We start from the raw sequence: 144,179 nt of genomic DNA, 5'->3' as shown, positions 1-144,179 counted from the left end.
ACGTTGAGCAGCTCCTTGTGCTCTATTGATTGATGTCAATCTGTCCAGTTCCAGAGCGTTAACTTCACTTCAAAATGTGCCCTTTTCTGTCATTCTTCTCCTGTAACCCCCTAAACATGCCTCATTTCCTACACCAAAAAAATTACGTGGTCAGATATTGATTTGTGACTCCCTGGCTGACATCTGAATAGTGAGAAAATGAATTGACTTAAAGACATGGGTGGGTAAATAAGTAAAGCAAGTAAAGGAAAGTAGAGGAAATAAGTAAAGAAAGCAAAAAACCCCACCCTGAAATTTCTGCTAAGCTGCACTGCCACAATTAGGAGACCTTCATGATCATTCTCTTCCTTCAAACTATGGAAAGCTGTTCTAAAATAAGAAGACTGTCCCCAGATTCCCCAAAAGAGGAGGAAGGGTCATATTCAATAAGCCACTGTGGACAAACCCTTGGTCCCGACAAAAAATGACATCATCATTATGATTTTTTTCATGAGTGATGAAAGAATTCATGTCTAGGTGATTTCACTTACTTCCCAGACCCTGTGAGGCACATACAGCCAGTCAAAGGAAAGGAAAAACCCCAAAACTACAGTGCTTCCTCTGTTCAGAATTCACTGGGGATCCCTCACCACCAACCACACACACAAAACAACCTTGTTTGCTAACACTGGGATCACAAAAAAAGCAATTCATGCCAAAGTACAGAAGTTCCAACCAAGTCTCCCTGCCCTAGAAATGGAGGGTTGCAAACAGGCACTAAAAGCCCCCCTTGCTGCCTTCCTCCTGCACTTCCCTTCTGAGAGGGGCACCAAAGACTGACTCTGCATGTTTTGCTCAAGTTGGTGAACTAAGAAATAAGCAAATCTGAGTTTTTTTAATTTTCTCTCAAAATGTACTTGGGAACTGGTGACCTAGCTTTAACCTCTCACTAAAATGAAATATTTCAGCTATTACCACTCAAAGCCACTCAAAGAATTTTAAACTTGGCAGTTCAAAAGAGTGCCAAGATTTTGAGCTACAGTGTATCACATCATGCCAGGGAGGGAGCAAGAGAAGAGAAGGATAGAGAAGGGGCAAGAAAAAAGAGTGTGCAAAACTAGGAGTGATAAGAAGCAGAAATAAAGATACAAGGGCAGAAAATACGACAGTTTTTTCTCCTATATCCCTTTCATGAACCCTGCAGTCCTTATCTTACTTCTGCTTTCTACATTTTTACATGCTTTTTTTTTCCTCTGGCTGCTTCTTTCTTTCTAGGCATGATCACAGTACTCCTTAGTTTAGAAGAGTAGACTCTTATCCTCAGACTGCCTACCTGAGGACACCTTCCAGGAGTCTGCATCCCACAGACTTGGTGGAGGCAGGTTCAATGCTTTTCATACAACAGAAGCACCAGTCCCTCCTGCTCTCAGCACTGCAGGCACAGGGAATAGAGGGGCCACTGCTTTGTCTCAGGAAGGAATTTCTTAGGAACTTATTAGTGATTCCATAGCCCTGTCCCTGGAGCAGGTGACAGTCAAAGTGCTGTTAGCACAGGTCAGGGTTCCCAGCACCAAAGGATCTGAGTGCCAGATAGAAGCAAGGTTGGGCTGCTCCCCAAAGGCACACCCTCCCAGCACCCATAAAATGTCCTGTGACAGTGACCAGCTCAGTGATTGAGACAGCTCCTGGAGAAAGGGAAGCCAGCAGATCAGGGACCAGGGTCTGCCAAGCACAGGTTCACCTGCAAGGCCTGAGCTCAAAGCAGCTCCTGAGCCCAGAGCAGGGAGCCCCCAGAGCTCCTTTCACATCAGGCATGTCCAAGGTTTTGCAGCTGTGCCGTGCCACAGCCAGCAGTGCTCAGCACAGGCAGCTAAACTTTGATAAGGTTCCTGACACTTGGAGGGGAAATGTTAGCTTAATCAAAAGGATTGCTGCAAATCTCACTTTAATGCCATCCTTAAATAGTCAAACACAATTTTTTGTCCTCCATTCAAGTATCTCATATAATCCAAAGTCACAGGCCAGTTCTGGCAATAGCAAATGGCAGAATGCCTGGCTGTGTGGTCCTTCTGCCCTCAATTTTCTTCACCCTCTTTTTCTCTTTGTAATTCAGAAGGTTCTACCTCTTTTTTTTTTTTTTTTTTTTTTTTTTTTTTTTTTCCTGAGTTAACCTTTCAAATTGTGATCAGGTTTTTGGAGGAAAGAATACTACACTCACATAAATGTATTTGATCATGTAAGTACAGAACTCTTATTTACTTGAAATAAATTCTTTTCCACAAATTTATGTTCTGCAAACAACATTTACAGAGTGTGAGAAATGCATATCCCAAAGCATCAGAGTGGCTAAAAAAGCAAATTATGAGAAAAGATCTCTCTCAAACTTCTTGTGACACTCTAAACAGTGAGGAGGGAGCACGAATGGCCTCTTTTGTGCCATGCAGCTTCTAGACTGTTCAAAAGAGTTATTTAGGCCAATGCTGCCCTCCTGAACTGGCAGAAAAGCTGGGCAGATATCAGCTAACAGGTATCTTCTGCCCATTGCAGGGAGAATCCTCAGCATGAGCCACCCCAGAGCCACTCCAGACATCTCCTTTTCTCTGCAATCTGGGCTGTGTGGGCTGTGGAGCTTTCAGCCTCCCAGAGCTTTGAGTGTTTGAGTTTGCAGAGTGGCACTGCTTGGCCACTCAGAATAAAGTCACCAGCTCAGCTGTAGGATTCCACAAAATCCCTGCAGACCTGCTGGGGATCCAGATTTTAGAGGCTCCCTGCTTGTTCTCCTTGCCAATACAGCTTTTCCCCCTGTCTGACTGCAGACACCACTGCCTGTTTTGGCACAGCCTGGTCACACAGAGACCAAAATTTAATTTCTTGACCTCACAGTTTAGAAAGGCTGAGACAAACACCTTAGCAGGACCAATCTCCCACCTTCTAGGTCAGATTCCCCATTGTTTTAATTCAGAGCAAATCTCTAAAAATTGAAGTTCTGTCAGTTGATCCTAATTTATCACTAATCAGTTACAGTCCTTTGAGTTAAAGCAGTCAGATTCTACTCCTATTAGCAGGGAAAAACCCAACCAAAATGAAACCAATGAAATGCTTGCTGAACTGCACCAGACAGAACCCGAGTTGTTAAATCTGGAGACAGATCAGAGCTGTAAATACATTTATCTGCACCACCTATCCACTCCCAGTTCCAGCAACACAAGTGGCCATTCCCAGGGCCAGCACAGCTCAGCTGTGCCCTGTGCCACACGAGCAGTGTCCTCACAGCTCCCTGCACTGGAGGGACACCACTTCATCTCAGGCCAGACTAAGGACACAACACATTTTACTAATGGCCAGAATGAATTAATTCTACTGGTCCAGAGGTGGATCAGGTAACTTCAGGCCTTTGTGTGAGACTGGTTTACCTAATGAGCCGGAGGAAAGTCCAGCAGACTTGCTCAGAATCTGTCCGAGGGTGATTTGATCTGACAAGTTGGTCTTTTCTGACACTGAGGTTTTTCATTGTTTTGCACCTCATTTAGTCATCAGTAACAGCAGAAAAGGTGTGGAAAATGACTGTCAGTTTTCCTTCACATTTTACATCCACTCTGTGGAAGTGTGAATGACTGTACAAGGTAGACAGGACTGGAGAAGCAGAATCCAAAGTCCAGAATGTCGATTTTTGCAAAACAGGCTGCTAAGGAGACTGGCTCCTACGTGTGGTCTTGCTTTATTTCAAGGGGGAATCTGACTGGGACCTCCTGCACTGGGGATAACAAAGCTTTTGTTACAGCTTCTGTGGCCAAATGCTGCATTCAGGCACTGAGAAAGTCATCTCTTGAAAGCAGTGGGAGTTTTATTTCTTTGTTGGCCTGAAGAGTTGGTTCCTAGGCAGATATTTACAAGAAAATCCACTGAATGAAACACATGTAAATAGCATCATCCTTCTGAGCTGGAGGAGAGGCAGCTAGTGCCATTCTCACCAGGCAAATGCCCTCTCTGTTCTTCTATTTATCCTGGGGGTTTGAGGGCACAGACAAAGTGAACCCACCGAGTAATGAAAATAAGTGGAGGTAAATGAAATTCAACTGAACTAATGAATAAAATGTTTACTGTCAGCTCCCCACCTCAGATCTCACATCTCACAAAGCAACAGCTACACCAATAGAGTCAGGAAAACACCAAATTGTAAAAAAAAAAAAAAAAAAAAAAAGAGAGAGAAAGAATATAGTGAAGATAACTGCTCCATGATGAAACAAAAGGGGAAGAAGTGCCACTACCTCCTTTTTGAGTTTCTGTAAGTGCTGCCACATTAATTATTCACTAGCTGAGCTGTCTTTTTTTAACCTAGTTAACAGCAAGTCGCGGTGGTTAATGGAGGTAGTTAGCACGTACACTGGGGTTTTACAAAACCCTGCGGGAGCTGTTTAAGGGTTCCAGGTTAGCGGGCTGCGGCTGGAGCTCCGGTCTGAGCGGTCCCAGCCGCGCAGACACTCGGCAAGGGCGCCCAGGTTACAATCTTTCCTCCTGCCGCTAGTCTATGCTGTTGTATAAAGTTCGAGCAGGCTGGGGAAACTCGCTCCAAATGCTGGGATGATCACTTTTGTCTCATAGTCTTCTGAATTCAATTGCAGAACGGTTTGCTCTATTGTTCTGTTCTGTAAAGTATATTTAGCTTGCTTAATTAACCTATATTTCAGACAAGTCATGCAGGCATTCACCTAACTCCGTATATGCCTTTGTGATTAAACTTTAATGAAAGGGAGTCTAAAGTAAATTCCTCCATGCTGTGGTTCTGAAACAGACACACAAAAAATCAAAACATAATACTTCTGTCAGATAAATTATTATTATTATTATTATTGTTATTAGTCTGAATTTTATCTGCAAAAGAGAAAAGAATATGGATCAGAATGAACACAGGGCTGAGAGGAAAAGGTGTTTCTGATTCTGCTTAATAAAGGCTATTTCAACTGAAGATAGGTACAGAGATGTAAAACTGTTCAATGGGAAATCTGGATGGGGTGCAGAGCACAAGGGCTGCTACACAGCTGTCAGAAGAAAGTTTTTATTTCTCTGTGATATGTGTGAAAACCCACATAATTCTATATGTGTGCATTTTCTCCTAAACAAATACACAGTAGTGCTATTCCTAAATAAGAAAAAAAATCAATGCCAGGCAGACGAGCGCTCATAAGCAGCCTTACAATGGCAAAGCAATATGTGTCCATGAAGGAAGAAAAAGGGAATAGATAAAAAAATAGATTTCACTTTCAAGCCTCTAGTGGATTCTTAAAAACAACTGAAGGAAAAGATCATTTTATCCACTGTTGGGAGAAAAATGCTTTGCCCGGTGTCCTTTAAACTTTCAATTAGAGCAACTTGAGGGTCACAAAATAGACATTTGTATGCTCCTCTGTTTTATATTAAAAGATATTTTTAAAAGGTATTTATTACTAGAATGTGATGAAGGTAGGTCTGATGAAACACTGGCATTATTATGATCTTAGTACATATTAATGAACTTTTAAAATGCAAATCATTGACCCACTAGGTGGTCTCATGGTCTCATAAATAGCAATCTTTTGCATTCCAGCATCCAAATACCTAGTTAGGAGCTTTCCAGAATGCACATTATAGGTGATACAGACCATAACAAGTACTTTGGCAAGGGAAAAAAAGCCATTCCAGCCTATTGTGTCAATTAAAATGAAGGGATTTTTATGTTATGAACCATATGTTCAAAGAACATTACATGTAAAATTACATACGATCCTTCTGACTCTGAAGAACACAATAATCCTGGGACATCAGTGGGATGCTTCTAGTGAAATTTGATACTGGTGGTTTTTCCACTTAGCTTGTGGCAAGCAATCATTTGGATGGCAGCCATTCCTTGCCCTGTGCTGTGATGCCACCAAAACTCCAGAGCAGGATAAGGGATGGGATTAGATGGGAGAGCAGAGCAGGGGTGAGATCCTTCTGGAAGGGATGGGGGTGAGGGTGTGACCACCCCCTTTTAGCCATGAATGAACAATTCCATTGGTGCTCCAGAGATGGGGTTTAATGACAGGAAAGGGACCCAGGTGGGCACACTCAGCCTGAGCCTGGCACTGAGCAGAGATGCTCAACTCCAGGAGCTGCTGCAGTGAGAGCAGCCACAGTTTTAAGGAAACATTTCAACACAGTTAGCGTTAAACTACAGAAAATGTTTACTAGTTTGTAAAATTATTAACTTGATTTTTACTGATCTACTTACCAAATTAAGCCAATATATCAAAACTAATGTCTTCCATCTCTAATTGTTATTAATAAGATTGCTTATTTCCCCTTAACAAGAATTCATTTTCTCTCCTCAAATTAATAACAGTCTGAGGTAACTCAAGCACCACAGGGCCTGATTCCAGGCTTATTTTCAGTCAAGTCAACCTGGAATAGCTCCAGAGCTTTCATGTAGCAAGAATTACAACTCAGAGGGGAGCAGAATCTATCCCTTCACCTGTGGGCTATTTCTTGAAAATTCTTCTGGTCTAAACTCCAAGTCAAATTCTCCCACAGTACTGAGGAAATTAAAACTATCAGCAGCATTTTCTTAGCTTGTGCTTCTGGAGCCCATGCAGCTACATATGCTGATTTTCACTACGTGAGCATCTGGCTTGGCCATAGCCATTAGAAAATTATTCCATGCACTGAAGTAGATGAAGAATTATCAAGAAAGGGAAGAAACAAAACAAGGCCACCCTGAGAACCCTGTCTAGATTTCAGTGGATCTCAGGATGTTCCTTCTGGAGGTTTGTGTGAATGTCCTGGATCCAGCCATAGGGCTGGCCTGGGATCACTGCAGCCCTGGTGGGGACCAGCACAGCACAGCCTGTGAGAGCACAGCAAGGGCAGTTCACAACCTCTGGGGAAGGGGAAGCTGCCTGAAGCCACAGGTTTTACAGGCACAGAGGAGGGGAGACTGAAGGTCCCCCTGCCTTCCCTCCTGTCACCAGCACAGCATGCCTGGCAAACTGGGTACTGCTGGTGGGGGCCCAGAGGAGTCCTGACTCCCAGCAGTCTTTTTACAACTTTCTGCCCTAGTTTGATGCAATTGTTTGGCTTCTGTCTGTGTCTTTAAGTGGAAGAGAACCTAAGATGAACTGCAAAGGAACAAGTGCTTGCCATTTTGTTTGGTTGTTTTTCCCTTTCCAAAGCTCTGGCTGTTGCTTTATAAATGCCCTTCTGACACACACTTGTGCTCGAGGAGGTCAAGGAACTTTTGCCTCTCAGAAATGATGTCCTCAGTTTATCCACAACCTCTGTACAGTGAAAGCAGCTGCAAACAAATACCCTCCTGTTACCCAGCATTTAGCACAGCCCTGACCTGACAGTGCCATCCTCTCTAGGGAGGAGAGGTAATTTAGACTCCCCGACAGCTTTCTGCTGCCCAACTCTATAGTACTGGATGTTGCCTAATTATATGTGGGCCGTGCTTTGCTTTGTGCTTTTTTCCAAATTAAACCTCCCCTCATCATTTTAGCACAGCTTTTGTACTCATGCTTTGGCATCCCAAAGCTGCATCTGTATAGCATCTTCACCCAAGCATCATAAAAAATGCTAAATGACTTATGTAGGTCTTCTCACTTAAGGTCATTTCAATTATGGCAACATCAACAGATGTATATGTTCATTAATAAAAGTGTGATATGTGTTTGTGTCCCTCTGAAAGTTCAGTCAGAAAATTATAGATTATACTGAGACACTCCAGGAATTGCTGCTCTGTAAGTCAAATGCTCTATTATTAAAAATGTCATCCCATATGAATTTCATAAATAGCAGAGCCAAGAACAGAGTAACCATTTTAAAAAGTCTAGAGGGGATTCCATAACAACATTTAAATGCATTACTACTCAAACAATTTGATTGGATTATAAAATATTTAAAACTGCAGCTGTACTTGTGGTGTTTAATGTTGACTATTTTGATTTCTGGAATATCTTACCTAAGAAGTACAAGTTTACAAAACTAGTTATATAATTAGACTATAAATATATAAGAAAATCTATAACCCATGAAAATACAGAGTTTCAAGACTACTGTGTATAGCTGGATTGTTCTATATACACAAATAGAAGAAAACTGAAAAAAGGATATTAAGCATTAAAGTTCATTTAAGACATGCCCCTGGAATTAAGCAGGAGCTTATTTTGCCAGAGGTATCCCAATGACTAAAAATAAATACCACAAGAGATGTAGGACAGTGTGTGCTAAATAGATATTATTGGCCAGATTCTCAGGTGGTGTAAACTGGCACTGATCCATTGTAGTTAATGATTACACTGACAAGTTTTGGCTTTAATTTCTTCCTGTGTCCTCTAACATTTTTTCCCCAGGATCTCTCTTACATATGTATTAGGTATGTTTGGGTTTATAATTAAATCTTCATTGACATTTTAAGCAGAAAGGACAATTTAAAAAGCTATTTTTCAGGAGAATAGCTATGTATTAATCCACAAATATATACTGATGCCCATATGTTATAGATATCCTTTCATATGCTAACTGTACCCCTTCTGCCAAACTATCTGTCATCTGCGCTGCTTTACCTGGACCAGTGTCAAGACATAATTCATCCACCAAAGTCATGTTATTGGTCACTGAACCTGCACAAAAAGCAGCCTCATTTCAGGAGCACAGTGACTATCCTGAGTCCCTTCAGTAATGGCTGCTCTTTTGCACAGGACTTCCTGGCTTAGGCTGGGGTTAGAAGCCCAAAGCTTTGCAGCTCCAGCTCTGGGATCCATTCGGTAGCAAGTGTTAAAACACACCCACATTCTTTGTGCCTGTACAGGACATAATGTGGGGTACCTCGGTTTTGCCACAGCTGTCCAAGGAATACTCTCATGTGGAAGTTGCCAGAGGGACCTTGCTGCTGGTGTCCACTTCTCTCCTGCAGGACAGCCCAGCTCAGGAGCTCTGGCAATGTCCAGCCCTGTCTGTCCTGGCAGCAGGGGACAGCGGACGGGGCCTTCTCCAGTTGGCATTGCTGCAAAGGGATGGGCTGGAGGTGCACATGGGCTCACCAAGCATTAAAGCCTGTGCCACAGAGAATGTCAGAGCTGTAGGGATTACCCAGCAGGCTCATCCCAAAACACATTCCTCAGGTGTATGGTTTAAACAGCAGCCCATTTTTGGCCATAAGGGCACAGTTGTGACACAGCACTTCAACTTGAAGAGGCACAGGGACATTGTCCCACACTCTCCATTCCTTTATGTGATTCTCATTTCTCAAGACATTTGGTTTAGGCCATCCGATCTGCACATATACAAATTCCAAATGCCCTCCTGAAACTTCTCTAATTGTGCCCACCATTTAGGCTTGGCACAGAAACATCCACACGGCTCAGCAAGCCAAATGACCTTGCAGACCCTGATTTCCTGAGGGACAGTCACCTGTATTTATTTCTATTAAACAGAAATTAACTCGGACCTCCATATGCAACCTCATTTGGCATAGTTAATTCCAGATTCCAGAGTTAGCATTAAAACAAAAAGCACTTCTTACCCATTGAAATCAGCGGGAATTAGGCTTCAGTAAAGTGCACAAGGCTATAACAAAGATAATCAAATGGCATAAGGATAATCCACTAATTGTTGAAATGAGGCGGAACATCTCCCTGGCTTCTCAACATCTCGCCCTGGGCTGAGCCGTGTTTGGAGCTCAGGAAGTTTTTATCATTTTAAAGTATGTCAAGCCTGTGCACTCAAGGGCACAGCAGGGAGTGGAGGGAGGGCTTTGCCTGCCCTGAGGTTGGCAGTTCTACTCAAGGAAATGAAGATCACCCAGTTCCAGGCGAGCAAGGGAACGCTCCTTGTTCCAGATGAGGGCATGCAAATCCACCAGGCCTTCAAAACCAGGCCAGTGCCTAACTGGTGCACATTCTGCTTCCTCACACAGCCTCTGAAAAACCATCCTTTAAAAGGACCACAAACTTGAAGTTTCTGTAATTTCCTTGGTTTCTATATGACACAGAGGCCAAAGGCTGCTGAAGCAAATTAGGATCATGCTCTCAGTATATCTTTAAAACTATTTTGTTCTCAGCCTGAAAGCAGAATTTGACATTCAGTAACCTCTGTAAGTCCAAAGAAATGCTATTGACTTCACTGCAACTATCAATAGAAGTGACAGTGGAGCTGTGCCACAATTTGGTCATTACTCTATGAATTCATACGATCCAGACCAAAAATTATTTGTGGTGTTTGTATTTTAAATGCCTGGCTTCTTGGCACATGGTCATTTCCATGAGTGGTCCCTGCCCTTGATCATTTCAAATCATGTTTGAAGCATTTGGATCTTAAAGTTCTCACTGACTTCTAGGAATATCACCTTTCCTCTGGCTGATTCTGAAGTCAGAGCTGAGCCACTCATGAGAGAAGTTCAGAAAAAGGCGTGCAGAAATTTGTGCATGGACTATGTACATAGGTGAAAACATCACAAAATTCAAGAAAATGTAAAGCCAACAGAGCTCTTAACTTTTGGCTGCCTTTACTCCTCACACTCTACCTATGTGTGGTCTTCTTGGAAAAATAACTAGTTATTTGAAAAATATATGAGCAAACATTTACTTTCAGGTGTAGCATGATGGAACATGCAATACCTTTCTCCCTTACTACAATTGTTAGGGTGATCTGCCAGCTTGTGGCACAGGGTGGGCAGTTACACCTGGAGTAAGGTCAGTGCCCTCCTGCATTTATATAATATTTAGGATATAATGGACAGATATCTCTCAACATTACATACTTAAAAGGCTTCTATATTATTGCAGATGATCTTGGAAATCTAAATTAGTCCAAAGACTATTTGAGAGACAAAGGGATCAGATGAAAGGATCAGATATAAAAAGGCACCCAGCTTCACTCTTCACCGTTACAGAAGGGTTTAAGACTCAAGTGCTTGAGTGGAGCGGCTCTATTTTACTTCAGTGGAGTTATTCTTGATTTACACCAGCTTAGAATTAGTCCTTACAACTGGAAAAATTTATTCTACCAGGCTGGTGATGGAGGCATTGATCCCAAACAAATAAAATGACCTTCTCCTTCAATTACTTTGGTCTTCACTAATTAAAATAATTTTGCTAATGAAAGCTGTGAAAATATTCACACAATCTCATGCAGTCAGTCTGACCTTCTGCTGATGCTTCTGATGATGGCAAATACTTTACTCACCAGAAAATGTAAAACCTGTAGAGCCTCTTCTACAATGTAAGAGGACAGAAAATCTGAAAATAATCGTTCATTAAATACTTCAGTATCAGTGGCAGGTTCTGGGGACCTGTGCATGGTGACTTGAAGGTGCCAACACAGCCTCCAACCTCACGGCTTCATTATTTCTTCTGACCCTATGCAGTCGTGGGTCTGACCTAGGCAGTCCATGGGTATGATTTGCAAACCACACCTGCAGATCCTCTGCAAACAGAGGCTATTTTTGTTGACTAAGTGTTCCTAGGGATGAAACCATAATCTCAAACAGGTGGTCAGAATTTAGGCAGAATCTCTTTTGAAATCAAAATATTGAAATCAGAGTACTGAATGAAAACTGGTTTTTGAGAGATATATCAATACAAGTATCTGTAATGTATGGCTTAATGCTGGAAATTATAGTAATGCCAGTCACATGCTTGTTCACGTTATACTGATAAATTGTAGGAATTTTCACACATTCTTAAGAGTTACAAATGTTAAGACCTCTTTTATCAGCACTAGCACAGATTGCAATGATGTTCTAAACAAAAGAGAGCATTTTGTTTGAGTGGACTTCACCATTCCATGCTGTGAGCAAGAGAAGCACAGAAATCATTACAGAATTCTCACACTGGTCATTTCAACATCTGTGTTCTACAGGCATCTCATTCCAAGTCCTGAGAAAATACTGTCATACTAAAGAAATTGTGTTAATCAAGCAGCTGCTTCCAATACTCAGTTCCTATTATGACATTTCAAGTGTTCTGACTCACTGACATGCCACTTTTATTTGTGTACAGCCTAAGCTGGACCACAGCTTACCCTGAGGGTTCTTCCAAGACAAAGCCAACCAACTGCTAGTTGAGCCATGCACGTGGTAGTTCTTCCCAAAGTGAAAGGAAGGAAGACAAAATGGAGGGGAATGGAGGTGAGGAAGTCTTTGCAACACAGAAAAATGCCAAGCCCTAAAATACTTTAGATGCTGGAAGCAACAGTTAAAATCTCTTAAAAATTATATTGGACTTAAAGAAAGGATCATTGAAGGGATCAGCACTGACTGCAAAATTATCAATCCCCTCCCTACAGTTTTGGTTACATTTCACATTAATCTGTACCTTCCAAAGATTTAGCTGTATGTTTATCACTATCCAGAATGAAAACTGTGTGCTAAATACCCTGTTCCACTTTGAGAATTTCAACCTCTTATTTTGTGCAAATTCAGCAATCACAATATTGTATTTTAACAAACTTCTCCCTAGAAAAGTTCAGATTCCCCTCAAACCTGGCACCACTTGCTTTGCAACTGGGAGCAAGGATCACAGCCTACAAAGTCCCAGGATTTATTACAGAATGCATAAAAATGCATGCATAAAATTCTTGTGGTCAAGAGACATTGACACATGGTCTGGTTGGCAAGGTGGTGATCAAAGGTTGGACTTAGTGATCTCAGAGGTCTTTTCCAACCTAACCGATTCTGTGATTCTGTAGTTTTTCTTTTCCCTTTACCAAAGTGAAGAGAAATGAAAAATATGTAAGACTGGGCAGATCAAGAGTGCTGGCATATTTGATATTCCCTAATTTTTTATTGACAAAGGTTGTCACCAATTGCTGCAGGCAGAGCAGCAGTCAGACCCCTCCCAGGGGTGATCATGAATATTTTCTCCCCAGCCCATGTTAAGCAATATCTGGCATATGCTTTGAAGCAGGATGGTTTATTTCCCTACAAAATTTTTTCCTCCTGACTTTAAATATTTGCCATTAGAAATCTGGATAGTCTTGTTATATTTATATAAATGCCAGTCCTTAGACTTCACTGATATCTTCTGGCAATGAATTATTTATTCTACGAGCGCACTGTATACTCGATTTTAATGTACAACCCTTCAATTCCATTGCAAGTTCCTTTTGCTCGTATTATAAACACTGTGTGGTTGAAAATCAGCAGGGAAGAATCCCAGAAACCCCAGTCCTAATAGATGCAATATTAACTACACATCCCTGAACAAGTGTGTGGTTTCATGCAGTGGTGTGTGTATTTTATCCCTATTTACTATTTGTACAGCTGCAGCATGCAGAGAACCACACAACAGTGGATCAGGGCGACCTTGTTCCAGGTACTCTGCAAAGAGACTGTCACTTTGCTAAGGGCCTTTGTGCCGTACAGGACAACAGAAAGTACAGGAGGTTGGCCAGATGTGTTGTCACTTACAGCGCTCCTTCCAATGGCCTTATGCTGCCACTGCTGGGGGAATTTATATTTTGAGTCTCATTTCTCTCCCTGCAGATGCTGAACAGCTTTGATTCAGTGAGGCAACAGGGCAGCTGTTATTTGGCTAAATTCCCTGTAAACTGGTGTGCAAGGAAGAGGAATGCAGTGAAGGCAGAAGAATGCAGGATGAGCCTCCAGCAAGGCTCCTCTGGTCCTTCCCTCTTTCACAGGAGCCCACTGGGAGCACAAAGGCTGAGGGAGCACCCTCACTTTCCAGGGGCAGGGCTCTCACCCGCTCACAGTCAGGTGTTGGGGCTGAGGAGAAGAAAGGGGTTTTCTTTGGGATACCCTTCCATGTTTTAAATAGCAAAGCACAGGAATTGCTACCTGCCTCCAACTGGCTCTGCATAACCCCACTGTTTTCTGCCTTTCTGGCATTTACAAAGGATTGTGTGAGGCTACATCCTCCCTAAGCAAAGCCTTAATCAGTTTCCAGTCAGTCACTTTTTTTCTTCCTGGCAGCAGATATAAGGCCACACAGTCAAATAATGAACTTGTCTTTCATTTGGATATAGTTTATTAATGACAAAAACACTAATCCATTAATCAATTTAAAACAAGTTGGTAAATGAAAAAAATTCTCAGTCTCCTTTAGTAAGAGGATCACATGCATCTTAAAAGGGGGCCATTATCTCCATGGGTTTCTCAGCTGAAGTTAAAAATCTAAAAATGATTTTCATTCATTTCTCATTAATATGCAAAATTATTCAAATTAGATAGTAATTAACCATCTACTCAGTAGAAAACCTTTTCATGATAATTTATGATAAACTCAGTAGCAGCTTTGATTGAGATTGATTTTTGGTGTTGAGAAGCTATCGTGAATACAAAAAAGCACCTGAAAAAATATTTTTAAACACCTAACTTACAGCTCAGCTAATTATATGGGAACCATGTTCACAGATTATTTCAAAGGAAGGCCTATAGGCAAGATACTAATGCTGAATGAAACGGGAAAAACATCCTTTGGAGTTTGTCCTACATTTCATCTTAAAGCTCAGCTTTCTTCACATCTCCCAGCCTAATTCATTTAGAATGTTAAATGTTTAGCGCTGTTTAATTCAGCAAACGGCTACAGTGGAACCAGGGCTTTGCTTGATAAGGCTTACAGGATTGCTTTCAAGATAAAACCAGTTTGAAAATCAAAATGCATTCAAGACAAACTGTTGTTTTACAACACAGTGTTCCTGGGAATACCACAATGATTTGTAAACAGACTCCAGGTCTGGTTTTGCAGATGGTGACAGGAGGTCAGTGGGTTATGGGGAGAATATGGTTTTGTTCTCACTAGCAAAGATGAGCTTCAGGACTGGGGACTTGGTAGCTCTAAACACTGGGGACTGGTGTTCAGTAATGTTATTCTCCTGAGGTGGGAAAACCAGAGGGAAAGCAGCAGTGACCTTGTGCTGCTGAAGTGGTGTTCAGGGACAGAAAAAACTCCATTCAATACTTACTGCTCCTAGTGGGAATTGCTGCAAGCACCCATGCCAAAGAGGCAGGACTACAGAGGCAAGGAAAAACTGATATTCCTAAAGGCTTTTCCTCTGAACTTGATCACAGAACTAATGCAACCGACAACTGACAATCTCATAATTCACATTTGGGAGATTTTGTGTTATTCAAATAATTACCAACAATAAGAGGAGAAACGGGAACCTTGAAGCCAAACCTCTTGAACTCTGTCATCAGGGAGAAGGAGGAGGGGAAGGATCAGGTTTCAGTTATGAGCTCTGGGACTGTCCCCGAGGTTTAGCTCCAAGCCAGATCCAGAGCTGTCTGCTCTCCAGGGTGAAATCAAGGCCATGTGTAAGCTGCATCTCACCTCAGGTAAATCTTTCCAGTCCTCAAACCAAGACTCAGAACTGAGTAAACAAGCAACTGGCAGCAATAATAAACATGTAACCAGCAGCAAAAGGAAAGCTTTGAGCAAATCTCCACTCCTTTAAGTACAATGGCATCAGCATCCAGACACATTAGGTCTTGGCTGAGTTTTATTTACTGCCCCACCGCAACCCCCAAAATCCTTTTCTCCATCAGTGCACTCTATAAATGTCCTGGTTTGTCAATCCCCAAGTGGGCTTCTCAGCCCTGCATTATTTTTCACATTGCACTGTATTTGCCATCTCCTGACCTGGTACCTACACAAGCCAAAGCACACTGGATCTGAGTGCATTGTTCCTCGTTATTCCTCCTGCCTGCAATTGCTTCCAGATGGGGCCGTGCTACAATGGCTCCATTCATTCCTCCCTGGAAGGTCCAGCGGGTGGCAATGGAGAACCTTTCCCAAGAGCCCTCCTTTCAGCAGGCATGGAAGGGACCACATTCATCCTGATCACATTCATTCACGGTCCTGACATGGGAATGTTTTCAAAGGGCAATAAAAGACTCTGTCAAGAAGTTACTGATGACACCCAAGTTAGTATTTCCTCTTCCAGGGAAACGGTGAGAGTCAGCTCAGAGATGGGGAACAATGGTTTTAGGATGTTGAAACCAAAATTCCTGCTCAGGTGACATGTCACAGATGGGCCTCAAAAAAAAAAAAAAAAAACCATTCTGGGGAAGAAAACATCATCTCTCAGCTGACACATTTAACTACTGGATCAAAGTGAGGGGAGTAACACAGGGAGAGATGATAAAGAAGAATTTCAGAGGGATTTATTTTCTGAGACAGCAGAGACTAAAAGGAACCACAAATTCGTTCCAAACTTCCACATCCATTGCTTTTCAATGGTCTATTTTTCCTACATTTTGAGATTTGAATAAATTGAAGGTAGGCATATTTTTGAAAAAAGCAGAAATAATAACAATTCTCTAAGCCCTTATAAACCTCTTAGTTTTTTTCCTTCTATTGTAGTATCTCAGGGGATTTCATAAGTATGAACTTCTCAAGTGCTGAAGTACTATTCAGCCTATTTTACTGGTGGGGAAATTGCAGCAAAGGACAGGTTTGGTTATCTGTCCAATAGTTCACACAAGAAGCTTTTGTCAGATGTAGAAACATTTACTTAACATTAACCTGGAGTCCTCAGCTTTAGTCACTGGATGTTCTTTGTGGTGAGGAGGGAACATATGCCAGCAGGGTTTAGCCAACTGAGTCTGGAATTAAACAAGCCCTGATAAGCAGTGCTGATAGGCCATGGTGAACCACAGGAGCAGTAACATCACACTTCAGTGGGATGTGCACTTTTTAATTTGACAGACAATAGCTGAACGACATCCAGTGGATGGCAGTCAGCTCCTGAGGTCCAACTGGAAACCAAGTGGGATCTCTCTGATCACTTTGCACCACTTGAACAAGACCAAAGCTACCCAAGCCAGCAAGGTAAAGCCATCAGACCAAAAAGGATCCAGCTCAGAAAGGTTCCACCTCCTCAGGAGTGCTGGAACAGCCCTTTTCCACAAAATGCTACACAGATCTTGGTGCTCAGTTTACCCAATAAAAGTGGACTCAAAATGAGGTGGGGTTGTGCACAGCCCAGCTGTGAAACCGGGCAGCAGGGACACCCCAGTAGCTACACTGGGCAAAATCCCCTCAATGTCAGCCTGTTTACTCCCTGTCAGTGAATGAAGCTGTAGCTTTGTCCTTGTGGGCTTCCAGTTTCATTTCTTTCTGCTGCTTGTGGAAATGTGAAACAGTTAACAACCTTGTTTCAATAATATGCAATTCTGAGGGAGGAAAAATTGGGACCTAAGGAACCTGGCTTTTTTTCCTACCCTTATTATAAAGTCATTTTTCAAATCACCTTTCTGACACATTTGTCCATATTGATTAGCTGCTTTTAGAATGACATTGTCTGACCTGTCTAAATCCATCAATTGCTCTCCTGCTGATGCTTCATTCCCAGGCTACTTTAGCTTCTAATGGTATGGTATGAATATTATTCATAAAGTCTTTTTGCTGAAAAGATCAATAATCACATACATCTTACGTTTGCATTCTGGGTGTTGTTCAAGAAGCCCTTTAACTGGCCACAGACTCCTCTATTTCCCTTTTATCACCATAGACTGTAAATGTTTCATTAGTAGCATTTAGAGAGTACATACTTGATACTATATCCCCAGGAGTTTCAAGTGAGTTATTAGGAACTTGTTCAGCATTAGGATTAATGCATATTCCCAGTAGTTTTCACTGCATTTCCATTCTGTGTGCCACAAACTCTACAGTTAAGTATGTTTTGTCCACTTAGAAACTGTTTGGTAGGGAAGGCATGCCTTAATTGTTCCCAAGACATTGGGTAATGCTCTACTGATGGGCCTAAGGTTGAACTAATAGGCAAGTAAGATGCAGTTTAGCTTCAGCAGGTTTTAAAGTACTAATGAGGCACAATATAATGAAGTTAAGAACTTGTCAAGACAGGCAGTTCATATAAAAAGTTGAAATAACCTTTCCATTTTTTTTTCTTTTAAAAAAATTTCAAGATTACCCCATCACTGAGAGGATTTATTCCACTTAAATATTTTCTGGACTAATAGAATTTCTGGACAAGACTTTTTAAAACTAAATGCTCTGGTTGAGCAAGGGGCAAAATATGTCTGCCTAAATATCAATAGGTCAAATATACTTGCAAAATACAGAGTTTTTTGTTTGAAGAAAGAGTGGGTTGGATAACCTGTATTCCAAGCTGCTTTTTATGCAACTGCTTGTCTATATTTAGCAGCTTTGCAGGCTGGGAAATTTTAAAGCTTTAAAATAACAAATACTGACTAGTCACCATTTTAACTTTATGACATTTTCCTGGAAGCCCTCTCAGAACAAAATCACAACATTCTAGGTATTTTAGTAACTACAGGATTGATTGGAACTTCATTGGATTTTAACTACTGCATGCCAGGCTGTTGTGCTCAGTGACATAAAATATTTCATTTTCATTTTCTGACATAAAAGTCTAAGTGTCCTGCTGCTGAGATGTATCAATCAAATCAGAGGCTCAAACAGAATATTATCTCTATGCTGGCATGAGAGGGAAAATGGTGCTTTAGTTCCCAGTCAATCGGTACCAAATGTCTCCACAGTCACTAACAGACTTCTGCACACACTTGTGCAGATCCATTACTTCAGGGTTCATAAAGTGGAAGACAGCATTTCTGACAAAGCTGTAGCTTTTTTTTTTACTTTCAGAACATAAAATCTTGCTTGCATCAAAAAGGAAAATCCAAACTCATTTTTCAAATGTTCATTTTAGGACCGGCTTTGCAAACAATTAAAGCCCAAATGTTTTGTGGAGAGAGATAATTCAGAGATGTTTGAAGAATGGTTATCATCTGCCCAAGTCCATTTTTATATGGAGACCAATGGAGAGCTGCAGCAATAGGTAGGGACACTGTAGGCCACAGAATTTTTTATTTTGTTCAATGTGACCACCTCTCTGGCCATGAAGCACATGATTGTTGTGGAGAGGTGGAATGAAGTATTCTCTGCACTTGAAAAGCCCAAAGTATTTTAATGCAGAAGGATGAACAGAAATGTTTAATTAATAATTATTTTGGCTGATATTACATTTACACCTTAAGTGTGATTTTTCCTTCTAGCTTAGCTCTCTCCTTAAGCTTAGTACAGGCTTTACAAATTTAATTTAAGACTGTACACCAAACACCCCTTCTAGTGGCTCACTAAACAGTGGCTCACAGACACTTTTCTTTCATGAGACCTATTCAGCACCATGTTAAATTTCCTCAGTCAGCTGAAATATTCAAATGAAAGTTACTGCAGCAATTAGAGAAAAAGAGGAGTTTGGGTTTGGTTTGGGCTTTTTCATGTCTTTCTGGGAGTAAAAGAATAAAAAGCTGACTTAAGTGCTTAAATGTTAGAAAAAGAAAGTATGACCTGCAGGTGGAAACCAGATCTGGGAGAAAGAGAAAGAAAAGAACAACTCCAAGAGATGAAGTGCTCAGCCTCCAGGCTGGCTGCCTGCTGATTTCCCATGACTTGGTGTGGGAATGAGCACACATCAAAAGGCCTCTATCAGACAATCAACTCAAATTTGACTTTTTGCAGCTCTCAGTACCAGAATCCTTCAGTTCCATGCTGTAGACAAGCAAATCCTCAATTTTGAAGGAATTCAGAAACTTCTTGAGTAACTCTCCCAATACAGAGGAGAAGACCCAGGCTCAGCACTCTGTGCTCCTGAATAAAATCAGTCTGGTTTTATTTAATCAGTCCTGGAGCACAGTGGGGCACAGGCAGCTTTTTGCAGCTGGAAGTCACAGAGATCATTTCTGGTCATGCTTTTGCTGCCCCTCCAGACACAACACCAGCTCTTCTCCATCCCTGTGTACAGCCAGGCTGGGTAGGATGCCTCAGTTTTCACAGAGCAGACATCTGAGACTGCTCTGCAGGAAGGCATCAGGAAGCAAAACCTACCCAGTGAAAATATGCAAACTTTTGGTGGTATCTTATTGTTCCTTAATGAGTTGTCCTTTTCTAAGGCAGATGTGAATCAGAAACTTGAAGAGGCACAAATGAACCTCCCCAGGACCGGACGCTAATTGTTAGTCTGGAGAATATTCCCCTTGGTATCTCCAACACAAGAAGCATTTGGAGGTTCCACACACAGAGATAACAATAACACTTCACTTCTGCTGACCCTTCACAAGATCATCTTCTCTGCAGCTTCCCCTACTCACAAGTCAGTTTGAAAGTGCTGCTGGCCTGTGCTTAACCCTGACCCAAAGGACAAAAATCACTGCACTGCAAGGAATGCTGCAGCACTTGTGCTCACTTCCTCCTCAATCCTTACTTCTGCCCACCACATCATGGAGCTTTTCTATGAAGTACCAAGGAAAAGAGGGAGAAATCCAAGTAAAGGAATTGTTCTGAAGCTTTGCTGCAATAGAATTTATGATGCCTCCTTAGCAAATAACTGAGTAAGGCTTCATTAAATGTTATTGTCGAGATTTTCACAGTAATATCCTTTTTCATCTGAGGTAGATAATATTGACAGTGTTGCCAAGTAATTACACCAACAGAGCAAATATATGGCACTGTGCCCTTACAATTCCTCTTCTGGCTGCCCAGCATGCTGCTCAGCAAGCAAGGCTACAGGCCACTGACAGTAGAAGAAATTGTTTTATTTCTTAATTGTGAAGCTCCAGGTTACAGAAATGCCACTCAGACTTGCTAAGCCTCCCAAATAAATAATTGATTATTTCATAGCTCAGTACAGTTACTGCACAAGCCCTAATGCAGAGAGGAACTGGCATTTGTTGGCACTTAGAGTGTGCTGGCAATCCAGTGGAAGCCAGACTAAATCTGTTCACGTGGTTCCTTCTTTCCCCAACCATTTGATCAGAGCACAGGCTCAGTGGGGTTGTGGGAACTGCCAGTCCAATCAAAACCCAGCTGTAGAACACACCAGGACATCCTTTGCAAGATCATCTTGCTCTTTCCCTGCCAGTACATTTCTTGGAAATCTCTGGAACTCGGCGAATGTCCCTTCAAATGGTGAACACCTTGTCCCACCTTGAAAGCCAACCAGTCACATACATAAATCTTAGTCCCCAGATTCTGTGCAATGTCACTTGGTCAAACCAATTGCCAATTGGAAGAACAGTGTTCCTCAACATGAAACACTTTTCTAAGATGCTCCATCTCAAGCAACATGAGAATTTACTCTGGTTAGAAAAGGTAAGGATTTTTTACTGTTTACTCTGGAAAAAAAAAAAAACAAAATTACAGTTATCTGCTCAGTGGATCAGCTACTTGGGTAATTTCTCCTACATGTGAAAACTGCCAAGTTGACAGCATGGAAGTGTAAATCCCCTACAAGAAACACTTATATAGTAAAGGAAACAGCAAGTTATGTCTCCCTACTGCTCAACCACAGTGTTTCAAGCCTCCTTTGGAAGGAGAAGCACAAAGAACTAGGATATAAATCCCTGCAGTGCCCATTCCATGCCTGGTCTGTGGCTCTCACTGCTAAGCAGAGTGTCCATTAGTGTCAGCTGCAGCAGTGGATTTGCACTACAGACATTCTTAGCTGGGAATTGGACTGCAAACCCATCTTCTCATTGCACATTGCAAACCAAAACAGTCGTCATGCAGTAATAACTTTTGGTCACTGCTAACCCAGACCCCATCAAAGCAGTGACCTTGAAATGAAAAGGTCTCGTCTCACTCCCCTTCCTTCCATTTCTGCAGCAGAACAGCAACACCAAGAGTTGTTAGGATTGGAAGGAATCCAAATGTAATGAGTTTGTCATTGAACCTTGAGCTCTAAACTGGAAGCCAATGAGAATTATTCCCTACCATTCTTCTCAAGGAAGATTAAAAACAACCCAAAAAATCAAAACCCCAAGGATTTTGTTTTCAGCTTCAGGTCAGGAGCTGAGCAATACCTATGAAACTCACCATCCCTGACCTCAGGACATCTCTCACCATCAGCTGATAACATCCAACATTTCCTTATGGCAACCCCCTTTGCATATACATTCTGCAAATACATTCTGATTTATATGTAGAGCATTGCAGATTTTGGAATCAGTCCACTGTAACTGACCACCTAAATTATTGGGTCCTTATTTATTTGAATTATTGGTTCAAATTAATTGAAGAGGTTTGTTCCTGAGCCAATGCTGCTCTGTTAGCCCTGTACAACTTGAACCAAGTGGTAAGGTTGTTTGGAATATAGGAGATGAAATTTTGGTTTGGTATTTTTTATGTCTTTAATTTTTACTTTAAAAAGTTATAAATATTGCATTAACTGGGTTATAATATAGATAGTGATCTCTTTAGTTTCCACTCCTTATGGTCTGGTTTTTGGTTGGCTTTTCTGGTACAACACTTGCTGCCTTTTCACTTTCAGAAAATCAAGCCCAGGAATTTAAAGTGAGATCTGTATATAACTATATATACATATATGTATAGATGTGCTATAAAAATTACAGCACAAATATCTACATATGCTGTGGGTTTTAAACACATTAATCTAAGGCTCTGAAAATATCCAGTATGTGAGCATTCTACTTTTAGGTCCATGGTATTTAAAATGGCCAGGGCTGGTTTTTGCATTGCACAGAAGGCTTTTTTCCGTTAAAAAATAATAACTATAAATCTGTTTTCTCATGCCCAAGTAGTCCTTGATGAGACATGTGAGGAAATGCAGTGTGGATTGTCATGAACGGAGCAATAATCATAAAATTAGAAACAAAAGAATGAGACAGAACAAAGCTTTTTTTTTAAGATTCTAAATCACACACAAAACATTTGTTCTGCTCCAGCTCTTTGTGAACTAATTGGCTCTCCTGGAGGGACAGGTAATTGTACTTGACTACACAAGCTGTCCTGAAGCTCCCTTGGAAAGCTCCAGTAAGCTTCCAGTGTTAGCAGCCATCAAGGATTTCACAGGTCAGGCATCGGATCGATACAGCTAAAAGCAGCAGGGACTGTAATGTCGACAGCAGGTTTCAGAAAACGCTGCAAGTGCCAGTTTGTTCCCCTTCATGCAGAAGCTCAAGACAGCTTAATTAACCCTTGGAAAATACAATTTATCCAGAGGCTCTGCAGGTCTGTACTGGGCCTTATTGGTGAGCTGCTGGCAGAGATAGCATAGCTGGCAGCTCTGAATTCCCATTTCCCCCTTTAATGCTGTTCAGTTAGGATGCAAACAAGCCACGATTTTGGGAGGAGGTGCTGGCCCTGTCCTGGGGAGCTGCTGCAGGAGGCCACGGGAGCGGCTGCTTTGTTAGAACTGCCTGTGCTTGCAGCAGGAGCCTGGCCCAGCAGGAGCATTGATCACTCACGGCTAGGGCTATGTGTGTGGCTGCGTGTGTGTGTGAGAAAAAAAGAGAGAGGGGGAAAGAGTCATCTCCCACAGGTCTAAATGCTTCTTTGCCCTCTTGTAAAGATGTTCCCTTGTTAGTTGTCTACTTTTACTGTCTTTTAATACCACATGGCCATGAAAAGTACAGACAAGGTAATTTTCCACATCCCAAAACACCTACATTTTAGAAGACAAAGAACTTGCCAGGGGTGACAGACCAGTAAGAAGCTGGCTTGTCTGATGTGATATTCAAATTTGTGTCTCCAATGTCAAGCCAACAGGCTGAAGGGTTTTCCTTCCACAGCTCTTTTCAAGCTAAGGAAATCTTCTAAGACATGCACAGAACAACTGTGAAAAAATACTCAAGTTTTTGAGGCTTGGCAGTTTTAACAAAGAAATATGCCTGTGAATACAGTTAAATTATTTATCATATAAACTACTTTAAAACATTAAATATACTTCGATTATTTTTTTGGTTTAAATGTTTTTAATGTCTATAATTTCAATTAAATCATGTAAATGGATCTTGTTCAGTTTATATTTACTTCCTTTAATGAATGTAAACCTGCTGCTTTTGTTCTGGAACAGTGAACTCTCACTGGAGAAAACAAGGTAGGCACCACTTTCTGTCTACTGGTTTGTTCCTGTTTCTGATGGTAAAATACTACCTGAATTGAGTAGGATGAGGGAGATAAAATCAAATTAGAAATCTGATTTTTTTACATGAGTGCACACAGATCATCACATAGACTCACTCAGAGACTTGTGGCATTAACTATGCAACTCTGAATCCATATTTTCATCTTCAATAACCATTAAAGACATCAGAATTTACCATAAAATACAAAAATGATGAACAACAAGCAACAAGGATTCTAAAAAAAGCCAAAGCAGCCCAGACTATATCCGTGCTTGTTGTATTAACACCCTCACAAAAATGGCACACTAAAAGCACTTGATAGAATTATTTAATACATCTATGTCACAGTCCCCCTCTCCAAGAAACTAGATATTAATTTTTCAGGATATCTTGTGAGAAACACTCTGCCAGAGGTAGTGAAAGATGCTGCAAGCATCTCTGCAAGCAAAGGGGAATGACAGATACTTGACACATTTCAACCTGGCATATTGCTACCTACTGGGGAGCCAGAAGGTTCTGAGGTGAGCCCACACTCATCCACATTCCTATTAATGACAGGCAAGGAAAACTAAACCAGTGCTGGAATGACAAATGCAGGAGTGAGGAAGGGCTGGGCTGTGCCCAACAGAAGTGTACAAAAGCAGAGGAAGAACTTGGCTTTATTCTTGCAAAGGGTGGTTTCATATGAGCATCTTAAATACAGGCGCATTGCACTCTTCTTGAAAAGAGGGGTTTGCAGAACAATTGGCAACAACAAAAAAAAAAAACAAAAACAAAAAACAGAAATAGGTGACAGATAAGAAGTTTTATGGCTGCTTACACCAACTGTGAGTCTGTCTCCAGAACTGGAGAAAAAAAATCCATCCTACTGTTTTCAAGTCTTTGCTTGCAGTTTGGACTACAAGGAGCATGTGCTTGAAAAGACCACAGAATCCAGCCGCTATCTCTGATATGTGAGATCGAGCAGGATAAAAGAAGCATTGCTAAACACCTTGCCCCAGTTCTCAGGAAGGCTTGAAACTGGACTGAAAAATGGGCAAGATTTTGGTAGATGGTACAAAGGGAAGGAAATATGATTACTGCTAGAATATCAATTAAATAGGAGAAGCTTTCTGACTCCACAGCCCTGGAGTCCATGGAAAGATGCTGAGGTACACAGATATGAAAAAACGAGCTGAATTATTTTACCTCTGCCACTGTTCTCCTGCAGTTTCTGTTTTTCCTGTCACTGTATCTTTTTATTTTTATCTGCACTAACACTTTTGTTTTTACTGGTTTGGGGTCGAGGTTCTTTTGCAATATTATCACTAAGGGCCCGACCTGTAGTGGAGCTCCTTGGTGCCACCATAACATGCAGCAACATCTGACCACCTGAGCAGTGTGGGAGAGCAAAGCAACAAAAACAACATGATGGAAACATTTTCTTCAGGAAATGCAAAGGATTTCTGGTGAAACACCATGAAGTGCATCTTAGCATTTTCTGACAGTTCCAGAATATAGGAGGTAAAGATCCTTAAGGAAGGCTCTGCTCTGATATATTCTAAGCAGCGTTATTCATTGGGACCTGGAAGAGCAAAATCTAACAAAACTCAGGAATTCAATTTTAATAATATCAACAAAGAGCTTTTACATCCCCACAATACAATTTAAAACCAAAATCCTCCTGTTAATTATCAGGGAGTGCAGGCTCTCCAAGGCTGAGTACCTATTTCTGTTTAAAGGTCGGCACTTTAAGTGCTCTAAAATCCACATACTTGCTCAAATTGCCTTGAAATTTGGTGTCTCATGGGGAGCCAAGGGAAGGTGAGAGTCATATGCTGAGGGTCACATTTGCCTGGGCTTTTCAAGATATGCTTGAAAAAGCAGCTTTTTCCAAGTGATAAAATTCTGATAAACTGTTTTTTGGTTTTTTTTTCTATTCTTGCATATCCTTAGTGGATCAAACCACAGTTCTATACAATGTTTAAATGTTTGTAACATTTAACATTTGTCACCCTGAACAGGGAAGTGTCCAACTTCCTGATCCTAAGAGACTATAGGACATCAGTATTCTGAAATCAATGGCTCCCACCTCACTGGCCAACTTCCAAATGAGCTGGAGAGTACAAGAGGATGTCTGATTTTAACCTACTCTGTGCCTGGTGGCAGTTTGCACTTGGTCTTCCAAAGGAATTCTGAAACCAGCTGAGTTGATATTATGAGTGATGGGAAAAATCAAAGACACATTTTATTGTGGGGTAAATACAATTAAAATTGTTTTTTTTTTAAGCAAGTACATATATGAATTCTTGGCTTAATGAGACAGGAGAAAAGGCCTGGAAGTAGTGACTGGGGAGACTTCACTGTTTTTAGGAAAGTTACAGAAGACAAACTCACTCATGAGTTTTATATGACATATTTAAAATTCCTGTAGCCATCCCATAGTAAAAAAAAAAAAGAAAAAAAGCCCAAATGTTGGGCAATTTGGCATATTTGTGATTTCCCTGTTAGTAAGCAGGAATTTCTGATTACATAAAGCATCTGCTTGCTGATGGTGTTGTGAGGAAAATATGGTAGGAGCTGATGACCATACGCTTCGTTATTCCCTGCAACAATTTGGTGAGGGGCTGTCTCAGTTCAGGGCATGTGGTGTCAGCCTCACCAGGAGACAGCAAACTTCAGCTTTAGTGCTGCTTAAGCTCAGAAAGTCTTATAGTATACATAAAAGGCAGGCTTTGTTCATGCTCCATGCCCTGGGATCTATTTGTTTTTACTGGAAATTGGCAGTTTGGAAGAGGCATTTACAGTCCAGTATCTTGGGCCTCTCCTTTTTCACTTTAACATGCCTTTAATTTTGGGGGGGGGGGGGGGGGGGGGGCAATGCTACCAAAAAAAACCCAAAAAAACAAACCTTTAAAGACCTTCTACAATCTATGTAGAATAGGACATCTATTTATGTTTTATTGTTATTAATCAGTAAAATGTTCTGAATAGTAATTGGCTCAATAATAAATGTGGTTTAAAAGATCTCCAACCTGTCAGTGTAGTCAGGGTGAATCAACTTAGAAATTCAGGTGAAAAAGAGAAGAGAAAATTCTTGGTATTTTCCAAGAGGAAACCTGGCTAGCACCAAAAATGGGTTGGTTGAGATTGTGCTTGTACAAAATTTAGTCTAAGAAACTCCTTTTTCTGTACAAATTTAGAGAACAAACTTTGAAAACCATTCTCTAACCTTTTGGATTTGCTCTAATTAGATATTTAGTACTTGATTCATTTTTTCCCTGATGTATCACATAAAAATCACGCAAAATACGAGCTTATGAAATCACAAATTTGTTCATTTTATGTTTTTCCTTTTTTTAAGTTAGTGATTTAACTCCTTTCACCCCTCTCACTCACTATCACCCACATAAGGTCAAATGATTTTGGAATCCCAAAAGGAAGATCACCAGAGCCATGAAAACTGACAGCCATTGCTCTATCCTAATGGTACAGAATTAGCAGAAATTCAGGTCAGGAAATTCACCATACTGCTCCTTTTACTCACAGAGAAAGAGAGAGAGAAGAGAGTTTTGGTACTGTTGAAAGGAACAATTGCCCTTTGCAGCAGTTTAGGAGATCTGGCCCAAACACTCCCGGTGAGCTAACTTTTCAAATTTCACCAAGGTATACCAAGATATTCTTGGGATGGGGAATGGCACAACATAAAGTTGTCTTTAGGCTTCCCTTCATTGCAATGGGGTGGCTCAGGCAGTCTCTGACATAAGGGTGATGGAATAAAAAAATACTGATAATGGGATGATCAGCAGTCAGCTGGAGAAGTCACCAACCCATTTCTGTAGGGACAGAAGAGCTCACTAAATAGAAGTCTCTGCTAACCACAGAAATTTGTTACTCTAGGTAACCACCCACAGGTGATAGTCCCAGTTTTCTTTTTAGAGGTGCTGTGGCTCCATTCTCTGACATTTTCCAGGCTGCCCCTGTGAAAGCCATCCTGGGAAACAAGCATATGTAAGAGGGGTTTTTTGCCTTGCTAGAAAGAACATAAGCACCATATGGTTAGAAAGGGACAGGCTTCAGTTTCTTTGTCAGCATGAGGACTGTGCACACTCCAGAACAGAATAAAGCTTCTGAAAGCTGTGGGAGAAAATGGTTACTGTTAGCTATTAACTCTGTAATTTTCTACATGTGCTGGGCAAGGATCCTGTGAAATAGCAGGAGTCTCTCTGCGGTTACAGGGACTATAAAGCAACCCTCAACAACTGTTTAGAGAGGAACCTGTTTTAAATCTTGAAAGCCTGGAATCACTTTATTTAGTCAGCAGTGGGGCAAAAGATGATTTAGAAATAGCTTCCTGGTGTGTCTGGAAAAACATCTGTATTTCATCATATAATGGAACAAACATGGCGTAGTTCAAATACAGGAATGGGTTATATAGATGATGTGTTCATTATAGGTACAAATTAGGAAGCTCCTTTGGGAAGATCAGTCTGTTCTGAAGGTCACTGTCAGGTCAGATTTATTCCAAAGCAGCTTCTTTTTTACAGAACCTGGAACTAACACACTTCTTTAATAGACTCAGCTTTTGTTCAGCTGAGTTTTTATTTGTGTTTTGCTTTCTAAGTTCAGAAAAGCTCTAACTTAGGCATATTGCTGCTGTCTTTACAGCATGGAAAGCCTTCATGCTGCAGTGTTACACCTGGCGAGAGCCAACACGTGCCAGTGCTGTCATTGTGCCCCTGCTGCTGCTCCTGAGCCTGCACTGAATCCTCTATCCCTGCAGCTCTACTCCAGCCACAGGGGACATTTGGGAGCACAGCAGAAGCAGCACATCTGTCCCCAGCTGGATCTCACAGCACAACAAAGCAGCACCACGACTTACAGAAGAGCTAATGCTCAGCATGAGATGGAACTGCAGAGCTTTCCTGCCATGAAGTCAGAGTGTGAGCAGTCTAAAAATGAGTAACTGAGAGGCAAGGTGGGGCTTTTCCAAGAAGAGGGGAGTGCAATGGGAAGGGAAAAGCAAGGGAAGCAGAGGGTGAACCATGCTGGCAGAAAGACACATCTGGAAGGGAAGGTCCATACATTTCTGGCTGTCCGTACACATCTGTTGCTCTTTGATACTGGTTTCCTGTGGGACCCTGGAAGAGCACAGCTCCCTGTGCACATGGAAAGTGAAGACAGAGATACTTCTGCCCCACAAGGGACTGGCAGGAATTTCAGCTCCTTGGCAGGAAACATGGCTGCTTATGTGGGTACAAACCCCAGTGTTTCTCTGCTAAAAGCAGGGAGTAAAAGTAATCCATGCAAAAGTTCAAATATTTCATTGTGGCAAGCCAGGCTGAGGAAAACTACACAAAATCCTATCTTTCCTTCTTTGAGCAGTTACCCAAAAGCTCAGGAGTCTTAAGAGTTTATTCTGTCTAGCAATGGAGCTGTGTTTCCTCTCCAAGAAATTTTGTTCATCTGCAAAGAGCGTGGGATGCTCCATGTCCATGAAGGTGGCAGGACTCAAAAAGAAGCACTAGTTCTTCTCAAATTCTGTAAGTCCATAAAATAGGCAGTAAGTTTTAGGGCATGGTCAAAGAAGATCTTTAGACTAACAAATATAATAAGACATTTGAACATGGCAAGAAACTGTGGATACCTTCAGCCCACAATTCTGTTAGGATTAGAATTTACAAATTCTGATTTTCACACCTGCTCTTGTGCGTGGCTGCCTATCATGTGAATGTATAATAAAAAGGTCTTGTTGGCATAAATGCTTGGAAGAATCTTTGAAACCTTTTCACAAGAATAAGTTGTGCAGGAAAGCTTCCTTTTGTTTAATAAACTAAGCTTTCATAATACTTGGCTGAACAGATTCCTTAGATATTACACAAACCTTAACTAAATTCAAATTATTCTAGATATTCTGTTCTAGATGTTACAATTTACTCAGTGTCTTTGTCATAGAAAAATGACAAATCATTAATAATTGTAATCCTTAACAAGGGGTAAAAACCAGAAAAGAAAACAAAACAGTTGAAAATCTTTTCCCTTGATTTTAACAAAAAGTTAAACTCTATTTAAAAAGTTGTTTTTGTAGTGGGTTGAAATATTACATATCTGTCACAGAATATGCCCTTCCATGAATTAAGATATAAAGATATAATAGTTATGTTTTAAACATTTTTATTGTTATCTAGAAATCATCTGATACGTCACTACTTTCTTGAGCTACTGACAGCACTGACCATTTCAAAACCACAAAGCAAATGCACCTTAAGACAGGCTTCTGGTTTGCTGCTTTTCTTGGAAATCAATGGTTTAAGTTCAACAAAACAACAACAAAACCCCTCACATACAAATGTCCTGTGAAAAACCCCAAATTCTTATGACTGGTTATTATATACCCTGGAGAGGCATCTGTGAAACACATGCAAGGTTCATGAAAAGCTAAATGCTGATAAAGGTGAGTTTGTTTGGTTCCCTTTGCTACCTCACACTGGCAAATATTCATTAATTATGTCATCAGAGTAATTTGTCTCTGGTACCTGAATGAAGCAGATACCTGAGATGTGTTTGAATTACACTTAAACCCTAGGAGTAACTTCAGTACTGTGATCACACCACAAAAAGCACAAGCTTGTACTCTCCTTTTAACTGCTTCCCCTTGCAAAAGTCCTTTACCAGGATTTTCCCCTCCTTTTTCTGATAATCCATAATCTTCAGCCTGCTGCAGACAAAAGACTTGCACCTCTGTAGTTTGATGCCTAAACTACAAAGCTTTTGCTTCTTTTGCAAAGCTGCAGAACCTTCAAATGACTTCATATGTGAGCATCGTATGTCACTTGGGACAGTCCATCCCATACCAATCCACAGCACATTATAACACAGGAGTTGTTTTTTAAAAATCAAAAACCCAAACTTGAAAGCCTGATGTGTGCTTTAACGGAAGAATAAAACTCTGAAGAGTAGCAGAAGAATAATGCACTTGGACTTTTCAATGCTTTGCCTACATTTCTGTTTCATCTGCTTGTGTTCCTTGACTCATTCAAATATCAGCAAGAAAATGACACTGATAAACACAGCCCTTTCTTTAAGCATTTATGGGGTTTCTGTGCATTTTGAACAAGGTTTTTGATTTTTTCATTTTACAACCAATTAATGAAAGCCCACTCTGAGCTATAAAGAGGAAATAATGCCACGTTCCGAAAGATGTTTTGCATGTATTCTGCATTTATCACTGTTTCCATTTTAAAACTGGAAAGAGTTACTGCAAATAAGATTTTGTTTATCCACTGCACCTTAAAAATACATCTTGAGAAGCCCTCAGGAAAATAAATGAAACATCATCCCAAGACACTGAAAACAAAGTTCCTTGAGGGTACAGAAGTCTTCAACATTCCTGCCCAAAAGGATATAAGCAGTGAGTATAAGTTCTTTCCTGATCCTCTTTTACTTCTCTTTTTACAATGTCTTTAAACCTGTGATGTAAAATATCTATTACCCTTCTTCCACTTAACTGCACTTGGATGTTCTTTGCCTTCTGTTTCCTGGATTTCATTGCAGGAATCAGGAGGAGGATGACTGTCACCAGAACGTTCTCCAGAGGCTCAGCCTGTGCTTCTGTCCCTGTGATTATTACTTGCAATAGACTCATTAAGCTGTTTTGTCCCCAGCTAAACAGTCCAGTTGAAAGGTGGCTTTTATGCTTTCTCTGTTTAGAAATAACCTCTTGTCTAATCCATAAAACTCCTCCTTCCCTTAAAAATTATTTTTTTAAAAAAAGCTATTATTATTCCAGTAATTCTTCTTTTTCCATCAGGAAAAAGATCTCTCCTTGCTATCACAACAAAACTTTAAAACTCAAGTTACCCTTGAACTTTCCCAAATGGCCTTGTACAAAACATCCCGGGCTGGCTGATGAAAAGTACATAAATCTTTTAACACTCAGACACTTGAGTTCTGCCTTTCCCAACTGAAATGATAATGACTTTCCCACCACCCTGCCTCGGAGTGCTGCATTACAGCGCCACACACCCGCCGTGTCACCGAGGGCAGCATGGCTCCAGAAGGACACAGCTCAGCTGGGGGCGCCAATTCCTTGGGGAGCTGCAGTGCAGTCCCTGCTGGAGCTCATCAGCAATCCCAGGCACAGCTCCATTAAGGCTCTCTGCACTGACAGCAGCTGCTTGCTAAAGGAGATGAGCAAAGCCACGGGAGCAGGAGGGTTTCTACAGGGCAAGGCAACTTCTCTGCTATGAGCTGACACCAAGTTTTTGCTCAGTGCTGCCAAGAGCCTCTAGAGAGGCCCTTCTCAAAAGAGATCAAAGGTGATCTGGGCAGTTACCAAGCACTCACTCTCCTTTAATCAGGAAGGATGCACAGCAACACTGATAAAATTAAAGCCTTGCATTAGACAAATACAAAAGCGTGACAGTATTGAGGAGTGCTCAGACAGGGTGTTTGGAATTACCTTACTCTTCCTTTTGCCAAAAAATTAAGCCTATAATAGTACAGAATAACTGGGGACAATAAATACCTCACAAGAACTAGAAATGAACTTCACTCCCTTGTGCATTTAGCTATTAAAAAAGAGATTTAAAAGCCACAGTGAAACTCCACTATAGAGTCAAGGAACAAAGCACATGAGAGCTCGAGAATGACAAGATCATTGATAGCTTGAGGGAAACCTTGAAAATTTAGAAAGTGAAAATTAAGCAATTCCAATTCATCCAATTGTAGGAAATAGTACCTTCTTGCAGGGCAGCAATACAGACTGAACTGATTTCTCTTTGGATTACAAAATTATGTTAAACTATAGAGCACAACTGCTGTGAACCCAAAAACAATGCATATTTCTGATTAACAATACAATGTGCACAGTTGAAAGGTCTAGAAATTCCAGAGAGATGTGAAGGTTGTGATCAGTGTGATCATCCCTTCTAATAATCACAAGCTATAAAACCCTCTAATGTCCACACCCAACCTACTTAATGGGGCCAAATTTGTGGCCTGTCAAAACTTGGTAGGATGGAAGAGCTGGCAGGAATTGACATGAAACAAAGATTATTTTTATAGTTGGGAAGAAAGACATTCATTTCACAAGACCCCTGCAAATCTTCCATACTTCATATTTAACAGTCAGCACACACAGCAAACCAAAATGGTTTCATGACATTTTAGAGTCACCCCAGTTTTGGAATACTGAGATTTGCTACCTAGGACTAGAAATTCATCTGAAATGGCCTTTTTTTGGCTGTGGTGCTCCTTATCCATATGTTCCTAGCATACTGCACAGTACACATAGCCTTTCTCTGATGTTGGTACACTGCAGGCTCCTCTGCTGTGAGGGTAACATTTACCTTGGCTGCATTATTGCTCCTTTACTCGCCTTGGGAACACATTTACAAAGAGCTTCTTTATAGATTTTCTGCCACCTATTAGAATAGGGACTGTAAGTCCATTTTCTTTATGCATATTGTCCCTCTCATTTGGATTCAGGTGCCCTTCACTCTGAAAGAGTAGGGTCAGCTCTTTAACACAGAGAAAGTGCAAGACTGTACTTCTCAATCTAGACTGGATGAGCTCTAGGCTGCACCAGGGGAGGTTTCCATTGGATACTGGGCAAAATTTCATCACTGAAAAGGTTGTCAAGCTCTGAACAGGCTGCCCTGGAAGTGGTGGAGTCACCATCCCTGGAGAGATTGACAGACCCTGTAAATGTGGAGTTCAGGGATGTGGTTTAGCAGTGAACTTGGCAATGCCATGGGAATGGTTGGACTTGATGTTCTTAGGGGTCTTTTCCAACCTCAATGATTCTGTGTCTATTCTGTGCGAACAAGGGGATGGACTGGGATAGATTATTAGAGCTTAATGACCCCTTGATTAATTTGTTGTTGACATTTACTCAGAGGAAGCAGCAGAACAGAGAAGAGAGCCATAATCAAGGGGAAGGATGTCTCTGGAGACTGTCTGGGGTTTGGTGTGCATAAACAAAGTTAGTCCGAGCTTTCAATGGTTACGCTAAACAGCTGCTTCATTATTTATGTAAAAGTAGTAGCGTATGACGACTCGGATTCTTGGAAGGAAATCTTTTTTCTTTTCCTAAAGACATGCCTCTGGATTCCTGCAAGTGATATTTATATCCTTAAGGGATTTCCTCAAATGCCTTCCCATGGCAATCTACTTTCCATAAAGGCTCGATCTGATGAACCACTCAATTACAGTAGGTCATTGTAGTGATGTAATGACAATGTCAGGCACAGACACTTACACGAGGCAGTTTCATCTCAGACAAGTAGAAAAATTATAGTCATCTCAGCTGAATTTCCAGTTATTTCAGTCACAGTGCTTAATTCTGGAGTCTCTTTTATCCTCTGGGTGAAATTTTCTAGGTGGAGCTTGACACAGTTGCAAACAGTGCAGTCAACACGAGGGTCTCTGCACCACTGGTAGCGCTGCTGGAAAGTTCCCTGCACCACTGAAGAATTCCAAGATGGTCTAAACAACATCTGCTCCCCAAATTTGTCTGTTCCAATGCCAGCAGCAAGCCCCTTCCTACCCAACCCACTGTGGGTAGCCCCCACAGGCTACTCTGTGACCCTGGCTGCAAGGACAACAACACAAAGCCTTGAACATCTGCTCTCTGTCTCAGCCCCTGCCCAGGAGAGTTGTGTAACACACACACCTGTGATGATGCCTCCTGTGATTTGTGCATAGTCTGTAAAACTACGTCGAGCTCTCCTTTGCTCCCTTGCTGCCAACTCTCCCCATTCTCTTCTCATCTTTGGGAATGTTGCTGCCACTTGGGCTCTCTTCTGAGCTGACTACCCAAGCCCCCTTTGACCTCACACATCAAATATTTCTACTTCATTCCTGCACTTCAGAATGTATGGGAGACCTCAAAGAAATGTCCAGAGCTGCCAGAATTATGGACAGAGAGCCACAGAATGGTCATCACAGCTCCTTACTGACCCTCAAACACATGGCAGTGTCTAAGGAAACATTCAGCTTAATTTTCTCCTGCTCAGCAATTCCATTATAAGGTGGCCTCAGAGTTAACAACTGCTTTGCTTTTCCATTGGAGCAAAATTTATTAGCGTTAAAAAAAAAAAAGACTGTCAGACAAACAGCCCCTCAACACTTCTCAACACTTACTGCCCCTGGCACTAAATTCTGTAGTTCATTCATTAGCATGTACAGATGAGTCATGAATCCAGAATGCAGAGATAGTCTATGAGGAGCTGCACAAAAAAAGTAACAGAAAGATGGCTTCTACTGCCATGAAACATCCCTGCCTAATGATCATAAAACTACATTCCAAAACGCTGACACTTCAACCTCCATGGCTCTGCCATGTTTGCTCTAGGAGAGATCCAGCCCTAACAAAGACCTGTGGATGCCACCACATACGTCTGTTATTAGTGCAGATGAAAGCAATCAGGAAAAATGTAAATTGTTATAAAACTGCCAGACATTCAATAACAAACTGTTATAGTGTTCAAATGACAGGAAAGCCCTGGCCTTGTGCAATCTGATTGAGCTTTGAAGACTAATAAAGCTTCAGAACTGGTCCTGCTTTGTGTACTGGTGTTGGAACAGATGACCTGAAGAGATTTTTCTTGGACTAACTTACACAGTTTTATGAAATTGTAGTTAGCAAAGTGAAATATAAATAGTCTTGAACTTTTACACAGTATTAATTTACTCCTTCGAACTTTTACTTGTATATATGATACAATTAATCCATGAGCAATGCCTTCATTAGATGTGCTGGGTCACAAAAATTTATGTATCATCTAAGGAATCAAATCCCCAATAAAGAAATTAATATAGTACATTACACCCTAATGCACAAAGAAATCAGATATTTCATCCAAAATCTTTATAACCACAGTCTTTTTATCATCATGTGCAACTCACAGACTCTCCTGTCTGGAGAAGGTGGTTTAATAGTAATTCTTGGATCTGGACCTGTTCTTGCTTCTCCTTGTTTCCTTCTGAACTAGGGATGCATCTCCACCGGTATTTGGGTTATACCTTCAAAACAAAGCTCTGGATTGTCCCCCCTTATCATGCTTTGGTTTGTGGTACAAACAAATTGTGGAGCAGTAGAAGTAACTCCATTTGGAGTGAATGAAGCCATGTGACTTTTGGAGTGAACAGATCTAGAAAGGCATTTCCTGGTGAGTTCTAGAACACTGACGCTGTAGAGCTGAGCTGTCTTTTTCAACTCTGCACATCAAGCAGTACTGAAAAATAATCCTGTGATTTACCGAAAGGGTGAGTAAATCTGATCCATATACTCCTGAAGATGGGAAGAAAAGCTGAATGTCATGGCCCACCCAGCTAAGAGCAGAGCACTGGCACAGCAGCTGACAGAAAGCCCAACTCCCTTCTCCCCTCCCTCCTTAGGCATCAAGATGGAACTGGAATGTCAGTAAATGAGAACTATTGCAAGCTCCTGCTCAGGGGGCCACGAGTTCTCAGAGTGCCCCAGCATGGAAGGAACAGTTTATGACTTTCCTACAACCTCTGACACCCTATTTGCAACTTTGAGAGATGACTGCTGTAACTTGTCCTAATGCCCACCCCCTGGCTTGCTCAGGAATTCACAGTTTCACTGCTGGGTCTATATAATACCTTAAATATTGGCAATCCAGTCTCCATCCAGCAGTTAAAGCAAGTCTGGAGTGTACTGTAGTAAACCAAACAGCTGCACCCAACACAGAACGGTTCAGACCTCCAAATGAAGCACTGAAATGAATCTCTCCAGTGCATCTTTATTGCACAGGGAGATGGCTCCAGGAAGACTCTATACACAGAAGCATTATTTTTTGATGGAAGGATTGTACTAAGCTTTTAGAAAAGCAGTGCTAACTGGTTTTCCTGTGCTCCACCGCTTGTAAGCACCATGGACCCAGCTGTCCCTACCACACAGCTTTATGTATCATTCTATGTATTATTTATCCTTGGAAGATGCAGAGCCACACAGAAGTCAGAAGTTGTTTAGTTATGGAATAAGCTATTAATTCTATTGCATCAAAATTATTTCTGTTTATTCAGCAGTCCTATGATCCAAACACAATGAAAATAAATTTAAAAAAATAAAAAATGAAGTTCCAATTAAAATAGAGTTGAGATAGTTCCCTCAAAATGCATCAGAGTTCTGTATTGATTTCATGGCCTGTTATTTTTAAAGTGACTGCTTTTAAAACTTTTGCACACAGTTGCCTTAGCCTTACAAAGGCACTGCCAAGTGTAGAAGTATGGAATTAGTGTACTTATGTTAAAGAAAATTAAGGCAGAATGCCGGTCTTAACTTGATGTTTCTTTAACAGACAGTCATTCTTCATTTTTTCCTTTCCAATGTAAGAAACCTTGAAAGACTTAAACCAAGTTTCATTTAATAAGAGAAAATAAGAAGCCTGCCACACAGAAAATTACTAAATTACGCTCAGTTTAGGGGTTCCACTCTTCTCTTTTGCCTCAGGCTTTTGGGACATTAAGGCCATGATATAAATCCTGGTCAGTGCTTTTTTCTAAGTAGCAGAAACGAGAGTTTATTAGCATCACAGTGGTTGCCTCAATAATGACAAAACAGTTGCTCATTACTGCTCATTAGATTCATATTAGATTCATTTGCAATAGCAATACATCTTCTATTCATACTCAATTGCAAAACAACAGATATGATTTGACACCTGCTGTAGAACAGAATTCATTAGAAAGTAATAATACAAATAGGATTTCAATGGATGGACTTAGTCTTATGTCTCTGATGGGTCTAAAATTTGTCATTTAATGTAGAATTTATATAGGATAAATATCACAGCAGGCAGTCAGCTACTTCAAATCATGTGCTCCAATAAAATATCACACACAGAAGCAGACAAGCAAAGAGCAGACAGACACACAAACAAGCAAATTAACAGTACCATATGCAGGAACAGACATTAACTGTTTCTTTTGATATCCCTAATAGATAAATGTAGTTACTAATTTCTAGAGTCACAGAGAAGTGCAGAAAGCTGCATTTTCATCAAAAGATTAAGTCAACAAGTAAACAAGTTCGATTTTCCCTTGAAAACTTCTGGGACAAACAGCCCAGGATGCTCCTGAAACACTTGTTAAGTGCCAGTGTCTTAATTTACTTGCATAGTACAAAACCATTATTGTGTCTCTGTGCTTTGGAAGCACCAAACTAATAACAGTGTTTAAATGAGCTGAAAATCTCTTCTTTTTCCTAGAAAATCCTATGAGAAAAAGACAAAATTATCTCCAAACTCATCAGTTCTTGCCTCCTTTTTTTCTGTGCAAGGGATGAAAGTATATGGAAGTAATAGGCCTTCACATCATGATGCAGACAGAGAGATAGGTTCATTGCACAATGTAGTCCTATATATCATAAAATAATCCACATTATAATAAATTCAGCCTCATTATTGCCTTTCATGGTATTTCTGAAGGTACAAAACAAATATCCTGTTTTTGTCCTCTGCCCAGCTCTTAATTCAACTATCAAGTTAATTAATTCTCTACTATTTACAGCTTATACAAAGGAGTGTGTTCCTATCCCCCAGCACACCTAACATCTGAAAAAAACCCAAAATTTTGCTTACTCTGCCTCTGGCAAGAAACTTCTTCACAACCTCTTATCAAATCTGTTTCTTATAAGAACTGCTTCCCAGCAGATGGTTCCTTTTTGCACTCAATCTAGCTCTGCTCTCCACAGAAAAACTGAGTTTGGCCATTGCCCTCTGCACTTCTTGACATAAATTTCATTATTTAACCCTCAAGGACTGTAAAGATGAATTCTCAGTTGAAGGCTACCACATAGGTATTGTGAATTTCATAACAAAACACTTGATCTGATACAGCCTAGAATCAGAGCTGCCTTTTCCACACTTCTAAAATCACATTACTAGCCCATGGTCCTCTTGTGCTTCTCCACTTTTTCCTCCAAATCAACAGTTTCCAAAGGCACAGACTTTTGTATCCTAAAATTCTGTTTTATTTCTCTAACACCAATACCCCAGAACCTCACAACTTCATATTCTTCAGCAAATTGTTTAAGGACACTTCTCTTTTGGTTTTGTTGCTCGTGAAATTGGTAATACTGAATCAAACAGGGCTCTGTTTTCTCAGGACCTATAGAAAATGTACAGTGCTATTTAAAGGTTATTTCACTGTGTAACCTCTTATAAAGCAGAATTCATAGAAAATTCACATACAATTACTCTGTGAGGAGTATTAAAAATTGACAGACTTGTCTTGGTTCAGCCAACCATTAGAACAGCAGTTCCAAGCCTGGATTTTCAAGAGTCACTATAAACACAAAAGAGGAGGAAAAAATATATAAAAGTCACACACGCAGGGCAAAACCTCACTTGAATAAGGCAACTGCTTTTAAAAATCAGCTGTTAAGAAAATGACTAGCCTGATTGTTGAAATCAGAGCCACAAACTATCAAATGATCTCATTTCTCCTCCCAGAACGGCGATTCTGCACAAGGAGTTGACAGCATGGCAGTGGGAGGTGGAGCACGGTCAGGTTCAGACAGGGCCTTGCTTTCCTGGACAGGCTGGAGACACATCCCATCCCTGTTATTAGATCTTTTAGAAAGTCTGTTTGCCACTTCATCACTGGTTTTAATATTTTAATTGAAAAGAAACCCAAAACACACCTCAAACCAAAAAGCCAAAACACAACATATGGAAAGGAGTCTCAACAATCAGGAAAGTCAATGGCTCCCTGATTTCTCCTGGGAAAGAAGGCATTGGCACCCTGCCTCTTTTTTTCTGGTTGGGATTTGAGAAATAACAATGCAAATATATTAATATTGCATGGTCAGGACTACTTTCTATTAATATGCCATTAATATAACAACCTTTGCACTACATTTAAAGATCATGAAGATCAATATTTATTCTGAGGTCAGGGAAAAAAAATCAATCCTGCAGTAAAATTAGTCATATTTAATATATCCTACCAGCATAATTAAGTTTATACATAAAAAGTAACATTGATATGTGAATAATGAATGCCATGACAGATGAGTTTCCCTTCTTGAACAACTTCATGTGGGTAATCTCAGAAATGGAAATATTTCCATGGATAAAATGAAACAAATATGAAATAATTCCTATAAGGCTAGGCAGTGGCCAAACCAGGATTAGGAACCCAGGAATTACTCCCATGAGGGGAATCTTCCTGATCCCTTTCCCTTCTCTGACCATTAGACAGTCTGCTCTCCCTGCAAACACAACCCATTCCCACAACACCAATAAACTTACATTACCTCTTCACACATTTCTGAAAGAAAATAAAAATGGATAAGAAAACACTTTTTCTTCAGTGCTCAGCAATAATTGCTTTCTAAAGGCACGAGCAATAAAACCTCTGACATCCAAGAGACGAGAACATGCCCAGGCTCTGACCACCTTTGCAGTTACAGTGATAGGAACGGGGAGTAACAGCTCATCCCAATAGCCATGAAAATGATGAGAGAGCAGCATTTTAAAATTAAAATAATTCCTCAGTGAGAGGAATCCTGACCCTGACTGGGCACATTCTGTAGCTCATTCAAAAGCCAGGCATTCCTTCTTACCTTTTCCAGGGCTTTTGGGTGCTTTTGTTGCCAGGAAGTTTGCCTTCCTTGTATTGATTTCCTGTGTTCTGGTGAGTTCAGGGTGTAGAACTGGCTGCACAATTCCATGGGATGGGTAGCAAGGCAAGTGTTAAAGGAAGGTAAGTTCCAGAGGCTAAAGTGGCCCCTCTGGAAGTGTGGGAGTCATTAATTCAGGCAAAATGAATGTCCCCTATTGCCACTGTCACTGTACTTTAACAGCACTTCTCAAATAATCTTTGTTTATTTCACATGAAAGTTCCCAATCTCCAATCTTTTGTATTTTCTTTAAAGAGAGGACTAACTTCTTACCTGCCTTTTCCAAGTCTCTGCTCCTTTCTTCTGATCTTCTTAACACGTAAACACCTCAAACAGGTTGAACTTACCGTGAGATGCAAAATACAAGAACTGTCTAAATGAAAAGCTTTAATCAGTCATGAGTTTGGTAAATGATGTCTCCATGCCATCCATATTGAGTGTCCATTACTGCTGGACATAGCACATTAACTGAGTCATTAGCTATTTCAAACCATATGGACATAGGTTTGGTGGGTTGCTCTGATAATATCCTGAGGTGAGCTTCCTAATTATTGTAATTACGTGATCTCAATCACGGGGCCAGCCACACAAAATAGAGTCAGGAAGCTCTGAAATGGGTGTCAGTGCACCCAGGCAATGACTGAGCTGAGCAACACAGCCCCTGGGTGTTGGAGCTCCCTGGATACTGCAAGAAGTAATTACTCCCAAAGTTCTGAGGAACTGGCAGGGAGCAGCAACAATGGAGCAAGCCCAGCAGGAGCACAGGATCTGCACAGATGCAGGGACACAAATAGATCTCCCAGCACAAACTGGGAAGCAGTTTGAAACTCAATGCCTTGTTGTCAATGCTCTTAATATCAAGATGTTACATCTCTGGAGTAAATTTAGCCATGATATTTTAAGCATCAGTGAGATCTGGAGCAAAGCAGGGGAATTGAATGTGGGAGTGCTAAAATGTCAGTGTTAAATACCACAAAACCATCACAATGCAATGGTGAAAGAAGCTACAAGTGCTCACCTACTGTAGGAAATTTAAGGGGCTTTGTGCATGTGACACTGCAAGATTTCATATAATTGACTGCAATCTTTTATATTCAAGCTTAGGTTTGAGCAAGGAGAAAATTAAAGCAAATGGAAGGACTGAATGTTTAATGTACAGTGCTTTAAGACAAAGACAGAAACAACTACAGCTTCAGAACAGGTTTGCTGTCTTATTAAACACTTAAAGCACCGACTCCTGAGAGAATCTTTAAATGAAGCCAATGATAAACCAGCACAGCTGATTGTTACTCTCCAGAACATATGACAGAAAGACTTTGATATGGGTGGGATTTGTGCATTTTTACTCTTATTAGCACATACACACTTCCACACTTCTCCTACCAGGATTTTTTGAACTTGGCAGTAGCGGTAGCTGGATCACCTTGAAGGGAAATTGCTTCCATCATGATTAGGCTTTCCTGAAAAACCCAAACCCACACATCTGTAGTTATAATGGTCATTCATCCCCTTTATCACCTCCCCAAACTGTTCATTTGTAGCAACTGTGAAGAGGGCACTCGGCTTTATTTGATCTGCATAAATGAAGAACAGTTTTTGGAAAGGTTGCTAATTGGTTGATTACAAGCAGGGGAAAAGCAAAAAGCCCCACCCCGAGTTCAGTCCAACAGGAAAAGAGGATTTCTTAGGCCCACCCACAAAACATGTGCATGTGCTATTTAACAGGGCTAAAGGCTCTAGAATCAAGTTCTAATCTGCTTGGAGCTTTTCTCAGTAAAGCAGTTGGTCTTTACTAATTTCTAAAAGTATGTATGTGTCAATTTTATTTTGAAGTGTCTGAAAACAAACCATCAAAAATTTGCTGGTAACATGCACCTTTTTGTGGGCCTGCTCCTTATGGCTGTTTATTAATAAAGATCTGGATTTAAAATATAAGCTCATTCTTCAGGAACAGCCTGATATGTGCAGAAACTTTTCTTTTAGTATTTTCTTTTTAAATATGAGTCATATGACTAGTTTCTATTACATTCCTGAGTGGTTGTCTTTGAGGATTTTAACTTTTAATGACTGACAAAAGCTTGAAAATCTTTAACTTTGCATCCATTCTCTCATTAAGAAAAAAAAAAAAAAAAAACAACCATCAAACAAAAAAAAAATCCCCAGCAAACAAAACAACCAAAAAAACCCTCAGGTATTTCTTATGACTTGTAGGATAAATACCTTAAACCCTCTTATACCACATGTTAACATTAAATTGCACACGTTGTGATAGAGCTCTAAGTTATTAAAGACTGTTCACTATTCCGCAAAACTTCATGAATTATTCATACTTAACCTGTTTGTTTGGTTTTTTTTTCCTCTACCTCATCTGACTTGTTTCACTTTCTTATTCAAGGGTGCGCAGGGAAAGAGCCCGGAAGCAGGAAGCCCTTTGATAATGCTTTCATTTCAGTTCAATCACGTGGATACCTCTTTGCAACAGCTGAGCAAAGAAGTTTTCTCTATAAACAGAGGTTTGTCCTCTGATTCCCAGGCAACTATTTCAAGATAATTTTCTTCTGGAAAGATCCTTTACCCAAGTAACACATAACACTGATAATGGTGATGGTTTCTTTGATGCTGAACTGGGCATCTGTAGTTGCTTTTGTAAATTAACCAAACAACCCCAACACCACCCTCCTACAGTCTGTTTTGGCAATTGTTGCAAAGGGAAAAAACTCTACAAAATGCTTTATGGAAATTTTGAATTTGTTCTCTTTATGGCTGAGCTTTCTGCTGGTGATTCTTAAGCTGGTCTTTTCAATAATGATAAAACCACAGCCTGCAAGACTGATGAAGCCAAAAGGGTTGTTACATAAAGGCTTAATTTACTGATGGCAATACAGGCTTTGCAGTCGTAATATGTGTTACTACTTTTGAGTCTACTTGCAAATTACGTGGTTGTTGACGTTTTGGATTTTGATTGTCCTTTTAAAAGAGACAGAAGTCCTTTTTTTTTTAAAAAAAAAAAAAAGTAGGCTTAAACTTTTAAGTTTTGTACCCTTTTTTCTGGAAAAGGACTTGTAGTAGTGGCGTGGTAGTTCCCCCTCAGGTCTGCTCAGGTGCTGTGTACCTGAGTGAATGGACCCTATCGATAAAGCAAAGCTTGCACAAAATGGTGACTAGTGGTCAAAGCTATAAAACTCACCTCACAGTGTGCTTTACTGCCAATTTACATGGGCATGGGCCTGATGGACTCCTGGGTCAGCAGCATCTCTCCTCTGTCCCTGCCTGGAACCAGCCTGAGCTGGCCATTACCTCTTCCACTGTGCTGTTCTGGGGGCAGTACCTGTGTCTCTGGGTGGAAATGGTTACTCTTGACCTCTGCCAGGAAGATCCTGAGGGAAAACCGAAGTGGCCTAAGGGAAGCGCGGCACCACGAAAGTCTGTGACTTCGCTGCACCTTCTCAAAGTGCCTGGAGAAGTTTGGGTTTTATTTTTTTTAATTCCAAATCCTGTCAGCTGAGATTTTCTTTTTTTACCTCAGGCAGGAGACCGTCTGATCTCCTACTTCTCTGCGCACGAAATAATTTTTTAAAAGTTCCTCCCTCGCGAAGCGCAGCCTCAGAAGCGAGAGAGCGGGAACGCCTGGGGCTGATGGCAGCAGACGCCATCTCCCTCATGATCTCCCTGCTCCATCTCTCTCCTTCTCCGTTCCCCTTAACGTCCCTGCTCCTCCAGCTCCCTTCTCCCGGAGCGAGGAGCCGGAACGCCCGGGACACACCGACTCCAGAGGCACCATAGCCGCGCTCCGTGCCCCCGAGCAGAGGCGGCGGCGCCTCAGGGCGGGGCTGAGGGGAGGCGGGAATGGCGCGCGCCCCGCCCCGCCGCGCTGAGGGCCCTGAGGGGGCGGCTGCGGGAGTCCCCGGCCCGGCCGGGACTGCCCCGGCCCTGCCCCGATCCCCGCCCCGGGTTCCCCCGCCCCGGGTTTCTCGGCGGGAAGACGGCGTCCTGCCAGCCGTTTCTCCTCCTCCGGCTGCTGCGGAAGTGCCCGGCTGGGAAGTTTGCGGCCGGCGGCAGAGGGAGGCCGGGGGGGCTCTGTGGAGGTGGGTGAAGGGGAGCGGGCTGAGGGACATCGCCCCCTGGCCTTGCTCCGTGCTGGTGGGCAAAGCGCATCGAGGGATATTGTACCTTCTGGCAGCAATTTTTCAACGAACTTTCTCTTTCGTTTTCCCCTCCCTCAAGGTACGATGCCGCCCAAAGGTCCCGGCAAAGGCAAGCTGCCAGTCCCGCTCCCTAAAGACATGATCCTGAAAGACACCGAAGGAAAAACCTGGAGGCTGGGCAATCAGATCGGCCAGGGAGGATTTGGCCTGATCTATTTAGGTAAAACACTGCTGCTAATTAAGAGGGTGACTTGCAAATTGTTTTGTAACTTCCGGAACTGGAAAAGGCGGTAACTTTAAAAAGCGTGGTTTACATGCTGGTGGTGATCCTTGTTCAAGTGTGGTTTTCTGAGCTGCTGTTCCTGCTCCATTCCTGCTCATGATGCAGCGTGTCCAGCTCGTTTTGCTGGATACTAACGCGATTTTCTATGGATCTTGAGCAGGGCAACCCAGGTGCCACTTTGTCAAAGCACCAACAGGTGATGCTTTTCAAAGTAAAAGTGCTTTTCTTAGCCCGGGTTTTGGCCTTATGCCAGCCTCATGCTCTGTAGTTCTCTTTCAGTTTCTGGTTATTGCAAGTGTTATTTTCTGGCAAGAGTAAATTAGTTTTGATCCAGGAAATGAAACAGTAACAATACTTAGCTGGGTGCTGCCTCTGAATTCACATCTTTTCAGCAGAGGTGGAAATGGTGTTCTGTATTTGCTCTGGCCTAGATAAGTTTTTGTGATTCCCTCAGAAGAAGCCACTGCATTTCAGTCAGTTTGTGCTTTGTGAGGAGTGAATAATTCTGAAAGGCAGCTTGTAAAGCATTCTGGGTCACTGCAGAGGGTGGAATGTATGTTACTGTTGCTGGTCTCTGTGAAAGGGCAAATCCTGTGTCCCAGACAATATTATGAGCTTGGGTGGTTTGGTTTTTCTTTTTCTTCATGGCAGCATATAGAAACTATTTCACAGTGTCTGTTTGGAGCTAAGTTGAGCTTGTATGGAGCAGTGAAGAATGACCTAGAAGCAGTTCACTGCATTGTCCTTGAAGCCTCATGGTCTTTTTCAGTTACAGTAATATTAAAACTATTTGGAATATTAAGGCTTAAAACTTATTAAGCAAGTCACTCCTATACACAAACCAGCTTCCTTTTATACAGAAATCAGCTACACATACAGTAGCAGTACATCCAAGAGGTTCCTATAGTGAAGTTTCTGGTTTGATTTCCTCTGAAATTTCTATACTTCACACTATTCCTCACTGCTCTGCAGACAGAGCCAGTGGGAATGACAGGGATTTCAGCTAACAGATCAGATACGGAGGTGTCAAAGGGAAGGGCACCAGTTAGAGTACTTTTCTTTTTCCTTTTGGTATATGTTATTTCCTTGTTATGAGCACCTTTGAAGCATTAGTTGGTTACATTTGAGAGGTGCTGCGAGCTGGGCACATGAGAGATGTTACCATGAGAAAATGGACCTTAGCATGGGCTAAGAAGTAAAGGTGTCTCTGGGAGCTTCCATTCCAAGATAAAGGACAGGGAGATGGGAATCTGCAGCACATGGGATTCAGACAGTTCCAGGCAGATTTGGGTTTTCTGTCTGATCACAGAGCCCACCCACCAAGGTGATTTCTTATATTGAGGTGTTTGTTGCAGTATGGCTCCCACTGAACTGAAGTGGAGAGCAGTCAGTGGATTAGAATGACAATCAGGGACTCTTGGTTTTACTATTTTCTGTTTTTTTGTAAGTGACAGCATGGCTGAGGAAATGCAGCTGCCACTTTTGTAATGGTACTTGTGTTCATTTAATCCCTTCTTTCAGGAGGAACAGTGAATGCTACCTGCAGCACTGCACTGAAGGCTCAGTTCCCCTTGTAGCTCATCAATTAAAGAGAAAATGGACGTTTATCCCTAAGTATTGACACTGAAGCTTTCTCTTTTTTTTTGTCCACCTCTTGATCTCTGATGTGTTTATACTAAAGTATGCTATTTAGCAGCTTCTTGAGGCCTTGATGCTACAAAATTCAACTGTCTTTGAGAACCAGGGGGAGTAAAGTGAATGAAAAATTTTTGTGCTTAAGATACAGGAGCTTGGAGACACCCCCTTTTCTCTGTGCTGTTCAGACCTGTTTTTAAAACACCTAGAGCAAGGTGGGAGAGGACCACTGACTTTGAGAGAGGAGCTCTAGAGAGGTGGGAGACAGGAGGTTCGATTGCCTGCCAGGTATGAAGAGCACAGCCCTTTGATGAAATTAAAGGTTAACTTTGCCAGCTATCTCTTTTAATAAGTATTTTTACAGTAGCAGTGTAAAGATTTTGATGTGGTTGTTATAGCCTAATTTCCCATTAAAGGTATTCCATACTCCATTAATCTATAACAACGTTCTTGAGGAATTTTACAGTATCTCTGCAAAATCTATTTACTTGGGGTGCATTTTGTGGAAGAAGGTTCTGTTCAGTAAATCAAAGCTGCTGAGAGCCATTTCCAGACCCTGAGTCCCAGGATGCAAATGTAGGGCTTCAGAACTTCTAACTGTGTGCATGAAAGTTACCATGATCTTCAGGTTCTGCCCTGCCTCACAAATGCTTTCCCTTGTTTTCTGATTATTCTTACTCTTTCCAATCTGTTCCAAATTGTTGTGTTGCTGGTGCTGATTTGCTCTCAGGTAGAGCTGCTATCCCTTTGATAAGGGGAGCAGAATGAAGAGCACCTGTGGAAGGCTGTGACATTGGTGGTCTCACAATTCTCTGGTTTGTAGCCCTGTGGAGAGCAGTGTAAAATGAACCAAGAGCTGAGGAGCCTTACATTCTCTCATTTATCTCTCTGATCACAGCCAGTAATTAACACCCATCTTTATATAAATCATTCTCTAGTCCTGCTGCAAGCACTCTATTAATGCACAATTTGGACTGAAAATTTAAATGCTGAAAGGTCACACAATGTTTTGTTAAGATTGCTCTGTCATGTGAAGCCTGCTGCATCCAGTGCTATGTACTTGCAGACTTCTTTCTCATGGAAAGGGATGGTTCTGAAAAATAGAAGTATTTTTTAAAGTTTATGCACAAATGTTTATTAGATGGTATCTTTTACAATAGAACTTACTACATTGTAAATGTGTTTTAATTTTATGAAGCTCAGGAAAGTATTGATAAAGTCATCATTGAATTGTACCCTGCTTGGAGATCAGTATAGCCAGTGCCCTTTCCTTTCCTTTTGAGGTTTTTTTTCCTCACATTTTCAAGGAAGAGAGAAAGAATTTCTTCCTAAGCAGTGATTAAATGTGTGAATATTGTCTTTTAATACTAGCAGTACAGTGAGCCCTGCTACTGGAGGAGGCGTGGTAGGGCCTGCTCTTTAAACCTTGGGTCATAGTGCTGTCTAACTGCTGGTATTCTGGGAATCAGGCTGAGGTGGCAAAGAGTTTGTTTCTGTTTCAGACTAATTTCCATGGATAATTTGTATAGTAGTGAGCAGGGATGTACCTGTGTCAAGGAAGAGAAGCATCAATGGAAGCTTGGTCCTATTGTTCATTCCTTGGTTTGCTTGGGAAGCTGCTTTAGCAATTGCTTCTGAAGAAACAAAGTCCTTCAGCAGTTGCCTAAATTAAAAAAAAAATCAGCAAATTAATTCAAAATGCAGTAAAATTATAGCAAAAGATAAATTCAGCATGTTTTTTATTAGTTCAATGGAAGGATGGATCATAATAGCAAAGCCCTGTAATTAAAAGCACTAGCAGGTAACTCAGGTTAGGGATGGATTTTTCTCAACTTCAAGATGTTAAAATACCTGCAGGTGTGAACCTTAGTGAGAAAATAAATTTGTTAGAAGACAAACACCACTTTAGGAAGGATTTTTTTGTCTAGTCACTAATAACAACTGTACAAATAGAAGTACTGCAAGCGCCCTGTTTGTAGGCAAACTAAATCATAAATTTAGCATGATTTTGCTGTTCAGAGGCTACTTAGGGCTGACTGACCTGCACCATCTTTTAAAGAGAAAGTATTCTTTACCTTTACTAGCTCTTGCTGGTGAGTGCTTCCTCTGGAACCTTCCCCCTTTCTTTTTCTCTTTTGGTCCCCTGTAAGCTGAAAGTCTGACTTGGAATGTGTAACTCATTTTTGCACAGTAGTGGAAAGCCTGTTACAAAGCCTGCAGAGGTCATTGCTCTTACACTGTAGTGTTCTGCCACATCATGTGTTGGGATTCTTCTTCCATATGCTGAGTAATGCTGGGAGGTCAGGAGAGAAGTTTTGGTTGAATTTATTTATTATTTACTTTCTGTGGGGGATGGAGGAGGAGCTTTGGAGGACAGCTAAGGTACCTGTTGCCTCACAGAGGGCACTCCTTCAGTTGTCTTTGGCACCTGTACCCGACTGAAACTGGCATTGCATCTTCTGAGTGGGCACCATGTCAGACCAGCAGATGGGCTGCAGCAGAATCTTGCCAGAAAACAGTTTGTGCATCAAGTTTTAAATATTGGAGGCCTGGGCTCCCATCTGAGAGTGCTGTAAGAGCAGGCCATGCAAAGCTTTTCTGCCTGGGGTTAAAGGATGTGTCATCCCTATTCCAGCTTGAAGTAATTAACTTTGAAAGTCAAACAATTGGCTTCCATTTATGTGGCATACAAAAACTCTGGTGAGTCAAGATGAGGGTTTCACAGAAGCACAAGTAAGAGATGTTGTGAAATTTCTTTACCAGTACTGAATGCTCTTAACTTGGAGGCATTTGGAGTAGAGCAGTTGAACACTATTTTGTCCCAAAATAGTTTGGTCTTGCAGAAGGTGGAGGGTTATGTATCTGTAATCTGTACAAAACCTCTCAACATTCCTAAAGCTACCTGGAATAAGAATATTGAGTAAAACCTGGTCAAAAACACTGCTCAGCAAAGAGTCTGTCCAGGAAAAGATGCTGCATCTATAAAGTAACAGAGAAGCAGATCTTCCTTAGGCTGCACTGCAAGTGGGGTGTAAACACCCTTCAAACACTGAATGTTTCAGTTTTTGGGAAATACTGGATATTGCAGTGTCAGGGAGGGGGAGACAATGTGCTTTGTTTGCCTTTACACCTTCCCTGTGTAGGAAATAAATGAAATTGTGTTTAGCAAATGCTGCTTTTTATGTACTTGTGTACATTTTGTTTTTAGTAATTCTGTTGCTGCAGCTTGGGTCTTTTTTATCATTAGATGCTCTGAGCAACACTCCTTCCCTGCTTTTGCCCATTGAATTTAACAGCTCTTGGCTTGACTAGGTAGCCTGTAACTTCAGAAATGTGATATTTTTGAGATTATTTTCGATTTCTGCAAAAACTAAGTTGATAAGCTCCTCAGGATTAGATAATGAATAGGACAAAGCAAAAATAAAATAGTAGCAACTAAGCAACTTCTGAAAATACTTTTATTTGTGTTTCCCAAACAAATACATCCTCAAAATATCCAACAGTGGCAAAGACACCAGCTGTGGACAGGAGCAGGGCTGTTTCTCCAAACTGCCAAATCAATGCTGTTTTCTTTTCCACTGTGTAAACTTTGTCAACAAAAGTAGTTCTGTGAGAGCCGTTGAAAATATTTCACCATATTCCGAATGTGACTGCCACAAATTAACTGCTAAAACTACAACAAGCACGTTTGAACTGGCAGAGGGAATTGGCACCTTCCTCTGTGTCAGGCTGCAATTGTGCTATGTGGTTGTAGGAGATGGCAGTTCAGCCACAAACACCCTTTTGTTACCATAGCTGGTTAACATTTGGAGAGTGCCATTAATTAAGGATGTGGCACTCAGCAACAAAAAGGATGCAATTAATGGTCAAAGTGGATTATAAGGCCATAACTGCTGTGCTGGGTGAAACCAGGGAATCCTTGACATGGGTGAATTCCAGGTGAGGTTTTTGTGCAGGCACAGCAGTTGGAAATCATGGCTAGGATGTGAATCTTACTGCACTGCTTTGTTTCAGAGGGCATTTTAAAGCTGTGTGCCCCACTCTGGTGTGCTAGCTGTGACTGTGGATTGAAGGGGAGGGAGGGAAATCAGAACTGTGTCCTTTCCTCTCTGCAAATGTTTTGTGAGACTCCTCTTGGCATGAGGGGAAAACAGCCACAGCCTCCTTCACAACTACATCCTGCACCAGTGCTCCCAGTTATGCAGACAATGGTTTGGGTTGTGTACCTGCACCAACACCCCCCTCCCCAAATGTTAAGGGTTGTGCATCTCTAGTTGACAAAAGCAGCATAAGCTGGGAACTTGTGCACTTGTTATGCTATTTTAAGAGCTTTTTTTGCAAACACAATCTCACCATATAGTGCTCCTGGTACCCTCTGTGAGTACTTATCTGCCATCAGAGACCTCCTGCCTATCAGCACTGCTCTCCTGCAGAGTCCCTGCTCACTGTCCTGCAGTCTAGCATTTAACTGATTGTAATATTATAAATAGCCATGTGCTACCACACAGAACGAGGCTAGCACATGGCTAATTACGAGTATACAGTAATTAACTATGAGCTAAACTCGCAGGAGAGTATGTGGTGGTGGTCTATGAGGTATGTAATCAGACTGTTTGTTAAACCTTGGGAGCCTTTCCAGTCTGTTAAATAACTATACATAGTAATGAGACAATTTTTAAAAAACCATTTATGTTTATTTATGGACAAAAAAAATAGTCTGTCTTTTTTCTGAGCTGTGACTGGAGTATTGCTGGTTGGCATCTGAATGGGTAATTTAAGTGGTAGAGCCAAAGGTGCACCTACAACTTCTGCTCATCTGTATGGGTGAGACTGACTGTCCCAGCATTATCTGTGTGAGAAGTTTAGTGCTATTCATGGGGACTGTTGTGCCTTGTTCCATGTATGTGCAGTAAATATAATACCTTTTCTCCTGTTGTACACTTGAGTGGAACTCATTTTGTGGGGCACCTGTTTCAGTATCGTGTTGAGCTTTGACTTTTCACTTTGTATCCATTCCTGGTTATGTTTGGGTTTATTTTCCTTCGGGATGTGACTTTCAGTGTGATTCCAAAAGCATCCAAGCCAGCACAGTGTAAGAACCACGGGGGTGAAGCCCTTTTGCTGGGCTACCTCCTGTTAATTGCTCCTCTTCATTACCCTGACAGCTGTTACTCTGTTCCAGATTACCATGAATGAGGCCTCTCTTTATAAAATGTCAAGAAGTCTGCAGGGAAGTTAGATCAGCCTCTTTCAAATGCATTTAAATTTGATACTTGCCTACACCTATCAAACCTCTGTTAAGTAACTTGGTATTGGACTACATTTTCTTATCCAGAGGTTCTTTTCTGATCTGTGCCAGTGAAAGGAGCACATCAAATTCTGTTTGGGTAATGTGTTGTTGAATGCAGTGAAAACATATGGGATGTGCTCATTTTAATAATGTCTTCTATTAACACATATTCTATGTGGCAGACAAAAATGAAACACAAAAATGCCTGTGCCTTAATTCCCACTTCAGTACAAAAATATGGTATAAACAAAGTGTACCAAAACTTCCCTTCTAGTAGATTTAATGTGTGTTCTGGATGTGGACTGTTACTTGTGTGAGTCTATGGATAGTTCACACCTTCCAGATCTACTGTTTTTATAGTTTAATTTTATTTTAATGTGGTTTTAGCATAGCATCATTCACCTGGGGAAGTGCCAGTGGGGAGCCTGTGGGTGTTTGGGGTGTGTACCCTGCCAGATTTAATCAAGATGCTGAATAGAATTGAAGGAAGATGGCAGCTGAAGGAGACTGTTCATTGTAGAAGTATTTTTATGCCCTGACCATCAAAAAAAATAAGCTTGGATGGTTTGATTAGATCCAAGTTTACTTGATTTTTATTATGCGGATAAAAGGGGTCTAGTTTTGTGTGTGCTCGTGGTTGAAGTGTTTCACACCTGGACTGTTGTTGGTATTTGATCATTTTCAGAAGTTTGAAAGGGACACTTATTTCTTAGGAATTGTATTCTTTTTACCTTTTTTCAGTGATGATTCTAAAAGATGATTTAGTCTCATTAAATTTTAATCCCAGTGTAGCTCTATATAGCTTCAGTAGTATCAGAGAGAGCTGATAGTTCTCTCAGGGTCAGAAGAAAATAGGATTGCATTGTCTGTGCACAGAGGTTCTGTCTCCTGGGCTGTAATTGGCACATGTGGTCAATTATTGTTTCGAAATCTCTACTTGCACTGAGAGGCACAATCCCTCAGCTCCCCTTTAGGCAGGTGGTGGCTGTGCTATCCCCAACTTAGGCCAGTGTCTAAATAATGCCAGAATAGAAATCAAGGTTCTAGGGCCAAATTAATTTGTGATAGAGGAAAGCAGACAATCCTGTCTAGAGGCATAATGTAGGTCAGAACTTTAAAGTGGTGTCTTTGTCACGACAGCAGATTGACAGCAACCAAATACAGTGGTTTTCCAATTGGCTGGAATGACTTAAACAGGGTCTGTCCTAATGGAATGGCTCATTGTGGTGCCAGTGTGCACTGAGGACATCCTGCTTACTCCTTAATTAATATCCAGGGAAGACTTCTGAAAACAGGGCTTCAAATTGCTTCTCTACTTGTTGATTAAAACTTCTCTCTGTGTGTTGGATTTGTTTTATATTTCTTTGAACTTGGCAAAGCTCTGACCTTTAAAGGCAGGAATTCAGACTATCTTTTGGTGTGTATTTTTGGTTGCTTGACTCAGTGTTAGCACAGTCTTTATTTGCAATTACATTTTGTTGCATACAGCTTGATCTCCATCTCTTTGTTCCTTTGCAGCATCCCCTCAGACTCAGGTTCCTGTAGAAGATGATGCAGTGCATGTCATTAAAGTGGTAACGTGTAGATCTCATTGCTAAATTATTAACTTGCTTGCGGTTCTTTCTCTTAATTATCTACCCTTATTTTCAGCATTGGGTCTTTATTGCATGCTTGTTGCTTTTGGTGCTTTGGGTTTTTTATACCCTTTCCCTGCTTGGGGATATATTTGGCATTTCCATGACACACAGTCTTTCCTTGACTTGATTTTTTTCCTTGATTACAACTCCTCAACAGTTTAGTAAGGAAAATTAGACTATGATCTCAAACACACCTGATCCCCAATATTTCTGAAAACAGTCTCCTGAATAATATCTGAAAGAATCTGTGTGGCTATGAAAATGCATTGCCAAATAACTTTTCTTTTGAGCTACTTAAATTTCAGGTGACATGAAATCTGGGACATGGGATATAAAAGGGCTTTCATTCTCTTGGTATTTCTTACATGCTTTTCTTTAGAAACTGTTGTCTTTCTAAGGCCTTTTATGATACCAACTTTATTTGTTTCTCAACAGGAGTATCTTGAAAATGGCCCCTTGTTTTCTGAGCTGAAGTTTTACCAGAGGGCTGCAAAGCAAGAGCATAGTAAGTAATGTCTCAGCTCTGACTCAGATAGAGGTAAGGACAAGTCTGGGTTTCACTAGTTTTGTTAAGAACTGTTGCTTTAGAGATGAAATCCAGAACCAGTGCCAGCTGGTACTGTGGTAGTTCCAGATTGCTGCAGGTTTTGTTATTTGGGTGTTGGCCTTGTCCTTTTTGGTCAGAAGGGAGAACAGAAGCCAAGCAGCCAGAACAGGCCACATTTATTATGTGCACACTGAGGAATGGACTCCAGAGACAGGCCAGCCCTAGGACAGAGAAAACACCCCAAACCTGGAGTTCTCAGCTGCCTTTAACCCAATGTTATGTTCTTCTTGTTATTACAGTAAGAAAATGGATGAATCTCAAAAAAATAAGATGTTTAGGAATTCCAGTGTTTTGGGGATCAGGCCTGGCTGAGTACAAGGGAAAAAGGTAATGATATAAGTGGTAGTTAAGCCTCAGTTTGATTGATGACCCATTTTCAAAAATGGAGATTTAGTCCTTTCAATCTGACACAAACTTGCAGTCATGTCTTAAAGGACTCCTCCCTTTTCTGTATTTCCTGACAGCTACAGGTTCATGGTCATGGAGAGACTGGGGCAAGACCTTCAAAGAATCTTTGAAGACTGTGGAAGCAGGTTTAAGAAGGAAATTGTTCTGCAGCTTGGGGCACGGATGGTACGCACAGAGAGAGGGAAATTCCTGTGTCTCAAGTTTGTTGAGTTCAACTAGAGAATTATCTTGCTGATACAGCTCCTTTAAGTGGCTGCTGAGTTTAAAATTAAATGTGTAAATGCTATGTATTTTCTTATTTCTCTGGGGTTTTTTAGGAAAAAAAGTATTCAGTGGAAAATCGAGACTCCCCTACAGTCTGAAATTTGGTCAAACCAATTTTTTTTTAATAGGTTAAAACACAGACCATCCACTTCAACCTGTGTGTCTAGACTGAGATGTGTAAGCCTATTCTCATGTTTCAACATGTATTGATTTTTTTTCAGTGTCTGAAGGGTATTGTATTAGACATCCATATTTGTCAGAGTTCACAATTGTGTGCCTGAATGCCAAATTTTCAGTGTGTTTGCTGAACACACTGCTCATACAGGCCAGGATTTGTCCAGTCTGCACCTACCAGATTTGTTCTCAAATGGGTGTAGACTGGCACATCCCAACAGAAAGTTACACATGGTCTCCTTTGTAACATGATTTGTGTTGTGAAATACTGCTATTGCTGAGCAGAGGTGGATAGAGAATAGAGTAGAGGTAATGGTCTTAAGTTAGAGAAGAGAAACTCTTAGACTGGATGCATCCAAAGCATCCCTTTAACCTAAATATAATTTTTTTTAATTGAAGGGCTTTCATAGTCACATAATTGATAAACTTGTAACACTCCAAAAGTCAGGATTGGCTTGTCCTTTGGATGAGTTGCCACATGCAAATGTGCTTTTTAATAATGATTAGAGCTGTTGTGCCTCAGTAAGGAGCTGGAGGTGTTGATGGAGGGGAGCTGTTACATGAGATGCTGGTCATGTAATAGCTGGCAGGATCAAATGTATGCCAAGCCTTTAGAGCTGATGGAATATGGTTTTTCTTAGAGCTTGGTGTTCTCAGCATCTCCTCTGGTGTTTGTAAAGTACTGGTTTCATTCTTGCTCTGTGATTTAGAAGCTGGTACTCAGGTAAATCCACAGGGATATCTCAAGCAAAGTATGGCTTGTTTATACTTTGCCATCATTAGTCCAAGCCAAATTTGTCAGCTCAGTCTGTGTAGCCCTTAGTTTCCCTGTATAAGTGAGAAATGTTTGGGGGCAGAGTGGATAAGATGATGATGATGATGTTCTCTCCTCTCTTCTAAACTCTTTCCTAGTTGGATACTTTGGAGTACATACATGAAAATGAGTATGTCCATGGGGACATTAAAGCAGCAAATCTTCTTCTGGGCTACAGCAATCCACATGAGGTGAGCATGTTTACTTATCTGCACCTTTACTGTGTTTATAACCATTGAAAATTTTAAGTTTTGTAAATGTTTTGCTTTCACAATTCACATATTAAAAGGAGTTTATGCATGAGCATTCACATCTCCTCACAACAGATCTGAGAGTGGCTCTGTGGAGCTAGAGGGCCGAGAAAGAAGCAGGACAAAGCTGGGCTTTGTTCCTCTGTGTTCTGCTGGCTGGGATACTGCTATGGATGAGTAAACTAAGAGGATAAATTGTGGGGTCTAATTGCTGCTCTAGGTTATACCAGTTAAAGGATTGGATGTAGCCCATTGTACTTTCATTCTGAGAAGTTCTAGATTTCTAATATTGGCATGAATTGTTTCCATGCCCTAACTTTCCTGTCCTGCTCATTGTAGTGGATAGAACAGGTAAGTAGGATTAAAGTTGCTGTTCTCTAGCACTCTGAAGGCAGCCTTGAAATGGAAGTCTTTGGGTGAAATGTTTTGAAACAAATCTTTTGGTCCTGTTGTATTCCACATGCTCCTCTGATGTCTTTTTTTTTTTTTTCTTCAGGTAATAAAATCTAAGTATGCTTTTTTAATTTAAAAAAAAAACATTTAGGAAAAAAGGACATCTTCAACTTCACTTAAATATAATTAGCTGTAAGCAATACTTCTTTCAATTTTGGTTTCTCTGCTGCTGTGATAAAGAACCAGGTCTTGCAAAGCAGCTCACTGCCATTGGAGGTGAACCATTTGAGTATATTTGCTCTTTTTAAAAGCTTCAAGTTAAATGGCTGAGTCAAATTTAACTTGTCAGCTTTCTGAAAGACATCATTTGAGACGCAGCATGGCTGTTTAAGACAACCCTGGGTTTATACAGTGGTTGCAGCCAGTGCATAATCACAGTTTATGGTGTTCTGCTGAATCCTGAGGAGGAGGCTCTTTAGAGCCAAATTGATCTGCAACCATTAGCGTAACTCAAATGACTTTTCTTTTGTCTTGGCTATTGTATATTTTTATGACAGCAAGAAATGCTGCTGGTTTTCAAATTGCAATCACTTTGGAAGTGTCCACTTACAGTAATCATAAAATGTTAAGACTTGGAGCTGACTTGGAGTTGGGCAGGGTACTCGGTGATTTTCTGATTTGTTTCATGTGTTATTTGCATGAAGATTGTGCTGTACTTGTAATTTGCTTTAATGATAGTAAATTCATTGACAGGGAGACACTTCTGAATTACTGGACAGAGGTTTTAGTGTTTATTTTCTAGGGTTTATTAAATAATAGAAATCAGTAGATGCTCCAGTTTGACTAGCTCCTAACACAACACCTACAAAGTCTACATCACTGCTGGGAGGTTTGCTGTAGAATTTTGTTTCACCAAAATTTCTGTTGAAATTATTCTATAAGACTTTTTAAAAAGTTCCCATTCTAGTTCAGAAGTGCTAATGGGGAGACTTTCTAATATTTTCTTGCATTTCTATGGTATAAATCAAACTTCCACTCCTGTATGTGTGAAGTGTTTGTGCCACCTTTCTCACTCTGTCAACACAGTGAAAAACTTGATTGCCTTGGTCTTGGTTGGTTTTTCTTTTTAAAGGTAAAATGATCAACCTAATCTCATAAATAGGGAGTGAGAGCATCTAGCCTGTGGCAAACTCCAACTCAGGACTACAAGCCCAGGGGATTCTGTAGCTCCAGTGGGAGTTGGCATAATAAACCTGCCTGACCTAAGGATTTCTGTTATGAGGTTTTTCAAAAGTTTAATGCCAGTGGGTTCTTTCTCTTTAGGGTCTAGGATTTTAAGAGAAAATATATTTTAAGTTTTCTAGAATTAAAGAAACTTGTTTTTAAAAGAAACCAAAAACTCATCTCTTAAGAATAATATTAATCTCTATTCAAAATAGAATTCCATATTCTGTTTTGGTAAAGAGAGATAAATCCCTGTTCAAAAAGCAGGTGTACCTTCACACTAAACTTTATCTTTTTTTGCAACTGCAGAAAATAAGTGACAAATTTGCATCTAAGAACACACATCAACAGTCACTAAATGACAGAAAAAAAATGCAATTTTCCTGTGTTAGACTTCCTGCTGCTGGTCTCTCTCTCTTCTGTAAATTAACCTGGTGAATTTACACCATAGCAAATAAATAAGAGTCCCCTTTCTCAAAGGGCATGTGAAATCCATACTGCTCTCCCCTACTTTCTGTGGCACGGCAGAGAAACAAATAAAGTAAAGGTGCTGTCACAGTGTGACCTCCAAATGATGGTTAGAAATGGGGAGAGGCTCCCAATCGAGTGACTCAGAGAGCTGCAGATGTGCTCAGCAGGGGGCAGCGAGGCCATTCCCCGAGTTACAGGTCACAGGATCAATTCTGCAGTCAATGGTTCTGAGCACGGGCCTGCTCAGGGACTGCCAAAGCAGCAGTGATGGACTGAGGGGAGTGCACAGCCCATGAATCTCACTGAGGCCTCAAAGGAAACTTGAAGTCATCAGAACTATAAATTACAGGTGAAGCACAGTTTCAGGGCTGGGGAGAGTTAAAGATTATTTGTTGCATGGTCCTAACTGTTTGTATGATAAAGCAGAACATAGAGAAATTTAAATCACTCATCTCATTTAAATGGTGATACTATTAAGAGGGGCAAGTGGTCACCAAACAAGAGCTTAAAATCTGCATTTTAAATAAATGAGGTTGGGAGAGCACCTCCTGCAATCACCTTGTAGTGTTTTTTCCCCATGGATTTTATGGGCAGATGTGTTGCAGACTCAAGTCTGTTTGGGTTTAAAAGCTGTGAATTTTAATTGCACCTCAGTCCTGATTTTAAGTGTTTCTTAGACAAGACAGTTACATTATAGAACTCTGACTTGATTATCAGAGATAGAAGAATTGTTTCAGAAGATACAGAAATCATGCATTGATCTTCTGGGAAAAAGTTGCATGAAAGCAATTCTGACTTCAAGCTGTTTTTCATTGTGAGGTGAATCATCATGATTCCTGCTTTTTAGCCCACTGGGACAGACTTGCTAAAGTACAGGTGAATTGAGAAAAAATCAGATCTTCTCTGTTCTCCTTCAGGGCAGAAATGCCCTGTGCCCCTTCCCCTCTCTCTGCTGGTATCCACAATGGACCTCAGTCTGCCTTTACCTTTTTTGTAATCCAGTGCCCAACTGAACCTGACAGCACTCTGGCCATTAGCAACCAATCTGCCTCTTATTAGTAGGTACCTACTTAATTATTTACAGGCATGACGTAAACCTAGGAATGGAAACACACAGAGAAAATCACTGTACTTCTTCCTGCCAGCAATAAATCTCCTGCTCTGTCCTTCCAGGTAAAGGGAATACCACGAGAATCCAGAGGGCCAGGCTAATAACTATCCAGCTCAGTGCAATTAGATATCATCATGGGTCCAAGCTGGAAGAATTGTGTATGTTTAGCAGATATTTAGCACTTTGGACACAAGCACTGTGAGGGAGTCATGCACAGAAAGGGCAGAGAATGGCTGAAGCTGTGGCTGGCTGCTTGTGCTCACAAATAATTATTTGTGCCTGTGATAATTCACTTGACCAAGATGGGCACGTTTATGTGTGCATGAAATTAAAGGTGAAGACTTTAGAAATCTGGCTCATGGCTGGTAACAAAAATCTATTAATTACAGACCATGCTAAGCACTGCAGAGCCTGGTGCAAACTGGGCTATGTAAAGGAGAGAAACCTGAACAAAAGAGTTAAAATAAGTGAGTGGAAAGGAGTGTACAGTGTGCTACAGCTAAACCCAGCTGTGCTGGGCTTGTCCCTGCTACACCTTCATCATCCACAGTACCTTTTCTTATTCCAGTGTCCTGTTTGTCTTGATTTCTCTGCTCTGTTTTGTTCTTTTTTTTATTCTTGTTTGGGTTTTTTTTCCCCAAAAAAAGCATGCAGTTAAAAAATATTTATGGTATTGAAACACATAGTAAAACTGTCTTAATTTTTGTATTCTTTAACACTCATCTGCTTTTCCCCTTCCCCATACCCTTAAAAATTCCACAACTACTATAAACTCTAAATGAGCTACCTCTACCATGTTCTGAGCAAATTTGGAAGGGCATGCAGTATTACATTATCAAAAAGTGACAACTAGCTATAAAGAACTATATATCTTTTTAATGATGAAAGGGTTATAATGAGAATTGATGAAATGAAATTAATGGTAATTTAAAATAACACAGTCATTCTGATAATGGTTGTGGCAATGTTGTAACAGTGCCTTGCTGGTTTTGTACAAGCTGAAGGGGATTGATTTTTGTTGGTGGCCAAGAGGCTTTGCCTTGAGAGGCTGCCATGTTTGTGGAAAAAATCTGATGTGAAAATTATGGAAGTGATAAATGGCCCAGCTAGAAAGTAGCTGAACTGGTACACTCATGGCCAACTTTTGAGAACTGCTGTGATCAGATGTCAGGATGACCCTGCATGTTTTATGCAAATCCATTGCTTTAAAATTATGGAGCTGCTTTAAAAATAAAAAAGTACAAAGTTATTGTGATAGGATAAGTGTGTGGGGGTTTAAATTGGTTAGCAAATATTTGTGGCTGCTTTCTGGGTAGCCTGTTGTTGGTATAGTTTGAAAGATCACTAAGGCTGGGCTGTCACATGGGAGTCTCTATCACATAAGCAGGTATGCCCAGCCCAAACCAGAGAGCTGCCAGTGGTGCTGTGGGTATATTTTCTTTCCTAACAGTTGAAATCTTATTTTAATGTAGGCACGGCCTTAGTTTTTAAAGGTATTTTATCTTCCTGTCTATGTCAGAAACCTGTAGTCAAGCAGAATCCAAAGCACAGCACTGAGTCTGGAAGAATGCACCTCCTAGGCTCCTGTCTCCTTCCCAGCTCACAAAGGATGCAGGACACTCACAGAACTTGGTTTTTAGGGTAGTTTGAGTGAGTTCTCTGGCTGTGGGCTCAGTGAGGACAGCACCAGAGCATCAGGAATACACCAGAGAATGGATGCAGGAGAAAATCAAATCAGTCAGCCCAACCAAGCTGATGCCCCATCCCAGATTTTGTAGCCATCCATGCCTCTGGTCTTTAATCTTGTATCCCAGTTTGGCTGGGCTGTCAGGTGAGAAACATCATCAATAATCTTAAAAGCCACCCCCCTGCAGGAAGTGAGGGCTGCAGCCTGGCTTACACGCTCCAGATAAGCTCAGATCCTGCAGCAGAAACAGTAAAACCAAGAGACCAGCAATCCCAGGATTTGAAGCTGCCTGGAGCACAAACAGGAATCAGAAGTTTAACAGAATGTGGTACAAAGTAATGCGTTACGTTTTCTTGAGGCTTTTTTGTTTGTTTGTTTTTGCCTTTACCAGGACTGACATAATTAAATAGCAAGTGAGCGCCAGGAAAGTTTATTTTAGACTTTTTTAGGATAAACTCTTTTGTAGCTAAAGTGGAAACTAAACTAACGTTCAAATAAGATGTTTTTCTTTATCATATAATAAGATTTAGCAGAAATGATCTCTATGCCTTCAGTTGGTTTTCAGCTTCTGCCCCAAAAATCCGTGGGTGGAATGGTGATTGTGGCACTATTGCAGTATATACAACTTGGGCCCAGTTTTTTTTTCTCTTAGATTGGTTTAACTCCATGTATTTGCTTCAGAGTAACTGAGAGACCACAGTTTGGTTCTGTGTCTTTTTAAAATGCATTCTAAATCCAGGAGTGGTTTACTGGGATGGCTTTCTGGGTTTGGGAGGGCTGGTTTGCTTTGCTTTGTTTTAGCCTACACTGTCGATCGATAGTTTATGTAGGAAGTTAGTGACAGTGGCATTCCAAAGGGCTGGATTACAGGTGGGCCAGTGCCCAGCAGGCCTGGGGCTCTGGAGCCCCATGTCCAGTCCAGCTGGGGGAAGCTGCTGCCTCTTCTCTGGCTTTGAAGGTGCACAGTAGAGTTGAATTGGAAGAGTTTCAACTTCTGGAAAATCCAAATGGGGAAGGGAGTGTGCCTGCTTAAGTCAGGGGAGGATGGGGTCCCATAAGCAACGTGAGGCTGCATAAAAGGCATATTGCAGTTTATGATGTCTGGATGCCCACCTGGAGAGCAGAGAGCTCAGGAACAAAATGAAATGACTGAAATCCTGCTCGACTCTGAAATAAGAGTATAGTAGTGGAAGGATTTAAATGGGGAGGGCAGCTGTTATAGCCCCCAGTTGTACATATTTTATCCTGAGGCACCATTTGGTTTAATAAAATTTAGATCTAAGGCTGTCCTTAACCTATCAGTTTCTTAAGACTTAATTATAAAGGTTATACTTTCAAAGGACAAAAGCATTATTCATTTGTCTGTTCATGTCTTCCAGGTTTATCTTGCAGATTATGGACTTTGCTACAGATATTGTCCCAATGGGAACCACAAACAGTATCAGGAAAATCCTAGGAAGGGCCATAATGGGACAATAGAGTTTACCAGCATAGATGCCCACAAGGGAGTAGGTAGGTTTCTTTTTTTTATTTCAGATGAGTGATTATAGAATGAGTAATCAGGCTGTGAGTGCTGCTGTACACAGGAGAAGCAGTGTTGGGGATTGCTCGGCCCCTCGTGTGGTGACCTCCTCGTGTGCCTGGGAATGCTTCCCCAGGGCTGGGGGAAAGGCAGCAGGAGGAGCCCTGTGAGGCTCTGCACACACAGCACTGGAGCAGCCCAGGACAGCCCTGAGAAGAGCTCGACATCAAACTTAATTGGTTTGTGTTGGGAGGACTGGTTTGTGCTCGCTGTGCCCTGCAGAGGCAGGATTTGCTAATGCTGCATTGTCAAGGAAAGGGATTTGGAGTCTGCACTGTCCTTTAGGGAGAGCTGTGTCTGAGTGTCACCATCTGTCTTATGGGAGGGAATTTCAAGATGACATTCCTTCTGCAAGGAGAAAAACCTTTTCTGAAGCCATAAAGTGTTAACTTTTTGAAATCTTTTTCCAGTAGCCTTTCATATATCTTACTTATTTAAACTCACTTTGATGGTATTGGAAACACATTTGCAGGTAAATTACATACATAGTCCTTTTATTGGATATTGATTGTACTGCCTTGCATTCCAAGGCAGACTTAATTCAACAATTCCCTAATTAGTTAAAGTCATAACCTATGTCTTGTATTCATTTACCATTAATTAAACCTTAGCTGTTTATTACGCTGCAGTCCAAATCCAATAGCAGACCCATAGAGCCATGGAAAAGGGACTGGGAGGTCAATATTGAAAATATATGGTGTAAAGTCCCACTGATGGCTGCATTGTTCACAATCAATATGGTCAATGCAACACAACTTTCTTAGTTGCTATGTCAGCAAGACAAAAAGTCAATTCTAATGTTATGCTAGTGAAAAAAATGGTGATTATTGAAAAACTTTGACTCTTGCTACAAAAGAGTGTTTTTGTTAACTTTTCTTTCCCTTTTCCCCTCCTTCACTCCCAAGATCATCTCAAGCAGGAGGGATGGTTTGCTGCTGCCAGCTTGGTGAGCATCAGTGTCACCAGTGATAACTGCAGGAATTTGTGCTTGTTAATAGCTGCTGAACTGTTCCCTTAAACTAATACTTTCTAACGAGTTTTAGTTGGCACAAACAACTGTATATTATTGCTTTTTCTATTAAAAGGACCATTGACCATGTAATGTAGAGGGTCTTGATAATTTGCTGGAGCTGTTAAAACCTGCAGTCGTTTAACTCTGGTCATTAGGAAAAATGAAATAAGACTGGCAAGTATTTCCTGCTAAGAAAACTGCACCATTTCACCTGCTAGAAAATATTTTGTGGTGAGGACAGAGCATCTGTTTTGGACTCTTCTGGCCTTCCCAAGCATGCAGGCTGTTTTCTGGAGATCTGATTCTGCCTGCTTTGCCTGGCAGAGTGAGTGGTGTGGCTGGACATTGGTATTTGTTGTGGATGCTCTTTGAAGGGTAGGTGGAAGCTGGAATATTTGGGATTTGGCTGTTGGATGATTATAGCAGCCAGTTTGGTAGTGTTTGTGGATGGGTATGTGATTCCAGGACAGATAATTCCTTCTATTTGAAAGTGCAGGGAAATTTTACAGACTTGTGTAACAAAAGGTGTGCAGAGGAAGCCTGAGGTAAGTTTTGCAATCTGTGTCTTAGATGACCTCCTCAAAGAGCTAAAGTCATATTGGAATTTGTTAAAACCAGAGAACTCCACAAAACAAAATGTTCAGAAAGATAATTTGAGGGAGCTTACCCCCACCCCTGACACTTGAAAAGTGTTTCCTTGATAGCTGCAAACAGAAAATCCACAGATTTTTCTGGTGTTCCTGCTGGAGGAGACTGCAGAACATGATGTGGGATCTGGTATGTTACAGAGCATCCAAACTCTTCACATGGAATGCCAGCTCTGACCTTGTGGTGGTGTCCTGCTTTTGTCTGGGACAGAGTTAATTTTCATCCCAGTAGCTGGTGCAGTGCTGTGCTTGGATTTAGGATGAGAATGACACTGAGAGCACAGGGATGTTGTAGTTATTGCTGAGCAGGGCTTTCCTTCAGTGAAGGAATGTTGAGTTCCCCATGCTCTGGCAGTGAGGAGCTGAATGGGGAGCTGTGAGGGACCTGGCCAGAACAGCTGACCTGGCCAGAATATTCCATACCCTGGGATAAACTTTGGTGGGGGGGGTTGGCCAGGAGGGTCCAATCACTGCTCAGGTGGTGCTGAGCAGCTCTGTTGTGCATCACTTCTCTGTCAGGGGGTTTGTTCCTTTCTTTACCTTCCTTTTCGTTATTATTATTTTTAAAATTTCAGTTCCAATATTAAACTGTTGCTATTTTAACCCATGGATTTTAACTTTTTTCCCTGATTCTCCTTTCTCCAGGGAGGGGTAGGGGGTGAATCTCTGTGTGGTACTTTAATTGGTGGCTAAGGTTAAACCAGGACAAACAGCCTCAACCCTTGAAGATCAAGCTGCCAGAATTTCCCCACCTGCAGCAGAGCTCTCCACATCCCAGGGAAAATCTGCATCTGCAGCAACTTCTGTTGGAGATTGCAAGGGTTCAGCTGGCAGAACACAGCAATGGGTTCCCCTGCTCTCTTGGTGTGGGGCTGAGAGGCACAGAGATGTCTTAGGATGCTGAAAGACTTCCAGCAGCTGGGGCAAAGGGCTTATTTGCTCAGCAATCTCCTGGATTCCCTGCTCATGGTGCAGTCTCAGCACAATCTCCTGTACAAAGTGAGGTGGGGTGTTCTGAAAAGTCTTTAAAGACTGTTGGCAAATGGAAGGTGCAGAGACAGCCTTCGTTCTGGTGTCACCCAGCTTTTCAGAGTGGAGTGCTTTGTTATTTCAATGCTCCAGGAATATAAATTTAATTTTTAAATGTTATTTTATATAAATGAGATCTTTTCCAGAGGGCATTTCCTGCATGTGTGCAGCAACATAAGTATGAGCAGCATCAGTGGCTGTGCTGAGCCAGACAAATGAGAACATTTTGACTTGTTCATGAAGCAGCTACTGAATACATGCAGTGATTTGAGGGACATGCTGAAGCTTTAACAAAATTAGGAATTTGTAGCTTTCAAAAGTGCCTCTTGGCAATGCTTGGAGCTGATACCCTGCTTGCACAGAGCCAGTCAAATGCATTCCCTTCCCAGTAATTTAAGTCAATGCTGGAGTTTCTGTGGTTGAATGGAGAGTTTAATGGGAGGTTATTCCCCAGGATCTCTGTGGAGCTCACCAGGTGTAGAGTGTGCAGGGCACTGAGATCCAGAAAGGTTCTTACCAGAGGCCACTGCAGGGAAACACTTGGGGTGGTGGGATTGGTCTGTGTTGCTCTGACAGCCTCTGGAAAGGCCAGGTGGGATGGATGTGCTGTTCCTGTGGCAGCTGCATCCTCGAGCTGTGTTTGGAGTTCTAGAACCAAGTAGGGCCTAGCCTGGCCTCTGCCTCAGGATCCAGCCTTACACCATCAGCATTCCTGGATTTGTGGCAGGATCCCATCCCAACCAGGGTGTGGGTATTTGAAATTGAAACCCTTTTTATTCTGATGCAGATATCTCTGGGCACAACTGCATCGTTGGTTTTAGTGTCTCATTGGAGTGTACTTGCTGTATTCATTTTTAAAGACCAGCCTGTATAAACAGTATTGCATTTTGGTTTGTTGATTGATAATTAGGGAGAATTATATCTGTACTCAGTGTACATTTAAAAAGTTGTTACATAGTTAGTGTTAAAAAGTAATATTTGGATCAATGCCTCTTATGGATTTTTGTAGATTTTCTCCTCACTGAGGCATGCAGTCAATAGCTAATTTCTCTGGAGATTTACTGCACTTAACATATTGAGGTTCTTTTAAATACTCCAGTCCTGTGCATTGAGTGTGTAAGCCCAGTTTTAATTTGCTATCATTGATGAACATAAGAGTATGAAGTATCTATGCTGAATTCCCTCCTGCATATATTTGTGTTTGCCATCGATTCCAAGCTGAGTCCTCTCCCTTCTCCCAGCATTTCACAGGAACTCTGAGTGGTGTTGCCATCTCTTGCATCAGTAGAGACCCCACTGAAGTCTGTGCAGGACTGATCTCTACATCTGCAGTAGTAAAAGCTGCTTCCCACAGGCATGGGCACTTTGGGAAGGCTTCTCTGTGCCCCTCACATGGGGTTATGTGCTCCTTGGGCTCCATCAGAGCCCTGGGACACTGGGTTTGTCCAGGGCAGTGCCAGCCTTGGGCTGATGGCAGGGAAAGCCCTGCAGCCCTTGTGCTTGTTTTACCCCCTGCTCAGTCAGAGCTGTTCAGTGGTATTAAAAACACAGCTCAGTGCTTGGCCATTTTTCCTGTTCTGCTGACTAAAATATGTGCAGGGTTCATTTTGTGAGGAAGGATGTGCAGGAATATAAACACCTATGCCTGGAAACACATTCTTTGGGAGCCTGCTTCCAGAGAACAGAGCTCTGAGTGGCTCTGGATCAAGAGGTTGATTTGGCATCTGTCCATGCATAGTTAGGATTCAGAGGGAGCCTGCAGGATTTTTTTCTTTTTTTTTGTCGGTCAAATGAATTATTGATCTGCTGCAGTTTGATATGTGTTTCCCAAAGACTGTGTACAGGACAAACTGTAAATCCTAAATAATAAAAGGAAAATATAACCAGTCTGGCGAAAAATGGGTGGAACTTTGCAGTGGGAAATAAATAAAAAGATGGTTTCGTTCCTGAGAGTTGGATTAGAAATGTGTGCCCAGCAGAGGAGGGAGCAGGAGGTGGCTGTAAGTGAAAGAAGACTCACTAGCAAGGAAAAGATTGGATGGGCTTCTACAGCCACCTCTGGAAGCTGCCAGGAATGTTCAGAAGCAGCAAAAATAAGATGAGAAGCATTTACAACTCTGTCACATCTGAGGACTGTGACTGGGAAAGGGCTGTTCTCTACACCAGGAATTCAGAAAGGTAGTGAATCTCAGCTGCTTGCCCACCCCTACTTGTCAGGCCCTCACCTTTGTGATTCTTTTTTTCTGCCACACAGATGTGAAAGAAGAGTTAAACTTCTGCCACATGTCCTTACTGCAAGCCTGGAACCTTTTACTTCCGACCAGGTACCGGCATCTCCAGCCACCACCATTGCATCTGCCACCCAGATCTCATGGTGACATTGCCTTGCACCTCCCAGCCTTCCCACTACATGAACTTCTCCCCATCAGAGCAGAACCCCAACCCTCTTTCTTTCAGCACATCCCATTCCACCAGTCCTGATGATTCCCTCCTGGCAGCTCTGCTGTGAGTTCCATGCCTGTTCATCCCATCCAGAGTGTATCTGTAGGATCCCAGTTTGGGACAGAGAGCGTGGCTGGCACAGGAGGTGTCCCTCTCTGCCATGTCACAGGCTGGCTTCTCTGGATTGTGATGGTGCCATGGATTTTTCTTTCCAGCAACCTGTGGTGGTGGTTATTGTCAGGGAGTACTTGAGCACTGTGCCAAGCAGGGCTGGGCATGAGGAGAGCAGAGGTGGTTCCCAGCTGGCTTTTGCCCTGACTGTGGAATGGCCTCCAAGCACTAAAATGGATCATTAATTCAATGTGTTTCTTGAACCTCTTCTGTGGAGCCAGCCACTGTTCCATTGGTCATCATCCTGCTGCAGGGAGCTCCTCAGACTGACCAGCACCTGGGGGAAGGAATACTTCCTTATCTGCTTTTTGGGGTCTTCTCCTACTCCTAATGAAGGCACTGATTTTTGTCAAGTCTTGTATTTGTCTGGCTTTTAATCATCTCAGCCTTTAAGTTATATCACTTTGTGATGATACAACTTTATCATAATTGCATTTCACCATGATCAAGTTAACCCTCCTTTCCTTTATGGGCTTTTGCCTTGCTGGCTGTGGTGTGAGTTCTCTTTGCTTGTGAGCTACCATAAATGGGTGTCCTGTAATGCCAGTGAGAATTGGACATGCCACTGCCCATCCATGCAACATGAGCAACCAGAATGATCTGTTTATGAAAAGCTTCTAATCCAAAAAATCACTGATAGTGAAATTATCACATAGCAGTGATAATTAAAATAAGAGAATATTTCATCTGTCACTTGCTAGATCTTTACAAAAGGCTGGAGAAAATCAACTAAACAGAGGCCATAGAGAAACCTCCCATTTTTACTTCTGTTTCAGAGGAGTTCCTAGGAGCAGTGGAGTTTTGAGAGCATATTGTGATATCCCTGATCTATTTGGAAATAATAATCTGAATATAAATTAGAGTGGAGCTAGCTGCCAAATTCAGTGTATAGAGATACATCATCTATTTTCTTCTAAGGCGAATTGCTTCAGTTATTCTGAGTTATTGGAGCCTGTGCCTGTGTTTTGAGTATGTTTGTGGTATATTTAAAACTCTGATTTCATTGATGTGGTTGTGAGTTCATCAACTTCAGTGGAGTTGTTCCTGATTTATCTTGGCACAACTGAGAACAGAATCAGGCCTTAAATCTCCAAATTAAAAAATTAAACTTTAAAGACATTGTGAAATAAAATACCACCAAAATGTTCCCATTAAATACTATTTCATATGAGACTAAAATAATAGTAAAAAAATCCTGTGAGTAGAAAAGCAGAAATCAAACATTTATTAAAAAAAAGGAAAAATAAAATAAATCAAGTTTTTTAGCAGAGAAGTAAGAATTTGATTTAAATAAGTACTGGTTGGAGTGTACACTCTTGTAACTGTGGCAAGTTATCAAGCAGAATTGTTTTATTTTCACCTGGCTGTCATATTTAAAGTGAAGGCAGATTGATTTCTCTCCGTTGATGTTTATCAAGAATTCCTGTAATCTTCAATTGTGTGAGCAGATTTATTTTTGCAAGTAAACATATCATTGAAATTTATCTATTAGTGCTGGATTTGACATGAAAATCTAATAATTCCATTGTCCATAGATAATACTAACTCGTTAAAGATTAATCAATTACTTTTTAACAAGAATCTAAATGATTTAAAAGCTTGAGGGATTTCGCTTATATGGAGCAGAGGGAAATAAGAAGTACAGGCAAGAATCAAATGCTGATATTTTCAAGTGGTTCTGCAAAAACCCCATGTAAATGTCTGCATTTAGCAGCCCTTGTGGTGGCCTGGGAGATGAAGGGATAGGGGCTGACTTACTGTCTCCTGTGGAACATTTCCTGTTGCTGCTGGGCACAGGTGCTTTAGCTCCACGGACTTTTTGTTGTCCCTGTGCTTGCTGTGGCTTTGAGCAGGTGTCACCAAGGCTTTTGCTTTGTTGTGGCTTTGTCCCAGGAGCTGCAGGTGAGAGGGAATGTCATTAGTCATGGCCTAACTATGAAGAAACTTTAATCTCTGGGACTGTTTTGTCAGAAAAGGACTTTTCTTGGGGTTGCTTCTGAAATCTGATTGGTTTGCTGTTATTTATAAATCACATCCATGAATCTTCCCCATGGAATAAAGCTGTTCATTGGAATTCTGACAATATTCCTCAAAAGGCCACTTTCTGTAGCCCCTCTCACACAAACAGGTGCCAGAAAGACATTGTGAAAATTAGAGGATCTGCAGTCAAAAATGCTGGCTTATATGGATCGAATCTGGAATTGCCATAATGGAAAAAAGAGTTGTGAACACGTGTGTGTGAATGGAATTGTTCCACAGTTACTGGGAGATTTATAGCCAGAGAAATCACTACAGAACAGCAAGTGGTAGAGATTGTGTTTTTATTTTAATATGGGAGCCAAGTCTTGCATTAGGACGTTGCTGAATCCAGGGCAGGAAATAAACGATGCCCAAGGGACAGCGCAGCGGTGTTGGATCCAGGGCCTTTAATAATCCCGAGCCTAAGGATAGGGAATGGATAAAAACTAATCTGCTGCTTTTCCAGTAATGTGTGTACAGGAATGAGGGACAGTTATGATGTGTTGGCACCGTGGCTTTTAGCAGATGACTTCTTAAATTAAAAGATAAGTTCACTGAGTGATTTTCTGGAATTTATTTAATGAAGGCCCATAAAATATGATATCTGTTTACAGCTGGATTAACAACACAGTGCTCAGCTACTGGTTTTTGCACTGGATAAAAAGTGCCAAACAAGTCTGAACTCTCCTTTCCTTCTTGGAAAGCACATATTCGTTTTGGAAAAGCATAAATTTAAGTTCTACATCTGTCTGTCTTTAATCATGACAAGCAGTTTCTGGTTTTGTAGATTCCATGTGGTTTTGACGTGCAAACTGTAGGCTGCAACTCAAAGAAATCCTGCAGTGCTCCTGCTTGTTCAGTTTTAGCAAGTTTGGTTTCCTCTGGCTAGCAGCAAGCACTAGCAATTCTGTTGATATTGCACTTTTCCCCTCCCTCTTTCTCTAGGAAAAGCCAATCTAGATTTGACTTCAGTTTATCTGCGTAGAGGATGCTCAGGGATGGGGTTAATTTTTGATTTAATTTTGTCTCCTGTATTTGTGTCTGCCTGGGGTGTGCAGAGAGTAAGTTGTTCCTGAAATAACTTCCTTTTTGGAAGCAGCAGTGGGAAGTTCACCCAGGACTTTGCTGAACAGTGAGTGCATTTTGGGCTGTGCAGAGCTTGGCCGGCACTGCTGGAGCTGGGAGCAGGCTCTGGTGAGTCAGTGCACACTAGATGGCACTTTTGTCCCAGCATCCGAGTTCAAACGGCTCCACGGGAGAACAGGAAAGGCCATCAGTGTTTAGTCTGCTCTCACAGAGTCCCTGCATGACCAATGTGGACCCCATGGACTTCCTGGAACATGTGTTAGCAATTTAGCAGCAGACATTTATTTCTTTGTTTTACTGCTTGGCTCTTTGAGAAAGTGTTGGTACTCAGTTATGGGCTGTCTGGATCATGTCAGAGGCCATGGGGATCAAGTCCATGTGACAGGCCAGACTGAGGAAGGATGGAGTTGGAGGAGGTGAGGAAGCTGACCCTCACTTGAGCAGGAACAAGTCACTGCCTGTCTGTGGCCTGTGGCCAAATGCCGGGGCGGTTCAGGTCTAATACAGCTGAACAAACAAAACACTTTGCCCATTTGGCTTCTTCATATTTCATCAGCACCAGTTCAATCAAAGTCCTTTTTATTTCCTAAGAAGAGGTTCCTATTCTTAATTCTATTTTTTTTTCTCTTTCCCCCTCCCCCTTTCCCACATTTTAGCCCCATCCAGACGAGGTGACCTTGAAATCCTTGGCTACTGCATGCTGCACTGGCTGTGTGGGAAGCTGCCCTGGGAGCAGAACCTCAAGGACCCTGTGGCTGTCCAGAGTGCGAAAACAAAGTAAGGACAAACCCCCCCACACGTGGACACACCAGCCTGGAGCCCTGCAGCATCCTCACTGCTTCCCAGCTCTGGGAAACACAGCTTTCCATGCTGTAGAACAGCACCTTAGGAGAAAGCTAAAACAATTTTCCTTAATTAAGAGAGATGTTGGAAGCAGTTAAAATGGGAACTTTATGTGCATGTCTACTCTCCTTTGCATGTTTATGTCTGTGCTGCTGTGAGGAGAGGATGGATTCCAGTGCACAGTACACAGGCATTTTGTCTGCTGTGTATTTTTCCAATACTTTTTCTTTTTCCAAGAAATCATTTGTAAATTAGCACGGGCCTTGATGCACATACAGAAGGCTGTTGTGCAGTTCCATTAAACTTCATGGGTGCTTTGTAGAGACTGTAGTACAAACATCTCTTGGAGGTTTTTCCACATGTGCACTCAATTTATTTAACTTTCTATATGATACTGTTTTTCAGATGTTTTTCTGTAGGTTTTTAGTGTTACATAAGCCTACTGCCATTACAAACAATTAAATTCCAAAACACTAAGGAGCTTGGTGAAAATCTTTCCTTTTTCCCAGCGTGACTTGGAGCTCTCTGGAGCAATAGTGCATCAGTGTTTTCTTCCTCTGCCCTCCCAGCTGGGACTGGAGGGAGTTAACTGCACGGAGTACCTGTAGCAGGCTGCACAGCAGAGGAGTTACCCAGAGCTGGAACATCACAATAGCAGGAGGCAGCAAACTTTTAAGTAGGGCAGGTCACAGCAGAGGTACCTGCTGGGGCTGGCTGATCCCCGAAATCAACGCGGGGCAGCAGCTCCCGGTGCAGGGAAGGGCAGCTGGAGCCTGTGCACAGGGCTGAGGGCAGCTGGGGATGTTGACACCCTCTGCTGTGTTTAATATCTCTCCTGTAGAAGTTCTGATTATTACACAGCCCCCTGCAAGGTAACACTTATACAATTCAATGGGAAATCAATTTAATCAATCAAGCTGCTCCACTGATTCTTCCCTTTCCGTTAACCCTTGGATGGCTCACGTTTCCAGGATGCTGAGCAAAAAGAGGCTTCAAGGAAATGCAGAGAAAATTACACAGATTCTACTTATCAGAAATATCTTCTTACTCTAATGAATTGCATTCCTGGAATTAGGTATCTTGCCCAGGTTATCCCTCTTATCTGTCTTAATTTTCAGGTTCCTCTGGGTGCTGGACTGCCCAAGATGAGGGCTGGTGTTATTCCTGGTTTTAGGAATTGATGCTGAGCTTCTTTGCTGTTCCTGTTCCTGGATGGACAGGAATTCCACCTCTGGCCTTACTGTTTATAAAATGTGTGGGACTTTGGGTGATGTGACCTCCCTGTCCCCCTGTGGCCTTGTCGTGGCTGGGTGTAACTTTGGCAGCCATGTGCTCCATGGCAGAGGGGACCTGATGCTAAATTGTAGGAAGGCAGAGCAAAACTGCTGCTTAAATTCCAGAATAGAAATTGGAATCATCAATCTGAAATCAGAACAATCCATTTGGCTCAAAGGGCTTTTGTTTTTCCTTCTAAAAAGTTTAAAGTATGTGCAAAGAAAAACTTAAAAGTGCAGTTTTAGGTGTCAGCCTGGTCTTGGTGAAACCAGCAGTATTCAAACAGTTAAAAATGGAGCTGTTGAGGGGAGATCTGGGTTCAAAAGCAGTCCTGTGAATCATTAGCTATCCTGGAGGTCCACTCCCTTTGGAGCTAAGACTTGCTGTCTTCCTAAATCCCAAATGAGGAATCATCTGCTCCTAAAGCACATTAAACTGTTGCACTCTGGTGTTGTTTCAGACTTATGGATGAGCTCCCAGATTCAGTGCTGAGGTGGGATTCTCCTGGAAGCAGATGTAGTAAGTGTACTTGCACCTGTACCCTCTGGCTCTTCAGTCTCTTCCTAAACACAGTTCAGTGTCTGACTCTGGGGGGGAGCAGAAGGGAAGGAAAGTAACACAAATTGAACAAAGTCTTTGAAAAAAGAATCTTGCTCAGTCTGCGCTGTATCCCATGGAGTGACATAAGGGATCTTGGCCATATGTAATCCAAGGTGTTGGGAAGCAGTGACTATCTTGGAAACAGAAGTAGCTGTTAGCATGGAAATAGTAAGCAACTGTCTACCAAAGGTTTATTGCTCATTGCTCAGAGTTTGAAAAAGCAAATGGATGCACAGTTTGTCTTGTCTTGTTTTTTCCTTCCCTGAAATACAAAAGTAACCCAGGGAAAACACCAAAGGTCAGTATCTATTTTTGATTTATTCCCTTATTTTCCTAGCACTTTTGCATTGGAATTACTGGAATGCAGTGTGTATTAGGTGAAATTTATTCATGATGTGTATACATATTTAATAAATCTTTCCTGCTGGGATTTGACCAGATGCTAATATCTGGTGTAGCACTCCAGTTTTAGGATACACTTGGGTCTTCAACTGAAAGAAAAGTTTGAACCCCCCATATGTTTTTCCTACTAGCATTATTTCTGCCCATTCAATGGTTTCCCTGTTTTTTGAACCACTTGATGGAAAAATGCTGCTGCTGTCGGACTGCTTTGGGATGCAATCACAAAAACAATAGTAGTGTTTGAAGTAAAAAAAAAAAAAAGTTGTATTTTTCCAAAACATTCCCATTATAGTATTTATGCAGATTAAAATAATACTGTTCAGAGTAATTAATATTGAAGGGGATATTGTGATCTATCAAAGACTTTCCTCTTTTACACAGAACTATCAATACTTGTTGGTAAAATGTTTTAATTTTTATCCTTGGATAGCTGTCAGTGCTGTGGGAATTAGTACATGAACATAACAAGATGGAGCACTTCAAGTCTGGCTTGTTTATCCAAGTCTGTCTTTTCCCTTTCTCCTCCCAAAAAGACAAGACATTGTCAGTTCAGTGTTTTGAGTGTGCCTTCAGCTGAAATTGTGTTGTCTCATTTGGCATCTGTGTTGGAATGAAATCCTTTCCGAACTTCTGGGGTTGCACTCAGTGAAATTCACACTCTGATCTGCTCCACAGGTGAAATAGCCAAGTTTCTAGCCTCTGTTTCTGGCCTAGCTTATGCTGAGAAGCCCAAGTATCAGGTGCTGAAGAAAATCCTGCTGGATGGCCTGGAGTCAAGCGGGACGCGCTACGACGGCCCCCTGGAATTTTCCACAGCAGCAGCAGCGTGTGCACGGAATCACCTCGCTGCTAAGGTGTCCAGGGTGAGTGAGACAGCTCTGGGAGCATTCCTGACAGCTCCTGCCTCTTGCCTTCCCTCTTAGAGGAGAGGAGGAAATAGTTAAAGCTCTCAAAATGAGACTGACACAGCACTTCTTCTGCCTTAAATACACCATGTTTGTTAATTCCTGTTTCCCCTGGCTTTGCTAAAACGTGGAATGTCAACCCTCAAGGAGGAAGAACTGCCATGAGTCCTTTTGACCCACAGGCTCTCACTTCAAAGCAGTAGGTCTGTGGAGAATGATTTACTTTCAGGATAATGGGGAAGTCAAGGACTTTGTTCACTAACATCTTGAAGACAGGCCTGAATGCCAGGTTTTTCCTTCGTCCCAGATTAAAAGCAAAGTTACCTTTATTAGTGACAGCATTTAATTCATTTTCTTGCTTTCAGGCTGTTCTTTGTCATTTGCCTTTATCCTCCTACAGCTCCAGTGTGGAGATGTTCCTGTGGCTTTAGCCGTGCTGCTGGTGTGCACTGGCACAGGGTTTTCCAAGTGACACAGCTCTCCTGTGCTGTTTTCCTGCAGTGCTCTAAGTTAATAAAGCCCAGCTCCCCTAAGCAGAGAGGGAGGTAATTAGCAGTTTTGCTGGGAAATGTCAGGCCCGTTGTTCCTGTGGAAGTGCCCGCATGCAGCAGCCCCGTGTGGGGCTCTGGGGCGTGTGCAATAAGGCAGGGTCAGGGTCCCATCCATTTTTAATATTCCTGGTGAACTTTGGACCATCACAAGTGTACGTGAGCCAAGAATGCAGGATGCAAACTAATGTGACTGATAGGCTGCGAGATGAATGGTGATTCAAGTATCAGTGCACAGATGGTTCTGATTTGCTGAGTTTTGTAGCTGCTGCAACTGAAGACATAAAATATCCTTCTAGTCATAAATTAGCTCTTTGGAAGCAAAACCTTGGCACCAGAGCTTTACAACCTTCAATTAGTAGGGAAAGAAGTATTTGAATGACTGTGGTATTGACATCTGTAGGCCTGCATAGTAATCATTCCTAATAGAAGAGAATATCTGTTTGAGGGGGTTTTGCATGGCTAATTAACCACCAGTGAGAATATGTAATTTTTTCATGATCTCCTGATTGTCACCTTTCTCTCATGATACAATTAGATTTTATTGTAGCAAGTGACTCAGGAACCAATTGTCAGCACTATTTACCTATTGTGGAAGGCAGAACAAAAGTTCATGTTTAATGAAAAGGTACTGGGTTTTGATCTTGGTAATTACAGATACTTAGTTTAGCACTTTTATTGACTTTTCTGGTTTTACCTCTTTTTTTCTTTTAACAAAACCAAAAGCTATTTTGGTGACTGGACTTATGTGGCTGTGATGGTGACCACTGTGCCCTCACTCATTTGAGAAGTTCTTTTAAGTTTGCACTGTTTTGTGAACTGACTCGGAGCATGAGGTAGCTGTTAACTGATCTCCAGCTGATCCTGCTGGATCTCTGTTTCACAGGAGTCTTTGATTTCTCAGAGTCAGACACTAAATAGTAAATCTGTTTCCTTCTTAAGCCTGGTCAAAAGCTCAACAGTCTGTAGCATAAAAGATGGTCCCAACCTTGCAGGCTGCAGGAGCTGCTGCAGCACTGGATATTTGCAGGTCACACCCCCCTGGAAAATCCCTGGCTGAGGAGTGAATGGTTATCACCATTCCTGTGCTGCAGGATTCAGTGGGATTGGGTGTGATAGCCAGGAACAGGATCAGGGGCAATGCCTTGGTGTTACTAAATCTTGGCACCTGTCAGCACTTTCTCAGGGAAATCTGTAATGCTGAGTGTCTCACTTCTTCTCGGAACAGTGAGAACACCAGGATCACCTGTGTATGACTGCAGCCTGTTCCTTCAGCCAGTTCTGCTGCTGACACCAGCCACTTTCCTCTAGGCACTCACTGCAAAACAGCTGCAGAAAGGCAATTTTAGGGTTATCCAAAGGATTTAAGGAGTACTTAAATACAAGTAGAGAGGGCAGGTAACTGAACTCTCTTGAAATTTATTGCAATTTTCAGCAAATGCAATGTTTCAGTGGCCTCGTGCACTAGGTGCTGCAGCCCTGACAGGCAGCTCTTCTCAATGCATCTCTTCATGGCACTGCCTGGAGTGATCCTAGGCCTGACTCTTCATCTCAGCATTCCCATTCCCTCTCTCCTTCACCAAACACTTCTCCCATTGAAGAGACAACCTTGGAACAGTGGAAGCCACTGCAAACAAGCCACTGTCTCCTCACTTGTTGCTTGTGAGCAGGATCTGACTCCAGCTGATCTGATTCCTTCTGTTCCACTTTGGTACACAGGAAATGTGGGGATTTGGAGTTAATTCCCTTCTGAAGAGCCATGTCACCTGCAACAGAGGCTCCTGTAGCATCAGCTCCTTGATGATGTGAAGAGGATTGCATGGATTTTAGGATATTGCTCCCTGTGTAGAATCTGAATCTAATCTTGAGGTGGCATAAGAAGTGTAGCAGTGGCTATATCCTGATTCTTGGTTCCAATTGCACACCAAAGATAGGTGATAAAATATTATTTGCGTTAATTCCCGTATTTGTTTACCACATTTTTTTGCTCTGGATAAATATTTTCATCTTTTCCCCCTACAGTGAAAGTGCTGATGTTGGGGCAGAAGGAAAGTGGGGTGAAAGTGGGTGGAAAGCCAGGTCACTGCTTGCTTGATCTTGTAGAAATCAGACTAAAGAACAATTGCATTAATACCAACCTGTAATTTCATTAGGATGAAATATGGTAATTTTTAGATGTAAACCCACTTATTTTCATTTCTGGAACTTTAAATGAAAACTTGGTTTTGCTTTAAGTCCTGTTTGGAAAGTGATGCAGTTGTTTAAGGTATGTATATATGGTGAAGATCATTCTTTTTCTGTGTGAGATCTGGACTTTTTTTCACTGTACAAAATGCTTACTGTGCACCCCAGGTTCGCCTCCCAAAGCCTCCAGCAAATCCAGCTCAGCAAAAGGGAAAAAAGCCACAAGGTGAAGAACCTGCCCATCAAAACAAAGTGTGTGTGGGGGTGACAGGCACACAGCTCCTGGAAGAAGGAAAGCCAAGTACACGGAACAGGAGGCGTCCCCAGGCAGAGCTGCAGCAGGTGAGGATCTGGGTGTAGCAGCAGCACCCAGCTCTCCATGTTCATTAGCTCCTTGTCCATACTGTGGGGTGGGTGAGGAGGAACAGGGCTGGAAAAGAGCCGCGGGCTCTGGCACAGATTCCAGAAGCTGGCAGATGCTTGCTGGCTTCCAGTATTCCAAAGAGGAGCCTGAGGGTCTGGTAGGACAGGGCATAAGTGCCAGGAGGGCAGTGCCTGACCTGGCCCAAGCCTGGCACCTCCAAGTGCTGGATCAGGACCTGGGCTAACTGTGAACTTACTGAATTCCTTTCAGCAAACAGAGTTACTGTCTATACCTCAGTGGGCTCCCTTGCCCAGGCCTTCCCTAAATCCAGTGCAGCAGAAGGAAGACATGGGGCACAAGGACCACAGCAGCTGCCTGAGCAGGCCCCAGACCCGGGGAACACGCCAGCAGTTCCACGTGGAAGAGAAGCCATTTAACTTTTACACTACATGTCAGGAGCCTGAGCACCCAAAAAAGGTGAGGGATTTGGTGTTACAACAGTTACAGTCCCTTGAGAAGGAAAGATCAGCTTTTCTAAAAACAAGAGTTCCAAAAACCCCTTGCTCAACTATGTGTACACAAACTCTGTTTGCCACAAACACTAAAGGTTTGTGATTATGCAGTATGCCTGTATGCACTATTGGCCAGCTACCACTGCAGTCTGTGTAGCTGCAGAGCAAAGCTCTGCATGTGGATGCAAATTGTTATTTCCCAGTTCTTCTGTCTCTCTTTGTGGGCCCCGTTTTTGCTTGGTAGAAACTTGGTTCAGTAGTTTCCTTCTCTGTGTAGTGGAAAACTTCACAGCGCTCGCTACTTAAGTCCTAAAATTCTGAGTTTTACATCAGAGGATTTTAGCAGTTACCAAACTCATCTTGAATATTATTGTAAATTTAATGCATAAACGGGCTGAATGGTTTCAGTCTTACTCTTCAACCATACAGAAAAAAAAAGAAAAAAAGAATCAGTTTTAATACAAATAATACAGCACCATATCCATCTCCACGATCACCCTGTGCTCCTGTTCTCTGGAGCTCTGGTGATTTTAGTGAGTGGATTCCACCCTGGTTTCCATTCATACAAACAAATAACTTGGTTAAATGAGGACAGTTTCTAATGAGCACAAAAATGTAACTTTAAAGGTAGCTTTATGATTAATCCAAAATTCTTTGCTTCAAGCAGTCTGATCATCACTGCCTGGAGACTCCGGTACAAGCTGAGAGAGGGAAGCAGCAAAAGCACAGCTGTACCTGAGAGCACCAGGCAGGACAGTGGTGAGCAGAACCATCCTGGGAGATGTTTTGGCTGCCAGCAGGGGATATGGAGTCTGACAAGTCAAACACAACTTTGAAATAGGAAAACATTCCACTGTTACTTCCTAGTCCTCAAATGTAAAGTTTTTGCAGAAAAGGGACCGATCACTGGGCTGGTGGTTAGATGATATTTGTGTTTGGATTTAGTTTTTCTAATGGAAAAGCTGCTATTCCAATAGGATTAAACATACTGTTTCTATGTAGAACCATTCTGCATAATAGGGGGACTTTAAATAAATGTCAGATAGCACTCAAGCCATTCAAATGAGAAAGTGGAGAAGGAAAAAAGGCAGGATTCTCTTAGTTTCATTTTGCAGAATTGCTCTCAGTTCCTCTCCCGTAATTCAGGAGCTTGGTAATGGAAAGCTCTGTAGGAAACCAAAGCTGTCCCTGGTGCTAAGGGGCAGTTTTAAAGAGAGTCAAGTCTTGGCTAAGTGAGAAGTGGGATTGTGGTGTTTGCAGATCCCTTCAGAGGGGGAGGCTGGCCAAGGACAGCATTGCTGCTGGAATTGTAGAACAGCCCTGGTACCCCTGGCCAGCCAGAACAAGCCCCACTCTAAAGTTTATGTTCCTCATGATGGGCAGAAGTTTGGCTTCACTGTGAAATGCAAAATTTACACAAATCAAGCCAGCACATTCACCCCTAAAATCATGTCTTGAGTTTCCAGGATAAACCTTTATTAGTAAGAACACAGCAGAGACTGAAAATATTAAAACATTTTTGGACACAAGTCAAAGATAAAGAAGAATTTCAGCTGTAGACTTCAGCAGTAAATATAGATATGTCTCTTCAGGAGGTGTTTAACCATACTGTATGTTACACACTTACCACACAATATCCATACAAGTGCAAATTCCAGAGGTAAGACTCAGTAAGAATTGTAATTCTTTTTTCTAGGATAACTTAAATACCTCAATGGCATCTCTGGTTTTTTGATTCACATCTCACTTCATATTTGCTTTATAATCACAGCTATTTTTCCCCTGCAGGAAGACACTGCAAGAGAGCTGCCACCATTTGACCCCTACAGAATACTCTCAGAATCCCGAAAGAAACACAATCACCTTGTAACTCCAGTTCCTGCAGCAGCATCCCACGCTGGTGCTGACACCACTCATCCCTCTCTCTCTGCTGTGTTGAGGTTGGCCTTTGCTGATCAAACCTACCCCTACACTGCAGCTGTTCTGGTGCTTCTGCTGCTCATTGTCCTGTCCTTGTATCTGCTGTGATGTTGCTGTTCCTGTGTCTTCAGTGGAGTGCAGTGGTGCTACCACCACGCAGTTTTTTCCTAGAGTTTCTTCGTTGAAGATTTCAGTGTCAGGGGCTTGAAAAAGAAGTTTTTAAATAATCCTGTCAGTACATGTCTGTACAGGCAAAAGTTCTCATCTGCACTCAATAGTTATAGATTCTCTGAACTACTCATGCTGGCTTCTGTTATAAATGTTGAGATTCTTTTTATTGTTTGTAACTGAACCTTTTGTTACGACATTAAATAAGTGTCATTAAATATAAGGAAGTGTGGTCTTTAATTACTCTGGCATTAGTGTGGGGCTGTCTTTATACTGTGTCAGAAAACTTTCAGTTAAACACTGATGCATCTGCCTCTTCCACTCTAGTTCACTCTTACTCCTTGGCTTTCCTTACCTTATTACAATAGGGACATTCACCAAAGATGACATTAAAACTCTGTCTGCTGGTAGGAAGGCCTTGTAGCCACTGCAACACAAGAAGTGGGTTAAAAAGCACATTGGTTTCATCTCCAATTTAAGAAACATCTATTAATTACCAGAGTTCAGCTGATGAACATCTGACAGGGTGCATGCAAAGTCAGCCTGTGATTCCCTTTCCCAGAGAGCTCATGTAGGAATTGGGGGTGACAGGACACGTGACTGCCATGTTCCTTATGGGCTCTTGTGTAACGTAGAATGCAAGTGGCCAGTGGTTGTTGTCCAGAACGTGCCAGCCAGCTAATGCCAGTTTGTGCCACTGGTCACTTCACCTCATAGAGACAGGCCTGGTGGAAGGGCTGCCCACAGCGAGGATCATCACACACGTGGTCGGGCGCGCTGCCCTCCAGCCGATAGGCGTAGCAGATCCCACAGTCCTTGGCAAAGTCCTGCAACACAGCAGTGCAGCTGAAAGGCAGGGCTGGCCTTCACCTGTGGTTTTCCTTCTGCAGTTTTTGTTGGCTGCAATTACTATATTTTGCTTTCAAGACATACATATTTATGTCACAATGGCTTAGAGTGAAACTGTGTTCCAGGTGTGGAAGATTTGACTGGGTTGTATTTCATCCCTTACTGAATTACATCTCATTCAACAAGCATTTTCATACTTTTGATCACTTTTTGTTTATTAACTACTATGATTTGTCACTAGACATAGATCATATTTTAATTTAGAAGCTTTTTGAGTGAACGCAAAGCTCGTAATCCAGTGTTAAAGCATTGTCAAAAATTAGTTCCCAGTTTGTTTGAAATGCACCAGTATTTGGATGGCCTCTTGTCCCCTCTAAGCAGCTCCCCCTAATTAGAACTGAAGTCATCAACATCCATAACAGAATGTTTGGATTTTCCACATCTCATTAGCCACTCAGGAACGTCCTCTTTTCCTTTTAATAGTGGAGCCTGTTATTAATGTCCTCACTGCTATGAAGGCCACAGGGAAGTGTGCACCTCTATTCGAAGGTTAACAAGCTCTGAAACTGTTGCTTGAAGTTCACAAGTCCTTGTGACAATGAATTAATCCAATTACCTCTCAAAAGTCCCCGATTGTCCCTGGCTCTTAGAAAGTGACCATTTAAATGTGACTTATTCAGCAATAACGACTGATCCTTAGCCAAAACCAACTTACGCTTTTTTCCAACACAGCACGAGATGGAAAATCAATTCCTAGGAGCTCTCTCAAGTTCTGTAACAAACTGATTTCTGGATCCCTGTGGGTGGGAGAGAGGAGAGAAAAATCCACATGAGGAATGGCAAACACCATTTGGGTTTCCAGCCTGCTTTACCGGGGACACTCACCACAAGTGCATGTTGTTGTTGAGTTTAGTTCTCAGAGGGTTCACTTCTGCAAACAACAGACAGGAATAATGGCATCACCCCAGTGAATCTCCAGGCTCCAGGCAGGGATTGGGATCAGAGGTCTGAGTCCAGAGGAGAAACAAGTGGAATTTGCTGCCTTACCGTGATCTGCTCCAAGGAAATAACACTCTGGAAGCATGTTTGGATGGCGAGGATCTACCTCTATGTTCACTGAGACATTGTTCCCTGCAAGAAGAAAGCAAGGCCATGGGGAAGCTTTGCAGTCAAGGATTTGAAAAAGGAACCATTTTAAAAGGCAGTTTTAAATTGGTTTACTCAGGCTGGGTTTCGTTAAGATCAATAACAAATAACAAAGTTGGGAGGTATTCAAATGATTGTACAAAATATCAGCATATATCAATATTTACATTTCCACAAACTGTAATTAAAATTAGCAACTGGTTAATTAAACCTGTCAGGCTTGTGTTTCTTTTAGACTTGGCTTAACCTTTACACTTACTCAGAAAGAAATGTAATCAACCGAAGCTAGATGACAAAATCCATCCAAAATCTTGGTGAAACTTCAAAGGTAGAGACATATAACTTACTAATTCATTTTTATCTTTTATAGTCAAAAAGAGAAGCCCAAACACAATATTAAGCAGCAGAAGTCAGTCCCCTCCCCAGCAAATTCCAGGACTGAGACAACAACGCTGTACTTTTGAAACAGCAAATATTTGGCTTTACAAGACCCCCCCCCCCACCATCCCTGGATGTTCCTCAGAGGGAAGCAGCTCAGTGGTGCTCTGGATCCAGCTCCAAAACATGACAGCAGAGTCTCTTCTGAACAAGCCCAGGTAAAACCCAACCTTTTCTGTAATTAAAGCTGTGTTAAGCTTTCCATCCTGGAAGAGGTGGGAATGAATGAAATCAAAGTTCAGAGGTAGCTGAAGGTTCTCTGTGCCTGACAACAAAGGGCTCAAAGCCCCGTCCCTCCTCTCCTCAGCTGTTCTGAGGCACTTTTTGAGGCTTTTTTCCCCTTTTCCTTGGCCTGTGGCAAAGGGCAGCAGGATCAGGACAAAGACCCCCCTGACTGCACACACAGTGGTGTCTGACCCACGCCATTCCAGCAACTTGCTCAGCTTTTCCTGTCCTTCCCTCCACTCCCATGAAGCAGCTTCCCTCCAGCTCCTTCCTCCCTCCCTCGACAGCTGTCAGGGACAACATGGGTCCACTCTGTATTCTCACATTTCTACAATTTGCTATTGGTGAAGTGGATTTTATATAATTATAAAATTCCTTATCCTATGTATGTTAAGACCTTAAAATGCCAGACATCAGCATGTAAACTGAGGTACATTTTCAGGTGTTGACAGAGAAGGCTCATTTCTTTTTTATTTCTGTCCTTTCCCCTTGCTTCCTTTAACCCCCTTTTCCCCTTGGGCTGCACTCCAATATTCCTTCCACTCCAGGACAGGATGAATCTAGAGTTTAAAACTCTGGAATTTGTGATTGAGGTCAGGGCTTCACCTAAGCTGATTTTTTAAAAATACTGATTTTTCTAGGGTTACCATCTAAGTGCTCAACTGTTGACAGTTCCATGCTCATCACTGACAAATACATAAGGCTTTCCTGCAGAAAATTTCATTTATCTGACACCAGAAAGTTGTAATGAATATCCCAAACAGGATCAGCTATTCTGATCAGCTATTCTATTTCTATTTCTGTTATAGAAAGTTATTTTTTTAATATGCAAAAGAGGAGTTCTGTCTTTGGTTTTAAGTGCTGCCTTTCCTTTCCCAAACCCAAAGAAGCACCATCTGATGAGACAAGCAAAACAAAACGGCTCCCTGAGTTTTACTTCTCAGATCCACTGTATCCCTTGAAATCTGTTCCTACCTATTGCAATTCTTCTGCTTGTAGCGCTCCGTGTGGGATTTTCTGGCTCAAGCACCCATGTCTTCCCATCGATTTCATCAAGGGCATCCCAGAATTCCTTCAGCGACTCCAATGCTGCCAGGAACTGGTTGTAAATGTCTATTAAGGAGTTCTAAGAAAACAAGAAATTTAAACAGATTTCATTGAGTTTCTACCAGTAGCCTGAGAGAATATTTTAAAACCAATTTATTCATTTAAGGAGTGCTGAAATCCATGTGTGTGTCCCAGTGTATCGTGATAGCATTAAACATGGAATATCACCTAACAACCTCATCATTATCTCAAAATTAAGCAGTATAAAAACAGGTGCTTAAGATCAGCTTTCAAACCCTGTAAATAAGGCATGAATAGAAGAAACCATCTAATAAGCAGAGGATTACACGTGGGGGATTTCAATATTTGAGAGTGGATTATACAGAATCAGAAATATCTTTAATTAGACAGGACAAGAATGCTAAAGAAATCATTTGAAATTATCAGTGGGCAAAAAGAAGTCACCATTTCCCCAGGAAAAGACTTCTCCAAGAAGAGAAAACACTTGGTGGTCAAGGGAATCCTTTGCAGGTGCAGATACCCATTGAGGGGCAGATTTCAGATATCTTGAGGTTCAAAAGAAAAAGCAAATTAAACATTCTTTTCTCAGGCAGGTATTTTTCTATGAATTAAACAAAATACAGAAGGAATGGTTTCCTTTAATCTCTAGTGATTATGTTCTTCCTTTCTCACCTGGACAAAGAGCAGCAAATTATCTGAGTGTTCTCAGATGAAGAAATAGAATTTTTCTACATAATAACTTTTTATATTTTGTGCATGTGTATTTTAGAAAGAAACAGCGTAGCTTGGTAATAAAATGCTACATTTTTCCTGCTGTTGTTAAATTATATTAAACTAGGAAAGCACCTAAGCAGAGAAGTGTGAATTCTGCCAATCTCAAAATGTAACGCTTATTATCTTTAAAAGCATTTTGTTACTTTTATAATACCTGAAGTGATATAATAGTGTCAGTCACTTAACCACATCTTAGAGTATAGTATCTTCATCTTAAGTACTATTATTTCCAGTATTTTAATAATTTTCACACAGTCCTGAAATGTGATCTTTTGTGCTCTGATGACACTTAAATTAATAGCATAATTTTCTGGTACTTGCAACAGTTGCTTTCCATTTTGATTTTTTACATTTTTCTATATCACATACAGATAAATCCTCTAATAATCATTTTTATCTTTATCTTCCGGGAATTCAAAGGGTTTCACTAGAAAAAAGAAACATCAAGGGATTATAACCCACAGATAAGTTTTAAAATCCAATTAATTTTAATACTAATTGTAATTTTTCAATGATGTTCCTTAAAAAGGTAGTTAAATCTTTTTTTTTCCTACACTGTTCATTTGATCTTATTTGCATTCTTCACTGATGTTGCCAGCTGTCTCCTGCTCTATACGTACATGCATCTATAGCTATTTAAATACATCACCTGCTTGTCATGCAAACCATGAAAACTCCAAGATTCCTTTTGATTTGATTAACCAACTAATTTTTGGTCGCTGCCCAGCACTTTTAGAACAGCCTGAGATCACATTTTTCTCTGGTCTAAATTACACCAAGACCATTGTTAATAATGTCTCACAGCACAACTCTGTTTCCTGGTCCCCCTTGTACAAATGAATTAGAATTTGTGTAAAATATGTCAAAATTCCTTGGAAAACAAGACATGCCTCACTCAGGCTGTCAGTGCTGCTCACCCTCACTGTAAAAGCACTCACAAAGCCAAACTGGTTCCTCCATCCTCCATAAACACACTGGCTTTGATGGGTCCCAGGAACTGTGACCCCAGTGTCACCTCTGTGTTATCAAATCCATGGATCCCACATCCATTCACACCACTGACTTTGTCCAGGGAAAGTCAGATACTCTGGACCTCCCTGTCTCCAAGGACCTTCTCTTTTACCAGGAAAGGATCATGTGATTTCTCAATCTTTTTATTTCCATTTCTATCCTCTGCACTCTCATCTCCCCCTCATCACCAGGACCTCCTCATGCCAATTCCTTTCTTCCTTCAATTCAAACATTATCCCAAGCCCACCCTTGTTGCCCATACACCATTCCCTCCAATCCAAGGAATAAGAAAGAATGGGAAAAAAATCTCCCTCTACCCTTGGTTCTTATTTCTAGAGCCACAGAGGCTGGGAAGAATAAAGACAAAATCTCGAGTCTGTGCCTGCCAAAAAACCAATGAAGCCTTTCAGGAACTTCTTAGAAGTGCTGTAACCTATATGGCTGTTCTGCCAAATTTCAAGCATCTGCTCCAAATCCTGGATAAACTAAATAGTGATCAAATGGTGGTAAAAAAAGTTCTAATTAAGGTAAATACAGAACAACTGATTGCAAATTATTTTTCAAAAATAGATATAAATGCAATCTTTATTCTGAGATTTTTTTTTGGCTAAAATTCTTCCTAACACAAAATTTGCTTATCCAAAATTAAAACAACTGCAAAGCCCCCTAATAAGAAAGGTGAAATAGCCTAAACTATAGGCACCATTACCTTCTTGCCCTCCATGAATTAATAAATAAAATACAATTTAATAAAGCAAACAGTCATTAAATGGAAAAGGGATCACCTAAAGAATTTATGATTCCTTAGATTTGTTTGGAAACATTTCCTCATCAACAGCAGATTAACAATTTCCCCTCTCCTTAACAGAAATCAAGCCAAGACACAAGCTTGAAATCTTTATAAAGTGTCTTGTCAACCATCTCCATTTCCTGCATTTACAGCTGGTGCCTGTGAAGTTCCTTTGCCAAGAAAAAGCACAATTACTACGCTTTTTATTGTGTTTTCCTCTAAATAACCCAAGAATAATCTCATTCCCACCACTCCACCTTCTGCACCTTGCATTCCCGTTTCCTTGCTGGCTGCTGCACGACCTCATTAGTCATTAATTTCCACTCCCATGACCTTCATGTAGCCAGCCAGGTGGGCAGTGGTCAGTCTGGAAACCTCACCCTGACATGAGACACCCTGATTCTGCAGAGCTGCACTTCCAGCGTGTGCTAAAACTGGAGACAGCACATTTATCTGGTTCTTTAGAAAAAGGCTATAACAGAAATAAGTAGATGTTCTTGCACTTGTCATTGAGAAGCGCTCTGCATTTATTTGGCACTTAGAGCAGGAGCAGCAGCAGCAGCATTGCCCTTGGTGCTGATTTCTTACTACTCTAAAACGTCTCCTCTGAGCCAGAATCCACTGGCTGTTGCTGCTCATGCTGTGAGACACCTGCACTGGCTACTGGGCTTGTCATGACGCACAAAACCCCACCATCTTCAGCTTGACATTGTGCAAGTTATAATTATTCATCCAAATGAATATGTCAGAGCAGCAGCAGCAGACCTCTCATCAGAGCAAAAGAAAAATACATCAAAACATTATCAACCCAGCAGGAAGACAGGGACCATAAGGAAAATTACCCATTTTTAATATGGATGCCATAAAGCCATGTCTATTATTATACGGAAGGGAAAAAAAAAAAAGAGAGAAGGAAAAAACCCAACAACCCCTCAAGTTTAAAATCCATGAGCCTGAAATAGGCAGCAGCACACACAGGGGGTGGGAAAGAAAAATCAATTACCTGCAATCTATTTATATTTTCTTTCATAAGAGTTTATATTCTAATGGTGCCATTGCACCAATTTAGTTAAGCCTAGTCAATTTATACTTTAAAGGCGTAATATTAAAAGTTTAAGACCAATTGGTACCAAAACACCACGTTATTTCACTAGAGAAGAGGTGCAGCCTGTTCTTTGTCCCTTTTAGGAACCAAAATTTTCATGCACTTGAATACCTGCTGAATTCTGCTACCAGTGGTGTTGCAGCATTATCTAAGCTTAACCCATATTTTATCACGGTGTGAGGGCTGCTTGCCACAGTGATTCCCACACATTTGGAAAATAAACACAATTTACACAATTACCAAAGTCATTTGTCCCCATGAGTGCTGGGTTCATGTCACCCCCACACAAAAGGTCAATTTGCAAAAGCTGCTGTACAGCTAAAGCATTTCTGTCTGCTGGTATTTGGTTCAGGATTAGGGCAGGCTCTCTGCAGCTGGAATTAGTGTCTCATGATTTCAGAACAGGCTCTTCACTTACACACAAACACCTTTTGTTCATGTTTTCAAATAGTCCCCAGGTAATTCTACCTGGAAAAAGATTTTAAGCATCAGAGTGTTGTATTTTTAACAGAGGATTTTTCCTTGGCTGTAGTGCCAGTATCAGTATATTCCCCCCCCATTTTTAACTTGTCAAAGGCTGCTCCATGTCAGGTTTTCCCAGAACATTTTATTAAAACACGAGTCCATCTTTAAAATTACTAATAGTAAACACAGAGAAGCAGTCACTGTCAGGGATGTTTGAAATGTTGTTAATTTGAGGCAACATAAATTGCAAGGCTGTGAAATTAATACAACACTGTTGAAAATATGTGTTAAGTTTGAGGTTAAAAACAGCACTTGAAATCCTGGCCAGAGTATAGGGACTCCAGTAAAATTAAAGGGAAAAACATTTATTTAAACTGTTCCAAACCATATCAGAGAATCAAAATCTAAAATTACATAAATAAATACATTTTTCACTTGCAGTGGTTGATCCTTGCAGTTATTTCCTCTCAATATTAGTGGGTCTGAGGTGACACACAGAACATTGAGCTCTGCAGAAAAATTATATGCCCATCTTAAATTCATCCTGCTGCAACCTCCCAGCCATGTCCCCTATATAAGGTATTTATTGCTGGGTAGAAACCCTTGTGAGAGTTAAAATTATCAGGTGCAATCATTTATGTAAAAACCTATTTTCCCAATTTAAATGAAATATCTATTATTTTCTACATTCAAATTAGCTTGTATCTGAATAGTCACATTTAAATTCATTTAATAAAGCACACATGCACTATTCAGAAAGAAAGGTACATGAAATAATGTGAAAGACTCACAAAAGAGTGTGGTTCTTCACAGCAGCAATATCAGTTAAACTAAGAAATTAGAATTTCATTAAATACTTTCCTATATTGATTATAACTGGAAAAGTTTTATTAAGTTATGAAAACTCTATAGGATAACCAACTCCTTTTTTCAATGTCTGTCAACTTCAGAGGGTGTTTCTTTTCTAGAAGACAATAATTTTTTCTATATTTCACTTCCTTTTCACTTTCCCACCATAATTTCTAGAGAATCTTCTGTCATATGAACAGCTTAAAAAAACCCCCAACCAGTACATACAGCATGCAAGATACATCTCATGGCAAGGATGATATTTAAGGTACTATGATAAGGAATATGGAATTCAGTGCTATTACATTTTCATGAGCATGTACAGAAATAAAATGCACACAGGGAGAAAAGCTGGAGTTAAAAACCAAGCCAACCCCTTGTTACCACCCCTCCATTGCATATGCATTTTTATTTTAAAAAAGCTGCCTAGTCCAGCAGTTACCTGTGGCATCCAGGAAACAGCAAATGGAACAGGAAAATCCACAAGGCAATCTGGTGGTTCTGTGGGATACTGAGGGAGGGAAAGAAAATACAGTTTGGGATTTTTTTTTCTTAGGGATTTAAAGTCAGACTGATAGTCAGCTGCCAAATTTGATAACAAAATATGAGCACATCAAGCATCTTGAGAACTTGGCTCTGAGAGGAAACAGTATGTAGAGCATTTTCAGGAACAGTTATGAATGTTAATTATCATTTAAAGAAGAAAGCTACATGTAAATGTTTTATATATCAGTATTTAGTAAAGGCAGGAGAATCACAATTTGCTGTGCTCAGTGGTCACAAAGGAACATTAAAGAAACCTTAAGAAACAAAGAATGAAATATTTTTAAGAATTTCTCATCAATTATATATACTGGAAAGCAAAGTTTAAAAATCAAACAACCCTTCCATGGGTCACGTAGTAATTTTCATTTAGGCTAACTATTTGTTCTAAATGGTAACATTTTGCTTTTTAAAACTGAAAGTAATCTAGAGTACTCAACTACTTAGTTAGAACTGAGTGAACATAGACCAGAATTAAAAAAAAAAATTTGATCCAAATTAAGAGATAACAATAAGAAAATTTTTAAAAGGCTGTTTTAAAAAAAAGAAGCTATAAAATGTTTGATAACTCCATGACATCTTCACATATTACAGTTACAATCAAATATATATGTCAGAAAACATCCTATTTTCCTTAGGTCAATTTAGGCAATTATTAAATACAATATTTATACTGGTTTTCTGAGCATGCAGCTAACTTTATCTAGAGAAAGCATTTTCATAGCCCTTGCCAGATCATTCAGATAATTACCAAAGTGTCTTAATTACTACACATCAGGCAAATCCTTCCAGTGGCCTATTTGAAGCCTTGGGGTCTGAAATGCTCCTGCACTGATCCTAATCAAAGAAACAGCATAACAGAAATAAACACACTTTTATTAAAGCATGTTATCAAAAGAAATGCCTTCCCAAAAGACTTCAGCCAAGTCTTCTCAAATGTAGTGCCTGTGTGTATGACGGCAAATTAAATCCCCAGGTCACCAAAACAGTATTCCACACATAAATTTTGTCTGGCAAGTTTAAATGCCAGATATAGTTTAAAAAGGACAAGCAATTGATCCTTCATCATCAAAACCACTTGAAAACAAAATGAAAAAAATGAAAACAAAAAGAAAAAGAATGATTACTAATTAAAAAGTCTGATAATCTAATCTTTTTATTATATACATCTTTAGTTGTTAGATGGTGCTTTCTACTGCTATGAGGAGTATTCAGCTATTTTATTACTATCAAAAAACCCCCCCCACAAGCTTGTACAAGGACAGAAAAGGGGAATCTCCATTCCTTCAGGACAGTGCTAAGTTAAGGCTGAACAGAAGCAGCCAATGCATAACTGCCAGTTTGACCATGGCAGCTGCTTGGGAAAAATGAACATTGCACTGTAATTTTTTCTGCACTTTTATACTTTCAAACAGTTAAAATACTTTACTTCTGTTGTCCTAAGAGCAAGAAAACCTCAGGGCAACAGGTTGCACCAAATTTCTAGTGTCACACAAAGCATATTTATCCCTTATAAACAACACAACCTGGTTCCTCTCCTTGCACACTAAATAGGCCATAATTGTACCTCCAGATGGATTTTTTCCATCAGTGTATTTAATAATGGACTGACTAGCAAATTAATTATGCACTCATTACTCTCTGCATGTAGGACAGTTTTAGTCTTTCTAAAAATCTGCTTGAGCAACACTCATTCCCAAACAGTATTTTTTCCCCTACAAAGGTAAAGCTTGTTCATGCTATGTAAGACTAAAAAACTTCTAAAAAGAAGTTCCTCCTGGTTTGTAAAGGAACACAGGATGCCTGTAAAGGTGGGATTTCATCCTACAATACCATGGTCCCTTCCTCATGCTTTCAAGATTCTAACTTGAGGTGATGGACTACAGACAGTCCCAAACAACAACATCCAGACACTTTTAGATCCCTTTTTCCCCTGGATTGATCTTCTGAAGATCACAGTTATTGCCAGGCAATTGCCACCACACAGCCTGGATATTCACAGTCTGTGGTGGGAGATTTATGCCTTGAAATGAGACATTCTATGAAGAAACACTGTAATTTGAGTTCAGTGATAAGTACCAGGAAGAATTAAATTTTTTCTGTTTCTGCAAATGCCATGGGTTTGATTTGCAAGTACTGTCAAAATGAGACATTTATTTAGACTAAAAAAGAAATAATTTTTCTGACTGACTTCAGTTTTTCATAAATCTTTACATCTCTGACTTTAACAGCAAGACTTGTTAATAACTAACCCAACATCCTCTAATTCTTGTTCTATGCACAGTCTCTGGATGGAGTGATAATGAAGGAAAGTCTCCCAGATGGCTTTGTCAGTAATCCAGTAAAATGAGTACAATATCAAAGTGTTTTTCATGTGATGCACAGATGCATCTTACAGATAACCATAATCCAATATTAATTTTAAATATAGTTAGTCTGAAAACTCAAGTAAAAAAAAAATTAGCTGACCTATTACTTTGCAGAACAGACATACCAGCAAGCAAACCAACCCTCTAAAATCCTAATGACTAAGAAAAATTGATATATTTCACGGAAGCCTCAAGACATTTTGTCCCACTTCACTTTACCTTTGCATTTAACTTGAGAGTGATGAGATGCTGTCGAGCACAAGAGTCTTCAGCTTTTAACTTGACTGTGGTCAGCCCAGTGTCCACATAGGCCACTCTGGAAGAGAGAAGAAAACTCTCAGAGCCCTGCAGTTGCAAAGGACTGAAATGCTCTGATTAGTCTGTTACAAATATTAATCAGAAGAAGCCCTATATGCCAAGCATTTCTGCTGCTGCAGATTTACTGCTGCTAATACACCAGCCTAGTGCTTAATGCAGTCATATATCTCTGGGTTATTTACAGTGTGTGTCAGGGCTCACGCTGTGGTCAGTGAGCACCGTGTTGCAGTTTTCCATCACCGGAACCTTTGACACACACAGCATGTTCCTGTCAGCCTCTACTTATGTACACATTAAACTTCCTGTCAAGTCTTTGATCCATTTCTGCAGTTTCTTACTCTATGAGACTTTTATGCTCTTGATTTGCTTTTCTCTTCAATGAAGTTCTCTTTTATTATCAATACTATTATTGTGGGAAATTCAATGAATATTGGTTCATATTCCAAAATTGATTTTCTGCAGAAAATAGTACCTGAACAGGTACAAAATGAGTTATTTATGATGATTTGCCTTCATTACATGACAGTTTTACACTGTATTCATGCACCCTAGCAAGCAGAAAGTACATACTAAATGTGAAAAAGTTTTAAAGCTTCTCACTCTTTGCTTAAGATGTCACTGTTCGTGTCTCCCACCACAATGAAGATGGATACAATTGTAAAATATATTCTTCTCTACAGGTGGATTCTGCTTAGTGGCTTCAACAATTGCCAAAAAGGTTCAAACCTTCCCATATATTTACCAGTAAAATGGGCATGTGGATATTTTGGCATTTTTACTATGTCATTCCTGTGTGAAGATAAAAAGCAGTCCAAGATAATTGCACAACTTATCACCCAGACTGATGGAAAGGCCTAACAGGGTTCAGAGAGAGCATCTGCTTGCTGGCCTAAGAAACATTTATTTTTTTTAAAACCACTACATACTAGAAAAAGTCACATGGTTCTCTCAAGTGAAGCAGCAACAGAGTTGTAGAGGCTTGTGGAGGAAAAAGTAGATGTACACTAAAGGGTTGCACATCCCTAGGAAGGCAGTGAAAAGAAGAAAATTGTCTACGTAAATGAAATAGCCTCAATAGGAGAGAACTGAAAAATACAGATGGAGAAAGCAGTAGAGGTAGTAAGAAGGGAGAGATTATTTCATGTTTAATGCTGATTAATGCAATATTAAAGAGACCTGCAGATTTCTGGGAGTTTTTCTCCATAACAGCTGAAAGAAAGACAAGTCTTGATAAAAGTGTAATTCAACTGCAGCCAGTTAAACCTTGATACACTTTGAAAGAATTAGAGGATTCTTCCTCGAACTGGGGGGGAAAACATCATTACTCCTGCTTTGTTCCAACTTTAGCTCAAAAGTGTATTAGACTGGGATTTTACCTGCTCTGACAATCTTCTTGTTTAGACCTCTTCAATCTCGATTTATAGGAAAAGTATGGATTCTTTTAGCTTGTATAAACATATAAGGATTTGTGTACATAGGCCATATTTCACTTATACAGACTTTTATTCCTCTGTAGGCTCCCTCATTTTATCACAGAAAAAAAAATAAAAAAATGAATAAAAGGAATCAGCATTAAGATGGAATGCCTCAGGTAAATCTCTGAAGTCCAGCATGACACACAAATGACTGAGAGCACAGGCCAGGCAGGATTCCCTGGAAATGGAGAAGGCAAGAGCAGAAGATACTTTGTATGAAATAAATGGGAAAGTATCATGCATAAGAGCTTTAAGATTTGAGACAACATGGACTTAAGAGATACTGGCAACCTTTTTGAATCCCCACGAGGATTATAAGAGTCCTACAGGTGCTTCATAGTTGATAATTTGCTTTCCACTGCCACTGGCTTAACCAGCTTGAGTATGGGAAAGTATTAGAAGAGCCCTTCCTGTCTTTACTCCTGCAGTAGTATCTCTCTCTCCCCAACCCAAGCCCTTCAATTTTTCAGTCAGCTTCCAGCACAACCCAAAACTTGCTAGGAATGAGTAAATCTGGGGTACACAACAAGCAAGGGTTTTTCCTGAGAAAAATCCTTAAATGAAGCTCAAGGTGTGAGCAGTGATTGCTCCTCAGTGCCAGCACCAAACACAGGCAGCTCTGCTGAAAGATCATTGCAGGATGTTCTTAACTGCCATGCAAATCAAGCATCACCTACAATTCAAAATCAGCCTCAGTTAAGAGGCTTCCTTAGAGAGTCACTTCAGTGCTAAAAGCACTCTGAAATCAAAGGTGTGACTTGCTAATGGACTTCACATGGCCGGCCCAGGTTATTCTCCTTCCAAGTCAGAGCAAACCTGATGTGATTCCCTATGTGCAGTGTAGTCCTTTGATCAGTGACTGACTTCCCCAACCCTTCTTCAAGATTTTGGGTGATGTTTTGGGGTTTTTTTGGTTGGTGTTTTTATCCATTTTGGGAGAGCAAACATAACTGAAAATTTACTTCCCACATGTTTAAGAAATTTTACCTAATATTCTCAGACTTGAGTCTGTGAAATCTAAGTAGAGTATGGCACAATTACATATTAACAATGGCAACCACTGACAAAAACTTCAGCTGATTTCTCAAGGGTGTTTTAAATCTTTAAATACAAGTGGGGCTTGAAATTCCCACTTACTGTTAATGACATGTTGTTGATCTATAGAAATCAGGTGGGAAAACTCAAAACTCTTCTTACACCTAAAGCTTCTTTATTTCATTTAGCACAAGATACACCTGTTAAAGTTTTGGGTTGAGAGCCTTTCATATTCTCCCCTCCACTCATGAATTTTTTGGTAGATTTACCTTTCTGTGGAATAAATAAGAAATTCCTCTAAGAAGATCCTTGTGCTGAAAGAGCAGATTCTTTAAAAATTATTATGCTAATTCTAAAAAAAAGTATGAAATGTTTTTATGAAAGCATAAAGGTAAATGATGATCAACCATAATCTATAGGGTCAGCTGTACAAAATAGGGAAAAAGAGAACTATAAATATTAACATTAAGTATGTTTAATATCACAGTAGTTTATAAGTCAAAGAAGAAATTATTTTTTAGTAGTGTATCACCTTTCAGCTCAGTTATGTGAGACAGAAAATATCCCTAGAATTGATACAGGTTTGTTGGGTTTTTTTTTAAATTTAAAAACAAAGCAAAATCAGTTTCTGAATAGGGTACATTAAGAGAACAAGTACATTTGATATGTTCAGCTCACAAATACAAAAGAGAAACAGATATTCTAAAGATGATGTTTGTTAAGAACTAATAATCATACCTGTTCCAGCCCAGTATTTCTAGATCTCTGACAAGGCAGGAGTAGTATTCTGGAGGCCTTGGGATGTGCAGGTCTTGTGTGTTCTTTAAAGCAATTTCCTGTTTAAAAGAACATTAAAAACATCATTAAGAGCAATTTCAATATTTTTGCATCTATTTAGCCATGTGATTTTTGCAATTCATTTGGAAATATTAAGCTTATGTAAAATTAACTGTACACTGCATTTGTTTTGTTATAGCCTCCAGCTAAAGCAGACAAAGAAGCTGTTTGGTAAATTACTTCAGATAGTGGTAATGAAAACATCTGCAATTTAAAAAAAAAAACCCACAGATGTTGACAACGGAGTCTTCAGATGCAAATATCAAATGTGCCTCTTTTTCAGCTAATAAATTTGAAGTCAAGCATCTTGACTGAAAGAACATTTCAAAGGAAGGTTCTATTAAGCCCACAGCTGTCTCCTGGGCTCCACTGCCACAAAAGAAAACACATCTATGATATTCCCCATATTTTTAATATTTAGATACATATATATACTTTATATAGCAATCAAAAAACAAAATCAATTTCTCAGTTTCAACATCACAGGATCCCTTGGAGTAAGTTTTGGTACAGACACTCATCAAGAATATAGTAATGTTTCAAAAAGAACTTTTTATCAAAAGTTAATGCTACTGTGAAAAATAAGCCCTAACCATGTGTTTCAGTTGTGTTGTGCTATTTGTTCTTTAAAAGTGAATTTGAGCTAAAATTATGCTTAGAGAACACATACATTTATGACATCTATAATAAAGTTATTAATAATTTAAAATAAAATAAATTTAAATGAAAATATAATTTATAAGACAAGTTTAACAATTATTCCTGTCCAGGTCTCCTACACAGTTGTCAGTGTTTTCATTCTCTGCAGTAACTGAGAATCACTATTTTGCTATCTTGAATGAATTATACTTTCACTGCATTCTCATTTTCTGAGTGCTTGTGTACATAGGCAAATAGATTGGAATAACTATTGTAAAGCATTCCAAAATAGACATTCTTGTTTAGGCCAATTCCAAGCATAGCAGAGCAGCAGAGTAATGCCAGGACGAATTTCTGCTGTGGTTTTGAAGAATACTTCCCATGTTTTACTCCTAAAATAAAGTAGGCTGGATGAAGTATCCATCAGCAAGAATACTCATAGAATTCCCAGTTACATGTTTATTAAAGGGTTTGCTACTCTTCAACCCCAGACCTGCAAAACTTTTAAAAAGAGAATAAACACCAGCCTCTGAAATATTAGGGAAACAAAATAAAAGCTTTCTGCATTGTAAAATTGTTAGGTGAAAGCACCTCCAGCAATCCACTGACTTTACAGCCCATTGTATAATTACAAGCCTGCCTTATCATCTAGACAATAACAGGAATTCCAAGAAAATCACTGCAAAGATAATGGCTCTACACTGAGATCCCTTGCTGGGATTTTAAATTTTCTACAGCACTCCAACTTCCAAAGAATACAGTCACTTAAAATCCTAAAGGATATTTATACAGCTATTACATGAACAGCATATATACAAAATCACCTCTTCTTAATAAATAATTTTAAAAAAGCTCTATATCTATGGGACAGTAATCTGTAAAAGACTGAAAGTGAAACCCAAAGCTCTAAGAGCATCCCATGTCCCACACATATATTCTCCCACTCACCAAAACAGTTTTCAGCTCCACCATAAAGCTGACAAGATCTGGACAGCTGTGCAGCCTCTGGAGAAAAGAGAGGATTAGTTAATTTTCTGCAACTTCTGGTGGTTCAGCCCAACTGTTTTTCTGGTATTGTCAAACCAAACATAAAAAAAGACCAAGCGCATTCCACATGTTTTAATTTTGCAATTACAGAAGAGAAGTTCCAGGAAACTTTACTGAGAATGAAACATCCCCTGGTAGCACTCATTTATGTATTTATTGAAACCATGTCCATGAGATGCAGTGTCTCAAGCAGCACCTGTTGCAAAGGCTCCTCCTTGGAAACAAAGTACTCCTTAGGACTCCAAGGCTGCTGTATCCTCACTCCAAAGCTTCCTTTGGATACTGAGATGTAATTTAGATCCCAAGAGTGAACTGAGTCTATTAATAATTAATGTGAATTCTCTCCTTCACATTGTGAACAACTTGTAAAAAAGTAAATACATTTTCAAAAAAAACAAAATCTGTTCTAATTGAGAGACTAAAGAAAAATTTCAGTAAAATGTCATAAGTCACTTATTAACAATTGTTACAGCCTGATCTCCAAAAAAAAAAAAAAAAGAAGACTAAAAGCTGAATAAAAAAAAATTACTAAATTCCACCCAATTCTCATTATATTTACTTGCAAATCCTCAGACATTTAAAAATAAATCTTGGCTCTAGAGTGAAAGGAAAGTTCTTTAACCCTTTTAGAATAGGTGTCCCAAGGTGTCACAGAATCATTATAAACAAAGATTTAAGAGTATTTAATATTAATAATAATACTTCAGTAAGTGGTTTTAAACTTTTATACCTGCTTCAAAATGTGCCGATAGCTGTGCAGGATCCTCTTCAGACGCCAGCTGCACTCTACCCTGGACAAACAGAGTTTGTACACATTTCAAACTCGCAGTACATGACTTTTCAAAGAGAGCAGAAAGCCTTCCACACACAACAGCACAACAGCTTTTCTTGGAAAAAAACAAAGGAAGGAAACAGTACTTCAAAACTGTGTTCAAAGTTACTTAAAACTTCCAAATGTCACTATGCCAAAGCCCATTAAAAATTAAGCATCAACCTGCAAAAGCCTGCTCTGTGCTGAAACAACAACATCATTCTTGCAAGCAAGTGTAACTTCATAAAATACAATAATATTTAAAAGTGATAACCTGAAAATGTCAAAGTTACCTGTAATGCAGTTTTAATTACCCAGCCTAGAGTGTAATAAAGCCATGGAATGCCACATCTGCTCCCAGTTTGGAGCAGGCTGGCCTAGGCAGACTGTGGGATACAAAGTTAAAGCTCATCCATGCACATGGATTAGCCTCTTTCACCTCACTTCCCACAGACTGCTGGGATAAACACAAAAATATGAACAGGGCTTTTAAAGAAAGTTGGGTCATACCAATTAATAGAAATAGCAAACAGAAAATGAAGTTAAAAAGCTCTGTTAACCATCATTGCTTAAATTGCTTACATAATTGCTTAAATTTACAACTTTGCACTGAATTTGTTTCCCAAATGGTGACATACAAATGATCTATAAATACAAATTATATAAAAAATATAATTTTTTCCCAAGTACATCGCTTCATATATGTAAATACAACCAATTAATTACAGCATGTTTCAAAGTTAATTAACAACAAAATATTTTGATATAGGCAATGCTTATTGTCAGCATTTATTAACACTGATGCTGTGCAATTTTGTTGCAAGGTTAAGCTGAAACCAGTGAGAATTAATTAATAACATTGATATTGGAAAATAGAATCACTCATTTTTATCTCCATTATTGCTTTTATCAAAATTAACTTTGTTACATCACACTTAGAAATTGCTACCATAAAAGTCTCTTACCTGGCATTTTTCAACTGCAAATCCATTGGTAGCAGTATCCTGATGTGGAAGTTTCTACCCTTGAAAAGAAGTATTTAGTTAATAGGAAGGTCAGAAAAGAAAAATATTAGACACTTGAGGGAATGATTCCCCATCAGATCAGTGACTAAAAAAGAAAATTCGTCTTTTCTGTCTTTCAGGAATATTATTCAGAATCTCTTTCCTTAGGGATAAAAAGCAGTATGAGTGACAGGTACAAATAATGTTGATTTTAATTCTGAAGCTGAAGTACTCTTGACCTTTAATTCACAATATTCAGTAAAAACTCTCCAGTACATCACTTTTCATAAAGCAAACATAACACCTTTCAGGAGAAAAATAAACCTTATCCAAATCTGTACAAGTCAAAAACATATAATTTAATCCAAAACATGCTACTGTACATTAAAGTTTGTCTTCAACCCCAGTAAGACAAAACAGATGCTTATCATAAAAGCAACTACACTAAAAAGAACCTTGGGCACTGATCCACAGCACATTTCAGCAGAGTTTTACAAACTGTAAACAAAAGCAGCCCCAAGTACATAAATTTAATTTTTTATTAGTGCAATCCACATGGGGCAGATTCTACATCCCCCCTACTTGTGTTTTCAGTCCTTATTGAGGTTCTCCTTCTACTTTCTTATGGGATGACCAAAATAAAACTGATATAAAGAAAGTCAGTGAAGTCTCAAAGCAAAGGGGGCAGATAACTTAAAACTTTTATTCCAGACCCTACCCCAGCTCAGGACACCTTGAAGTTGGGAACACTGGGTCCCCAGCACAAGCAAGGCATGGACACACGGGAGTTAATTCAGGGAGGGGCTCTGAAGGTCACCAAGAGCTCAGAGCATCTCTCATGCCAGGAGAGCCTAAGGGAGCTTGGACTATTTAGCCTGGAGAAAAGAGGGATCATGGAAGACTGAAGAAGGTACAGCCAGATCTGAGTGACACACACTTACAGGTGACAGAAATACAGGAAATATCACCTAAACAGAATAAAAAATAGTTAAGAGGGGGATCAGAAACTGGAAGAAGCCATCTAAGTGGTTGCACACTCTTGGTCGGAGATATTCACAACCAGGCTGCAAATGGTCTAAAGCAACTACTTAAGGCAGAGGACCTCCAGAGGTTCCTTTCAATCTCAAAGTCAACTACATTTTTGACAATACTAGATACTAGCAGACACAGCCCATGTCTTTTGCAATCTACTACTTCCAGGCTATTTCTAAATTAAAATGCACCCGTTCAGAGCCCTGTGTAGGTGATGTTTCAAGGAGCCACAGCTGCAGTGTCAGTGCAGGCAAAGGCGGGCTGGGAGCACGCTCCTCACCCTGCCTCAGGCGCTGTTCTGCCCCTGCACCGCGCTTTCCACATCCCCAAGGATGATGCAGCCGCTTTAGCTGAAGCCTCAAAAGTAAATGAAAGGAAAACACCCATTAGTCATTTATGTCAACTTTTACCACAGGCCATGAACGCGGGCACATTCAGCCTTGCCCCAAAACCACTTTTGTCAGCGCAACTAACCCAGCCCAGAAGGCAACAGGAAGCCATTCCCAGGGACAACCTGCGGGACGGGATCCCTTAAGGCAGGAAAACGGCATTCCCCAATTCACATTCCCAGTGGCTCAGCCAGGAACCCCAGCAGAGTTGAACCCCTCAGTCAGCAAGACGGGAAGCGCTTCTCCCTCACAGCCAGGCGCGGCACGGCGGGAAGCGATCTCCCTCCCCAGACCCAGCAGAGCGGGAAGCACCCTCCCTCCACCTCGGAGTAAGGTCCGCCGGCCAAGCCGCGCCCGGGCCGCGGTACCTGGGCCGTGACAAAGCCCTCGTAGGCAGTGCCGTGGCGGTCCTGCGGCAGCAGCAGCGGGCATTGCCGGAGCAGAGCCCGCGTCCCCGCCATATTCCCGCGCGGCGCCGCCGCCGTTCGAACGCGAGGCCCCGCCCCTGCCCGCCGGCGGCGCACGCGCCTGAGGGAAAGGGAGGGCTCGTGAGGGGCGGCGCGCGACGCTGAGGCGGGCGCGCACCTGAGGACAGGCGCGTGCCGCTGAGGGGTGGGCAGCAGAGCAGAGGAGAGGAGCGCGCCTGAGAGGACAAGCGTGTCACTGAGGGGAGGAGCGTACCTGAGAGGAGAGCACCCGAGGAGAGGAGAACACCTGAGGGGGAGTACACCTGAGAGGAGGGTTGTGTAGCTGAAGGGAGTACAGCAGAGGAGGGGGGAGCGTACCTGAGGGGTGAAGTGCGTGTCACTGAGGGGAGCGTACCTGAGGTGAGGGTTGTGTCGCTGAGGGGAGTACACCTGAGGAGCGAGAAGCTCACCTGAGGGGGAGCACACCTGAGGTGAGGGTTGTGTCGCTGAGGGGAGTACACCTGAGGAGGGGGAAGCTCACCTGAGGGGGGAGCACACCTGAGGTGAGGGTTGTGTCGCTGAGGGGAGTACACCTGAGGGGACAAGCGTGTCACTGAGGGGAGGAGCGCACCTGAGGAGGGGGAAGCGCACCTGAGGGGAGGAACGCACTCGAGTGTTGAGGTTCGTGCCACTGAGGGGAGCGCACCTGTGGAGAGGTGAGCACCTGAGGGGAGAAGCGCACCGCGCTGAGGGATGGCGCCCTCAGGGGAGGCGCGCGCGTCCCGAAGGCGGGAAACCCTGAGGGGGAGCCCCTGCGGCTTCCAGAGCTCCTGAGGGGCAGCTTCCAGAATCCCGAGTGGCAGCCCTGTTTTCTCCCACAGCAAGGAGGGGCTCCTGCTACTCTGAGGAGCGTCTTTCCAAGAGTGCTGAAGAAGCACTGCTTCCCTAGAGCAGAGCCGGGGTTTCCTTGCTACTTAGCACATCCTGAGAGGACTGGATTAAGTAAGGACTAGCTGTTAAGTAAGGATTAATATTAAGTATGGGTCATAGTCAGGTGACTGTGTCATGGAGATTTTCATGCCACCCAGGGCAAGGGCTTACTCAATTTATGCATTCTTTTCTAGTGGTCAACATTTCCTACCATAACACTTTTAGGGTCATAATAGCTCTTCTGCCCTCTCACAGGTGCTGGGATAAAAACCTTCCTCACTTTTCTGGGTGGGTTGCTGCCAGGAGCTGGCAGCCACAGAATGTGGGAAAGCCTGATGAGAGAAACATAAAACTTTGGGGTTTTTTGCATGTGTTTTGGAAGGCATTGAAACTTTGCACATCACTGAGGCTGAGCGTCATGCAAGAGTCAATTTCCACCCAAATAGGCATGTTTAAGAAAGAAATCACTGCTTTTGGCCTAATTAGATATATTTGAGGAAGAAAATTTAGTGTTATGAAGAGTTAGGGGACTTACCACAGTCACCCAAGAGATGTGTGGCACAAGCAACGGTACCTGTGTGGGACAGGAGGTGGATTGAAAGAGAAATTAAGAAAACCACACAAATGTTTACACCTGCAGCTAAAGCCTGTTCCCTTAGCTTGGGAGACAGGAATTCACAGGGATTGCATGGAAATAGAAGAGTCAAAAGCAGTGAAAGCCTTTGTGGCTTTATGTTGTTCTAGAGGCTATTTGAAATATAATATGGAATGCACTGGGAGGCAACAGATAGGTGAAAGAGTCCAAAGATTTGACATGTAAACTCATCACAGTAAGATTTTCAGGAATATGTGCTACTAAATATATATTCTCACCACTGTTTAACTTTTTTTATACCTTGGAAATGTCACTGGTGATTTCCAGACTTCCAGCAAACTCTCAGTGTATCTGAGAAAGAAAGATTCAGTTCTGTTAAACAATGTTGCTTTACTCACCCTTTTCTCCTCCAGAAAATCTTGGATAATGCAAGACTGTTACTAAGGCAAGAAACATTTTCTAAACATATGCAGGATCAGGTTTAAAATACCATGGTGTTCAGCCCTTGTGTAGTTTGCTCCCCTGAAGCTGTTCCTGTGCATTTCACTACCCAGCATGGCTCACCACGAGCAGTTAATCCAGTGTTTCATAGCAATTTTTTTCCCTCGTGTTATCTATTAATTTAATTTTGACCAAAACATTTCTCCTCTTGAACTGTTTTCTCTCAGTATGCATTGCACTAGAAATTACCTTATTTAATTGTGAAGTAGCTCTGTACTTTACCAGGTCCACTGATCATTTCTTAATTGCATCAAGTGCAAAATTGAAGGCAGGGGTTTTTTTCTTCTCTTTTTGGCCATGCTTATCTGAGTCTCTGGCATTAAAAAAAATGTCAAGTCCCTTTAGCCAAGTGCATTTATGGAGTAATGCATCTAAATAAAAATACCATAAGATCAGAAACATAAAATATTCTACTACTGGGGTCCAGAAAACATTAATCATTATTTTACACTGTATATACTGCACACTTTGAAACTTGGTAAAAAAAAATGCAATTACTTGAAGCATCATGTTACTTTGAGCTGGCATGCAGACCAGCATTTTTAAAGCAGAAAAATTGAAAAACAAGATCAGTGAGAAGTTGGACAGCTCTGCTCCTCAAGGGAAAGGAGCACTGATCTGATCTTTCAGCCACAGGCCACATAAACCAATTTAATTACAATTATTGTTTGCCTGAAGAATCATAATGGAGTATGTTATTAATTACTTGTCCATTCAAATATCATATTCAGCCAGTTAAGCCATCAATAAAATCATGGCTCCAGTGGCAAAGCAAGCAGTGTACAGAGCAAACACTTGAAAGCACCAATTTCTGGGCTACATTTTGTTAGTTAAGTCATCCCACAAACAGTCAGAAAGAAAGTGCATTCATCAGTCAGAATGCACATGGAACCACATTGAAATAATGTGGATTTTTAAGAGCTGGGTTTTTTTATTTATTTAAGGATGTTATGAAAGGCAAGAAAATAACAGTGCATTGTTCTCCAGCATTAGTGTCTCCAACAAAAAACAATCCATTTAAACCCATGCAAAATGGCTAATACTGTTATTGCTGTCCTTTTTCATAACTCAGTGTCATTTTATTCATCTCACCCCTAAGAAATGACCTTTTCTGTGCACATCCCCACCTTTTCCCACAAATCCCCTGAGTGACAGAATCTCATCCTAATCCCATTTCCATTTAGATGTTACACGAAAGCATTGCAGACCTTGGAGGCAATAAGTAATCATAATGGAAAGATAATAATATGTTTATGAAATCTGGATTTTAGAATAGTAAATTGAAAAATTACAATAGAATTTCAAGCGACTGAAGGTCAATGTTACTAAGAGCAAAAAACCATTGATCAAGTGTTCTCAAACTTTTCTAGTTTAGATTATTTTTTGATACAAAGCATCTCTATTTCAGAGAGCAACACCTCTCTCCTGAGGTGATTCCTCATCTACCTAGCAGTCACACAATTGGGTGTTATAAACAGGATTTAATATATTTTCCTAACAACAACTCTTTTTCTAGCATGGCTTTATCTTTTAAGCAGACCTAAAAAACAGAGAACAACTTCCCAGGCCTCTCCAAAAATGCACTACAGACCCCAATTTAAAAATTCCAGCCCTTATTAATTCTTAAAGGTAAAACAATACGTTAGAACTCATAACTAAATGTACCAAAATAGTACTTTGAGTACTGTGTAGTTGTAGGTTTTTTAAATAAAGGTAAAGTTGCTTCCTTGTGTCTAAAAGCTATACATTGTACATAGAGAAAACCCCTGAAACTTAACTGAAGTACTAGACAAAAAAACCCAAAAAACAAACAAACAAACCCACCACAACAACAAAAAAAAAAAGAACCAACACTCCAGCCTTGTCCTCAGCTAGTGAAGGAATTTTCCTCTCTTCAGTTTTCCATGGTTTTAAAGCACACCTCAGACTCACCAACAGCCATTTTTGTGATTCCCTGAAGTTTTCTGTGAATGAAGCAGCAAACTATGGTTGTTACCTGGAAAGGGTTTTATTGGACTGCTGCTCCCCCTGAAAGGCTTCCTCCTGCTGTCAGGGTCTGTTGTGCTCTCCTGTTCCTGGCATTCCTGGCCCTGCAGCCTCTTCTCCCTTATGCCAGCTCTGGTTCCCAATTAATGCCCTTGTACAATTGGCCAGTTTGGTCACTGACCAAGAGCTAATGTTGTTTTTTTTTAATTCTTTATAAACTGGCCTGGTTGCTGAAGCTGTGACAGAGGTGCTAGAGTTGACATGAAGAAAGCATCAGGAGGGCACATTCACCAGCCAAACCACCCTTTTTGGAAGCAAGATGTTAGATCAGACAGTGGAAGAGCACACAGGTGAGAACCATCAGGCTTCCCCTCCTACCACCATCCTCCCAGGCCACAGCTCTTACTGGCACAGTTTCCACAGACATATCTGCCTTTGCTTATCTCTGGAGTGACAGGACAAGGGAAAATGTCTTCAATGTGAGACAGAGGAGGTTTAGATTAGGTGTTAGGAAGAAATAATTCCCTGTGAGGGTTATGAGGCCCATGCATAGGTTGCCCAGTAAACTGTGGCTGCCCCACCCCTGGAATTGTCCAAGACCAGGTTGGACAAGGCTTGAAACCACCTGAGATGTAGTGGAAAGTGTGCCTGCTCATGACAGGTTTTGGAACTAGATGGTATTTAAGGTCCCTTCCAACCCAAACCATTCTGTGATCCTATTTGCATAGAGTTGTCTTACACTCTACTTTTATTTCTGGCTATTTAAAAATATTTTTCATCGTTAACAGCTCAAAAACTCAGGGACTCTGGACACCTCCCTCATAACACCTCAGCACAAAGCAGTGCAGCTGTTCACAGAAGTGTCTAAGCAGCAAACACCTCTGTTCTGATGAGTTTGAATGCAATTATTTTTCTGCAATTATTTCTTTTACTATCATATCCAAACCAAGAGCAGTGATTGATCTATTAACAGTATAAAATGATTAAGTTAAGCATGGGCTATTTTAAAAATGTCTTGGGACTAGAGGGCTCTCAAAGCTCATGTTCATCTTTGTATATATAGGCAAAGTCTTGGCACTCTTTTTGGCAGATGACCCAGCAAAATGACTGATGTATGAACATTAATGCATTCACATAAATTAACTCTGCACATAAAAAACACAGAGCCTTTAAGCCCAATTACATCTTCCCCAATTGTACAAATACTCCCTTTGCAGTCAGTGGCAGCTCAGGAAGATGAGGCCAATCCATATGTTATATTGATTCTAAAGACACAAGAGTATGCCGTTAATCCCTTTCAAACCTTGCAGAGCACAAGCTCTTGGAGATCTTCCAGGCAGCCAGATGAAAGTTGCCTTTCGGAAGCAGGGGCTGTGTGCTGTTAGAGATTCCAAAACATGCTGGGCCAAAATCTGGCCTTGCTTTACCAGCATAAAATGGGACTATTTCAGGAGAGTTCTGTATATGTGCACTGATATAAAACTGATCATTATCTTGCAAAAAAGTGTATAATACTAACATGCTTTCCTCTTAATGGCCTAGAAAAGCAAAGCAAAGATCAACAAATGAAAATGTTTCCTTCCTGCTAGAAGTGTTATAACACCTAAAATATGTCAGACAATTTATGATAGTTTTTTAGGGTCTGTTGTGGTCCTAATAGGTTTTATGTGAAGATAATTCAGATACCAGAGTGATGACTGATGTATAAATCTTCCCAGGTAAGTCAAAAAAGGTAAGTTAAAAATTGCAAACCCACTCATGAATCTGCTGTAGAGGTATGGCTTGAAGCATCCAGAAGAGTCATTACAGATGAGAAACACCTTCCTGTAAAGCTAAAGGTCAAGCACCTTTAGATGCATTCACACTGCATTTCTCTCCATCAGCAGCTACCAAATCTGAGTATTTTGAACTTGTGGTGTTTCACCTGGGTGTTGGCACTGCTTTTTTGTGGGATTTTCTAACTACAATACTCAAAATACAAACCCATCTCTCCAGCATAGCTCAGAATCCAGGCTGACACCCAAAATCCAATGCAGAATCCTCAGATTTTACAGCATAGCTGGGTCATGGAAGGTTGCATGCAGTTGAAATGAGGCAGTTTGCAAAATAAATGTATCTCTATGGTGTTGAAGTACATTGTTATGGCTAAGTTACAACCCTAGTGCCCATTTTAAGTCAATGTTTTCTAGCAAAATAAAACAAAATTCCTATTATCCAAAATGAAGGAAGTCATTAAGACAGAACTGTATCATCAAGCAGCAGTTTCAAGGTTTCTTCGGCACACTTTAGAAAACTTCCATAATAAAAACAAATTCTGAAGCAAAACTAAATATGTTCTTTAAAAATATCACAGTGAAATAAGCATGAAAACCAAAAAGGACCCAACAAGTCACAGAAAAAACCCAGCCATTATCCACAAATAGCAGTTGATGAACTGGGGCAAATCCATTATTTGTCTTAGAAACAAAGGAAATAAAATTTTAAATTGAGACAAAACAATATGTACTATGTGATCAGTGGCTTAAAAAATCATTGTAGATGCACCTTATGAAGAAAGTTGCTATTTGTCTAGATCAGTTTGTGAGCCACAAGATGCAACTCCAGGGATTTTGCACTAAGCAAGAAGTTTACATTTTAGCACTTTATTCCATTTAACTTTATAACAGTTTAAAGTTAATGCCTAAGAGGAGCACAGACCATAAGAGTAGAGAATACTGTGCAGAAATTAGAAAGAAAAGAGGAAAATACATAATGTATGATGTAAAAAGAAACAGATAACGAAAATTAAAAGGATTTTACTAGAGGAAAACAATTTCATTTTATTGTAAAGCTCTAAATGAATAAAATAAAGTCTTTGAATGTGAAGATGATTAAAAAGACAAAATCATTAGCTAAAGATATTTACAAGTTTAGACTTTCATTTTGATTGTAATTTTAATTAGCTGGACACTAGGGGGGATGAAAATGAAAGCCTACATCATCTACTTACTCTTTAAATTGCATTCCACCTTAATTTTCTGCTCTTCAGTTCTTAATTTTCTCTATTTTTGTTCTAACTAATCCGGTTATCAGAATAAAGTGATTTTCTCTCAGCCAGGTTTAACATTCAGTATTTGAGTCTGTGAACCAAAAGTTCATCCCACTGCTTCAATTTTTATTCTTTCAATAGCAGTAACTCTCCAGGAAACTTTTCTAGTCTTTTGTCTGTACAGCAGGGTGCTTTATGTACCCACGACAGTTATGCAGCTAATAACAAAGGATTCTATTTTAAAAATAATTATGTTCCATTTACACAGTTTCCCATGAAATTTGCTCATAAAATGCAGGATGCACCAAAAGATTAAATGCCATTTTCCTGTTCATTAAAATATTTTTTCTAAATGTAACCCAGTTACTTGCCTTTTTGTCCTGAAGGAACCACATGTCCAAGCAGCAGTCAGTTTATTCTTAAACAAAAGAACTAATTCCCTTTGGGCTGCCTCTGCAGCACACAGTTAACTCCCAGATTTGTGCCCTTGTCTCCTGAGAGACAGACAGACAGACAGAGAGACACCCCTTTCATGAAAAGCTGCACTGAAGCAGATCACATTGCCTTTTCCAGAAAAGCTCTGGAAGCACAAATCCAGAGCTGAGGTGGCTGCTGCAGGTGCATAAGCAAGGCAGTCTATCACTGCGTGAGCATCCTCACTATCAAGCCTTATCGATTTGAAGGATTCCTCTGCTCCTGCTTTGCCCTGAAGATGCTCTGCTCTCAAGTCACATGGAATTCTTCTGCAAGTTGACTTGTAAGACACCTACCTAGTTGTGAAAAGGGTGTAATGGGGCCATCAACACACTGGGGATTTCACCTGCTCTAACCATGGAAGGTGTTCTGTAAAAGAGATCAAAAGCTGTATTTCAACCCTTAACCTTGCCAGGTTACTTGGTTTGGGCTAAAAGTAGCTGCCCTGCAATTTATGTGTTTTCTTAAAGGTCAGCAGCAGAATTAATATTATCTCAGTACATCCTTGTTACTTTCTGAATAATTCCTTTTGGGAGAAATTCAGTCCTAAAAGATGTTTTATATACCATTCTTATATTAACTGGGTGAAACCCAGAAAGGATAGTTTGATCTTGACAAGATAATTCTATATTTTGTTTCAAGCAATTGATTCACAGGCCTTCTTGCCATGTTTTCTTCTAAAGAACAGTGAGGATTCACTCACAGGGACTTTTTGTAAGAGACTTTCCACTGAGAGTATAAACAATCTTCAGCAAAGCCTACAAATCACTCTCTGTACCTGGGAGTTCTTATTTTAGTGTCATTTTAGTTCAGATCAGCATTGTGCTTTTGAAGTGAATCTCTGATTGTCCTCATGTTCTGTGCTTTGATTCACATCATGATGTGGTATTGAACCACATGAACCAAATTCCTTTTGGATTAAACTCCAGTAGAAAATGCTGAAATGCATCTAATGTACTCCAGCTGTAAATGTACAGTCAGTCTTTTAAATACAGCTACAGCTTTTTTAAAGAAATAATAATAAAAAAATTTTAAAGTGCCATGGATATCACACCCTCATCACCACATATTTTACTTTAAATTCACATTTCCTCCTGCTCTGCTAATGTAGATGGAAGTTTAAGGATAATCTACTTCAAATTCAGCACTTTTCTATTTGCAGTTTTATTTCTCTCTCTTTTACAGAAGTTGATGTTCATCATCTAGTCACTCTCTCCCAACTAATTCTAATAGGTTCAGAACTCTGTCAAGATACAGTTGTCTGTTCCCTGGGAAGAACAGCCAATTGCAAATGTTTTATTTAAAACCAAAGGTCCAATTACAGGACCAATTTATGATCTCGGTCGAGCCAATATAAATCTGATCTAGTTCATTGACTTTAACCTGACTGCAGTAACTTTATTCCAGATTTGCTCATGTGTAATGAAATTGAGTTCAGACAATGGCTCTGATCATTACTTTTTAAAGAATTAACTAGTAATATAAGTTGCAATACAGAGTCCTTCCACCTTTGGGAAAAGGCTTCATAATTATCACTTGTGGGTCAAAAGCATACATCCAGTCCAACACTCCTTTAAGGACCAAAGCATTTAAAAGATTTTGCTTAAGGAAGCACAAGGTGGGCATGGCAAGACATGAGGATTTCAGCAGCATCACCTGAAAATAAGGACAGAATTCCCCCACCCTCTGCCGTTCATTCCCTTATAGAAACACAGTAGTTTTCTGATGCATTGTTAAATATGTGTAGAAACCCTGTATACAGTTTGGATTGGGTTTCTTTAAACACAGAGGAAAAAAATACACTCATTTCTTGGCTACTCTGCAGTATGTGGTTAAAAACCCCAAGCAGGCACATATGGCTTCCATAATGCACTGCACTGCACAGTCATTTTCCCAATCAGAACTCAAAGTATGCCTTCAGGTTTTAGGTATAGACTCCCCTTCAGATATTTAGCACTTATACCTTCTTTTCTCTGTTTTTTCAAGTTCTTCAACTTTCTAGAATTTTCTTAACAATCACAGACAGCAAAGATTTTTATTCAGTTCTGAATTTTGATTTTAGGGCATTTTTTGTTTGGTTGGTTTTTTTAAACTTTATGCAGTGGAGTAGTTTAAATTTCCTTGTTTCCTAGGTGGGGAAAAAAAAAGTCAAAAAACCTTAAAGACAAGACAAACTCTGTCAAAGGAAGAATACAGCAGTGATACTCTTCTGGGCTTTCCCAATCAGTCTAGTACCCTGGTTTCTGTGACAGCTACTTGTGAATTGAATATAAAGGAATAAATATTCCCCTTTTTAGACTTACAGGCTTAGACTAAGAGGGAACAGAGACAGAAACTGCTGACTATAAGAGTTGTGGATAAATCACATAGGGATTGAACACAGGGTTAAACCAGTATTCAGTTGCTCACACTCAAATTACACTACATACCATATGCTAGATATATAACATAAAATATATACTAAAAATACACATGTTGGAACTAAAAGTGAAAGAATTTATACTGACAAAATTGTCCTACCTGAGAACGAGAATCAATGCCACAACCTGGCCTAGCTCTATCAACTTATGAGCTTATGCTGGCCCTGGGCTTAAGTCTGTCTTTGAGTGCTTGAAATTAGTTTCAGGTGCAGTAATCACAGAAAGAAAACATGTGCAGGGACATAACTTTTTAAAGAAACAACAAAACTGAAACAGGTTTAGAGAATTATCCATCAAATTACATTTTTAAGAGTGGCTATTAAAATGTTGATGAAAGAATATAAGATGATGAGTCAGGGACACTAAAAGACCAAACACATGGTTCTACAAGATATTACACTAAGTAGTAAGGATTTCACTTTATAACCGAATGTGATTAAACAGCATACTGCTGAAAATGCAGATGTTATACTACAACAGTAAAAAAAAAAGTTTAAAAAAGATTTTTCTAATTAAATCATGAAAGATCACAAAGAAAATAGAGAGGAACTTTGCTAAGAGTGCAGTCATGTAGAAGCACTAGGATTTAGGGGTGGTCTTTGAAGTTTTCTTTTTCAAACTACATGGCCTTGAAGCTATTGAAAGTTTGAAAGATTTTTCTGGTGAAACTGTGCAATGTTAGAGTTCTGTTGTACTACTCCATAATATGTGTGAGCTGTTTATAAGGAAGGATTACTTTTAAGGAAAATAGTTTTCATATTGACCTTGGATACATATTTCTAAGGCAGCTAAAGCAAAGGCAACATTCCCATCAGTGAAAATTCCTGCCAGGAATGTAACATTCAAATCTTAGTTAACGAGTTTAAAAATAGCAGTCATAGTGATAGAGAGAAAAGCACAATAATTCACTGATTTTTCAAAACAGAGGTGTTAATATGCAATAACTTTTCAGCAAGGACAACAGGATTTATCAAAGCATCATTTGTATATGAGATGTTTTTATTTTAAAGTAATCCTGGTTTCTTAAGCATTACACAAGAGACTTTCTGAAATAAAAGAAGTTTGACTATTCTGTAACATTTTTTAGGGTTACAAGCACATGTCAGTAAATATTCAAGTAGTCCATAACACAGTTGAGATTGCAAATGATGCTCAGTCTTAAAACATTCCAGTACCTGCAGAACTGTGTCTCCTGTATTCCAAAGATTTTCCTTCTGCCGTTCAATCTGCTGCCATTATGTGTTGTAAGAAGGAAGTGCTGAACCATAAGAAGTCACGGATGAATATGTTCAAGTATTCCATGCATACACTCAGATTCATTTGTACAGGGTCAAGTCTAGCTTTCTGTCACTATTTTCTTCTGTATAACCAAATTCCTCTAGGCTGAACAAAAAGTGCATGTCTGTTGAGTCTAATCTTCTTTCCCCTACAGAAATTCCACATTCTGATTTGGGAGCTGAACTTCCTCACAGCCCAGCAGGTGAGTAGTAATTACTTGATTCCATGCTGTCCATACCCTTCAATGTCTACAACAAGATACTCCTAAAGATCAGATGAGGATGGAATTGTGAAAAATGTTAATTCTTGCAAACCTCTTCTAAAAAGAGCTGAAGGAATAAATTCCTTACAGAGTTATACTTGCCAGGCTCCTTGGCTGATAGCCCAAACTGAAAGCTCTCTTGTGTTTGGGAGTCTAAATATGATCCCTCCACCTCCTGTTCTAGGGAACCACTGTAGGTTGTTTGCTTTATTCCCGTCTTTCTTATCTCTAAAGCTCTTGTAAGTTTGTTTGTTGTTTCAGCACAGTGACCATGCTATTAACCCAGGCAGAAGTGTCTGAATTAACTCCAAATGATTAAGCCATCTGGAGAAGTTCAGTTTGTATTAAACTCTGAGAGTTAATTGGGTTTTATGTGGCAGAGCTGTTTCAGGAAGCTCACAGGGTCCTATAGCAATGTGATACAGATTTAATGCACCCCCTATGCATTAAAACCTCCATCAGACTCATTAACTGTGGTTTGTACAACCATTTTGGTGGATAAATTTGTTTAATCGTATGCATTTGCAGTGGGCTGTTATATCTAAGTGTGCTTCCTTTTCCACTGCTAGTAACTTTAGCCAGTGGCATCTCCTCCAAGAAAGAACACTTTGGCTTCATCCCCATAACATTTTAATTGCTCACTAATTAATCATGTTTAGTATCTGAGCATTGGATGGCTCTTAGTTTCTCTGCATATATTTACCACTGTGGCATTTCACACAATTTGCAAAACTATTGCTTCTTTTAATACCATCAACTATTTCTGAATTCCTTACTTCTGATCCTTTAGAATTGGAAGTCTTATGCAGTCTTTCCCAATAGCCTTTGATTCTGGAAAATTTTTTTAAATGCTAAGTCTTCAATTTTCTCTTATTTGAGGGAAACTGATTTTTTTTTTTTTCTGACATGCACTTCAGTTATTTTCCAAAGTTTGCTATTTCATTTTAGAATTTTTTTTTTGTTATCAGTGTTATCAATTCGCTGCTTTTGTAATATCCAAATTACTTAATACAATAATCTTATAAAATTTATAGGAAGATATTCACCCTCCAAACAATTCCATGGAACCCAAAATGTAGCAGATTTAAAAAAACATATTGTATGAGAATATTTGTTTTATACTTATCTAGACTGTATTGATTTAAAATTCTGTTGTAATAGTGTTTTCATAGTTATTTTAAGAGAAAAACATTGGCAATTATTCTTACATACTTTCTCTAGATTTTTTTATGAAGAAGTAATGACATTTTTTAGAAAAACAGACAAATCAGAAAAGGATATTGTCTTCCTCACAATACTTATAATACTCAATTAAAAAACAAACCCTGAATGAAATTGTTTTAGGTCTTCCTTCCAAATGTTTATTGAGTAGGATATTCACATCTTAAACATTCTGCATTGTCACATGTATGTTTAAAATATCCCTTAGTGGTCTTTCCATGCTACTAGTTTAAAAAGGAAATACTACTGCTCCAATAAATTTGGGGGGGAAGAAAAATGTTTATTTGACTTTTTTTTCTTAACTGCCCAGCAATTTCTGGCTGCAGGGAAATAGGCAATAGATTTGAAATCCTCTGGGTTTATGACATGCAACAGTGTACATGATTTCTCTTTCTTTTCTCTTATTGTTTCACAGTTCTCCTCCCAAGTAAATTTGGGAGTGCTTCCACTGCTTTCAGGGTTGCAAGATTCCTTCCAGCATGAGGAACAAAGGTAAGTTCATATTCTCTACTTTTGTCAAGATCCCATTTACTTATGACACTTTATGATTAGGACAAGTGGGTTTTCAATTAGAAAAAGTTCTCCCCAAACCAAATTTCCTGTTCCCATTCAACGGCAGAGATCAAGGCCATGACAACCTATGCTCCTCTCTCATCTCAGCACCTTCTGACTCGCATGGACCCTCAACAAAATTCTAGAGCTGATACACATAAAGAAGGCATTTCTTTCCTTTTTGAGGCAACCCAAACCAGAAACCCCAACCATTTAAACAGAAGTTAATTGGAGAAATTACATGTGCTCAACATGCACCATCCTTAAACACCTGATATTTTAAATCTATGGCAAATTTCAGGAACATTTTTACTGTCCTCCCTACATTACCTTACTTGGATCATTTGTCTTTCAAAGGAGTAGTAAACCTTAATTTGCTGTTGCAGCTTTGAATGGATTTTTATTCTTACCACAGCCTTTCAGCTCTAGTAATTTGAAAACTAAATATGAACTGCAAAACTCAATCAATCCTGTAGTATTCTTTTAATATCAATTTCTATATAATTAGCCCCCAAACTGTGTTCAATTGCTGACAATTATTTCCATGCACTTTGAGGGACAACACTAATTTCACAGTTAGCAGCATTTAAAAGGAAGGTGATTCAAACACTTTATAAAAAAAGTCCCTGGTTCAAGAGTTACAGAGCATTGTTGCAGAGTTTGTGACATAAAAAGGATTCCACGGGTACAATATCAGAACTCAGATTTTACAACCCCACACATGTGTGTGATTCTGTCTGGCAGGTAGTTTGTGTCAGTATTCTTTAAATGCTACCTAGGCTTATTATAACTTCGGCTGTGTCCTTTTAAAACCAATAAAATTATGGAAAAATCCATAAAAACTGATGCACCAGATAAAGACCAATGATCAAAGTGATGTAATCAGGATTTCTCACATTGAGATTTTTTTCTCTTAGGTTGTCTTACAGATATTTGAAGCATCTCTCTTTTAACTGTTACAAAGTGCCTTCCCTCACATTACAAAATCATGTTTTATAACCTTCAGCCCATTTTGTCCCTATTCTCTAAGAATACAGGTGGAAGAGATTGGTGATGTCATGATGGTTCTATGTAATGATGTACAGTTTCTGTTCCAGTGAGGTCACTGGAACTATCAGTCACTTTGTAGGGACAAATTATTTTTGTTATATCCATTTTTGGGGGGGCTCTGATGGACCTTGTGACAACTGGAAATTGTATTTATATATGTGCATACTTAACAGGTTATCAGTAGAGCCCAGAGCATTGACTGGGTAGTCTTATTATAGAGTAGTAAATATCCAAACAAAGAAATAAATCAAATAAGAGTTACAAAATGGAGCTAACAAATATTGATAGGCAGCAGTCTTCAGAAGATCTTCTAAATTATCTCCTAAGTGCTATGAAGTTTAAGCAGAGAAGACAAGGAAACAGAAGAGTTATTGTCAAAACAGCACACAGACACTTAACAACAAAAATAACAATCTTTTGTTGATAAATGACAGCCAATCTTGGCTCTAGTGTATATCTCAATGATCCAAAGGAAAGTTATATGATAAATAAAATTGTGTGCATTGTAAATTCCAAACACAGAGAATAGCTGAAGAATAAAGACCAGTGACTAAATTCATGCAAAGGATAGATAAAAGCTTTTTACAGTTTAAAAGTAAATTTTGGGTAGAATCCTTCAAATACCAAGAAATATGTTGGTTTGTTTTTAAGATTCCATTCTTTATAGAAGTCTCTAATTTCAAGTGAAATGCTGATTTAAGCCTTTAGATTAGTGATTTTAAGGGGAACCAAAACCAGCCCTCACAACTAAAGTACTTGCAGGATTTTTCAGTATTTTTTGTTGGGTTGGTTCAATTTTTTTCCAAAAAGCTGAGCAATAACTTCCTTTGCATTTATGGTGTAGGAATGCCATCATAAGTCACCAGGAAAAGGTCAACATTTAATACAACCATAAGAGTCAACTGCAGATCATACCAGTGACTACTTGGGTAAACATGAGGGACGAGATGAGAATGTAACAATAAAAGAAAACTCCAAATCATGCTCAGACAGCAGCACTGGAAAAACAACACCACCTAACCTGGGGGGAAAAGATGACCAAAATGCAATGGAGTCCCTGAAGGACACAAGTAAATGATGACTCATAGGCTGAGCAGGACCTGTCTTTGGGGACAAAGGGGAACTGTGCATGTGTGAACCCACTGGGAAAGGTGTGTTAAAGTGTATAATCCAAAGCCCAGTGAAGGCTATAATTTTTTTTTTTCTGCTGAGAGAAAAAAGGAGGGGGAGGCTTTGGGTAATGATTCCACAGGTGACAGGAGCAGCCTCAGAAGCTTTTGCAGACTAAGGAAAGGTAAGTTTTCTCCAGGATTCCACCACTTGTACAGGCACAGGTCAAAGAAAGGTAATATTTCTCCAGGATTCCACCATTTCTACAGATACAGCACAAGGAAAGGTAAGATTTCTATAGGATTCTTGCATTTGTACATGTAAAGGATTGACAGTCTCAGTGCAGTCAATGACACTGAACGGTCCACAACTTCACAGCAGTAGTTATCTTCTCTAAAGTGAATAATGGCTATGAGAATTAGAGGCAAAAACTATTAATAAAAAACATTGCAATGTTTCTGGTAAAAGCTTGTACAGTGTATCAAGTAAGGAATAGGCATTTTAAAATTGGGTTGCACTAATCTAGCTAATTGCAACGATGTTTTTAGCATTGTAGATCTAAATAATTATGTGAATGATGTAATTTAAAACATTTTAAAAATATTTAATGCATTTGCACAAGGGATCACTAAGGATATTTTGTGCTGGGTCATGTAGCCTCGAAGACGTTTTAAAATTGAAAAACTGAAACAGCGAAAGACACAATTCAGGTTTCCAATATTGAGCAAAAGACAAAAGGTCTGGTTAAAACAATGAGACACAGAATCTTACAGGGAAGACTGAATTGTATTGTAAGTTCACCTGCTTTTGTTTACCCATTGCAGTGATCCTGGTATGTACCAAACAATATGTACAGCAATATCCAGGCTCAATATAGTGAGTTAATAATGGAGCTTCAGTCTTAACTGTGAATTCCCTTGCACTACTTGGTATATTGCTAATACAGATAGGGTTTTGTGGCTTAATTCGTGGCAGCACATAGGGTGTCAGCTGGAAATCCATTTTGTCGTTGTAGAACAATATACAGAATATAATAAACCCATTCCCACCTTCCCATTCTTTCCTTACAGTAGGAAGCCAACATTTAGAAACCCATAGCAAACAAACACCTGCTAAGCATAAATCAGCAGCACAAACACAGCGCTGGACAAGTTCAGAGAGATACGATGGGAGAAAAATCCATGGAAAATCTTAATAGTCATTAGGAAAATCTAACATTTGTTTCACAAACTGACAGGTGGCTACTGAATTGACTTCAGAACAACCATAAAGAGAGAGCTGGTTATTATGCCAGTAAAACTTAAACAGCAGAGCTTTTTAATAAGCTGCACTCTGTTAGGAGTACACTGAGGAGCCCAAGCAGGAAAAAGCAATAATCACATCTAGCAATAACAAGAGGATCAACTAATATCCATCATAATTTCTCCCTGTTTTGCTTCTCCCTATTAGTATGACATATAGTAGAAGTAGAAGCAGCCTAACAAGATACTGAGCAGAACAGGTGCAGAAACTAAAGCATCTTCCATTTAGAGAGTCAGCATTTTTCTTTGAAAAAACCTCTGTGCACTGTGCAGGTTGGAGCCTGGGTTGCCCATTGCTTATACCCATTGTGTGATGTGTGCACTATTTTATCTCTTCCTGCAGAGTTTGGTTGTGACATACATAACACATGTGCCCATAAAGTTACCCAGAAAGGCACTGAAAAGGTTCAATATATGTCATGGCAAGCATATTTCTTTGTTAATTCCATAAAGACAGTCTGGAGAAGCCAAGTCTCCTACAATTTTTGTGTCCGCAATGGGGAGAAACCAGCACATTGCATGCTATCATTATCACAGAATTATGGTGCACTATGTAATACTTTCACTCTTGCCAGAGAATGATAGTGGAAATGGCATTGCTCCATTACTAATGCTTAATGTATGACCAATCAGAAGCTGAAAATCATATGACCAGTGGCAGCTTATGCCATCCCATCAGTTCGTAAATTGGATGCAGTTTGTCAGATGGACACAATATCCCTCCACTGTAGGTGGTCTCTGTTTCATTAGGTTTCAGATTGATGGTAGTGAACAATAATCCAAAAGTGTGCAATAGGTACATCAACCTCATTTTTCATTAACAGTGCTTCTCAGACGTATTGGGAGCAGGTACAAAACATAGATTTTGTTTGGCTTACTTTGATCCGTGCAGAGACTATTGGGTATCTGACTTCGCTGTCGGAGGCTTATGGTTTCGGTTAGCAGAACCTGGTACAGCAACTGGATGAGGTGTTTTTGATATAATCTATTCATTTAGGTGTGATGCAGAAATAGTGGGTGGCAAAGCTGCTAATTTTTTTTTTTTTTTTATGAAGTAATGAGCAACCAACAATTTATTTACATACACGGCACTGCAGTTACTAGGGGACCTTTCTAAATTATGGGGTAGATACAAGAGTAGTAGTGATTTTTTTTCCTTTATTTCCCAATAGATTAACAGAACGTTGGTGCATTTTTGCAGCTTCTAAAAGAAATTAAAAGACTGAAAGACTTTGCCAGGGTCACTGAAATGACAAACAAACCAACTACGGCTGTATCTTATGCAGTTTTGACTTATAGGAATTTGTTTTACTTCACAGTGAAATAAAGTAGAATGCAATGTTGTTCAAATAGTGAGTAATTGAAAAGCCATTTTTAAAGCAGAGACTTTGAATCCCTGCAAATGATATAATATTTATAAAGCTGGCAGAAAACTGATATTAGACTCTGTAGCAGATGAATAAGAACTGCTATCATCAGGACTGATCAGGTACCACATGCTTTCACTATCTTCAATACAGTTTTCTTCCTAATTTGTATATTAACAAAGTGCATGTACATTATTAGCAAGCTAAAGATACTTATTTAAAAATAAAATCAAAGCCCTAAGTAATATATTATGCAGGAAAAATCATGTTTTAATGTTCAGATAAATGGATTTTATTATGCAGAAGCACACATGCTGTTAATCATGTAGCATCAAGCTATACATGTAGTCAAGATAGGCAATATGGTTTACTCTTCGCATGCACTTCTTATCTCAGTGTATGAGAAGTTTCCATCTGCAATATTTCATTGTCTCTTTCTAAGAAATGTATCTCTAGGCCCTGAAGATTTAAAGAATCCTCATCATTTGCACAGCACGAACACGAGCTCTATTCTGTGTGGGGCTGAGGGGGGGAATTCTGTGTGTGCATGTATTTGGCATGAATTTCTATGGAATATATGGACTCTCACATCACGCCACTTTTCCAACAGCATCTCTTATCATTGTTTAAGAATATCTTTTCACTTTCATGCTTTTCTCTAGTTATTTAACATAACTGGGCAACTTTTCTTCTGAAGTTCTAAAACATGTGTCCATTGCCCTGGTTTGCCAGCCTTGAGCAAATCTCTTTAATAGATCACTTTCAAGATGATGATACATTGATATTCAGCTTTAATTAGTGTCATGAAAGAGAAAAAGCCCTTCAAATGTCAATGGCTTGCAAAAGTTGTTGGAGCATCTTCTTAAAGCAAATCTGAAGGCCAGGCCCTCAATATTTTTTTTCTTTCTTTCACATGATCCTATTACAGGAGTTTTTTTGTAAACTGGTGTTATAAACGATTATTTTTAGTTAAGAGAAGCACCAGGAAAGATTAAAAAATGGATATAAAGACATTCTGGTTCTTGATCTTCTTTCTTCTCATCTCAACCTTTAGAAAGTCTTGCTGGAAGAACACAAGGAACAGCGGGAAGGTTTCTAACAGATCTTTGAGACCTCCTTGCAGTCAGATCCCAGGGGAGCTAGAACAGTATACCTCTGTGGTTCAAAAACTCTTTGGGCCAGAAAAAGGGGCCTTTATCTGCTGACATTTCAAACATATTCAATCAAATATTGATCTAGAAAATCAGCCACTTTTTCTCTAGCAAAGAAATTAAATTAGTGCTACCTACTGAAGATCTACAAATGGTTCTCCTGAAGATAATGATAGTACCCTAGGCTGTTCCTAGGATCAAAAGTTTTTATGGACACCAAACTGATTTAATATTTTCTGTAATGCATGGAGAAAAAAGGGTGAAAGATCTGCGTGCCAATAGTAATGTGCTGGAGATTATCTCATGTGGCGAGTCCTTGCATCAAGGAGCCAGGTAGGTTTTTCAAATCCATCTCATCTTTGGAATAAAAGAAACAGAATGTAGCCCATTTCACCTTAGACAAAGATTTTCATCACCAGAAATATCTGACACCTCTTAAAGTTGGTGCTGGTAGCACATGCTCCTCTAAGTTGTAAACATTTCCTGTTCTATTTCAAGATGTCCCTTCTGTTGCTTTGAAAGAAGTGAGAAGTCTCTTCTTCAAACTCTAAACACTAACAGACCACAAAACATGTCTAATGTGCAACAATGGGAGAAATATTTCTCAAAATATATTTCAAGTCCCATTGTTGATGAAATGATGAAACGATGTCATCATTTGTATTATGAAAAAAGGTAGGCTGTACAGAAGAGCACAAGGGTTTAATGATTTAATTAGTATTTCATTCTATGAATTTACTGGAAAAAATAATGAGGCATTAGTTCCTATTAAAGCATTTCTCACATTCTCACCCACAAATTCATGTCTTAGGGATTTAACTACGCTGAGACAAAGAACTGAATTGTTACAGGTCAGAGCAGTCAATGGTGGATTTATCACTTCTCTCACTTCATGAAGTGCATCCAGTCAATGATGTTTTGAAATTCTGACAGTTTACATTTATCACTGGACATATATGACTGGACTAAATCTATGCACAAAGAGGCACTCGGTATACATTTTATAAATGTATCAAAGCATCTCAGAGGTTTTGAAAGACTGTCTTCAAATGGAGTTAGTCCAGTGGTTTGGAAATTCAAAGCTTGACCAAAGATTCAACCAGTCCCATCTGTTGTTTGGTTTGTCTGGTTTTGGATTCTGTTTGACTTGTTAATTAATTCCTGGGTTTAGACTGTCTATTAAACAATTTCAAATAATGATCATTAAATATTTCATATGCATTCACACAGCGTTGTTCAGGTTGGAAGGGACCTCTTGAACCACCTAGTGAAACGCCCTGGCTCCAGCAGAATCAGCAGGAGCTGCTTGCCCAGGACTGTTCCCATCAAGTTCATCTCCACAATGGGCCTCTAAAGCCTCTCTGGGCAGCCCATCCTAGTGTTTCACCATCCTCACTGGAAAAGAGTTTTCTTGTGTTCACACTCTATTTTACACTTTCTAATTTGTCTCTGTTACCTTTTGTGCTGTCAGTGGCACTACCAAGAGAAGTCTGGTTCCTTAATTCTTCACTCCCTCTCCTCAGATATTGATGCACATTGAGATTCCCCCAGTAATCTTCTCCCGGCTGCAGCCCCAGATCTCTCAGCCTCTCATCATATGAACAGATGATTTTAAATCACTATATCTCAATTAAAGAAAAAATCAGTGCACATATCTTGAAACCATTGGACAATGCAATACACATTTTCAAGGAATTTGGAACAAAAAAAAATGCTGTGTCCCACCCTTTCACAAGAATTTTTCTGTCAGTATTTTGTATGCAGCAGATAATCCAGCAATGAGGTAGAGGCTCCTTGTAAAAGGACTCCTTTGTGTAAAAATATTGTCATTCTTCATCTTGAGCTCAAAGAGCTCTACGTCTAAATTAACCTGATCTGGTAAATAAAAATTATCTTTCTGGCTTTCCATGTTTATCATGACATCCTTGTACCCCCTTATCTATTAGAACTCATTGAATATGTCATCAAAAATACAGATAAATGTAAACTGTCTACTCATTTAAGTCTAACCTTTAAAACCTTCAGGAAACTGAGGATATTAAACAGTCAGAAAGCTGGAAACAAAACCAGAAATTTCAAGTCCAACAAACTTCCTGTATCAGTCAAAAAATATTTCACTTAATTTTTGTCATGGGTCAATCCTAGTAGGAGCTATAAAAAAGAGGAATAAATGAATTCTCTGTTTTCACCATAGTAGAATTTGACATCAAGTCTGTGATATTCTGCAGCAGGAGTGGTATAGTTTAATATATTTTTTTAATGAACTGGAAAAAGGGATGAGCATTGAGGTAATAAAATTTGCAGGTGACACAAAATTATTCAGGTTAATCAAATCTGGAGAGGGTAATAAGAAACTTCAGAAGAAAATAAACAAGTTAGGTGAATGATCAATCTGATGGCAGATTAAGATCCATGTAGATATATACAAATTAATGTAATTTACAAGGTTGGGGTTTTTAAAATCTATTTTTACACCTTAGCAAGCTCTAAATTAATTGTATCAAAGGAAAAGGACCTAGAGAGCATTGTCAAGAGTGCAATAAACTCCTCCATTTGGCATGCAGCTATAGTAGAAAATTTTGGTATTCTATTTTGGTACAGGAAAAAGAATGATATGAAAAAGTCTCTAATGTCATTAAATTGGTTGTCCTCTGCATTTCAAATATCATGTGCAATCTTGTTCACCAGCTGCAAACAGAAGGTTTGCAGATATAGAAGCAGCTCAGTTCTCTCTGGCAAAAATGAAAAGGATAAAGATGAAAGACTGGAACAACTGGCATCACCAGTTTCACAGAAGCATGGTAGAAATTATAAAAAGCCATGAAATAATACCTTGATAAGGATAGTTAGGATCTTATAATTTGATAAGAACACTCAGGGAAATTTAAAGCAGAAGAAATTCTCCTCAAACAATGTAGAGCTTGGTGCAGTGGGATGCTAGTGTGGCAAAAGTAAAAAAAGAGATTGGACATTTATATGAACTCAGAGATCTTAAACTCTGGAGATAAAACTTTCAGTTTGCTTTTTTTGCTTTGCAAAGACTGTTCTGCAGGAATTGCTGTTACCTAGTACATTGAGACTCTTTAATCATAATTTTCCTCAAAGTCTTTCCTCAGGATGGTAATTCCTGATTAAGGAATTCAAGATTAGGAACATCTGTAGTAAGATAGAGAAGACTAAACTGAAAGTGAGTGATAGAGAGGAGAAGAACTGTTGGGTAAATAGAGCCTAAATGCAGGTAATGGACTTTAAGTATGGGTCAGCTGTGCTTTAATTGTGAGCTAAACATAACTGAATCCATAGCCTGCAAGCACTGACACAGATGGCTAAAGAGCCATCCTTGAGGTAATTCAGCAGCACACCAGCCCTTCTGAAGAATGTTCAGAGCATTTCTTTAAGGAGAGTTTTCACTGCTCTGTTTAAGGTTGATTGCTATTGAAATGGAATCCACAGGAGCAATTAAGAGTCAGCAGTGCTGCACTGTAACCAGGGAAGAAGCCCTATACAGGAGAAACCACTATACAGAGTAGTGAACATGAGGTTTAATAAATAGAAATTCCAAGGGATTTTCACAGGTTTAGTGGAGTGGTGACATATGTTATCATCTTGCTCACCATAGCCTGGGATATGATTTTACACTGTCATGTCACATCGGCCCATGATAACCAGAAGTCATTTATTTCCTAACAAAATACTAACTGGATATGACAACCTGTGCTGCCTCATGGTGAGGTTATGGTAGTATTTACTGATAATGTGAAGTATAACTTGTGTCATCCATTATATTTTTCAGTAGAAATTCAGAGTATTTCTAATGTAAAAAGGACATCACAGCTTTTTTTTAGTGTCTTTTCTTTTTGCTTGGTACTATAATAAGAACTTCCATCACTTGCATATAGCTTACACTAAAATTTATATAGCAGTTCTCAAATTAAGAATTAATATATCTTCAAAGTACAATAAGTAATTAGACCACACTGTTATTATAAAATTCCTCACTGTCTAGCTCCATTTTTTGCAGGAGCAGGGTGTCTGTTTGTTTTTCTGCCTATCTATTTGGTCTCTTCTGCTTTTTTTTTCCTAGATAAGATATACTGGTTATATTTTAATGCTACAAAATCTAAAATGAGCCATCCATTAAACTAAGAATGCATAGTTACCATTCTGCTTCTATTTTCCTCAGAAAACATAAATAATTAAACTTGACTTCAAATAAAAAGATGAAGTTAGCCTTCCTACTGTACCACAAACATTTTTCCTTTATGTTTTGTCTAGCAGGATGGTAATCCTGTACTCTCACTAGAAATTATCACATAAGAGTTCTCTTCATTTTAGTCCTTTTGCAAGGTGGATGCAGTGGATGTCTACACCACAATTTAAAAGGCTTTTCATCAGGCTTCATTCTTGATTTCTATTGTAAATTCCACAAGCTACAGTAGTTTAATGCAGAAGCGTAGATGTCCATAAAAAGCTGGAGGGAATGGTGTAAGTTATAATGCTGTTATAAAACTGTCCGTGATATTAACACACACTGTATATTAAATACACAAAACTGTTACAATAACTTGAAGGGTGAGACAAACTCATGAAAACAAATAAATTCTTTAGGACAGTAGGCAAAAGGTTGTTCTTTGCAAAAAGATTTAAATACAGTTGTACAGCAGTCCAAATTAAACCCCTCAAATAAAAAGCTTTTTCCACTACTCATGAAGTCTATGCACAAAAAAGATTTTCCAGGGAGGTCACTCCCCTCCATGCAAATTTAGGCACTTAATGTGTACTGGGGGGAAGGCGATGCCCCTATACATGGGCTGAGTGAAAGGACCCTTCACAGAGCAGCTCAGAGCAGAAGCCTGATTCAGGTGCTTTCTGATACTCTCCAGAGGAGCTTGTCTTTCCACATGGATTTTACAGGAAGCTTTGGAATACTGACCTCCTCTCTGGGAAAATGTTCTCAGCTATTGTCAAATTCCAGGAGGATGCATATTTCCCTGTGGCCTGCCACATTTATACCACTGGCCCTCCCAGTCTGGTAAATCATGTGAAAACAAAACTTCGAAAACTACACGTAAAAATGGAGTAAGACACAAATTCATGCTCGTACTCTGCTCAGTTACATTATTGTAAATGCAGAATAAATCCTTAGTTTAAAAAATAATTACCCTATGTCACATGAGGTGAGAATAGGATCTTCTGTGACCATAAGTAAGAACTTCTCTGCATGGAACAGCTCAAGACAAATAGACTGGTTATCCCATAAACTAGATGGAGTTTGCAACCCTTGCAAATGTTTTTGTTTCTTTAAACAGAAACGACCTTGTTATTGAGTGTTTCTTAGGTACCATGAAGAACCAAAGAAGGGAAGAATCCAGTTGGTTCTGTCTTGGTTGGTTTTTTCTAGATTACACCACTGCAAGCAATGTAAGCACTTCTCTCCTGTGCTCTGCAGCTCTGGTCAGTGCCATCAGGGAAAATGAGCTGATTTCCTGTGCTGAGCTGGTTAGTAATGTTAGAGCAGACACCAATGGAGCACTAAAGGATGTGCAAAACCTCACTGTTTTAACATTGATTTCTAAGGCACACATTACAGGTCTTTAATGTGCAGTGCTGAGACAGACTTAGTTCAGGTAGGACAAAGCACTCAAACTTAATTTACTGAATTATGAATTTTTTCTTCTCAATTTATAGCATTACCAGCCGAGTGTAAGACTATTTTACATGGTAGGGTCTCTCATTTTTTGGCCTAGCATAGTACCTGGCTTTTAAAATGCCTCCTAAAACCACTCCACATTCATATTTTCATGGGTTTTTTGTCTCTTGAAACATGAATAGAGGGAAAGCACAGATGTGCTTAGGCACAATTGCATTAAATGAATTAAAGGTGGCTGCCATTTTAGGTAGTCCCAAGGTCATGATAGCAAAATATGAAAATTTCATCTTTTTACTGTTGGTCAAAACCTTAATATGTTCCATGATCCTACACTAGATTTAACATATAAAATGAGAGCGGCTTAATAAATCTCACTGTAACAAGTATTACACATTATGAGAAGGAAAACCTAGATCAAGCTTCTCCTTTGAAGTTTTAATGGACACTCCAATTTGATGATAGCAACTCACCTATGCTTGTAATAGGTTTGCAAAGCCTGGAGCAGCTCCAGTCATCTTGGGCTGTAGCTCTGTGTGACAATGAACTCAGACAGCTGGAAGATTCCAAGGGCTCATTCAAATAGTCCAGCTCTGGCCTTACCAGGCATGGCAGGCAAACTTTTAAATACTTTTCTCCCTACGAAAGAGTATTTCCAGTTTGAGCTGTTCATAAGAATTTTTTCCTGTAATAAAACTGCAAAACCTTCCAGTGTGAAAAAGAATTATCAGTTTATGCTCCTTTGTTCCACCCTTTTGCAAGCCAGAAGAAGGGGAAGGGGGAAGAAGGAAAAAAGAGAGAACACAGCAGGGAAAAGGGAAAGGAAAACTGGATCTTGGAGCTGTGTGTTTCTCACTCCTCTGTATAATCACATCAGGTCCTACCTGAGACATCCACCATACTGGATGTTTTCTTCTGTGGAGAAAATTCCATAGGAAATCAGCAGGTTTTGTTTAAAACAAAACCTAAATGTGAGTTTGCTATTATGACCTAAATCTTGCTAAGATTTATGCAAATATTTACCTCCCTGCATTGCAACTCTTCCTGATTTTGGTGGAACTGCCAACCACGTGTACAGACAATAATTTGTGTAAGTCTGTCTGGTAATGAGCATCTAAAGGATCAGAACTGAATTCGTTCTTTCTTTGCATAGGAAGGATGAAGCCAAAGTAATTCTGTTTGTCTGGCACTGTGTGTTGTAACCACAGTGTTATATACCCCGTAGACATGAGTCTCAAGTGATTAAAAGTGCTTTAAAAGGCAGAGAAAAGTCATTCAACATCTGTAAGATTAAAAGAGAAGGCAGCACTGTACATTTTCAAAAATCAATTATGTAATAAGGATGTAGTTTACCATGAGAAAACATAAGGCAATCATTTTAGTAAGGCTGTTCTTCCTGTTAAAATATGGGAATCTGCTCCTGTCCAGACACAGATCTCCCTCTCTTATCCTGTGAGTCAAAGACAACTTTGATTTCCTCAATGAGCCTTCCTGGGTGAATGTGACACCACATTATCTTGGCTTATATTTTTCATTCCCAGTTTAACAGTTATAAACACCTTTCAACATCAAATAAGAGCAGCAGGGTAATCCAGATAAAAGAAAATTCTTCAACCCTAACAGCCTGACTCAGATTTATATGCCTGTTTCAAATTTCTGTTCCTCATTCCAAGACTTGCAACATTTCACAAGTACCATATAATGTGCTACTTGATTGGCCTTTCCAAGGATACAATGTGCTGCAACACATTGTTCAGGAGTTTTATAGGTAGGCATCCCCACCACTTCTGGTATTCATTGAAAAAATATATCATGGGCTTCTCTTTCTGTGCTCTACAATCTTGACATTTCTTAATATAAGGTTGTCTTCCAAGATGTCAAACTGGTTTTGAATTATTTTATGGTGTTCTCAGTTAAAACACTGTCATGTAAATCAATCACATCCTCAGTTCTCTGTCAGGGAACTGCAATCTTGAAGTACAGCCTTCAAATGGAATCAGTACTGCTACTAGATTTCACTGTAGGAGAGCAACCATCAGTCTGGGATTTACTTGTTACTGTCCCAGGTAAAACCTTTGCCAATAAATTACTGCAAAGGATATGAACATTCCAAGTGAGGTTTCACTTGTTTAACCTTGATCCCAGCTTTGCCTCTTATCACTGTTAACCAAGTAAATATCACTATTACTGTCCTGAGCAGCTTCCAACCCCCTCTTGTGAGGTGTCTTGTAGCTTTTTCTCACACTGAGCTGTTTTCCCAGCAAATTACAGAGCTGCACCATATCCAAGCTGACTCTGGACACAGAGGAAAGTGGTTTAAAGCACCATTATTGATTATTTTCTTAATGCTACGAAGTTTCTTTAAGGATTTTATAGAGACCCACGCTTCATAAATGATTTCCTACGTCCCAGAGCTTTAAAGTTTACAGCTGGTAATTAGACATAATTTCTTAAATATCTTTTGAAACATCACCCATATGTGTTTCCACATATTGAAACATTCCTACAATAACCTAGTTTTGAAGTAATTTCTATCAATCTTGTAACATTAGTTAAATATTTATAAATGCACCTTTAAGTGTCACCAATTTATTCTCAGAAGTCAGCATCTGGTGATAAATTACTGGTGAACAATAATGGTGCATTAGAGTAATCCACAGTTTTGGAGACTTCAAAGCTTCAATGCAGTTGTTTCTCCTTCCACAGGCAATATATATGTAATTTTGCTACTTTTCCCCTTTTCAGATTCATAATGTATTTCCTGTTGTCTCTTTCAATGCCCTCAAATCCTGAGGGGGGCAATCTTGTAATTACATGCATTAACTCTATTATATTGTGAACTTGTATGATTCTGCACCCACAGAATGAGGAGCTGCTATGTTCTTAAATGCCAGCTACTCTTTAACTGTAAAGGCACCTACTATTTTATTGGAACTATTCTTGCTTTATTACTGTAAACAACTTTGTTCATAATGATGCCATTTGAAAGAGCTGATCAAGCTGAGAAAAATGACACCACAGTCATAAAGTCACACTAAATTTTGCTATTAACATTTTATAGTGCATATAAGGAAGGCGTTCCAAGTTGCAACTACAGACAAAAGAGAAAATTATTTTACATAGAAATGTAGATTTAAGCATTAGCAATATACTGGTACAATCATTTGCACCATATTCTTAAGCACAACAGATGACCCTCTCTGTAGATAAGAAATCTTGCTGGTTGTCCCATCTTAGTTGAATCTGTGCTTGCTCTGTGGCAAACATGAGAATATATTACAGCCCTTATCCCTGCAACAAAGATAGAATGATTGAGTTAGGAGGAAAATACAGAAATGTCATACAGAACAATTTGAAAAGTTACCAGAAAGAAAACTCAGTTCACAGGAGAGCTCTTGATAGAAAAGAAGGCCTTAGCTGAAGGCTGAAACAGTTTTTCCAGCAAAACTGATCACCTGACCCCTAGGATAAGTTTGTTTTCTGAGATATATGCAAAGCATAGAGTTTGTATGCAACTGCTGAAGTACTATTCTTTGGTCACAACTGAAAAATAAAAAAACTGGCATCTGTACTGGGAAATTTTGTTTAAAATAGTTTAGTTTGGGCTGTAAGGTAAAACAAAGGGATTTTGGTAAAACACATGTGAATTCACCATGGAACTGCAAGTGACAGATCCAAACAGTGAAGTAACTGCTGTGTTGTAATACAGAGCAAACTAACAGGGTGAAAATAAATGGCAGTTTGTAGGAAAGACAGGCAACTGTTTAAATGTCAGTTAATGAAGTTTGATGTGCAGGGCTGGAAGCTGGCTTTCATTAGGGTAATTTTATTCTCTCCAAACACATCCTCAAGCAGCACTAAGTGGGAAGTCCTTGGATGAGGGTATCCTGGTGTTTCTTCACCCCAATAAATGGCAAGGGAAAAGCAATATCACAGGAGCACTCCTTATTCCTTGTGGCTTCCAGCAGCAGGAACAGCCTTTTTTACATCTTTTCAGTTGCCCAAGCTATGACAGTGATTGCAGTTTCATGCAATGGGAACTCTTGTTGGCCTTGTCTTACTGCAGCAGTCTCTACTGGAGTTAGGGGGGCAAATATCCAGCAGTAGGAAAGTGAAGTAGAGGAGATCCAGTTCCAGCAACTTTTGGATCTCTCTTTGAAGGGCAAACAGGGCTGGAAAGGAAAGAGGATGAACTTCCAAAGATCAGCAGGCAATTTGAAAGGAGTCCAGGTTCACAAAGCAGCTTTGGTAGACATCATGGTCTGGAGACAGAACAGTAGAAGTGGAATAAAATCATCTCACTTCAACCTCTGACATGGGCTATTTGTCTTACTGGATTCTGAACACTATAAATTTATTTTGCATACTTATTTATATAAACTGTGAGCTTTCAAGTCAAAGGGCTACTTAGGTCTGTGTCCTTTTCTAGGTGCACTGCCTTCACTCGGCCAAGCCAAAGATTCAGCACAAAGTCAGTGCATTTAACATTTAAGAATATCAGAATTTAGGAATATCATCTTATAGACATTTTACTTTTTCCTAATAATGCAGAAAGTTCCACTGTAGAAGTGGAATGTAGAAAGTCCACTGTTTTGAGAATACATCTTGTTTTTTTGTTAAAGGGAAAGGGATTTTAAACAAATACCTGGAAAACTATTAAATTTCCTAAGTTACAAAATCTCTCAGCCCCAGCTGTTGAAAGTCTCTGACCTAAACCTATTAAGTAAGTCTGCTGAAGAAAGTGTCTACCAGTGCTATACATTAAAAAAAGCTTATGTAAAAGAGTAGAAGGTATCTTTGCTAGAAGCAAGACTGCTGTCCACTAATCCATCCAGCAGCACTGATTCTCTGCTATTTTCTAACTTCTTTTTTTTTAATGTAATTTTCTAGATAATTCTGCAATTATCAGTAATTTGGTGATTCGGTTGCTGCATTTTGGAGACCTGTATTTTTCTACTGTTAAATGAAAATACTGGTATCTCTGGCTTTGGGATCCTCCTCTCCCTGATAGCCTACAATTTCACTATGTACCTAAGCAAGTGAAATAGCTCACAAACAAAACTGTGAAGAATTTACTATTTATGTGGAGGAAGATTGACTAATGGCACACGAAAGAGAACATATGTAAAAAGGAAAAGAAACAGCAATTTTTGAAATATCAGATATCTTAGAGAATAAGAAAAATAAAGCATGGAAGCTGAAAAGAGAGGAAAAGAAATAATTTTTTCTTAATTGGGATCTAGGAGACCTGAAGTCATAAAGCAGGAAGCTTTGCACTGCTCCTCTGACATTCAAGTTTGATAAATGGCAGCTTGGTTATTCCACATCTCAAATGTCCCCATTCTATATAAACAGAAAGTTACACATAAATGTGTAACAAACCTGAGTGTGTCTAAACTGAATCAAACCAAACCAAACCAAACCCTAAGCAGGTCTCTAAAGCCATGGTAAGAAATGTGCTGATGCATGTGGAGAGACCACCTGATTTCTTACTGACACTTTTATTTCTGTAACAGGTTTTTGTTTATTCTTCAGGGCAGAAAGGCTGCATTTTCTCTTGCCTTGAGCTAAATTCTCTAAAACTGCTAGGCAGGAAATATAATATCCAATATCCTGCTATTTCTCACTTCATTATACTAATATAGTTTCACATACAATGAGGCAGAAATAATGAAGAAAATATGCTGTAGCAATGAGTCTTTATGTGACTACTTTTTAAACAGAGCCTTACACAGTGCATTTTCAGGTCCCATAGATGAGATTTTCCTTTTAAATCTATTCTAATACATTTAACTCTTTTTTAGGGAAGAATCTAAAACCCAGCACCACAATGGCCCTGATCCTCAGCTGTCATAGGAGAGCTCTCAGGCCTGCATGAATGGTGATCAGGGGGTGGAACATCTTCCAAGAAAAATTTTTGCTAATGCCACAGAATTAGTAGCTTGGACTGGTGCATCTGTGCATTAAAGATGGGCCTGAACTTCTCTAAGGACTCATCTGAAGGACAAAGTTTTAAAAACACTCTTCTGAAACTACACTGTAGTGACCTTCACTTACTTTGCATCCTTGCTGTAAAGGTGGTTTCAATGACAGGCACGTGACAGGCACAGACCTGTGGCTTTCCCAGCAGAAACCCCTTTGAGGGCTGTATTGACTTCAGCAATTGCAACAAAGGCTGTTCAACAATGTCACAAAGCCTTTTTCAAGAAAATAAATATGAAATATTTTCTTGTTCTATATTGCCTGTATTTCTCTGATACTTTGTGCCTGTGAATACCTGAAACCCTCCAAGAGTCCACAGCTTTTAGGAGCAAGGAATCCCAGCTGTAAATGGGAAATCTAGGCTGAGAAAAGGCCCTGATTGGCATCCCTGGAGGCTGATGACCTCCATCTATCTGTAAGTGATAGAGCATAGGCAGGAACTCTGCTCATTTCTGCAGAGCTGCCAGCACGACCCAGAGGAGCCCACGTGAGGCTGCCAGCTCTGTTCACTCCTGTGCCCAGTCAGTCCATACCTGTGTGAGACTTCCAGCAAGGATGCTAACCTGGATCACTCCAATGGCAATTCCTGCAGTGTGAACACTGGGGAGACAGGAATTGAATCAAACCTAGAAAACTCACCTCATCTGGGCCACAGACAGAGTTGTTGATAGTAACTCCTCTAACTCCTCTAACTGCTAACTACAGCTAAATTCAACCCAAAGACTCAGAAAGTTTTTTGTAAAGTATTTGTTAACTCAGTCCAGCTGGTCTCCCTGGATATACTTTTTTACAGCTATGCTTCCAACCTAGTTGTCATTATTCATGAGGCTTTCTGGAAGTGCTGATCCTTGCACTTAGCTTCATCATTCATTTTCTCCATTATATTCCATCTGAAATTGCATCTGCTACTTGTAGATTGATAAACACTGGCTATATCTCCTAAGGGCTCCTACAGTTTCAAAATCAGATTGGTTGCTATGATTATTTAAGGCAAACATATCATTAAAACACATATACAGATACTGCAGACTAATATATTACATATGAGGAAAACATTTTTTGCTGCATAAAAACCTTATTCCAAATTTTGCAAACTCTAAGCAAGCTTACAAACCTTTAAACCATTCTGTAGGGTGTAAAACATGAAAGCTATTTGACCATTACAAGTGCTCTTTCTGTCTGTTTTCCATGAACTGGATTTAAATATATTTACATCACTCTCGTGTGGAACATAGTTTTATAATTGTGTGGTTTAAGGATGATTTTTGTGCAGCACAATGAAACAATTACATATTTTAAAGTTGTTTTTCGTTTAACTTTGAGAATTTACTCCCTCAGATTAATCTACCTTGCTTTATTTTCACCACTGTTGACTCCTTTCTCCACAAACAGTTTGTCTTTGAGAAATTTTTACCCTTTTGTTTTCAATACTGTCAGGTCACAGTACCATAAAAACTTCCAATGAATCTTGACAATAAAACAAGGCAGTTTAGATTGTATTTAGTGATTATTTGACCTACTGCTAATTTTATCAGCACTACTCATAGGGTAAGAGGTGTGTAGATGAGATTTCCAGATGTTGGTGGGTAAGTCTCAAATGGGAGAAAAGGGATATTCCAGGATGATGACACTGGTTCTGCATCATGTACACACATGGTTTAATGCAGAAATTCCATCTTCATCTGACACTCTCTTTGTTGCAGCTTTTTATGTAGTAAAATGGTACAGTAAAACTTGATAGTAAATAACAGTAATAGTAAAACTATATAGTAACAGTAAAATAGTAGATAGTAATAGTAGAAAAAAAAAGTGATAGTAAAAAACCCCTAGATGGTAATAGTAAAATAGTAAAACTAGATAGTAATAGTAAAACTTGATCATAAGATGCAATGAATGAATTAAAAACAGGGTAAATGGCAGAGAACAAACCATAATGTGACAATAGATGAAAAAGTATCCCAATGGCTTCTCATTTTAATATATTACACAACAGGAAAAATTGGCAGGTTTACTTGTCTTTGCTACAGGCGAAGCACCCCCAGGAAGTAACTGAGTATCTGACTGATTTTTCAGGATGGGTAAATTAAGGTTCCTACCTTGGATAATCTAACCTGGATTAGGACTAGTGCAGTAGAGCACTGGAATACTGCTTCCTTTAGACATTGTTTCAGGGTGTATTTCCCACTTGTGGAGCAAGTGAAAAAAGGAGAAAAAACTGTCCAGTGAGCTATCAAAAGGAACAAAATAAAAAACAAAATAGATATAATAACACTTCAGTAGAATCACATGCTCTTTTGACTATCAGTGAGTCTCACAAAAGGCTTTCCAGAACTTTGAAGGATAAAACACTCTCACATGTTGGCGTCAGACAGCTCCGCGCAAGCCGGGCGTGATGCATTTCAAATGGAAAAGCTGTCCTCTCCCAGAGATGGAACTTGATCCTGGCCTGCCTGTGTCACAAATAAATACATAAGTAACTGCACAGTAATTGCCAGGCAGCAGGGAGGTCACAGAACAGAGGGAACCATCCCTTTTGGAGCAGAGATGGCTTTCCCAGTCTCATGGCAAACGCACATGGCAATTTGGGAAATGGAAATTCCACACTGGATCATATCAGTGGTCCAGTGCTCTGTCTCTACAGTGAGTGGCCAGGACCAGATGCTTCAGTGGAATTTGCAAGAAAACCCATAATGGACAATTATTGAATAATTTGCTCATAGGGGAAGTTTCTTCCTAATCCCAGACAGCTAATGATTGGTTTATGCCCTGAAGCATGAGGGTTCATACATCTCCACCCCCAACCATTTTTATCCTATCTAAGGTATCCCTGGGCGCTCTCATTATCCAAATAAGTGTATAATCCTTTTTGAATCCTACTAAGCTCTTGGGCATAATGATAGCTTGTTGCAGGGAGTTCAACAGGCTAATTATGCATTGTGTAAAAAAAGTATTTCTTTTTATCAGTTTTAAATTTGTTTCTTTTCAATTTAATGGATGTCACTTTGTTCTTACATTATGGGGAAGAGTAAATAGGAGCATTCAATTGACCTTCTCTATACCATTAATTATTTTATATCTCTCTATCGTGTCCCCACTTATTAATTTTCTCTTCCAACTGAACACTTCTTATCTTTTAAATCTCTCTTAATATGGAGGTTTCTCCTTGTCTCTGTTCCCTTCTGTTGCCTAACTTAGGGCTTCTTCTATTTCCTCTACATATTTTAAGATGGCATGACCAGACATGAATATTGTATTTGGAGAGAGTGTGCCAACAATGTGTATAATTGCAGAATTACAATATTATCATTGTTTTCCACCCCATTCTTTCTACATTCTCACATTTTGTTTTCTTTTTTAACCTCCACTGCTCATTGATCAGATGTTTAATTGAGCTGCCCGCAGTGACCCTCAGGTCCTTTTCCCAAGTTGTTATAGTTAATTTAGAAGCCAGCAATGTGCATGAGCAATTCAATCTGTTCCTTCCAATATGTGTATTTTCATATTTGTCAATGCTGAATTTGGCTGCCATTGCTGAATTTGGCTGCCATTGTGCAGCTTATTAGGTCACATTGAACATCTCTGCAGTGCTCTGTAGTGCTGACTAACCTAAATAATTCTTTGCCATCCAGAAAGTTTTCCACCCTCCCAAATGCTTTTTTCCAAGTGACTGAATTTATTTGTCAGAATCAACCATAAGACAGTGTTTCTGGTGTGCTACATGTACTCTGTGGCTGGAAATGTGACTACTTTTGATTAAGTATCTGATAGGACACAGGAGTTAGAATAAGTAGAATTTCCAAACATAAAAGCTAAACCCTACTTGGAGTTACACATTAAATTAACTCTGATTGCCTAATGAGTCCCCATTTGGACATATATCACAACCACAGCAGATTTCCACATGATATGCAATTTTTTGTGCAATCATAACTATCTATCAGCATCTTCTGCAAAGAGACAGGAGTTTGCTGAGAGCTGTGTGTGAGATTTTAAATAACCCTCTGCATTTCAGACTGCAAAAGCCAAAGGTACAGACTGTCCCTTCCCAGTTTGGATTTTGCACTGGTTAATACATTGGGCCTCCCTGGTGATAGATCAAGGCACCACAGCCCAGAGGTCAGCAGGAGATTCTAGGTCTTTAGCTCTTGTATTTCTCTTGTGCAACACAGACTCAAAAAGTTTCTCTTTACTCGCACATTTTTTTTAGTATTAATTAGTCTTCATAAATAAGATCACATTCGAGTTTTAAGAGTGACCTGAACTTAAGGATTGAACAAATTTAACATACAAAGAAGTTTCTGTGAGTAAACCAGAGACTTAAGTTCTCAATTCCAAACTTGTACCGACAATTCAAGTGGAGTGTTATCCAAAAGCAATTTTTGTTTACAAAGAATAGGAAACTTCTTTGGAGAACTAATTTTTTTTGCACATGTACTTCTTTTCCAAAAGAAACCAAGGTAATTGCAATGGTAAAGCTTGCTTTTATTTGTGGCCTCTTGCAACCCACTCCCCAGCAGGTTTTTCTGTTTTGCTGCATTTTTACACATCTCCAGCTAATTTACATTTTTAAAGAAGCCTCACAGGGCACAATAAAACTTCCTCAAACACGATGTTGATTTGAGGGGTCACTATACCAGGTTTTTGTTAATCTCTCATTTTCACAAACAACACATTGATATAAAATCTTAGAAGGCCCATACTTTTAGTTGTGCTGATATGAGAGCTAAGGGAGACTGGAATGTAGCACACAGCCTCATGCACTTTGGGATATTCTTGCTTCTTAGCATCTCTATCCCTCTGAAAGGCAAAGCTCTTCTGTACCCTCTGGCAGACGAAACCAGCCAAAATAACACAAAACAGAGGGAAAATCTGGAAAAAAAAAATCTGGTAATATGGCTTGTCCATCCAGAACTTGTACTTCAGAAAATTTAAAGCAAAAGACATGCAAAGCTGATTTAAAGAAGAAAACATTCATGATTAATTTATTGTAATTAATTAAAAGGCTCTTGATAACTAATATTGTTGTAGGCACAATTTAAAAAATCACAGCAGGCTGTAAAAACATCTATGTGGAATAAGATACATGAACTGCATTCCACTATTGTTTTCATTTAACATGCCTACAAGGAAACTTATTTACTCACCATAATAACACAGAACTTCTGAATATGCTCCCAGTTCTAATTTGCCAGTTTCATGTGCACTAAAAATTAGTTGCCCTACTTCTTCCTAGTAAGTGATACAGATTGTTGCTGACAATTGCCAAGAAGGCAGTATATTAAAAACCTATCAATTATTAATTACTTCAAAATATTTTATTAAATGCATTATGAAAACTGAACACTGGACATTTTTTTCTAATTGCAATTCACCTGTTATTTTGCACACTTGCAATTGAAACCAGCAAATTTCTTCAGCTGATATGAGATCTTTGATATCTGTATCTGCAGAATTTTCTTGTGTGTAAATATGAAGAATAAAGCGAATATTTTGCAGTTACAATTAACTGGCATGTGACAATAACTTTGTGAAGGGCACTTTCTACACTAAAATTTCCTCTAAGGCTTTTATATTAAGTGCGTTCTCAAATCAGTGTTGGGAATCTTCCAGTAAGACAGGTGATCCTAGAAGGTACTGAACAACCCAAAAATAGCATTCAAATAAATCAGTCCTTATAGGACTGAATTCTAAACCAAGTGACCAGCAGTACCAAGCAATACTGTCCTGTTCAGCTAGGGACAGATTCTTACTCAGACTGATGATTCTCCATTCAAAGATCCCTTTGTTTGAAAATAACTTTTTTGTTAACAATCATGTAAATAAACCCATTTTAAAAAAAAGCCAGATAACCTGATTTCAGATGTGATGGGAATAACCATAATATATGACAAATTTTCTCTTCAGAAAATGTGCCTGTAAAACCTTCTGCCCAAGAGCAACCCAGCACTTTATTACAAGGCACAGTTTAAGAGATTGCATATATACAAGGGAAATGTGATTAAAATTAGCAATAAACCCACAAATAAAACAAATAGGTCTGTCAAGGCCTTGCTTAAAAATAAATATAACACTCATACAAAGACACAGCAATGATGTGTTACAAAAGGAACAAGCTTTTGTAACACAGAACAGTTATAGTGCCAAAGGCCATCTGAAATGGAAGGCATTTTAAACACAAGGGGAGAAATAATTTGTGAGAATATTAATTTTTTGTGTATCTCTGGTATCCCGCCTTTCCTCTCTGTTACTCTGGACCAACACCTACAGGGGCAACTAAAACTCTCCATGACCAGATTTTACCATTCAGCAGCCATCCTCCTAACTGGGGAAGCAAGGGGGACACTGTCTTTTAGAAAAGAAATTCTTACTTTTTCAGGAAAGGGTATTTACATTTCCAGTTCCTAAATCTCCTTGTCTGCCTCAATTTTAATGTTGTCAGGTAGTTTAAATTTTAACAAATTTTTATATCTAAGAAGTATGAAATCACTTAAACTGTAGAACAAAGACAAATAATGCTGGGAATTAATGGGAAAAAAAGACAATAATGAAGAAATCTTAATTTCCTTCATTATGGCCCATTCTGAGAGTGAATAGAAATGATGTTTACAAAACGAGGTCTGTGAAAACTATGCTGAGATATAGATTGAATGCCTAGAATAAGATCCTGTTATTTATTCAGGTTTTACTTTTTGAGTGTGTTCCAATATTTGATGAACTACGAAATATTTACGAAAACTAAGTAACACTGTGTCCATTCAATATTGATTATTACAATTTTAGTATCACATCATGAGGCAGTCCTGGGAACTTTGTCAGGACACCAGGTATCCCAGAGTCTTTGGATGTCTGCTCAGACCATCACTGCAAGACTGCCCAGGGGCCGGAATTTCCAGTCAAGATTTGGTCTGGCTTTACACCAATATATTCCAGAGATTTCTGTTCTCCAAAGAAACCCCACAGTCTTGGAAAAGTTAAGAGTGAATATTTCTAACCTCCACTAACAAACTATTTCAGTGCCCTGATCACAGATAATACTTCCATTATTACCCCACTCTGTTCTCTTCCGTCTCCTAGGTCTGTATCTCTCTTCCTGGAATAAAACAAGGCCCAGATACATCTTCTGCCCTCTGGGCAGGGGGGATCAGCTGGCCAAGATCACACTGACCTTGGATCTCCTCTGAGCTCTGTCTTGCCCCCGTGTCCACGCAACAGAATTATTCTTGTGTGAGCGTGTCTGTGCTCTTAGGAACTGAAACACTGTGAGAGTTGGTTGCTGTACCAGGGAGAGTGGCATCCAGACACAGAGAATATTAAAGGTGGGATGGTGCTGGAGGACTGGAGAATGGTGGGAGGCAAGTTTAATGCAGTCCTGTCCACACAAATCATGTCCTGGTGAGGCTTCAGAACTGAGCCAGGGAGCAAACTAGATATTGTGCAAGAAAATGTAATACAATTAACATAATATAATAAAATACCCACACAAAGAGCAGCTAGGCTTGCTTTCAGGCCCAGCATCCAATTTGTGGCACCAGTCACACAGAAGGTGAACCTGTAACTGGCCCTGCAGATGACCTGCCTGAGTAACTCAGGCTGCTGAGTAAAGTATTGTTAGGGAATGAGGGCAAGGAAGTCTGTATGGGCGGGTGCCACAACGCAGACGTGAGGAGGTGCAGTTTCTGGGATAGATTTATCATGCTGCAGCTCCCACTTGCATTCATATGCATGCATCCTGTTAGAAATGTGATACCAGATGCTGTTTCCTGGCAACAGGCCCAACACCCCCTTTCTCTTAGGTGTGAATTTTGACAACTCCAATTCACTGGAGCCCTAGTTATGTTATCTTTTCTAAATGCTTAGAGACTAAAAAGACCTCTTGCTCTTTCTGCCATGGACTTATGTGCCACTCGGGCCAATTTCCAATGCTGTACTACTCCAAAAATATCTTCTCTTATGTGTAGCACAATTACTACCACTAAATAGGGAAGGATGGAAACATTCTGACTCGAGCATGGATAACACGAGTCCTTTTTTGCTGTGTTGTCAGTCAGAGCTGTTGTTATGCTTGGCATATGTCACATCAATGTATAAAAAATGCCCATGTCAGTCAAATGCACGTTATGTGTAGATTGGATGTCAATCTAATGTTTTGTATTAAAATCAGTGCCACAAAACATGCACAACTTTATAAACATCACTGCTGAGATTTTCATTTGGAAGTGTACAGCTGCTTGCAGCCATCATCTGCACAACACCTTAAGAGCTCAGAAATACTTGGGAAATTAAACTTCAGAAGAGGGACACTAAAATTCCAACTTCACTTCTCTGTTGTTACTCACAGACCAAGGGGAGGTCACCTATGCCACTTGCTTCTCCCCATGGCTTGTCTGCTGCTAGGAAAAACACAGAGAAAAGCTGAGTTTCCAACAAAGGGAACTACAGAGCAGGGGGTGCTGGGGCTGGCACAGGCTGACACTCTGGCTCCTGTGTGAGCTGTGCTGTGCCTACGTGAGTTCTACACACAGGAGTGGTAAAGGTGGGAGAGGTGGGGACAGGGGCCAGTCCCAGCTGAGATCTGGGAGCTCAGCAGCACTTCCAACCCTACACAGACTTGCTGCCATGGGAGAAGCTGGGAGGCTTTCAGGGCAGACGGTCATTGGGTATGGACTTGGGGTCACTGTAAAGCTGGTCCCAGCATCACTGTGGATGTTTCCTGAGGAACTTTTTTCAGCCAAGCACAGCCCAGGTGTAACAGCTGCACATTCTTTTGTTCATACAGATGCTGTGGCCTGGCAAATCCAAAAGCAGTTTTGAGAATAAAAGCTGTTTATAAGCATTAATTAATCTTTGCAATGAGGACATTGCTATTAACCCTGTTGTATGTGTGGGTCACATCTGTGGTTGGTGCAGGCTTGTTCAGTGTCTGACTCCACTAGGATGGTTCCAGCTTGTGGCAGTATGGATTTTGTCTAGAGACACTTTGGTGAAAAACAGACTGAGGATTGTTGGAGGGAATTCTGGTTCTGACTGTGCTTCTGAATCTCCAAAATACTTACTGATGAATCACGTGGTCAAAGAAAGCAATCTTGCACACAGACAAGAATATAAAGCCATCTTTGTGGTCATTCTGAAAACTCAAGAAATGTATCATTTAATTTGCATTTGAATGACTGGGCTCAAGTGATTATTGAATAGGTCTGTTGTGTCCTATTGCTTGCCATAAATACTTATTTTCCCAGTGTGACATTCTGTTGTTAATCAAATGAAATCTATTAATGTCTTCCACTAAATTAGCAGATTTAAGCTGAAGAAACTGCTTAGTATAAAACAGCTAACCCAAAGTAGATGCATAAATGGGGAAAATGTTGTATTTTGATGGCTTCTAAACACCCGAAAGGTTGAAGATTTACCTCTTGGTTTCACAAAGCAGTGGGCAAAACCAGTGATTCCATTTCCAAACAGAATACTCAGGGTTCTGTCAATGTTTTCTCTTTTTTTGATTCTGAGGCACCAGATGTTCATGAGGGAAGGAGTAGGAAATCCACTCTCTAATCCCATTCCCTAATTCAAGTTGTTACTCTTAGAGGGAAGCCTATACATCATCTTTGTATATTAGGAAGAGATCCCATGGTAGAGATAAAGATGCTGTGAAGGCAAAAGGTCAGGATGAATAAGTGGCAAGGAGGATGCTCAGAGGGGCCTGAGGCTACCTCCTTTCCAAACAAACAGAACCCCCCTCAACAACGACCCTAAAAGGGAGACACATGGACAAGTTCACAATAAGTGGCTCTGCAAGCAATGTTCCTTAATCCTTTAGAAAGGCAGTGGGATTGTGCTCCAGAAGTTCACCAGACAGTATAGACTCCCAATCCCCAACAAAAAGGGAGTTAATGGCCTCAAACCTCATGCCAGAGGTTGTGAATGGCAGCACACAGGCTTTTTAAAGGCAGAAAGTAACAGTATTAGACTCATAAAAGAATGCACACATTTGGCATTAAAAGGATGGCATAAATATTTTTAAATAGCTCCTGGGGCTTGGACAGAGAACACTGTAAAACAGTCTCTTTATCTTTGCAAGAAAATATATGCTCATTGAAAAATTGCTGGATTGGGAAAAAAGTGATTTCCTTGCAGTGTTAGAGCCCCAAAGCCTTGGTAGCAATTTTTCATCATTTTGTTAATTTTCACTAATATGACAAGTATGCTACTAATATGATTGTTCTGTTTAAAAACTAATACCACTATTAATATGTTACAGTGATGAATTACTAACAATAATCTATCACGAAGGAAAAATAGTGACATAATTAATGCAGTGTTACTATTGTGCAATAGCAATTTGTTAACTCCATGCAAAGCATTCAAAGAAAACTTTATTTTTCATATTTTCTTCTGTAAGTGCTTTTACTCATATTTACAGTGGAAAGATCTGCTTGGGAAAGAGAAACTCAGCACCTGAATCTTTTTTTTTGGTTCAGTAGATGCAGGCTCTTAGGCTGACAGATTTAATCTCAACTTTACTTTAGAATCTGGATATTATCTTTTTAGGCAAGACTTTTAGTGCTGTTTTTAAGAGCTTTTCTCTACTCCCTTGTACAACAGTGCAGCTTATTACAGAGTTCTCACATTGCAACCATTTTATGGCCAGGGGATACATTGTCATATTGCATTGATTAAAACACTCCCAGTCTACACATCATTGCTTTTTTACAGACACATTTCAAATGCAATCTCAGGGAAGGTAAACTAATACAGAAAACAGCTTTGCAAAGAATCTAGTTACTTTACCATAAAGACTTATGCTCCAAACGAGAAGAATGGGAGAAAATGTGCATGTTCCCTTTATTTGAGCTTTTTCCATAGTTTTAAAAATCTGTGACATTCTTTCAAACTTTGTCTGCAAAAGAGCCTTTTTCAGGGCCCATTTCCAGCACAAGATACCCCATCATAGACATCATAAAGATTCTTGAGTATGGATCACGTTACTGCAGCTCTTTGCACACTTTCTCCTATGATCCCTCTACTTCCATCCCCATTCAGGCCAGTAATTAGTGCCCCTCTGGCAGCCTCTTCCAAAGCATGGAAAAAGCAGCCTGCTCCCTGCACAGGTGAGCAGAGCAGTCAGGATGCACTCAGCCATGGGTCTGCTGGATTTGGGCCTGCTCGCTCTGCAGACAGGCACTGCCACTTATCCCATTTGTCACCAGCACCACAGGGTCCTCTCTGCTCCTGCTCATCACATCGGGTGTGATGCAAGAGCTAATTATAAAATCAATCATTAGCAGCTCTGTAAAGTCAGAGGAAATACTATCATGCAGGTCTGGTGTGATTTTCCATAACTTTCCACAGCTGGAAGCAAGAGGTTGGAAAACTCTGCCCAGTCTGACTGGTGAAACTGTCTCCAACCAGCAGTTAGTGAAAGACTGCAGGATCCATCACAGGACCCCTCTATCACCTATGCATGTACTGTGATAAAAAACACTATCTTAATTACATTTATTTAATACCAGCAGTAGCTCTGCTGTTTTCTGGTCCCTGTAACAAAAAAAGTATAATAATAATAATAATAATAATAATAATAATAATAATAATAATAATAATAATAATAATAATAATAAACAACGACCCTGGAGCAAACAAAACTTTGACTTGATAGAAATATTTCTCAGGCAACTACTCAGCTGGACTTACACAGTGGAATTCATATTGGATTAAGTATTGCATTTGTTTTTTTAAATGGATGAATAGACAAAGGAAATTTAAGGTGTCTAATGTATTCTTGTTTAATAAAAATCTGCATGTCATTACCTCTTCTTCCTATCTACCGAGCCAACAAAACACCACCTGAATATTCCCAAAAATTAGTAACACAAACACAATTGTGCAAATCTGTTTTTCTAAGCATAACAAAGACTTTAGGCCTCTTTAAAGCCCACGTGAAAACTGGCTTTGCTGTTCAGCAAGTCATATCTAAGAGTGCAATAAAAATACCTATGTGCACCCACAATGCTTAATTTTCACAAAGTTTTATGCTGAAATAAACTGTTTTTAAAGGATTGTAAAGCAACATGTTTCTAAAGTCACATCTTCAATGCTCTGGCATGTCCT

The 144,179-nt window shown here is 40.0% G+C and overlaps 2 protein-coding genes across 4 annotated transcripts; one reads left to right on the top strand and one right to left on the bottom strand.

Moving 5' to 3' along the window:
• Window positions 1-44,350: 44,350 nt before the first annotated feature.
• Window positions 44,351-80,816, top strand: VRK2 (VRK serine/threonine kinase 2). 3 transcript variants are annotated; one of them, XM_009093713.4, is made up of 15 exons: window positions 44,351-44,575; window positions 44,715-44,855; window positions 53,362-53,417; window positions 53,916-53,985; window positions 54,327-54,414; window positions 54,552-54,660; window positions 55,846-55,938; window positions 62,264-62,396; window positions 71,529-71,649; window positions 73,451-73,509; window positions 74,668-74,855; window positions 77,798-77,971; window positions 78,264-78,470; window positions 79,173-79,264; window positions 80,294-80,328. In XM_009093713.4, exons 2-14 carry the CDS (start codon window positions 44,720-44,722, stop codon window positions 79,242-79,244), a joined length of 1,506 nt encoding a protein of 501 aa, XP_009091961.1. In that variant the 5' UTR covers window positions 44,351-44,575; window positions 44,715-44,719; the 3' UTR covers window positions 79,245-79,264; window positions 80,294-80,328. The 3 variants fall into 3 exon arrangements, with proteins under 3 accessions (XP_009091961.1, XP_018773629.1, XP_018773626.1); XM_018918081.3 differs by lacking the exon at window positions 79,173-79,264 and having other exon boundaries at window positions 44,353-44,575; window positions 80,294-80,816; XM_018918084.3 differs by lacking the exons at window positions 62,264-62,396; window positions 73,451-73,509; window positions 79,173-79,264 and having other exon boundaries at window positions 44,352-44,575; window positions 80,294-80,816.
• FANCL (FA complementation group L) lies at window positions 80,490-101,316 on the bottom strand. The gene is made up of 14 exons (XM_009093810.4): window positions 101,181-101,316; window positions 99,353-99,411; window positions 98,307-98,367; window positions 97,478-97,534; window positions 95,792-95,889; window positions 92,445-92,541; window positions 89,756-89,824; window positions 84,227-84,377; window positions 82,490-82,573; window positions 82,328-82,373; window positions 82,158-82,239; window positions 81,304-81,420; window positions 80,949-81,020; window positions 80,490-80,628 (listed from the first exon to the last, which is right to left on the bottom strand). The coding sequence occupies exons 1-14, from the start codon at window positions 101,271-101,273 to the stop codon at window positions 80,593-80,595; spliced, it is 1,122 nt and encodes a 373-aa protein (XP_009092058.1). The 5' UTR covers window positions 101,274-101,316; the 3' UTR covers window positions 80,490-80,592.
• Between the last annotated feature and the right edge of the window lie 42,863 nt (window positions 101,317-144,179).

Source organism: Serinus canaria, chromosome 3, assembly GCF_022539315.1.
Source record: "Serinus canaria isolate serCan28SL12 chromosome 3, serCan2020, whole genome shotgun sequence".
In the NCBI taxonomy this organism is placed as follows: domain Eukaryota; kingdom Metazoa; phylum Chordata; class Aves; order Passeriformes; family Fringillidae; genus Serinus; species Serinus canaria.
This window is presented reverse-complemented; position numbering and strand designations above follow the sequence as displayed.

Coding starts and splice junctions, on each gene's coding strand:
- FANCL (XM_009093810.4), bottom strand. CDS start 101,273: ATGGCGGGGACGCGGGCTCTGCTCCGGCAATGCCCGCTGCTGCTGCCG. Junction 82,240..82,327: donor AACAACAACATGCACTTGTG/GTGAGTGTCCCC, acceptor TCCCACCCACAG/GGATCCAGAAATCAGTTTGT. Junction 81,021..81,303: donor ACCAGGCCTGTCTCTATGAG/GTGAAGTGACCA, acceptor CTTGTGTTGCAG/TGGCTACAAGGCCTTCCTAC.
- VRK2 (XM_018918081.3), top strand. CDS start 44,720: ATGCCGCCCAAAGGTCCCGGCAAAGGCAAGCTGCCAGTCCCGCTCCCT. Junction 54,661..55,845: donor TGCAGCTTGGGGCACGGATG/GTACGCACAGAG, acceptor ACTCTTTCCTAG/TTGGATACTTTGGAGTACAT. Junction 73,510..74,667: donor TTCTCCTGGAAGCAGATGTA/GTAAGTGTACTT, acceptor TCTGCTCCACAG/GTGAAATAGCCAAGTTTCTA.